This window comes from Carassius auratus, chromosome 5, assembly GCF_003368295.1.
Source record: "Carassius auratus strain Wakin chromosome 5, ASM336829v1, whole genome shotgun sequence".
Taxonomy (NCBI): Eukaryota; Metazoa; Chordata; class Actinopteri; order Cypriniformes; family Cyprinidae; genus Carassius; species Carassius auratus.
The window spans coordinates 24,251,534-24,395,712 of record NC_039247.1 but is presented as its reverse complement, the minus strand read 5'-3'; the positions used below and the strand labels follow the sequence as shown (position 1 = coordinate 24,395,712).

At 38.6% G+C, this 144,179-nt stretch overlaps 2 protein-coding genes and 1 pseudogene across 10 annotated transcripts; 2 read left to right on the top strand and 1 right to left on the bottom strand.

Annotated features, from left to right (window-relative positions):
• The first annotated feature begins 33,295 nt into the window (after positions 1-33,295).
• LOC113069400 (LIM/homeobox protein Lhx1-like) lies at positions 33,296-38,546 on the top strand. Its single transcript, XM_026242484.1, has 5 exons — positions 33,296-33,932; positions 35,515-35,738; positions 35,940-36,214; positions 37,251-37,416; positions 38,016-38,546. Exons 1-5 carry the CDS (start codon positions 33,763-33,765, stop codon positions 38,387-38,389), a joined length of 1,209 nt encoding a protein of 402 aa, XP_026098269.1. The 5' UTR covers positions 33,296-33,762; the 3' UTR covers positions 38,390-38,546.
• A 1,755-nt stretch (positions 38,547-40,301) lies between these two features.
• On the top strand, positions 40,302-46,381 carry LOC113087865 (protein AATF-like; annotated as a pseudogene).
• A 1,968-nt stretch (positions 46,382-48,349) lies between these two features.
• Positions 48,350-99,492, bottom strand: LOC113082494 (acetyl-CoA carboxylase). 9 transcript variants are annotated; one of them, XM_026254132.1, is made up of 54 exons: positions 99,278-99,492; positions 96,906-97,161; positions 91,575-91,707; positions 90,069-90,207; positions 89,644-89,753; positions 88,934-89,015; positions 88,731-88,829; positions 84,077-84,183; positions 83,886-83,996; positions 83,584-83,793; positions 83,273-83,443; positions 82,134-82,295; positions 80,882-81,045; positions 80,527-80,677; positions 80,284-80,387; positions 79,768-79,995; positions 78,859-79,009; positions 78,422-78,556; positions 78,178-78,324; positions 75,810-75,998; positions 75,620-75,720; positions 75,440-75,528; positions 74,565-74,689; positions 74,192-74,419; positions 73,177-73,266; positions 72,441-72,559; positions 70,664-70,687; positions 69,979-70,059; positions 67,950-68,093; positions 67,470-67,572; positions 67,188-67,295; positions 66,147-66,203; positions 65,911-65,955; positions 64,910-64,951; positions 63,438-63,653; positions 63,202-63,357; positions 62,917-63,120; positions 62,258-62,413; positions 61,476-61,622; positions 60,703-60,972; positions 60,506-60,603; positions 59,700-59,820; positions 59,402-59,512; positions 56,052-56,195; positions 55,859-55,979; positions 55,353-55,449; positions 54,580-54,676; positions 54,364-54,499; positions 54,104-54,281; positions 53,511-53,623; positions 52,428-52,582; positions 52,085-52,255; positions 50,210-50,346; positions 48,350-49,635 (listed from the first exon to the last, which is right to left on the bottom strand). In XM_026254132.1, exons 2-54 carry the CDS (start codon positions 97,130-97,132, stop codon positions 49,509-49,511), a joined length of 7,131 nt encoding a protein of 2,376 aa, XP_026109917.1. In that variant the 5' UTR covers positions 97,133-97,161; positions 99,278-99,492; the 3' UTR covers positions 48,350-49,508. The 9 variants fall into 9 exon arrangements, with proteins under 9 accessions (XP_026109917.1, XP_026109926.1, XP_026109934.1 ...); XM_026254141.1 differs by lacking the exon at positions 65,911-65,955 and having other exon boundaries at positions 62,896-63,120; XM_026254149.1 differs by lacking the exon at positions 65,911-65,955.
• Between the last annotated feature and the right edge of the window lie 44,687 nt (positions 99,493-144,179).

Below are 144,179 nucleotides of genomic sequence, written 5' to 3'. Positions count from 1 at the left end.
TATTTATTATGTATGTCTAAATACATACACATGCATGTATACATTTCAGAAAAATATGTTGTTTATATATATATATATATATATATATATATATATATATATATATATAAATGTATGTAAAAAGATGTAGAATTGTAGAATATGTTGTACCACTCAATGAGTTAAAAAATTATTGATTAATTATTATTATGGCCTGACTATATAGACAGGCCATAATAAAAGTTTAGAAGTCATAAATTATACAGTATACTTACAAAAATCTGAAATTTGACAGTATTTTCACAACACTGAACATAGAAACCTGTTTGTAAATATTATTTTTACAAAACCATTTTGTAACCGTAGTCTCACAGAAATTACCTTTAATACAGTAACTAAATGCGTGATTTCACCAAGTACAACATGTTCCTGGATCAACATCCTTGTTGATCCTGGAACAACATTCCAATTCACCAATCAGAACTGAGGGATAACTTTTCAGGAAATATCTGTGTTAGGCTCATGATCAGGGTAAGGTGCTTCTATGCCCTTGTTAATCAACTATCATTTACACTGAGAGGAATAAATTATTGGTAGGGTTAGGTTTTGGGGGGTAGGGATTGGGTTAAGTCTGTATTTTTGGACAGTAATGTTGATACAGGATCACCAAAAGAGGTTGATTCCGGAACATGTCTTACTTGGCAAAGTCACGGTGACCATGTCCTGTAGCATTTACAACTAGCTTAACTTCACCTCATACTGATATTTGCAAGTCGCTGCCATTTGGAGCCACACTTGCCTGTTACCATGCCAACCACCACCAGTGACCTTTTCCTCCCTGACCTCATCGGGGAAATAGGGGATGGGTGTAACCTGGCTTCTCCTCTTCAACCCCAGCCTAAGATCTAGATTAACCCCCTACGCCCCATTACAATAGGGGCAAATGTCTGCCAACCCACCGCAGGCCAATTCAGACCTGCTTTACTCACAGACTAATAAGGATTAGTGTTAATGGGCCATAAGGAATTAAGTATGAATGAAGACCTCCTTAATTAGTCATTCAGTGCATTCTGCACCTCCTCATTCTCCCCCTCTCTCTATTCTGTGTTTGAGCACAAGGTGTAATCCTCTTGAAAATCAAAAGTAGGCAGCTTGTATGAAAATAGGCTCAGGTATTTTATTCAGCTTTCTGCCATCTGCCTTGTCTCTTTTCACCTGCACCCCTCTCAGCTTGCTACTTACACTCACTTCCCTCTCTTCACTTCTTTTTATTGCAGGGCCGTCATTCTTCCCCCAATTTTTCCCTCTTGTAACGTATAAAGCTTTTCAATTGAATCAGATAAAGGTGGTGTGAGATATGAAGCTTATGAGGACAATATTATGTATATTTATGTGAGGCTTATTTGACTTATTTGTCCCAACAAGTCATATAGTGAGAGGTCTCAGACAAACGGGGGGGGACACTCAATTTGCCCTTACCCAGAACCCCATTGATCCAGCTCACACAAACTGCCCAGCCTAAAATAAATAAATAAAATAAATGCAAAAGTAAATTACTTGAGAGCAAGTTCAACTGGGGCTTTAGTGCATTTAAAAAAAAAAAAAATTAAATTAATATTAATGTCAAATTAAACATACGATTACAAACATTTTCATTGTTATTTGACTGTAGAGAGGATAAAGTTTAGAGAGCAAATTAATTTTATATCTACTTAAATTTAGTGTAAATTGCAGTGTGAACTGAATGTAATGTTTCAGACCCTTAATTACATGTTAATTGCAATTATATGAAAATGTGTTATAGTTCAAATTAATATTAAATCCCATATTTTACCCGAATAAGGACTTTAATACATATTTATGCCATTTCAAAATTACTTCCATTTAAGTGCACTTCCAAATGCATTGACTATACGATTAACTAAATATACTTTACTTAAAATATTCTTTATTTATCAGTTTCCATGTAAAATATATAATTTAAAATATTTAGTTTAATGTAATTTCTATTGAAACTTAAGTCATGTTTTAAATATTGTTGTAATTACATGAGAGAACTGGAGAGGGTTTGTTAATTTAATGAGGAAATATTAATTAAATCATAAATGTAAAGTTCTATTCTATTCTATTCTATTCTATTATATTAACCACACTGTTCAGATTTGTACTTATATTTTGCAAATGATAAGTGTGTTCTAGGATTAGAGCACAAGTTAAGGTCTTGAGGAAAAATATGAGTGACCTTTTCTCCCCTGCATCCACTTCCGTTTTTAACAGGCTCACCCTGGCCTCTCCCAACATATGAGATACTCGTTCTGACATGAATTAGCCTTAGATAGACTGATATACTGTACACATGTCCTTTGGGATTCAGAGAGCCCTTTACAAAATCCATCCTTCTTCCACATCTCTTCTCTAATGGCTGCATCAGGAAGTCGTGGCCTAGTGGTTAGAGAGTTTGATTCCTAACCCTAGGGTTGTTGGTTCGAGTCTCAGGCCGGCTATACCATGACTTAGGTGCCCTTGAGCAAGGCACTGAACACTGAAATGCTTCCTGGGTGCCGCAGCATAAATGGCTGCCCACTGCTCTGGGTGTGTGTTCAGTTTGTGTGTGTTCTTTGGATGGGTTAAATGCAAAGCATGAATTCTGAGTATAGGTCACCATACTCAGCTGTATGTCACTTTCTTTCTTGTTCTCCACCTGTCTGTTGACAATCGCCTGTCTTTTGGCTGACAGAAAGGCTGTCTGTCTCCTGCAGATATGCATTGAAGTCAACTACCATTCAGTAGGAGAATGAAATGCTGTCTGTACAAGCATATGGAAATATAATATAGATCATACAATATAATTCAGAACATAACTGTAAAATAAAGTGCCACCGCAGTAACAATGTGAAACAAGTTACCAACAAAGTTTAATACTTGATTATGCCCCCCACTCCCAAATCTGAGCAACAGTAATAGTGATTCTTAAACAAAGCACCACTAATAAAGTAATTTTTAAGCCAAATGAGATGTTTCTACATTTGTATTATGTGTGATTAGACTTTACGTAAATGTTCACTGCTCACTTGCATTTTCATTGTCACTTTATAATTCATAGACTGTGTGATGTCACTGTCAGTATATTGATAAGACAGTGAGAACCCCTCAGATCATGTGTGTAATATTCCATTACTATGGAGTCCTGCAGCATTTAATATCCTATTAATGAACACTCTAAATTCAAAGGCAGACACTCATTTTGTGGGCAGTAACAGATTTAAGCAGAGGAATTGGCCTGTCTTTATAAATACTCAGATGAATTAGAAAAACCAAGAACAGGCTTGTGCTGTTACTTACATGTGATTTTTATATGAGTTCGTGGATCTAACAATATCATATTATATGGAAACCACTATCTGCTCTTTCCTAACTTATGCCTATGGCAATATTTACTTAGCCTTCCAAAGCATGTTTTAATGTAATGTTTTAAGTGTCATGATAGACTTTTGCAGCTCTTTATTTGAGTATTTAACCAAATCGTATTAAGTAAGGTTAAAAATAAATTCAAATAAATAACATGCCCTTAACAGGGTACAATCTCGGGTTGTTTACACTTTGTGGTGAATTCTGTGTGTTCTGCGTCTGCACTGATTAGTTGTGGGCGTCTCCGTTAATTGTATCAGCAACAGCTGCCACTCATTACTCATCTCATATATAATGGCTTGTCTCACGTCTTGTGTTTGTGAGATCGTTGTTTCATGTCGTTGTGTTACCCCCGTCTGGCTCCTGTGTTAGTTTGCGTTTGGATGTCTGTGTTTTCCCTAGAACCTCATCCACTCTCCGCACGATCACTCAGCCACGGACACCTACCTTCGGCTCTGTTCCCCGCAGTTCCTGTGCCACTCTCTCCTGCTGCCTCATGCCGTCAAGACCCGGACTCCTCACCTACACTCCACTACCGGCTGGATTTCTCACCTTCCACTGTCTCCCTGGAGTGTTATCGCCTCATCGTCTTTGTGTGTCTTTGTATTATATCTCATCATCTCTTTAAATCCTGTTAACTCGCATTTGTTTCCGGACTGTCTTTCACCAGCCGTCACAGAATGATCTCACCCAACATGGAAGCAGCGAGCACCAACACCCTCACCGATTTCATGCACCATAGTGTCAAGAGAATGGATCAGCAGCAGGAGAGCATCTCGAACACCGGACGCGCTGTCCAAGCGCTGGTGGCACAGGTGTCCGAGCTCACCCAGCAGATCCATCAGCTCAGGTCTCCCACTGCGCCCATCGCCCCGCCTGCGCCAACCGTTCCCCCGGGGATTCCCCAGGACCACTTCCGGCCTGAGCCGCGACTTCCGGCACCGGAGAGTTACACTGGTGAGCCAACTTATTGCAGAACATTCCTTAACAAGTGCTCTATGCGGTGTGGGAGAATCAACATCCGTGCTGTGCCTCGTTCCACCTCCTATCAGAAGAGATGAAGAGAGTTTTCGACCGGGCCGCGACCGGCAGGGAGGCCGCCCATCGCCTCTCGGAACTCCAACAGGGATCTGTCACCGAATACTCCATCGAGTTCCGGACCCTGGCGGCCGCGTGCCAGTGGAACGAGGCGGCGCAGTGGGATAGATTCCTGCATGGGTTATCCGACCGTGTTCAGCAGGAGATCTACCTCCTCGAGCTGCCTCGTACCCTCAACGAACTAATTGACCTGGCGTTGCGGGTGGAGGCCAGGTTTAATCGCCTGGGCCGTCAACACAGTCCTTCCAGACTACCCTTCTCTTCCGGTAGGGGGTGCTTGAGTCGAGAGAACACGGTCGGTTCTGTCGACGATCACGAGCCCATGCAGGTGGGTCGAGCTCGGCTATCCCGGAGGGAGAGGGAACGGCGGAGGTCCCAAGGACTATGTTTGTACTGTGGAGGCGCTGATCATAACAACTACTCTTGCCCGGTAAAAGAGTCAGCCCGATAGTAAACCTGAGGCTACTATCGGGTGGGATCTCCGCCGAGAAGTCCTCACCCACATCATCGACCCTCCTTCCAGTGAAACTGCGGTGGAGGAATCAACATCATGAATGCCAAGCTCTTCTGGACTCCGGAGCCGAAGGTAATTTCATTGATTCTTCACTTGCACATCACCTGAACATTCCTGTCCTTCCTGTGTCTCTCCCCATCCATGTCACCGCACTCAACGGCCAGGAACTGCCTCCCGTCACCCACCATACTGAACCCATCACACTCATCACATCCGGCAATCATCAAGAAACCATATCCTTTTTTCTCATGGACTCCCCTGTTGCTCCCATTGTTTTAGGTCACCCCTGGTTGTCCAAACATAATCCACGAGTGGAATGGGGTTCGAACACTATCACATTGTGGAGTGAAAGTTGTCATGAGTCTTGTTTGGTTTCTGCCTGTCCTGTTGTTCCTGTGTCTGTCTTTCAGAAGGAAACCATGGTGTTGCCAAACGTGCCCGTAGAGTATCTGGAGGAAGTGTTCAGTAAGTCCCGGGCTGCTTCTCTTCCTCCGTATCGTCCCTACGACTGTGCCATAGACTTAGTGTCAGGTAAATCTCCGCCTAAAGGCAAGTTATACTCTCTTTCTATTCCTGAGAGGGAGGCCATGGAGAAATACATTTCTGATTCCCTAGACTCTGGGTTCATCCGTCCTTCCTCATCTCCAGCGGGGGCGGGGTTCTTTTTTGTGGGTAAGAAGGATGGTTCTCTGCGACCTTGTATTGATTACTGAGAGCTGAACAACATTACTATAAAGAATACTTATCCATTACCACTCATGTCTTCTGCTTTCGAGAGGTTGCAGGGAGCATCGGTATTCACAAAATTGGATTTACGTAACGCTTATCATTTGGTCCGCATCAGGAAGGGGGATGAATGGAAAACTGCCTTTAATACCCCTAGAGGGCACTTTGAATATTTGGTTATGCCGTTCGGGCTCTCCAACTCGCCCGGGGTTTTCCAAGCACTCGTGAATGACATGTTGAGAGATATGGTAGATCAGTTTATATATGTTTACCTGGATGACATACTGATTTTTTCTTCATCTCTCCAGGAACATGTCCAACATGTCAGACGAGTGCTCCAGAGGTTATTAGAGAATGGGCTTTTTGTCAAGGCGGAGAAGTGCGTATTCCATGCACAGTCGGTCCCCTTCCTAGGGTTTATCGTGTCGTCTGAGGGAATACAAATGGACCCTGACAAGGTAAAGGCTGTGATAGATTGGCCATCTCCAGATTCCCGTAAGGCCCTACAGCGGTTTCTGGGGTTTGCCAATTTCTATCTGCGTTTTATTCATAATTACAGCCAACTAGCCTCACCTTTGACAGCCTTGACCTCCCCCAGTACTCCGTTCAGGTGGTCTGACGCAGCTGAAACTGCGTTCTCTAACCTGAAGAGCCGCTTTGTTTCGGCTCCCATCCTTGTCGCCCCTGATCCCACACGGCAGTTCGTGGTGGAGGTCGACGCATCAGAGGTGGGGGTAGGAGCAGTGTTGTCCCAACGTGCTGCTTCAGACGATAAGGTCTACCCTTGCGCGTTTTTCTCTCATCGATTATCTCCTGCCGAACGTAATTATGACATTGGCAATAGAGAGTTGTTGGTGGTCAAATTAGCGTTGGAGGAGTGGCGCCACTGGTTAGAGGGTTCAGGGGTTCCCTTTATTGTTTGGACCGATCATAACAATTTAGAATACATTAGAACTGCTAAAAGACTCAATTCCAGGCAGGCTCGGTGGGCACTTTTTTTCGGTCGTTTTGATTTTACCCTATCGTACCGCCCGGGTTCCAAGAACGTTAAACCCGATTCTTTGTCACGTCTTTTTGATCCCTCCGCCCGTCCCGTTTCTCCTGAGTGTATTTTGCCTGAGAGATTAGTTGTCTCAGCACTCATATGGGAGGTCGAGTCGAAGGTCAAGACGGTCTTAGAAGGGGTAACACCTCCGTCCGGTTGCCCACCGAACCGCTTATTTGTGCCGGAGGAGTTAAGGTCCGAAGTTGTCCGTTGGGGTCATTGTTCCAACATGGCTTGTCATCCAGGGATAAGTAGAACTAATGGGTTGGTTAGACAAAGATTCTGGTGGCCACGTATGGCTCGCGATGTCCGCGATTTTGTTTTGGCTTGCTCAGTGTGTGCCAGTGGTAAGTCATCTAACCGACCTCCTGATGGGCTCCTTCAACCGCTGTCTGTCCCTTCGAGACCCTGGTCACATATCGCTCTAGATTTTGTTACCGCCCTCCCGCCCTCTAATGGCATGACAGTTGTTTTGACTGTAGTGGACCGGTTCTCGAAGGCGGCACATTTCATTCCCTTGCCCAAATTACCGACAGCCAAGGAGACAGCGGTTACTGTTTTAGATCACGTCTTTCGGCTCCATGGCCTCCCGGTAGACGTGGTCTCAGACAGGGGATCCCAGTTCATATCCAAATTTTGGAAGGAATTTTGCAAGTTATTAGGAGCATCAGTTAGCTTGTCGTCGGGTTATCATCCCCAAAGCAACGGACAATCTGAGCGAGCCAACCAAGATTTAGAAAGGACGTTGAGATGTTTGGTCTCCAAGAATCCTTCTTCCTGGAGTCAACAACTCTCTATGGTGGAGTACGCCCACAATTGGTTGCCAGTGTCAGCTACGGGCCTCTCGCCGTTCCAGTGTAGTGTAGGGTACCAGCCACCAGCATTTCCCAGTCTGGAATCTGAAGTCGCGGTCCCCTCCGCTCACGCGTTTGTCCAGAGGTGCCACCGCACCTGGACCAGAGCCCGTGAGACTCTGCTCCGGGTGAGGGAGCGCACTAAGGCCAAGGCCGATCGCCACCGGTCAAAGCCTCCCGTCTACGTCGTGGGTCAAAAAGTGTGGCTTTCTACCAGTAACATTCCATTGCGATCCGTTTCGAATAAATTAGCTCCCAAATTTATCGGTTCACCATCACCAAGATCATTAGTCCGGTGACAGTCTGCCTCAAACTACCTCCTGCGTACAAGAGGATACACCCCGCCTTTCATGTGTCCAAAATTAAACCAGTGTTTTATGCACGTATTAATCCGCCTACTCCGGTTCCCCCGCCGCCGCATCTCGTAGATGGGGAACCAACATATTCGGTTAATCGTATTCTGGACTCGAGACGGAGGGGACGAGGATTCCAGTATCTGGTGGACTGGGAAGGTTACGGTCCGGAGGAGAGGAGTTGGGTACCTGCTAGGGACATATTGGATCACTCCCTTATTGATGAATTCAATCAGCAGGTAGGGCCTTCTGGGAACTCCAGGAGGAGTTCTTGGGGGGGGGGGTACTGTCACGGTTGGTAAACCGTGATCTCGGGTTGTTTACACTTTGTGGTGAATTCTGTGTGTTCTGCGTCTGCACTGATTAGTTGTGGGCGTCTCCGTTAATTGTATCAGCAACAGCTGCCACTCATTACTCATCTCCTATATAATGGCTTGTCTCACGTCTTGTGTTTGTGAGATCGTTGTTTCATGTCGTTGTGTTACCCCCGTCTGGCTTCTGTGTTAGTTTGCGTTTGGATGTCTGTGTTTTCCATAGAACCTCATCCACTCTCCGCACGATCACTCAGCCACGGACACTTACCTTCGGCTCTGTTCCCCGCAGTTCCTGTGCCACTCTCTCCTGCTGCCTCATGCCGTCAAGACCCGGACTCCTCACCTACACTCCACTACCGGCTGGATTTCTCACCTTCCACTGTCTCCCTGGAGTGTTATCGCCTCATCGTCTTTGTGTGTCTTTGTATTATATCTCATCATCTCTTTAAATCCTGTTAACTCGCATTTGTTTCCGGACTGTCTTTCACCAGCCGTCACAACAATTTACAGTTTCAAATGTTGTCATTTTTTATCATGACAGATCACTGTATTGCCTCAGTTCAAGTGAATTTCACGTGAATTGATCGTCTTTTCATATTCCCTTAAATCACGAAATAAACATGAATGAACCTCGGAATGTATTTTAATACACAATTTCAGGTAAAGCAACTCATGTAAACACCTTAATCTAACAAATTATATTGTCTTATTCAGAATAAGGTAAATAATTAGATTACTGATGTCCATGTAAATGGAATGGGACAATATGTTTCACATCACCATCTCTCTATTAGTCCTATTGGATCTTAGTGCTGCGTTCGACTCTATTGACCACAACATTCTTTTGCATGGTCAAGTCAAGTCAAGTCACCTTTATTTATATAGCGCTTTAAACAAAATACATTGCATCAAAGCAACTGAACAACATTCATTAGGAAAACAGTGTGTCAATAATGCAAAATGATAGTTAAAGGCAGTTCATCATTGAATTCAGTGATGTCATCTCTGTTCAGTTAAATAGTGTCTGTGCATTTATTTGCAATCAAGTCAAGGATATCGCTGTAGATGAAGTGACCCCAACTAAGCAAGCCAGAGGCGACAGCGGTAAGGAACCAAAACGCCATCGGTGACAGAATGGAGAAAAAAACCTTGGGAGAAACCAGGCTCAGTTGGGGGGCCAGTTCTCCTCTGACCAGACGAAACCAATTCGAAAAATGAAAGTTCAATTCCAGGTTGCAGCAAAGTCAGATTGTGCAGAAGAATCATGTTTCCTGTGGTCTTGTCCTTGTGCTCCTCTGAGACAAGGTCTTTACAGGGGATCTGTATCTGGGGCTCTAGTTGTCCTGGTCTTTGCTGTCTTTCAGGACTGTAGAGGTCCTTTCTAGGTGCTGATCCACCATCTGGTCCCCCAACTGAGTCTGGTTTCTCCCAAGGTTTTTTCTCCATTCTGTCACCGATGGAGTTTTGGTTCCTTGTCGCTGTCGTCTCTGGCTTGGTTAGTTGGGGACACTTGATTGCAGATGATTTCATAGATACAATTTGAACTGAACTGAGATGAATGATGACATCACTGAATTCATTGATGAACTGCCTTTAACTGTTTTCCTAATTAATGTTTTTCAGTTGCTGTGACACAATTTATTTTTGTTTAAAGCAGTATATAAATAAAAATGACTTGACTTGACATCAGTTTAAAAAAAAGGGGGGAAAAAAAGATTGTTCTTAAATAATTTTGAAAACCACTGGGACAGGGTTGCAGGATCTAAAATATGATGATGCAAAATAAGGCATTAATAAGCACTTTATAAACAGCCAATATGCTAGTAATATGCATGCTTAATAACAGTGAGAATTGATCCTTAAAATAAAGTGTTAACTTCTTGCCAGATAAATTTTAGGACATTTAAGTCCTAAAGTGCTTTGCAGAACTGTCAAAAAGAACTAGGAATGATTCTTTCACAAATTAAACATTAATAATTGTTAACATCAGACCTAATGAAATTTTTCCATTTCTCATCCAGTTGCCCTTTCTCAAGGGGAGAGGCTGTCCTTCCCCTCCTCTGTGGTGTGAATGAGAGAGGATGCCAGTGCCATTATCTGGGTGATCTCCAGGGTGCAGTATCAGCCCTGAACAGTACTGGTCCAGACACAGTTAGTGGAGACCCATCAGTAGCGACACGACCGATACAATCTGTTTTGGTGAATCTCTTGCTCACCATTTCTACCCCCCCCCTTACAAACACACACAGACAAACACATTTTCACTCTCTCTTGTCAGAAAGGCCACAGGGAGGCCTTCACCCCTACAGCTAATCAATTAAGTGCAAATAGTTCTATTGACATGACAAATGTTACATCTGCATCTCCAGAACAGATTTGGGCAAGCTGTGTTCCTATAGGAAGAAGGACAAAATATACTCTACTTAAATAAGAAACTCATGAAACAAACAGCATCACAAACATTGGCATGTGTACAGTGCAAGCATATTACACACTTTCGATTCTGGGCTCGACTGAAATTATAATGGAGAAAAAGTTGACAAATTAAGTTGAAGTTTACTAGTACTTGTATGCGGTTCCGAATTCAGCATCCGTTTTCATATACTTATATGTGCACTATTGTAACAATACATTATCTACTGAATAACTATTACCTATATTGAAATCAATTTGTATATAAAACATATCCATCATTAGAACTACAAACTAGAAGAACCGGGGACTAATGTACAAAACACTGAAAAATGTACATGCATATTTCACAATTTGCACAAACTAGGCATTGTAAGCTCCCTATATTGTTATTTAGGGGAGGAGACAGGGTTGAAATGCATGTAGGAACAGTCTTCCACCATTAAGGACTGCCAAAGCGAATTTTGCATAGATTCAGGATTTGTGTCATTTAGGTTGAACTCTATGTAGTTTTAGGTCACACTTTAGTTTGGGGACCAAATCTCACTATGAACTAATTATATTAACTATGACTTTTGCCTCAATAAACTATTAGTTTGCTGATTATTGTTAGTTAGTAGGTTGTTACGTTTAGGTAGTTGCTAAGTTTATCTATGGGGTGGGATCAAGATATCTAAAACATGGTCATGCAGAGGCATTATTATTGTATTGATATTGATATTAATATGTGCTAATAAACAGCCACTATGCTAGTAATCTGCATACAAATAAGCAACTACATAATAATGAGAACTGGTTCCTAAACTAAAGTGTGAACAAGTTTTATATAGGCCCAAGACCAATCTAATATTTTGGTTCTTTGTGAAATATTGTAACTAATTATTACAGCCTAAAGTATTATGACCTTATTCTACTTTTAGTTACAATATGTTTAGAATTAATATACTTACAGTTTAATGCTTATAAAGTCATTCAGCAGTCCACCAATTGTTTGATTTAGGCAATGGATAAATGTTCAAATGTTGAACCTTGAATTACTGTGTTTTGGGTGAAAGTACCTGATGTGTGAATGTTAATAATTTAATAAATGTAATAATAAAAAACTAGATTCAATGGTTTTAGTATGCCATGTGATAAATTACACTTGAAATATTTCCAATGACGCTTTTACATTCAAAACAATATTGGGCTGAAAGTGACATAGTCAGTGCAGAAACTGAGGGAGCTCTAATTTCATTTCAGTTAATCTTAAGTTTCTTTATCATATATCATATATATTAAAAAGATCTGCTCAAAAGAATGCATTTAAAAGCGCACAAAAGACATTTATGCATTTATCTGTACACAGTTGTTGAGGACTGGGCATATACTTCAGACACTCTCTCAAGTGTAAAGGCAGGAAGTGCTGTTTCAAGCTGTTGCCATCTCATTGCCGACAGCCATATCACCCTGGAGCCCAAGACTAGTTTCCCACTAAAGCTAAGCAGGGTTGAGCCTGTTCAGTACCTGGATGGGAGACCTCCTGAGAAAACTAGGTTGCTGCTGGAAGAGGTGCTAGTGAGGCCAGCAGGGGGTGCTCACCCTGTGGTCTGTGTGGGTCCTAGCGCCCCAGTGTAGTGATGGGGACACTATACTGTCAACAAGCACCGTCCTTCGGATGAGACATTAAACCGAGGTCCTGACTCTCTGTGGTCATTAAAAATCCCAAGATGTCTTACGAAAAGAGTAGAGGTGTGACCTCGGCATCCTGGCTAAATTTGCCCATTGGTCTCCGACCATCATGGCCTCCTAACAATCCCAATATCTGCTGATTGGCTTCATCACTCTGTCTCCTCTCCACCAGTAAGCTGGTGTGTGGTGGGTGCTATGGCTGCCGTCGCATCATCCAGGTGGATGCTGCACACTGGTGGTGGATGAGGAGATACCCCCTAACTATGTAAGCGCTTTGAGTGTCTAGAAAAGCAGTATATAAATGTAAGGAATTATTAATTAAAATGTAAGGAATTACATGAGGGAGTAATGTATAGAGCAGGAGCTGAATCACTTTTAGATTATCTCGTTTTGGCCCCTTAGAAGGCGTCAGTTAGTCAGATATTTACAATCTACAATCTAAAAGTTGTGGAAACCAGATTTTGAAATATGACGCTGTTGTCATTTTCTTGTGTTTTGCGTGCAGTGATGTCTTAGGATTAATATGAAGAAAAAGTTTGTCATGCTGCATAAAACTACATTTAAAAGACTCACACGAATGTTTCTGTAGCTCAAACAATGAAGCACGGTGCTAGCAACACTAAGGTCATTGGTTTGATTTCCAGGGAATGTTGGAACCAATTAAATGCATAGTCTGATTGCACTCTAAGTCACATTGGATAGAAGTGTCTGCCAAATGTATTCATGTAAATTAAGTTATCTCTCAATATTCATGTCTCTGTCGATGCCATCGAATTTTGTTTCCTGTCACTTTTCTCTACTACAGGTTTATTACTGCTCTGTGCCACATAGGTCTCAGGATCATTACTAATGCTCATATCTAGCATAGATCTCAGTTTCCATCTCACAGCTCATTTTTCACCTCCCAAATGTGCTCTGATGGTCTGCAATAATTCAATTAAAAAATGACCATCCATATTTGATTAAGGCTTTAATAATTGCCAGCTATGGCTAGATAACTAGTGTCCTGTAAAAGATAATTCACTCTGACAAGTAATTATAGTTTTCTATTAGAGTTCCCATGATGGACTTCTATCACTCATTTGTAGGGAATTTGTAGAATAGCCTATTTTAACAGGAAATCACTTTAGCTTGTGAAATTAAATTGGTTAAGCAGAATTTTCATTTTGATACAATTCGATAAAAAGGCGTCAGTTTATGACTAAAGGCAAGTTAATTGTGCCATTATAATTTGCTGTGGGATTTTCTTTGTTTTGATTTCAAGCTCTTTTGAAATATCAAACCATATCATAATATATTCAATTCAAGTTTATTTGTATAGCGCTTTTTACAATACAAATCGTTACAAAGCAACTTTACAGAAAATTATGTTTCTACAATATTTAGTAGTAGTTTGTAGTGCACATTTGACAGGATTTTAGAAAAAAAAAATAATAATAATAATACAAGACGTAGTCAGCTAGACGATGAACTATCAATATTATTAATTAAGTTATTATATGATGCAGTCACACATGTAGCAATATTCGTTAGTTCTGTTTGTTGATTCAGGGTTAGCATCATCTGAGGTCCATCATCTGAGCGTCATCTCTTCTCAGGTGTTCTGGATCCAGACTGGAGCTTGTGTAAATCCTAGTTACGTGGCGAAACGTAGAAACAAAATAGAGACATCATTAGCATAGCTGCTGATCCAACAAAGTAAAATTAGTTTAACCCAAGCTAATGAATAAAAATGCACCTTTGATCAGATGCAACTACACTCACAATTTAAAAGATACATTATTCGAATGCTTGGCGAAAGAGATGTGTTTTTAATCTAGATTTAAACAGAGAGAGTGTGTCTGAACCCCGAACATTATCAGGAAGGCTATTCCAGAGTTTGGGAGCCAAATGTGAGAAAGCTCTACCTCCTTTAGTGGACTTTGCTATCCTAGGAACTACCAAAAGTCCAGCGTTTTGTGACTTTAGGGAGTGTGATGGATTGTAGCGTGGTAGAAGGCTAGTTAGGTACGCAGGAGCTAAACCATTTAGAGCCTTATAGGTAAGTAATGATAATTTGTAACTGATACGGAACTTAATAAGTAGCCAGTGCAGAGACTGTAGAATTGGGGTAATATGATCATATTTTCTTGACCTCGTAAGGACTCTAGCTGCTGCATTTTGGACTACCTGTAGCTTGTTTATTGACGAAGCAGGACAACCACCTAGAAGTGCATTACAATAGTCCAGTCTAGAGGTCATGAATGCATGAACTAGCTTTTCTGCATCAGAAACAGGTAACATGTTTCGTAACTTGGCAATGTTTCTAAGATGGAAGAATGCAGTTTTTGTAACATTGGAAATATGATTTTCAAAAGACAAATTGCAGTCTAATATAACACCCAGATTTCTGACTGTAGAGGAAGTAACAGTAAATCCTTCTAGTTGCAGATTGTAATCTACAAGATTCTGTGTAGTGTTTTTTGGTCCAATAATTAATATCTCTGTCTTATCCGAATTTAATTGGAGAAAATTATTTGTCATCCAATCTTTTACATTTTTAACACACTCTGTTAGCTTAGATAATTGGGAAGTTTCATCTGGTCTCGTTGAGATATTTAGCTGAGTATCATCAGCATAACAGTGGAAGCTAATTCAGTATTTTCTAATAATATTACCAAGGGGCAACATGTATATTGAAAATAGAAGGGGACCTAGGACAGATCCTTGTGGCACTCCATATTTTACTGATGATAAATGAGATGACTCCCCATTTAAGTAAACAAAATGGTAGCGATCGGACAGGTAGGATCTAAACCATCTTAGAGCCTGCCCTTGAATACCTGTATAGTTTTGTAATCGATCTATGAGTATGTCATGATCTATGGTGTTGAATGCAGCACTAAGATCAAGTAAGACTAGAAATGAGATGCAGCCTTGATCTGACGCAAGGAGCAGGTCATGTGTAATTTTAACAAGTGCAGTTTCTGTGCTGTGGTGGGGCCTAAAACCTGACTGAAATTCTTCATACAGATCATTTTTATGCAGGAAGGTGCTCAATTGAGCAGACACAACTTTTTCAAAAATTTTAGACATAAATGGAAGATTTGAAATAGGCCTATAATTTGGCAGTACACTAGGATCTAGTTTTGGTTTCTTAATAAGAGGCTTGATAACCGCCAGCTTGAATGGTTTTGGGACATGACCTAGAGATAACGACGAGTTAATGATATTGAGAAGCGGTTCTTCGGCTACAGGTTACAACTCTTTCAGTAATTTAGTGGGTACAGGATCTAATAAACATGTTGTTGGTTTAGATACATTGATAAGTTTATTTAGCTCTTCCTGTCCTATATTTGTAAAGCACTGCAGTTTATCTTTTGGTGCGATGGATGAAACTGAAGTGTTAGACGCTGTAGAATCTACATTCGCTATTGTATTTCTAATGTTATCTATTTTATCAGTGAAAAAATTCATAAAGTCATTACTATTTAACGTTGGTGGAAAATTTGAATCAGGTGGCGTCTGGTAATTTGTTAACTTAGCCACTGTGCTAAATAAAAACCTTGGATTGTTTTGGTTATTTTCTATGAGTTTGTGGATATGCTCTGCCCTAGCAGTTTTTAGAGCCCATCTATAGCTGGACATATTGTTTTTCCATGCAATTCTAAAAACTTCTAAGTTAGTTTTTCTCCATTTGCGTTCAAGACTACGAGTTACTTTCTTGAGAGAGTGAGTATTACTGTTATACCATGGTACAGTACGTTTTTCTCTAACCTTTTTCAATTTGATCGGGGCAACAGCTTCTAATGTATTAGAGAAAATAATGCCCATGTTGTCAGTAATTTCGTCTAATTCATGTGGATTTTTGGGTACAAATAGCAGTTGAGATAGATCAGGCAGGTTATTTGCGAATCTTTCTTTGGTGGCTGGAACAATAGGTCTGCCCAGACGGTATCGCTGAGACATATAGTTAATATCAGTTATACACTGCATGGTACAATATCTATAGCAGTAAGATCGATTCCATGCGATATAATTAAATCTAGTGTATGATTAAAATGATGAGTGGGTCCGGTGACATTTTGCTTGACTCCAAAAAAGTTTATTAGGTCAGTAAACGCAAGTCCTAATGTATCATTTGCATTATCAACGTGAATATTAAAATCTCCCATGATTAGCGCCTTATCGACTGTAACTAGAAGGTCTGAGAGGAAATCTGCAAATTCTTTTAGCAATTCTGTATACGGCCCTGGTGGTCTATACACAGTAGCCAGAGCAAGAGATACATTAGATTTCTTTTGCATGTCTGACAGAGTAACATTTAGCAGAAGTATTTCAAAAGAGTTAAACCTGTATCCTGTTTTCTGGGTAACATTGAGAATATCACTATATATTGTTACAACACCTCCTCCATGACCAGTCTGACGGGGCTCATGCTTATAACAGTAGTTTAGTTGAGTAGACTCATTTAGACCAAAATAATCATTTGGTTTTAGCCAGGTTTCAGTCAAGCAGAGTACATCAAAACTATTATCTGTGATAATTTCATTTACAATAACTGCTTTTGGTGTGAGTGATCTAATATTTATGAGCCCAAACTTTAAAAATTGTTTTTGTTCATTTACTTTACATTTTTCTGGTTTAATTACGATAAGATTTTTTCTAGATCCTACATTATATTTATATTTTGACCTCACTATTCGGGGAACAGACACAGTCTTAATCGTTTTTACAGCACAAGTACTTTTATCATTTAAGCGGGTGGAACAAAACTCATCATAATAGTTATCTGAGAATTGACTTACTAGTCACATGGAGCGAAGTGTCCTGGAGATGTTGTCAGAGAGAAGCTCCGCTCCGATTTTGCTGGGGTGTAATCCATCAGCGCGAAACAGTCTAGGACGCTCCCAGAAAAGATTCCAGTTATTAACAAATAGCAGTTTCTGTTCTTTACACCATGACAACAACCATTCATTTAAAGCAAAAAGTCTACTGAACCTTTCGCAGGGGTCCTGACACGATGATCGTCGCCGCGGGCGTCGTGCTGCGAACCATCTCGATCAGGCTCCTGAAGTCTCTCTTCAGCGTCTCCGTCTGCCGCAGCGTGGTGTCGTTAACGCCGGCGTGAAGCAAGACCGCTCTGGGGCTCTCGTCGGCCTTCAGGATCGCGGGTATCTGCGCAGAAACATCGAGAACACGAGCACCAGGCAAACAATGAGTGTGCACTTTACCTTCGGCTAACGTAGCACTTACGTGTCGGACGGTGGAGTCTCCGATGATCACAGCGTCGCGTTCTGTCTCGCGGAGGGGAGCGAAGCGGTTCCGGATGGAGATCTCGAAGGCAGGAGGGGGTGAAGTCATCGCCCGGGACCCGGCTCGCGCCCTCCCATGTGGATGCACCCAGGGTCCGTGGTGTCCCGGCGTCGCAGTGAAGGACATCTGGGAAGATCGCGTCCTGGGTGCACCGGGCAAGTGCAGAGAAACACACGGAGTAGACGTGGTGGGACTGTTAACAGCACGCTTTATACTTACCCCGGACTTATGAGCGTCAGCCCGGGATGATTCCAGCGCGGCCCTCCGCTCTCTCAGCTGGGCCTGCCTTACCTCCAGGTCGCGAATCTGCTTCCCCACGGCCTCAAGCTTGAGCTGCACAGAGTGGAGACATTCATCCGCCATTAAAGCAAGTAACAGTGAGTACAGCAGTGGTAATGTGTGTGAATAGAGTATTAGCAATGTAAGCGCAGTTAGCAGCAACCACGCTTGCTGATGCTAATGGGCTAAAAGCTAATAGCGGACCCGGGAGATCAAAATAAAACTAGTGATAGCGAGGCGCTCTGATTGTTTTTGTTGTAGAATACAATAGAGGATATATTCACACGTTATATAAACGGAAAGGATGATGTATAAAATTGATTTTTAAGTTAAAAATAGTCAATGAAAAGAATATAGTGATGGAGTTCAAACGCAGTACAGCCGCCAACAGCAAACAGGAAGTGACGTCTCTAAAATAAAAACCCTAAAATATATCTATTTCTAGATATTTGCTAGCCAGCTTTGCTCTCAGTCCCAATGACAGGCAAGCCAAGTCTGATTCTGAATACTGAACTGAAGTCCTGGGAATAGAATATGTGTGTCCCGCAGGCCTCTTGCCGGCTGGAGGGATGGTTTCAGTCCTCTGGCTCTCTCATGCTGTGGGATGTATTGAACAGAATGCTGAGCTGGACTCTGGAGGAGTTAAGGATGTTGTCGATTGGCACCACTATATTTGTGATGTTTCGTCCTGAACATTCATGTCAAATGTATTCAACTAAACACAAAAACCACACTTCATTACGCTCTTTTTGTCATGAACAACCCTCACAGGATACTAAGAGTTTTTGGTTACACTTTAGTATAGGGTCCAATTCACACTAATAACTAGTTGCTTATTAGCATGTCTATTATTAACATATTGGCTGTTTATTAGTGCTTATAAAGTACATATAATGCATGACATCCATAATCCTACCCAATACCCTAAACAACTACCTTATAAACTATAAGCAGCAAAAGCAGCAAATAAGAAGTTAATTGAGGCAAAATTCATAGTTAATGGTTAGTTAATAGTGAGAATTGTACCCTAAAATAAAGTGTGACCCTAAAAGATATATTATTGTTGTACTTTTTTAAATGCAGAAATACATTTTAAAAGAAACAATGCTGCAAATGCATACCAGACAGCTATATCTTAATATTAGCATTATATGTTTGTGTAATTCTGACCCCATGGAAAGTTAGTTGAAGATTTGATTCAATTCACTTTAACTGAATTCTCACATCATTTTGAACTGATACAATAGATGTAATATTCAGTTAATTCAAATTGTTATTTAATTAATAAAATGTATGTTTGAGCTCAGGTTTGCATGCAAAAAATTAAACATGGAAAATGTTTTAAATTAAATTAGCATACATTTTTGTATTTTCAGTATTCTTTTTATGTTTAGTTTATTTTTTTTTTAGTAATTTTGTTGTGTGCTTTTATTTTTATTTTTTAATATTACTATTTAGTTTTAATTCAGTTTTAGTTTCTATTTACTTCCAGTTAGTAATTTTAGTGCTTCAATTTAAACTTTTTCAGTTAGTTTCTAATTTAGTTTTTCATATAATATTTATAATTTATTTCTGATTTATTTCAATAATAAAATAAAAATATGGGTTATCATCATTAACTGAAACTTAAACTATTAAAAAAATATATTTTCATTTAATAATTATGACTCATTCATACATGCAAAGATGATTATTAACAAAATGTAATTTGGGCAAGATTTTTATAGATATATAATATATAACTAAATACAACGGCTTAAAGGGTTAGTTCACCCAAATATTAAAATTATCTCATTAATGACTCACCCTCATGTTGTTCAAAACCAGTAAGACCTCTGTTCATCTTCAGAACACAGTTTAAGATATTTTAGATTTAGTCCGAGAGCTCTCAGTCCCTCCATTGAAAGTGTGTGTAAGGTCCACTGTCCATGTCCAGAAAAACATCATCAAAGTAGTCCATGTGACATCAGAGGGTCAGTTAGAATTTTTTGAAGCATCAAATATAAACTTTGGTCCAAAAATAGCAAAAACTACGACTTTATTCAGCATTGTCTTCTCTTCCGTGTCTGTTGTAAGAGAGTTCAAAACAAAGCAGTTTGTGATATCCGGTTCGTGAACGAATCACTCGATGTAACCGGATCTGTGTGTTTCATTCTGCTTCACACTGAATCACACATGCGCAGTATCATCAGCTCCTCGGTTCTCGAATCGGACGCGTCTGACAGAAACGGTTCTTGACTCGCGAACAAGTCAATCGTTCGTTCGTTATCTGGCTCGACTTGGTGTTCATCTTCAGTTCTCTCTTCACAGCAGTTCAGTCAGTGTACTGTTTGAGTCAATGAATAACTCCGGGATATTGGTTTGTTTGAACTCCGAGGGAGACTCAGCCACATTAAAAAAGTTAACAGCTTAAGTCATTTGTAGATTAATGCTTATTGGACACAAGAACAATTTCAAACAATTCAGTTCGATTTGGTAAACTGGTTTAAGAAGATCCGGTTACAACGAGTGATTCTTTCGCCAACCGGATATCACTAAACTGCAGTGAACGCGCTCACAACAGACACTGAAGAGAAGACAATGCTGAGTAAAGTCGTAGTTTTTGTTATTTTTGGAGCAAAATGTATTTTCGATGCTTCAACAAATTCTAACTGACCCTCTGATGTCACATGGACTACTTTGAAGATGTTTTTCTTTCCTTTCTGGACATGGACAGTATACCGTACACACAGTTTCAATGGAGGGACTGAGAGCTCTCAGACTTAATCTAAAATATCTTAAACTGTGTCCCGAAGATGAACGGAGGTCTTACGGGTTTGGAACAACATGAGGGTGAGTCATTAATGAGATAATTTTTATATTTGGGTGAACTAACCCTTTTATTAAGCCTTTACACCTTCTCAGTTTCTGTGTGAAAGGCTGGTGAAGGAGGTGTTTTGACAGAGATGGAGGGAGCAGCGAAAGCCCTGGAACATTTGTGTGGACGTCTGTGGAGATTTAGAGCAGATAATAGCCTCCGTGTTGACATTCCCTCTCTAACTGTGACCAATAATGACGGCTGGCTAAAAGAGCATTTCATTAGTTTTTGCCCTTGGCTGTTGCGCATGCCTGCAAGGTTTTGCCGAAAACAGATTAGGACATTAACTCATGAAGGGCTGAAGGACTTGTGGAGTCATGCCTTCAGGTTCTGCCAGGTTTCAAAGAGCCCAGCACTATCGTATCACTCGCTCCACTCTATCATCCACCGGCCTGCCAAACGCATTCATCATGAGGCTGCTTTAAAGGTGCAGACCCTCGCTTTCACCTTGGCTTCATTTTTGTGCATGGAGGAGAGCTTTATGTTTGGAGTGGCCAGGTGCACTGCAACTTTATGTATACAAAGACTGTCTTATTGTATGATTTTATCATGACATGATAGCAGGAGAATTTGTCTTGATATTTTTTTGTGTGTATTAATGGAAGCAATGAAACACTCTCATCTCATTGAACAAATCACTATTATGATCTCTTTCAACCGATTCTCCTTGGCAGCTATGATATTATAAAGGAGATCAATATAGAAGTCTATGTCTCAGTTTTTTTAAGTTCATCCAAGACCATGAATTGTTTTCTGCGTAAGCTCACTGCACTGTATGTCAACAAATGTCTCATTTGTATCGTTTTCCTAAAAGCTTTTATAATAAATGTTCATATTTGAGAAAGATATTTTTTTTTCAATGTCAATGCAATTCCCAACATGCATTACATCCAAAATCTGACATATTTATGAGTGACAAAAGTGTTATTCAATGAGAAAATGTGTAGGGTGGTACATGGTTTTACCCAGCAGTGCTTGTATTGCAAGAAATCCTGTGACATAAGAAAAAGCATTTTAATGAGCAAAAGGCACTTTAAAAGGCACTTTCGAGGTGAAGCAGGTTATTATAATATCAAAAAATACTTTTCTCCCTTTTGAATAACATGAATCAATGAATCTTACAATAATACCAGGAAATTGTATAAAAATTTTGACTTTACGTTGACTGATTTTGACTGAAATATAAATGGGCTTATTATGGTTTTTAATTTATATATAATATATATATGATGAAACTATTTATATTTTATTAACAATAATATAATTAACAATAAAAGTGCAATACAACTGAGAAATCTCCTGAAATATAACAGACGAATACAGTTTGAGTTAAATGACATCAGTGTGAAAGACACCCACTACACACAGTTAGGGTTTTGAGTGGTTAGAACTGCCAGAGATGCAAAGAGAGAGAGAGAGAATTACAGAGAGAGGAGGAGGTAGAGTACTTCATCTACTGTTTTCACCAGCCGTTGAGCAGACAGGCAGAAGTGAGCTTTCAGCAGCAAACAGGGACTGAAAACACTGATATGACCTGTCATGTTGACTTGAGGATGCCATAAAAACAGTGTCCAGTGTGGCAGATAAGACTTGTGATTAATGGCTAGTCATCACTAGCACGCTCTGCTGAGAGAATGGGGTGCTTTATGAAAAATGAGTGGGGAAAAAGTGGCTACGCATTGTGTATTTGTTTGTGGGTGTTAAATGTTTACTGGTGTGGTTTATTGAATTAAACTGAATTGGGAATTCTGCTATGCAAAACTGCATTTTGAAATAATGAGGAGTATTATTATTCAAAAAATGATTTCCTGCTGTGATATAAACAATAAAATTCCATTCAAAATACAAGTTTAAACATAAGCTTGACATGCCCCACCATTTGGTGTGTGTGTGTGTGTGTGTGTGTGTGTGTTTGTGTGTGTGTGTGTGTGTGTGTGTGTGTGTGTGTGAGTGTGAGTGTGAATACATGTTTGAACACACTCATGGAGGCCTGGAGTGTGTTTGTGCATGTGGTTCAGAGTTTATGCTAATGAGCTGCAGAGGCCAAAGAGGGAGGGATGAGTTCTTCTAACGGCTTTTTGAGTGAGATGAATGGGTTACAGATGGCCCACTCAATATATTAAAATGAGCCATGCAAAGCAGGGGCGGGACTACTTCAAGATGGGAGCTTTCCTGAAGCAGGTCGGCACCTGTCTATCTTTCTTCATGGATATATGCAGACACACATATGCATGCAGAGACGTGACTGATTCACCATAACAGATAAGCACAGTCGGGCTTTAACCAGACTAGCAGAGCCATGTAATCAACCTATTAACCCAACTAACATGTATCTATATATAGAACCTCTCTAAAGCTATTTTTAGTGATCTCTAACACTAATCTCGCTCTAGGTCAAAAAAGAGAGTGGAAATATTAGTGTGCTATTATGTTTACCCATGTTCATCTACTAATTGAGTCTTGCATCTTGCAGTTTGATTTTACACACTGTGACTATTTGTCACAACTGCATCTCCGTTTGTCATAATTGGTTTATTAAGGTTTTTAATTTATAATGAATTTTTAATTTCTATTTTATTTCCAATTTGTCTTTTTAATTTAGTTTAGAATTTTTTTTTTTTGTTTTCATTCTAAAATATAGCTTTAGTTTAGTTTCAGCTTTTCTGTTTGGTTAAAACCGGATTCATTTAAAAAAATAAAAATAAAAAAATTGCGATCTATCAGCATATTCACCATTATAATATACCACATGTATATCTCACAATGTGACTTTATGTCTCACTATTACAGCTTTATTTCTCATAATTGCAACTTTAGGTCTTACAATGTGCTGAGACTTTATATTTTGCAGTCGGACTTTACATCTAGCAATTACAACTTTGTCTGTAACTGCGACTTTATATCTCTCAACGTTATTTAAAATATCACAATTTGACTTTAATAAGCAATAAATAACAATACACTTATTGATCCACACTTTAGTTTGGGGACCAAATCTCACTCTTAAGTATTAAATACTAATTTTGCCTTAATAAAATCCTAATTTGCTGCTTATTAATTGTTAGCAAGGAAGTTGTTAAGTTTAGGTATGGGATAGTTATAATTAAGGGATGTAAATATGGTCATACTGAATAAGATATTAATATGTGCTTTATAAGGGCTAATAAACAGCCAACATATTATGCAAATAAGCAACTACATAATAGTGAGAATTGGTCCCTTAACTTAACTATGATGCATTTATACAACAGTTCAATAAACAATAAATTAATCCTGAGCAATTTGCATTTATCACACAATTTTACACACAATATAGATTTGTCTATTTTTGCACCGCCTTAACATCTGGTGAATACAATAATGTGGGTTAATTTTTTTAATAAATGCTCATTAAAAACATCCAAATATGCAATTCACAGTGGGATGATTTAATCCCTATTGATGCTGCAAATGTTACACTCTTACTTGGGAATCACATAATCCACATATTTGAAAAATCCTTGATATTCAATCAGAGGTTATATTTGCCCGTGGTTCCCATTCACCAGAGGAGAAAGCCTAAATGCGATTATGTAGACGTTAATGTGGAGATAAGCACAGGGTAATGCATAGTAATGATCTGACAGTAGTATCCCTCCTCCTTCATTTGCATATATTAAATTGCTGACATGTTTGCCAGGGCATGAGGTAGAAATGAAGGCCAGTGGATGCTGATAAGACACTGTGGTTTTTTTTTTTTTTTATACCTTTGAATGTTGCTGATAATATGGACATTGGTTCTCTCTCATACACATGCACACACACAAGCACAAAAACACTCTATGTGTGTTTGTCACCGATAACATACTGTAGATGGCTTGCTGGACCATCTCTATGTCTAATGTAGTCTGTCTGCAGCTCTGTTGCGGGGGGTCTTGTGAAGGCACTGATAAATCAAGGCAAATGTTCCATGGAGGTATTTTTTGCATTTACACACATAGACACTTTGCGGTGTACCTCGTGCATCAAATTATCTGAATCTGCCACGTTGTTGATTTTTCTCCACCAACAGCCCTTTCTCATATGCTTGGCTGTTGCTTATTAAAGGACAAAATCAATCGTTATATTGGTTAAACACCGCAATGGAAATGCCGAAATCTCCTTTGCAACAATAAATGCACTGTGGCTTGCTCATTGGAAAACCTATATTTTACCAAGACTATTCAATCTATATTGTACAGCTCCATCATTACAAGATAATAATCTTCTGTATTCTTATTGACTTAGCTGTACATGTAAATTTGTCAAATGTCAGAGATAATTGGCCAGAAGTGGAAATGGTAAACAAATGTATATTTATTACTGAGAATGCTAATGTAAAATCCTCCTGTGCATGTAAGCAAGTTATGGCTTTGGTTTATTTTTAGGAAACTGTGCATTTCTTTCTCTTTTCTGTTGTGATTTTCTACTAATTTAATCAAAAAGAAGCACCACTGAACTTCTAACTCTGTGCGTCATGCAAAATCAGTGTAAGGTTGTAAATGTTTCTCCTATTAACATCAGCCAGTTTTCATGTTGCCATACTTCACTATTACATTTTATTGTGTTAAAATAATTAAATACAGTATATACTTTTCATTTGTTTTCACTACTTAGCTTTCTTTGTGAAATGTAAAGTTAGTAAAGTTTGTACTTGTAAGTTAGTCATTTGACTTGATCGGAAACGTGCTGTAGAGATTAAAGAACAATTGATGTCCTACTTCAGATATTATTTTTAGATACACAGCAATAGACAGTTTGTAGTTTACAGTTACATGCATATATAAAAGTATTATATAAGTATTATATTATATTACCATTCCCTGCCTCCAGTTCACTCACGCGTTTGAAGATGAAACATTACATGGAGCGTGTTGCATTCTGGGAAACAGTATCCCATGCAATGTCTTCAGAGGCATACATTAAATTTCAGCAAAAGTAGCAGGTAATCTGGGCATTCCATGCATACAGAACATTCACTTACTCTTCACAGTGTACATGCAGCATACTGCAGTATAGTAGGAGCTGTGTGGTAGCATGGCATTCTGAACACAGCTTCTGTACTGATTTCAGTGTACTTGAGTTATATTCAGAAGATTATGGTAAATATAGTAGTAGGTTATCCATTTTTTGATGTATACAGAAAATCTGCACACTATGCATAGCATAGCATACATACTGGATACTGCAGAAATAGTAAGAGTAGTCAGATTAACTGTCAAAACTGGTTGATTTGACCAGAATTTACTATTATTTGTATTGATAAAAAAAAAAAATCTATTAGCACTATGCAGATACATAGGTTTAGTTCACTCTTTATAGGGAATATTACAATGTTCCCTATGTATATATACCTCACAATGTTTATGGGATTTATGGTCATACTGTTTTAGGTGGGAAAATATGATTTTCTTGGAAATTTAACAGTAGCCATTTCAAATAATATTATTTAAAAAGCATTAAAAAACATGTCTTTATTAATTTGTTTAATTGCTTGGTTTGTTGGTTGACACAAATGCCACTGTTCACTGAGAATGAGACCTCTACAGGAGAGGATCCACTATAACTCTCCTGAAGACCTTGATTAGATTGTGCAGGTGCATTTGATCAGGGATGGAGCTAAACTCTGCAGGAAAGTGGATCTCGAGAGCCAGAGCTGAGAACCTCTGCTCTACAGAAATCATACATAAGTTCAATGACTCTTAATCATGTGAACCTCTCATAGACAGATTGCACAAAGCTTAGACAATTACAGCAGAGTAAGGTCTTCTGACACTGCTCATGCAGGGTCCCAAGGAGTCACTGTATCAATTGTGGTGCTGTTATTGAGGTGTAATCGGGCATGAGAAAGGCCAGCTTGCTGAGGGTTGGGGGCTATTGTGAGGATCCCATCTGTGACTGCTGTTTGGAAAGGGGCGTACAGGCCTGGAGGTCCCTGGCACATGTCTGTGAATGGTGGATGTGAGAAGGGGCAATGCAGAAGCAGCTGATATGTCCGTATGTGTGGGGGGTTATCGAATAACCTGTCTGAATAAACTTTCACAATAAATATTTTGCATTTATCCTCCAGATTTTCTGAGAAAGTGTCACTTGTCACTGTCAACCAATGTTTATTATTAACTTAGAAGGCGCTTAAAATACATATTGATCTGTTCACAGATGTGTATGTGTTTTTTCCTCTACCAGCATAAAACTTCACATTGTCATATTGACATATAGTTGTCTTTGAGTGCACATTTAGCACCGTCTCCACACTGTGACCCATTTGAGAGCGAGAGTGATGGTTAATTGATCCCACAGCTTTCTCTGCCGGGGTCAGTGAGGTCAGGCTGCTGGAGATGATAAGCTGAGATGGTACAGGGCTATCACTGCTCTGGAGGCAAGACCCCTCCATAAATTAAGCTGATTACTGCCACTGCTGGTCCGGTTTGCAGGGAAAACTAGCAAACCGCCAACAGCCAGGCCAGGGTACAATAGACTTCTATACTGTAGTATATGCATGTTTGGCTGAAGTGTGGTTCACACAGTCACACAGTGCAGTCACAGAGTAGAGTAACAATACATCACAGCCTAAAGTGGCTATAATAAACTATAGGCTATAATAAACAAAACAAAAAAAAAAACTTTCATGAACATAGGTAAATGTGTTGCTTGTGGTTTCTTTCCAATTAACCGAAATGTACGAGCAATTTCTGAGTGAAAATGATTTCTACACTTTTTTTAACCTAAATTACAAAGAAACGGCAAGCAATGCACTGAATTTAGCATGAACATGAACATAACATTTTGCAGTGTATTCAGACTTAAGTAACAATTAAAAATGTATATATGTATTTGCATTATAAAATAAATAATTAAAACATTTATTTACTCTCATTTATTAAGGTATGACTTTACAACGAGTCAGTATGACTGATAAGTACTGAACAAGCTGCCACTGCTCTGTGAAAAACTGTACCAAACAGTGTGTGAATGTTTAGATGATATTTGCAAATCTCAACCTTTTGGGACACCTCTCAACATCCCATCACACATTCACACACAGAACACAATAACTGGCAAGATTTGCACAAAGCATAAGGGTAAACAACTCAGACAGTCTTCACTCCCTCTACTTGACACAAGCATGACCTGTGTGTGTGTGTGTGTGTGTGTGTGTGTGTGTGTGTGTGTCTAGCCCCTCCTCATCGCAGTCTGTCTATGTGTCCTTCTCTGTGCCAACTGCTCGCAGTCAGGGCTGTCCTCCAGGGCTGGGGTGCATCCTCAGGTCACCTGGTCAATTAAATTCAAATTGGGGATAAATGATTTGCAAATTATGTTTAAATAAGTAAGTAGAAGAAATTGACTTCGAATCGGCTTTGAAGGGAAAGAAGATGCAGAATTTCACAAACAAACCCTTACATGGAAACAAGGCACCAAATTTTATTTTAGATAAATATCGTACAATGAAAATACACTTCTGACATATGTTTATATGCAATCCATCCTGTCTATATTTTAATATTGTTTAACTATGGGTATCACTATTACTCATATCAATTGTTTCCTTTAAAATATATCTATATATATTTTTTGCTTTTACTTTTTTAAAGTGTTTATGTCTGGCGAGCAGTTAAAGAGGCAATAATGTCCTATTGAAAAATAAAAGCCATTTTTGGAACATAGTATCATATAGATTTAAAGGTATTTAATGCGGGCCATTATTTAATCACCTAGCAAGCACCTACAACACACACACAAAAAAGCCACATTTCCTCCAGAAAATGTAAATAAATTCTTTCAACAAAATTTCCCTTGTCTGTTCATTTTGTCTCTGTTTTTATTTATGAGTTTGTATGTGTGTGTGTGAGAGAGAGAGAGTAAAAGGCATGCAACAGTTCTTGTCCCTGAGGGCTTGCTCCATTCTGTTCTTTAACTTGACAAAATAGCCTTTTAATTTTGCTGAACGTCAGGGGTGTCTGCGGCTCTCCCTGCATCAATCTCCATCATCAGCAGGCTCCGGGCACTGAGTCCCCAGGGTCCTCTCACTGCCAGAAGACCACTGTCTCACCCCCTCTGGGCTCACGGCAAAAGAGAGCTGCTGAGACTGTCTCTTCCTCTGTACAGCCAGGAATAGAGTTCACCAGCTTTCTCTGCTTTGAGATTGTAAATTCAAAAAGTGCAAGTTCATGCCTGTCAAATTAAGCAAGCAAAACAGACGTTCGTCACCGTGCGTAAATTTTAACTGCTTTCTGTTTTCAAACAAATTACAAATTTTCACATTAAATTTAACTTTCAAATCAATATATTTGAATGGATGCCTTTGGGTTTGAGTTCTTCTAGCACTTCTGATTGAATATCGTTTGATTTACAGGAAATGTCACCGGTGTGGGCCGGCCCGATGCCAGTGATGGACATCACTGAGTGAGACAAATCCATGATATCAATTGGCTGGCTGAATGAGAGCCAATAAGGATTAGAGTGCAATCATACACTATTGTTGATATTCATACCTTTGCGTCTAGCATGTCAGCCAAGGTAAGCGAAGTAGTTTACATCAGAGTTTAGACAGAAAAGCATGACAAACTCTTCAATCAGCCATCTGTCAGGAATCAGGACTCACTGTGTAGTTTCATCATGCATCTGAAACACATACTCTTGTAGAATCTAGTGGTCATGATGGTAAGTGGGGGGAGTGCAGGGGGGTTTCTCCTGAAGTCCACGATAATCTCCACTGTTTTGAGTGTGTTAAGCTCCAGGTTGTTGAGAGTGCACCAGACAGCCAGCTCTTTAACCTCCTGTCTGTAAGCAGACTCGTCACCGTCCTGAATGAGGCCAATGAGTGTGGTGTCATCTGCAAACTTTAGGAGCTTGACAGAGGGGTCCTTAGACGTGCAATCATTAGTGTACAGGGAGAAGAGCAGTGGGGAGAGAACGCAGCCCTGGGGAGCTCCGGTGCTGATTGTACGGGTGCTGGATGTGTATTTTCCCAGCCTCACTAGCCGCTGCCTGTATATATATATATATAATTGTTAACTGAAATTAATTATTAAAAACTTATATATATATATAGAGAGAGAGAGAGAGAGAGAGAGAGAGAGAGAGAGAAAGAGAGAGAGAGAGATTCGTAATCAGAATAAAGAATAAAAATGACAAAATGAAATTACACTTTAACTAAAGTTTAATTGAAAACAGAAATACTAAAATAAAATTCATATTCTAAATATTAACAAAAACTATGATAGTATATAAATGAAATGGGTTGTGTTTTTAATAAACTTGGAAATAGCATTAGCACATATCATTTCTTCAACATTCTTGTTAATTTTCAATAAATTACTAAAGACTATGCTATATTATGAACATATTCATAGTCTAGACCATTGTTAGACACAAATCAGTTTTGCATGTTCTGCATTGCAAGATTGAAAAACATTAAGGACACCACATCTCCAAGAATATCTAGACTATCTAAATTAGTATTTGTTTTGTGTGAATACTAATTATTTTTTTTTTTAAGAAAAAGTATGAATGAACCCTGAACTTAAAACAGTTTACAACAAACACGCACAGTAACTGGTGAACTACTTCTGTATTTTAGCACAACTGACCTATGAGCATCCAGGACTGAAACAAATCTAATTGCATAATTTGTGACATATCATACAGACATAAGCCCCACCCAGCTCCAGTTCAATGACATCTACAGAGGGACAATTTGCATAAATAACACAAAGTAAACCTGCTCTCCTCTACACCCAAACTGCTCTGACCTCAAGCTCCCTCTTGATAAATGGTTGCCATGGGGATCTCCCTCCATCCCACTGAGCACATTCTACAGTCTCACTGTTAGAACTACACTAAATGAACAAGTATGTAGACATCCCTTCATAACAGCTTTGGAAATGAACCAATTCATAATGTTTAGTTGTGAAATGAGAAATGGGCTTAAGATTCGACATATTTATGTTCCCCCAGAACAGATAAAGAGTACAAATGCACACAGTCAGAAAACACATTCATTCACAACCACCTGTATTTGGTTAAATCTGTGCTAAGTGGTTTCATTTGCCAAATCAAAATCAATTATGTTTTTCGGCAAATTACGTGAATCATTCATCTTGTTGAACTCAATTAGCAGTAATTAACACGTGCTAATGAGATGAAGTGGAATCCAAAACAAACAGTGGGAGCTGAATACAGAGGGGTAGGGTTCACTACAAAGGTCTCCGCAGACCAGACTAAAGGACTCAAAAAATATCATTTATGCAGGATGTAAATAAATCTGACTCATGCAAATCATTCACATCAAGCTGAAGAAATGGCAAATAAACAAGATGTGGAAGCATTTTGAGAGTGACCCTGTAACTCAGCATGTACCCATTCGAGCACTAAAGACATTAAGCTTTACTATCAGTTGTATTCTTTCAAGTTGACTGCACAGGTAGACCACAATTCTATATTGACTATATTTTTCATCTGCTTGGCATCTATTCAGGCATAAAAGTGCAGGTCAGTCACTGGTGAGATATCACTTTCCCGGTGAGAATAAAGTCTGGTCCTCTTTCACCTTTAGAGGCTATAAAATAAAAGCTGTACTTAAGTGGCTCTGTGTAGCTTTCCATTTGGCTTGTGCAATAAAAAGTGAAACCGACCTTTTACAGGACATTGATCTCCTGCAGTACTCTCAAAATAGTTTTATTAAATAATAATAAAGATTTCTAATGGTTATATTATATGCAATTCATGTGGTTTATCAAAGAATGCATTTATTGTCTCATTTCCTTTTTTTTAAATTCATGAATTAATTAAGTTGTTTATCTATATATTTGCATCTATGGTTCCATGAGGGAACCTGTAACACCCATGGAACCTTTCCATTACACAAAATGAGTGAAACAATGTTCTTTGGATTGGTATATTTTCTTTACACTATATACACTGTAAAAATTACTTTACCAGTAAAAACTTTTAATGGTAAAAACTGTGAAAATGCTACAGTACAAACCTGTTAAATGGTTAATGGTAATTTCCTGTAAACTTTACAGAGAAAAACCATAAACTTAGGTTTCCAGAATTCTCTGAGTTGCATTTCAAATTTGGTTTGAATTTGATGTTTTTTCTTTGAAATAACGGTTTCTTATTATTTTTTTTCTAATCTGTTATGTTTATTAGGGTTGTATGTTACATATAATGTTGTTAAATTAATGTTTATTGCATATTTCAGTTTAATGAGTCTCACCATGATGGTATTTAGTGTCTGTGTGAATGAATATATATATATATATATATATATATATATATATATATATATTCAGCACAAACGATTTACAAAATTTCAAGTCAAAGAAACCCTAAACTGATGATTCTAAATAGCATATCATCCATTAAGAGAGGGAACATTAAGTTCCACTGGGTTCTTTACAGCACCAAGACATTTCTGGTTTTCCAAGAAAATTAGAAAAGAGCAAGCCCCATTTGGAACCTTCATTTTTATGGAAGGTATAGTGTTTTGACAGACTTAGACGTTCATGAATGAATATGTTTTTCAAACTTTTTCTGTTAGATCAGCTATTTCGTAAACCACGCACATATGCTTTGATAAAACAGTAAAGTCGTAAGAACACATTTTCTTATTGCTTTGTTGAGAATCAGATCCCACGGCTAATGATATCTATAGCATCCAGGCATGAAGCTCGTCCGCTGTCTGTTATAGGCTATCTCTCCCTGCAGCTCCTCTGATGGCTCCCGCGCGCTGATAATATCTCCCAGAAGCCGGAGACTTTCTATTATAATCATTAGTGATCCTTGGCCTCTCACCCGTACTGAAGAACAATCGCAGAGGAACATTAATCTGAGCTGGAAACTGCCGTGTCCCTCTTTTCCCACATGGCTTTCCAAGTCGTGTGATTTTTTATTTTTTATTTTTATTGTGCATAGTTTCTGGATCACTATGGATGAACTCACACACCCGTTTAACTAAAATATATCAAACAGCCTCGATTAATGACATATAGAATTTAGCACTGGAAGTAGCTGACAAAACAAAATTGCAGAGTTGTATAAAATGTTTAATAGCATATGATATATAAATAGGCCTATATCTGATAGAATCATTTTGCCTTCCAATATAACAGCAATTTAAAAGCATGGTTTATTTATTAGTATTAATGAATTATTTTATTATTATTTTGTAGTAAATATAAAAACATCTAACAAATAGCCTGTATTATGATTATTATTATTATTATTATTATTATTATTATTATTATATAATCTTTTAGCAATAAAGTAAAATAGCCTACGTTTTCCTCCACTGCATTAAAATTCAGGTTTGTTTTGAAAACAAAGTCCAAATGGACTGTAGACCGCAGACATTGAAAGGGAAAGTGTTTTCACCTAAATTACTGTGATCTGATTGGTTCTGTTCCAGCATGACGTCACATCGCAGGGAATAAGGTCTCTTGGCAGCATCCAAACCCAGGCCAGCGACTGAAGCAGAGCGAGATGCAACTGGAAATTACACACAAATGATCAGGGATATTATGTGGCATGCTTTGACTTGACCTTCTTGTACAACGAATGAAACGCCTTTAGGAAAGTTATTGTTTCTGTTCAAGCGTTGGGAGCACTGAAGATTCCGCGCACTGGATCGATTTAAACAGAGAATAAGTAACCATTCATCCCATGTGAGATTGAACTTACACTTCAGCTAAAGTTCTGATTCATCTTAATGATAAAGCATCAACTTATGTTTAATCGTCTAAAGAGGAGCTGACACTTGTCGGATTCTGTGCTGTATCTTTAGGCAAATCTTGGGATGCTGTATTGTATTATATGCATGCCATACTTTTTTTTTTTACTTGGATCAAGGACCACGTAGTGTTCTCTAACGTTTGGCAAGCAGATTTTTGCCACTCACCAAGGACAAGCAAAACCTAGTGACTGGAGTCACAAAAAATGGTCCACTGTGCGGGATGCGAGAGGCCTATTCAGGACAGATTTCTGCTCAGCGTCTTGGATAGAGCCTGGCACGCTAAATGCGTGCAATGTTGTGACTGTAAATGCAATTTAACTGATAGATGCTTTTCAAGAGAAGGACGACTATACTGCAAAAAGGACTTTTTCAGGTGAGCATTTGAATCGAAGAAAGCATCAAAGTACATTTCGGATCTTGGAATGCGGCTAATGATCATTCAGTAGGCTATTGAAAAGTCTTGAACTAGATTTGTTTTTTTCTCATAAAAATAATATATATATATATATATATATATATATATATATATATAGGCTATATTAAAATGTAAACCCTAGCTTATATCATACATAAAAAACAGCATAGATAATAAATACGCACTAAAATAAAATAAAATTCGATATGGTGCGCATTACATTTACAACCTCCCGAATACTAACTTGTTACGGGACAGACTCAAACAGTTCTCTTTGTTTACAAGGTATGAGTGTCAGTCAGGCAGAGGAGGAGATGTAGGCTACAGCAGCACCTGACGGATGTGTGCCCTGCCTCCCCTCAATCTCACACGCGTTTGTTTGCAAAAGCTCGAGCAAAGATGCGATAAGTGGATTTGAATAATGAATGAGCTCGAGAGGCAAGCCACGGACATCTAGTGAGCACGCATTTGATAAGCGTTTCAGTGAACTGCATTCACATGCACGCGCAGAGACAAAACTATGTATATTGTCGCTTGTGACGTTTGGAAGAGGATATTCTCTTAATACATTCTGTCAAAGCAATGTCGAACATATCAGCAACTCTATGCTGAAAGAATTAAAGAGAATAATTCTGTAGTTCATGAATCTTTGTGGTAGGAAAAAGCATGCTAGTATAAAAAGTAAGAATTTTGACAGGCTACAAGGCATGCTATTTGTTTAAATAATAATAATATAAATAACTATGTGTAATTTGTCTATACAACATGTTTATAAAATGTTTCAGATGTATAAACTATTTTGCAAATGACAAATAGTATTTTTTATATTTAACATATCAATATACAGCAAAATATTGTTCAAGTAATTAATAAAGAGTCCTCTATAATTTATGATTAAAAAATCGTTCTCAGAATTCCCTGCACGAATCATTACATTTGTTTCGATCTTTATTTTAAACAGATTACTCTTATTTGTGTTATCAACTTTGTGCCTCGGATTGTTTTGCATTGCATGTTTTGTTGTTAATTTTTTCTTGCAATATTTAAGTGTCGCGTGTTACCCTTTTCCCTTATAGCCAATTACTGTGCTGCTCTGTCTTTATTATTTACCTGTTAGAGAGGCCAATTTGATAAACTAATAACCATAATTATGTATTCCGTTGTACCCATGTGTAGGCTATACATTTTGCAGTAGGCCTATAGTCTATATACAGTCTATATCTATATATGTATTTTTATGGCAGCTTTTTTAAACTGTAAATTTAAGTCCACAACTATTTATCACTGTAATAAACTTGTGACATTTGGAATTCAATAATACCTTTTGAAAATAAAATACATTTATGAAATAAAATAAATCTACTATATAAAACCTACTTTTCATGAAAAGACATATTGAATGAAACAGCTGCAGTGCAACAATCTTCCCTCAGAGACTATTTCAAAAACTGGTCTATTACAGTTACTTGTCTGTTTGTTTGTGATCTTTAACTACATGTAATTCGCTTATTTGACTTCATGTCTCTGTTATTCTCTGCAGACGTTATGGCACTAAATGCGGAGGCTGCGCGCAGGGAATCTCGCCCAGTGATCTAGTGCGGAAAGCGCGGAGCAAAGTCTTTCACTTGAACTGTTTCACCTGCATCATGTGCAATAAACAACTTTCCACCGGCGAAGAACTGTACATTCTAGATGAACATCAGTTTGTCTGCAAGGAGGATTACATAAATAACAGCATAGGAAAAGACACAAACCTTGCGTCAAGTAAGTCATTTTGGGCATTGTATAGCCTAATAATTATATCTAAATTTGCACGATTTTTTTTTTTTTTCACGTGGTGAAATTTATTTTTTCTGTAATATTGTTATTGTAATATCACGTTGTCTTCGAATGTGTTGCACATGTTGAAAGAATAGTTTGATATTATAGTGGCATGACTAAACGTTTTATCTGTGTTGTTTATAGTTTCTACGTGCAGTGACCCGAGCTTATCTCCAGAATCTCAAGACCCACAGGACGATTATAAAGACTCTGAGACCGGACACATGTCGGACAAGGAGGTCTGCAACAACGAAAACGACGAGCAGAGTCTGGGTGGCAAGCGTCGCGGGCCGCGCACTACGATCAAAGCCAAGCAGCTGGAGACTCTGAAAGCTGCCTTCAGCGCGACCCCTAAACCTACCAGACACACACGAGAGCAGCTGGCGCAGGAGACAGGCCTTAATATGAGAGTCATTCAGGCAAGTATGAAAACATGGGGAAATATATTAAAGAAGCCTATTATAAAGCGAGTCACTGGCGCTTCGCCTCATTGTCAAACAACTGCTTATTAAAGCTATTTTACTTGATGTTGTCTTTGTAATCGATCATGTATAACGTTATGTGGTATTTTAATAAAACTAGTTAATTTAGACGTTAGCGCATGATAAAACATTTGACGTGCGACCTTAAGTTTCCAACAGTTTTTATTAAACCACGGCCAGCGCAATAGGCTTTTATAAAAAACAGCCACTTTTAATAAACAGAAGCTTAAATATAAGTAGCCCAATATGTAGAATATACGGCAACCTCTTCAAGTGCATTACCTTAAACTGTACGTCTTTTTACGGTTTCCACGCAACTTGGCGCACAGAATGCATCTTATGTGTGGTCACGTGTGAATGGCTATTTCCACTACTCATCCAATCAGATTTCTGAGCCGAAACTATTCGTTTAATGCCAGTATTTACTAATGGCGTAGGCTATGAAAATCTTTTTTTTTTTTTTTTTTTTTTTTTGGAACAACCTGAGAGTAGCCTACATTAATTAATAACTGCATTGTGTATAATTGTGTAGAGTCCACTTGATTGGATAAAAGGCTTGATACAAATATGTGCACTGAAATTGTCTGAAATATTTACAAAAAGACCCAATGACATAATAATAGCATAGGCCTAGGTACTGCTGGTTTGTCTTTCGGCAGTAACACCCGTGGTCATAACGAATGGGATTTTAAGTAGCCTACATGGAGAGAATTATGTGGCACAGTGGCAAGAATACGTGATTTTGGCAATAGGCTAAATAACCGCGTTGAGTTAAATGTGTAAAAAAATATATAGGCCTATATAATAATAATAATAATAATAATAATAATAATAATAATAATAATAATAATAATAATAAAATCATCTAGAACCGTGGTCAGTTCTTAGGTTTAGGTTTGCTCTAAATAATATTTTAGTGATTAATAAACTAGAAATGAATGTCCTATCTCGTTGTGTATTTTCTGCTGTGCAGGTGTGGTTTCAGAATCGGCGCTCTAAAGAGAGGCGCATGAAGCAGCTGAGCGCGCTGGGCGCCAGGAGACACGTGTTCTTCCGCGGTCCGAGGAGAATGAGAGCCCTGGGCGATCGCCTGGAACCTGGAGAGCTCATGGCCAACGGCCTTCTCTCTTTTTATGGCGGTCAGTTCATCATCAATATTAATCAGAATAAAAAATGCATCATAACTGAATGCTATACTAAATATAGGCTATTTTAATTACATATAACCACAATAAATATATATGATCAGCCTTAAATCTTAATAATTATTTTATACATTTGAATACGTGTTATGCACTTTTTTTTTGTAAACATGTAAATGTATATGTTTGCAAGTATGTATTGCACAAAAGTATGTGCAATAAGTATGTGTTGCACAAAATACATGTATAAAAGTCTATTAATGTTAATGTTTCTATTAATGTTTCCATGTTTACAAAATACAAAAATAAGTAAGCAAGTACGCTTACGTGTGGAACAAAATACATAAAGAATATTTAATGTTTTAAATATGAAAATGCATAAAAATATTGAGCAGCCCTGTACTGACATTCAATGATTCGTTTTCACCCGTACAGCCCTACACAGTCAATTACATCAACAGTGAACTACTATCAGTTACATCAACACTGAAGTGATTTCTCTTGGCAAATTGGGAGATACTGCATTTTACTTATGTGTGGAAGTGTAATAGGAAATCTTGAATACATTTCATGACCACTCTCATTTTATTTTACAGCCTATCAAGGTGAATACTATGGCCCGGGGTCAAACTACGACTACTTCCCGCAAGGTCCACCATGCTCCCAAGCCCTGACTCCAGGTGATCTAGGATTCATGCCCTCCTCTGGGCCAGCTGGAACCCCTCTAGGGAGCATGGAGCACCATCACAGAGCACACCACCCCTCCAATGAGACACAATGCTACAGTGAGATGATATCACATCACCCAGGGGACTCGCCCAGCCCAGACCCCAGCGCACCCGCCTCAAACCACAGTATCTCCACTGACACGTGTGACTCCACTCCACCCTTCACATCCCTGAACTCTCTCAGTGGCAATGGATACAGCAATCAGCTGTCCTCAGAGATGAACGAGGTCACAGTTTGGTAGCAAACAACAGACTAATCAGGACACAAAGATATGGATATGAACTGTTCATGTGTGATTTTATAGCAGCAATATTTATATTGAGTTAATTTATTGACATAATTGGCTATTTATTTGTTCATTTGTTTAGCTATTTATTTAATGTATTTATCTATTTAAGAAGCATTTGTGTCTTTTGAAAGTGTAATGTCAAATATGGGTCGGCAGACCATATAGCTGTGCTATAGACAACGGGGGAATGAGAATTGAAACAGAATGTTTATATTTACAACACCTGGTGTGTCTATTCATATATGTGTATCATAATCTGATGACTCAGATCTCTTTGCCTTTCAAGGCTTTGCCATAATGACACTTCTGAAATCTCACACCAAAGTCTTTCTCTGCTCTCCATTTGGTGGAGTGACGTTTCCATTAGCAAAATCTCAGAGTGTTTGCCTTTAAAAGGGAAACTTAAAAGTGTTCAGACGAACCCTTTATTTGAAATGAAATATGACTTGAATCTGAAGACAGAGTCCACCTTCTAAAAATGATTTCATGGTCAGTGGACAGAGACAGTTGTTTACGTAGATTTTCTTCAGGGGTTTTAAATATCAACGAAACCTCTTGATATTGACACAGACCTTTTCTTCAGGCATGAAACCAAAATTTTGTATGAATTCAATTTATATTTGATTTGTGATTCACTGTACTAGTTTGTGTGATATTGTGTTTACACAAAGATTACAGTAAACAAACCCATATGTTGACAAAAGAAGCTCAAATACCTAAACTGCATTTGGTTTTTGAAAACAACTCCACTGAACTTGGCTCATTTGCATTAGCCTCTGAATAAGGGTTATGTGATAATCCTACAATGCAGAATTTTATAATCTGCAATAAATCTGAAACATTAAAAAAAACACCCATAGCAGGGAGTCTGGAAAAAAAACACAGGGAGGTTTTGGAGACATTCTTAGCGAGCCCTTTTGAGGACTTGATAAATGTCAGTGTTAGGAGGGTCCTCCTTGCTACTAAATGTAATATTACAACAACAATGATGCTAAAAAACATAATTTCTCTAGTAATTACTTTATAAACGCCAGTGTGTCAGAATATTGTACATTTCAAAGTAAAATGAAACAACTATGCAGAGTAGCCTACAAGCAGACAGCATAAAAACTGCCCTCTCTAAATGTTGCATTTTATTTTATATAATCTAATATTAAAACACGTTTCCTTTAGGCTCATGGTTTTTATTTATTTATTTGTTTTTATATATAGTGTTTCATACTGTAGTCTCTGTTCATAGACGTGATAAAAAGAACATCAACTATGAAAAATGTGGCCTATCTTGCTTCTCTTCTCCATTTGCTGAATTTAGCTAAACTATACAAATTGTGTGGTTTAGTTAAATAAATAAGTAACATAATCCACCATAAAACGTGCAAGAAGAAGTAAATAAGGAACTGTTTGAAGCAAGCTCCGCATTTTGTCCACGACACTTTTGTCATGTGGTTTCTACGTCAGTGGGGAACTAACGTCATTGACAGGCGACTGCACTGCCCCGTGTCACTGTTTATAATGGGACAGCACTTCCCCGTGACACTCTTTATAATGGGAAATTTCTTATGATTTACAAGTTGAAAATATTAGAGATATTGTTAGTAATCAGTTGGACAAAATATATAACACTTTGGATATTTTACTGCAAATATCTTACAAATTGTACCTTTAATTAACCATCATTCCAAAAATTATTTTTTCTATTTCCCAAAAATTTAAATTGTGAATTATCAAGCAATATTTTGGGTTGCTTCCTACATGAGAGTTGTGTCCATGTACAATTTCCTTATTTATATTTCTTGTTTCACATGCAGCGGTGCTAAAGATGATGAAGAGATTAACAGTGAAGGCGATATAGAAATTGGGGATGATGGTCAAGAGGAAGAACACGAAGCAGTGTGAAGCGGACCCCCCCGAAAGAAAACTGGAAATGGCAGAGTATCCCAACTTTATGGCCAAATGATTCGCTGCGTTTCTACCTTACCGTGATGCAACCTTGCAGAAATGGTACGACAAGACGCGGCTCAAAACAGGCAAAATAAGAAAAAAAAAAAATAATAATAAAAAAAAAAAGACAAGAAATACTCCAAAATATTGTGGAAAGTTTTCCCAGAAGACTCGAAGCTGTTATTGCTGCAAAGGGGTGTCAGACTTGAAATAAATGTCTATGGATTTAGAATGAGAAAAAGTCCCAGTTGGTGTCAGGTGACCTAATACTTTATATTATATATTATATTATATATATATATACACACACACACACACACAAACATATATATACTCACATATAAACTGATGTCACACAGTAGGACAATGCATATATCTTCACTCGTTTGCTATCTCTCTGTGTTTCCCATCAAACAGGGTTTCGGAGCACAGGATGACAGGAATATCCTTACACAAGTGGAGCAGGTTTTAATGGACAAAGAGAGGCTGGTGAGACGTACACAGACGTGCAGGAAGCTGGAGCCCATCACACCTGAAATAGACAGCAGCGTCGCAGAGGGAGAGGTTAGACACCGCTCTGCTTTTATCAATGCACAACTCTATTTTCATTCATCTACTTCTCTGTAGTTGTAAGAAAACTATATAACCAAACCCTTGACCACAGAACCAGTCTCAAGATTTATACATCACATGAATAAATAAGCTTTCCATTGATGTATGGTTTATTAGGATCAGACGGGATTTGGCCGAGATACAGCTATTTGAAAATCTGGAATCTGAGGGTGCAAAAAAATAAAAATACTGAAAAAAAAAGTCTTTACATTTGTTCAAATTAAGCTCTTAGCAATGCATATCACTAATCCAAAAAGTAAAAAAGTTTTTTAAGTGCTATTCAACCCAGCCATTTCAGTAGGTTATATATCTGTTGATTTAACTGTAAAACTAGTACTAGAAGCATCACTGAGCTCACTCTCTGTGGTTTCAGGCGGCTGAACTGGCGCTGAAGGCTAATGTGCACCTTACAGATCTGGATGAGGAGATTTTCGATGGCGATGACTTTTACCACCAGGTAAGAACACAGGCAGGATGAATTATTACGCGGTTACTTTGTCAACCACAACGCTGAGTAGTTATAAAGAAGATAGTAGACTGATGTGATTTCAGGGCACTCACTATGGTTTTTCACAGCTACTTCGAGAGCTTATTGAGCGCAAAACAAGTGCGACAGACCCCAATGATCAAGTGGCCATGGGAAAGTGAGTATGTGTGTGTGTGTATACACATGTTTGTTTGACCATGATAACTCAACCTCTGCTCTTACAGGCAGTGGCTTGCCATCCAGAAACTACGTAGTAAAATCAAGAAGAAGGTGGACACCAAAGCTAGCAAAGTCAGGAAGATCAGGTAAGTGTTTTTTTTTTTTTTTTTTTATTAATTTGTCCAGACAGGATGATTGTCATTAATGAAAAACAGGCATTTTCTTTAACCCTTTAACTGTCGCCCTGTCCCGTATACAGGACACCTACATTTACTTCACTATAGTACAATGAAATCTGATCTAATCTTGACAAACTATATATCGTTGGAAAGGTCTAAGACTCCCAAATATATATTTTACCAATGTTTTGTGTTAGAAATTATGTAGGAAAAGTAATAGATAGTAATTTAATTTGTAATAATTTATGACAAGAGTGCACCCTCAGAAATCTACATTACAGGAGTTCTGAACTTTGTAAAAAAAAGAGACTGAAAACTTAAAATCTCAAAATTCATCCTTTAAAACCCATTTTAAAATCAGACATTGCATTATCATGTAAATGGTACATCATATGTTACAAAATGTTTTAATTCATGAATTATAAAAATTTAGGTTTGGAACGTTCACTATAAAGTCTATGTTCAAAAATGTGAGTGACAGTTTGCACAATACACTCTTATCAACAGCAGTTTTATTGTTTTTAATGCTACAGCACAAGTATTGCAGTTCTTCATAGTTAACGCAAACTAAGGGTTTTTTTTTTAAGTAGTTTTTACTACTGGCTTTTACTCTACTAAAATGGAAACAAAAATATATAAAACATTTAGATGTATATGCGGAGATATTTTAAAGAAAAAAACATCGAAATGAGTTCTGAGTCAGACTGTGTGTGCTCTCAATGAAATGTCAGAATTTAATTTGAAAGACTCTTGTTGTCAATCTTCGTCAGGTTTCACATTCACAGTGAGCTGATGAATTTCATGGCTCCATTAGACACCAGCAGCATGAGTGATGAAGCCGGTGAGTGACGTCTTAGTTCTCCTCATGTCTGATTTTTTCTTTCTGCTGAAACGTCAGACGTCTGATCATACACACACACACACACACCCTCACATTCGTAAGATATATAAAGTTGTCTAAAGGCATAGTTCACACACTAATGAAAATCTGTCCCATTCACTCATCCTAAAGCTGTGGAACATGGAAACACTATATTCTAAATCATAGCTTCATGTGATGAACAGCCTGAAAATCTTATTAGAGCAGCTAGAACATTCTGCTAAATGTTCCATGAAAAAATAGAAAACAAGTGGGTTTGGAAAAAATGATGACAGCGTTCATTTTTAAGAGTGACCTGTCCTTTTAACTGTCAGTGTTGTCAGTATATGATTTGAGCGGGCCTTTATGCCAGTCTGTGTTACTGTGCCGTGGGGACACCAGCAGGAAGTTGTAGGTGTGTGTGTGTGTGTGTGTGTTTAATTAATGGTTCAGTTGTGTGTTTCTCTGTCCTGTCAGAGAGCCGTAATCCTCCTCAAACAGAGAACACGCTAATCAAACACACTGTGGAGATATGCACATACACAAACACTCACACATTTCAAAGATTTAACTTTTAATCCCCCTTCTCTCTTTGCTTTTGTTTTGTTTTCCAGTGGTTCCATTCCCTGAACTAAAAATCTCTGCTTCAGTAGCACGTTTACACTAAAACAACCACCAAAAACAACCACCAAAATAAAGCAAGAATTTTGAACCTGGCTTTATCCAATTTTCAGGTTTCTGTTCTGGAAATTTTGGGAAATTAGTGCATATTTGATTAGATAATGGTTATATCTAAACTTGTATTTTTGCTTGTTACACAGTAAAACCTTTGAATACGATGTTGTACATGAATATGACACCTTCAGCAGGTTGGTGTACATTAGTAAGTGATTCCCGTCACTGTAACATGGTATCATATTATATGTAAAGATGCAGATGTAGAAGCACATCGTACATAATGGCACTACCTATCAGATATTTCTAAAAACAAATGGATATCATAGTCCTGCTTTTTTTTTTTTTTACTCACCTTTCTTAAATAGTTCTGTTTCTCACTCAAAGCTATCAAATTGCTGTAGCAGTAAATATTGACTTTATATGAATAAGAGCTTCAACATTCTGCTAAATAGCTACTTTTGTTTTCCTTGGAATACAATCATACAGATTTGGAATGATAAATGATACAATTTTCCTTTAATAAAACACGGAAACCCTAACTGTAAATCAAAACCATTAAATCCACTGATCTTCTCTCTATAGTCTTCTTATTGTTTTCTCTCAGTGACTATTTTTAAGGGTTCTGTGCTACTTGAGCACGCAAAGGACGAAAACATGAAGCACTCAAGAAGGTGACAGAAATGAATGGCGCTGAACTATAATGCCTTATAATGCCTAAATCTTTAAGCAGACCGGGAGACCACACACAAAATCTCCATTTGCCTCGTCTTTCATACAGATGTGGACAAAATTGTACGTACACTTTGCAGTATCTGCAAAATTTATGTTTTAGCAAATAAGAGGGAACATACAAAAGGCATGTTATTTTTTTTAGTACTGACCTGAATAAAATGTCACATAAAAGATGTTAACATATAGTCCATAAGTTGAATTTATAAAAATGACCCTGTTAAAAGTTTACATACTTGATTTCTTATATTGTGCTGTTACCTGGATGATTAACAGCTGGTTTTGTTTTGTTTTATGATAGTTGTTGGTGAGTCCCTTGTTTTCCTGAACAGTTAAACTACCTGCTGTTCTTCAGAAAAAATCCTTCCTGTCCCACAAATTCTTTGGTTTTCCAACATCTTTTGCATAATTGAACCCTTTCCAACAATGATTGTGTTTTTGAGATCCATCTTTTCACACTGAGGACAACTGAGGAACGTACATGCAAATATTACAAAAAGTTCAAATGCTCAATGATGCTTCAGAAGGAAATAATTTTTTCCCATTTATTTTGGTGAAATAATTGGGAAATAATTTTTTCCCATTTATTTTGGTGAAATAATTAACAATTTGTGGATACAGCAAAGCCAAAACAAAGAAAACTAGCTCAAGTCCAATGAAAATGCACAGCAAAGGGTGTGTGGTGTGAATCATGATCATTGTCTGATTCTGTGAATCAGTGGGACTGTTATCAGAGGCATAGATGACACAAACTGAAGCCTGACCTTTGCCAGCCACACACACATAGTAACGCATGTGCTTTCTGGATTGGTTTTATTTACATAACAATCGCTGAACTACAGTAATAATGATGTATGCCGATGGTATTAGAGAGTGACCGATGACCTTTGCCAATGAGGAATTATAGGCGACCTTTTCCTCGTGCAGCAATATACACTCATACACATAAACACATTCCCTCGGCCTGCTTCCACAGCCACTCTGCCGTATCTCAACTCTGGCTCCACAGTCCCGACACGCACCACTGGCCCCATGAATGTTAATGCCGACGTTGCTGGATGGGGTGCACACTCTCTCTTTCTCTCTCTTGCATAAGGTCAAGCAAGCAGACATGCAGCATGCAAATTCTGCTGGGGCTTAAGAGATAATCACAGTGCATTTGCCCCTGATGGGGTGATGGTGAGAGCCGGGGAATCTGGGTCCTGGGTAAACCTCATCAGTAGAGATGGGTGCATCTCTCCTTTACTCCTCTGCTTCTCCGGGTTCTGTTTGGATCAGAATGTATGTGTTGTGTGACGGCGGCAGTATGCCGTAATCCTGAATGCTGGTTGTGCATTTCTAACAGGGATTTCAGATTAAGGATGGGCCTGTTAGCCTGGCCTCACCCCTGCCCCGCTGGGACATTAGCTCCTCAATCTCAGGACAGTGCATGTGTGCTTTTGTGCATTAAATAGGGCCATCTATTAGGATTTGTGGCCTTTAGTTACAGATGGTTTAAAGGGAGATTGTGGAGTTTCTCGTGTCACTTTAATATAAATTATTTTCTCTCATTTTATACCAGGTTATTTTCCAATTTTTTGGTACCATGGAGTCCCTAAAACAGCCATAAACATGATGAGAACAAATTTACAGCTCAAATAATACCCAAGTAAAATTAATGCAATTACTTTATAAAAGTGTAATCTTAGCATTTCTGCTTTTAATCCTCAGTTGGCAGGTTTATTTAAGATTGTTAGGTAAAATATAAAGTAAAAACAAGTAATATGAAATATTACAATTTAAAATGCTAATATGCTGATTTGGTGCTCAGGATATATTTCTCCTTATCAATGCTGAAAGCAGTTGTGCTGCTTAATATTTTGTGGAACCAGTAATGCTATTTTCAGGATTCCTTGATGAATAGAAAGTAAAAAAAAAAAAAATAAATAAAAAAAAATAAAACACACATACATATATACATATATTAACATTATGAATTGTAAAACTCAGTTAATGCATCCTTGGATTAATTGTTTATATATGACATTTGAACAGTAGTATACTGTTACACTGGGTGTATTGTATTTACATATGAACATGTCTAAGATGTGTTACTATGACACCGTTCAAAACATGGTACATTTAAAAAAAAATATTATTTGGCCGTTGACAAAATCAGTTGCTTTCAGCAGAACACTAAATTTGGCCTTTTGAGTTGAGAAATACAGTTATGTTTTCAATTTATTGTGTTATGTTTTTTTGTTTTCAGGTCGGAGCGGTTTCGTTCCCTGTTAGCGAATGTTCCAGTGATGGCACACTGACCGAAACATCTGCATTTAGTCTTAGTGTGTGTGTATGTGCTGCATTGCTTTCACACACTTCTGCAGTTGAAATCCTTCAGGGACCCCCGACTCAAACTTAGGCGGTTGTTTTGTGATTACCTGTAAGTGAAACTGAACTTTTCTTTTGATTTGAATGAGACATTTTAGTGCCTTTTTGTATTAAAATACCATTTTGTCAACAGAGACAGCATTTTCATTGATGCACCTAGTTTTACCCTTTCTGGAGGCATTCTGTAAAATGCAGTCTGATTAGAGGTATCAGAGAAACCTTCTCCAGTTACCCACCACAAGCTTTGACTATTGTGGCGGCCATAATTTTAATTGGGTATTGAACTGGTGTTTCAGATTGTCGTTAGATAGTATGAGAATAGAATGTGTGAAACCCACAAAGAGGGTGTTGAATGAGACAATGATTGCTGAATTGATAAATCAATGGAAGTGTGTTCCTGAATCCTTCTGTCTGCCATTTGATTTCTCCCAAGACTAAAGAATAGCATGAAGACTAGCACTGATTATCTGGTGGTAGAAAACAGTCACCTAAACTTAAGGATTTTTTCTCGGGCTATGCTCATTTGCATACTTTTAAAGTGCAATTTCCCACCATATTTGATCCTTAGAATTAAAGGTGATCTATACATACAAACCCGATTCCAAAAAAGTTGGGACACTGTACAAATTGTGAGTAAAAAAGAAATTTACAAATATAATAATTTACAGGAATACTTCCAGAAAACATTGTGGGTGAACACAATCCACTGTGCTATTCGCCACTGCCGGCTAAAACTCTATATGTCAAGAAAAGAAGCCATATCTAAACATGCTCCAGAAGCGCAGGTGTTTTCTCAGGGCCACGGCTGTGGCAAAGTGGAAAACTGTTCTGTGGTCAGATCAGAATCAAAATTTGAAGTTCTTTTTGGAAAACTGGGACACCATGTCATTCGGTCTAAAGAGGACAAGGACAAACCAAGTTGTTATCAGCGCTCAGTTCAGAAGTATGCATCTCTGATGATATGGGGTTGCATGAGTGTGTGTGGCATGGGCAGTTTACACATCTGGAAAGGCACCATCAATGCTAAAAGGTATATCCAAGTTCTAGAACAACATATGCTACCATCCAGACGTTGTTTCTTTCAGGGAAGACATTGTATTTTCCAACATGACAATGCCAGACCACATACTGCATCAGTTAAAACATCATGGCTGCATAGAAGGAGGATCCTGGTATTAAAATGACCAGTCTGCAGTCAAGATCTTTCACCCATAGAAAACATTTGGTGCATCATAAAGAGGAAGATGCGACAAAGAAGACCTAAGATTGAGCAACTAGAAGCCTGTATTAGACAAGAATGGGACACCATTCCTATCCTAAACTTGAGCAACTTGTCTCCTCAGTCCCCAGACGTTTGCAGACTGTTATGAAAAGAAGAGGGGATGCCACACAGTGGTAAACATGGCCTTGTCCCAACTTTTTTGAGTTATGTTGATGCCATGAAATTTAAAATGAACTTATTTTTCCATTCAAAATGTAACATTTTATCAGTTTAAACATTTAATATGTCATCTATGTTGTATTCTGAATAAAATATTGAAATGTAAAACTTCCACATCATTGCATTTTGTTTTTATTCACAATTTGTACAGTGTCCCAACTTTTTTGGAATCAGGTTTGTAGATAGCCCACCATTAACAGCTTAATCTTTACTTCATAAATTAGTAACAGTACGCTGTTGTGAGTTTTCCTATTTCCTGCATAACATTGTCGAAGCATTATATTGAGTCAAAGTTATATCTTTAAGAGAATTTCAGAGAGGAAAGGGGTCTCATTTATAGAAACTAACCCCTGGGGTACCTCACGGTTAGGTGCTTGGCCCTTTTGTATTGAGTATTTAAGAAAATCCTGTTTTTCATAACATGACCCTGTATATTCAATTAAGATTGAGCCAAGAATTTAACATGTAAGAATTTATTATATAGTCATTGTTTAGAATGCAATTACAGCTTGCCACAGTAAAAAGGAAATCCTATATTTTGACAAAGGAGACCGCTTCGGATCGCTCCAGTAACAAGTTTAGCAACCCTTACAGATGCATGAGACAATCCAGCACCTGTTTGGGTCACAGCATGTCAGCGAACTTGACACAATTTTCAACTTTCATTGAATCAAGTGGCAGTGCTAGCATTGGAGTGGCTGCTTGAGGTTTTCTGGTAGTGGCGACAACTATCATGATGCAAATGAGACATCATGACTGCCAGTTTAAATTGTTTATAATACTCTCTTCACCTCTCTCAAGTATCCTTAGCCCCCTCCATTGCTTTCGTTTAGTATACATCTACACTGTACTCCTTCTGTCATTCCAGAATATGTATGTTGTAACAAAAATCATGTTCTAATCTACAGTTATGCACTTACAGTACAGTGTACTATGTTGAACTACAGCACTTAGACATTATTGTTTAATAAGTTAACGACTTTTCAGCGTTATATCATCTATGCTAAAAAATAAACATCATATTTATAAGTACAATACCAGTGGATACACATTTAAAAAGAAAAAACACTTTTTTTTTTTTTGGTTAAGCCACAAGGGAATGAAAGGAGGTCATATGGCTCAGTCGACCATCCTGCATGTGAAGGAAAATAACTACGTCTACACAGCAAATGATGTGACGAAATACAGCTACATCACTCCCGAAGCAGAAGTGACCTAGTTGTGACATCACTTGCTCTCAGTGTGGATGGGTGTTATATAATAAAGTGAAAAGTTGATTTTTAAGTTGCAAAGTTCTCTCTCAAACAGAAATCCTCTAACAGCAGCTTTGGGAAGCTTGCTTCTACAATTGGTCTCTGTTCAATCTAAGTCTCAAAGTGCACTTGACTAGACTTGAAAACTATAAATGACAACACTTTTTTTTTTGCTTTACATTTTAGTGTTTCTAAAGGTGCGCATTGATGTGCATTCATAAGTACTGACTCTGAGTATCTGTTATAACTCATACTTTCAGAATCATAGCCAACAATGTAAAGACAGTCACATTGCCATGTTGGCTCCTCTAGTTCCAGTTTTCAGTAACATCAGGCATCTGAGATGATTGTGTAAACAGGGCTCTACGTTGACGCAGGGGCGTCCATGGTGGATAGGATCCGGACCACCTCAGCACGCTGCGTGGGAGAAATGTGCTGGGTCATGTGAACAATGGAGTCCATGGCCACTTCAGGGTTAGCTTGAACCAGGCTAAAAAAGATACAATGACCGAAACAACTTTTAATTAAAAATACAAACCAAATAACAATTGCATACTTGCATGGATAATAAGGGGTGTAAAATCAATTGATTTTATTGTACATTTTACATTTTTAGTAAGAATCCAAACTCAGATTCCAATAATTTTTTCTCAAGTATCCTCCAGCTGCAGTTGCTTCAATTTAAATTGATTATTAATACAAATAATAATAACTGTAAAATGTACAAAACATTAATTGAAAAAAAATAAAATAAAAAAATAAAGGAATAAATAATAATAATATATAATTATTATAATATATATACACACACATTTGTAGAAATTATTTATTTTGATTAACTCCCTCAACAACCAGGATTTCCATATATAAGTCTGGCTTTTAAAGTGTTTATTTTTTAAAATAAAGAATGCACATTTTACTACTTTATGCCAAGCTCTAAAATATTTTATCGGATAGAAATTGTGAGTAAAAATATTTAACAAAATCCTAATCCTGGATGCTTACACAATCACTCTTGAACAACTAGAAAAGTCATGTTTGTGAGGCTGGTGTCTGGATGTTACCTGCGGATCTGTTTGAGGATGTGGTCCCTGCGGATATATTTGATATTCTCATCGATGACAGATCTGGCCCCCTCTTCCTCTGCCAGCTGCCTCTCCAACCACTCCACAACATCCTCATTACTGTCCCACAGATAAGCCTGCGAGAGAACGCCACATGGAGCTTGTTTGAAACAAACTTTCTGACAATGTTTCTATTTGAAAACCAAATCACAATCCTAATCAACGGCTCTTCATTTAGGCTTAGACTGATAACATCAGGCTGATCTGAAACAAAGCTGGACTTGTGCTTGTGAAGATTTGTCGAGGCGTTAATGGGCTTCCGTGCTTCTGCAAGCACTTGTAGCCGGCAAGTACATTTAATGCCCCATATTTATCATTTTTAATCCGTTTGCTTTTAATTAAGAAACAGCGTGTTTCTCTGCTATCTTTGCATGGCAGGGTGGAGATTAATTGTAGTTTAAGATAGCTCTCTCTGATGAGAGTAATGTATTAGTGGTCCAGACAGCGTCTTCTGCAGATACTTTAACCTGCCCTGGGGGCTTGGCTCTACTCCAGGACCTGGTGTGGTGACTCTTCTGAGGCCTAGTCTGGAGCTTGGCAACGTTCAACCATTCTGAGAATTTCTAACTTTCATATACTCTCTGGTCCACACACCTCTTCAAGAAAAAAAAAAATTATATAATTATAATTATTCAGTTCTTCTGACCAACTTTTAAGTTGACGGAGCAGTGAATTTCATCTAAAATGCACTAAAGATATCAAACATCTTCAAGACTCAAATGAAGTCAGTCTTCCATAAAACTAGCAAATATTGTCAACCAATAATTCATCACTCATTAAACAATCACCTAAAAACACTAAAAGCATAGCATTCTGAGCATTCTGAGTCAGCCACGCCACAAGGATGAGCTGTTTTCTTTCAAATCAAAGCTTAAATACACGTAGAAAACGTATCCTTGCAGCGTGACTGACACAGAAGAGCGTAAGCTCCCTGCATTCAGCTCATATTGTACAAAACGGCGCTATGGAGCCAAAAGAGTCTCAATAAAGATAAATGCAGAGGAGGAGTCTCAAAATTCACACACAAATGCAGTGAAGCTCACAGACCGCAAGCAGTTTGTAAATCAAGATATATGTGTGTGTGCATCAGAAATACATTTCTGAATCTTGTCCTGTGCATTTGTGAATCTTGAGTGCATTTGTAAATGTTATTGCATTTCTGAATTGTGTGTGCATTTCTGAATTTTGTGTGCATTTCTGAATTTTGTAAGCATTTGTGAATCTTCTGTGCTTTTTAAATTTTTTTGTGTGCATTTGTGAATTTTGTGCACATTTGTGTATCCTGTGTGTGTATTTATGAATTATGTGTGTGCATGTATGAATCCTATGTGTGCATATGTGAATGTAGAGTGTGCATGTATCTTTATTGATACTCTTTTGACTCCATACGGCGCTACCATGATGCAGAGAAGTACAAAGACAAGTTGTTGAATAAAGTCATTATTTTTTGTTTTTTTATTCATGTACAAAAAGTATTCTCGTAGCTTCATAACGTTACGGTTGAACCACTGATGGCAGATGGACTATTCTGACGATGTCTTTAAATTTTTTCTGGACCTTGACAGTCTAAGTTACTTGGCAGTCAATGGGACTTGTGAATTCACAAGTCCCATTTTCCATCCAAAATGTCATAAATTATTAATCGAAGACGAACAAAGTTTTTATGGGTTTGGAACGACATTGGGATATCTGACTTAAAATTCTGTTTTTTTTTTAAACAATACAATATGAACACAATAAGTGCATTGTACTTATTTTTTGATGTAAGTAGATAGTAGTTAGAGCCACTAAATATAAAGTTTTTGGTTAACGTACTTTTACAGCTCCCTCTGCTTCCACGAACCAGCGGCGGAGCATGGCCTGAACCTGGCCATCCGTCAGCTCACTGTTAGCACACTGGATCTTCCTCTTAACAGTGTCCTCCAACAATAACCGCCGTAAGCGCCAGTAGAAGAACAGTCGAGATGTCTGCCACTCCAGGATATCCTACACACACACACACAAGTCCAGATTCATATATGGCATAGGTCATATTTTATTTGAGCTTCTGATTCTTCAACTACGGACAAATATGTAGACAAAAGTACATCGGAAAACAACTAAAGTGGGAAAAGGCAGAGCAGACTAGTATAAGCTACTATAAGAGTGGAGTACTGACAGTGATGACTCCTTTCTCCTGCATACGGCCCGGTGTGTCATGAAGGTCGGCAAACTGCACGGCGACTTGATGATATATGGGCAGCAGGAACTCTTCTCTCTCTTTCAGTTTACTCTCCAGCTCTTTCCGCTCAGATACACTCAATTCTGGGGTGCCTGAAAACACGAACGCAGAATGAATAAATGCAAATTAATGAGGAATGCACCAAAAAAGTACTTCGGAAACAGGCAGGTATATCAGTCAAGCATTTAGCGGTTTCAGAGGACTACTGTCCAACTGAAATTTTTTTGGGTAGTAGCTTTGAAGCTTTTTTTGGAATGGGAGGATGAAAGTCGAAGATATCACAATTTTAAAACATGTTCAAATCAATCATTATTTGCCATAATTGTGCCATTTTTTATTTTATTTTCTAGTGTTATAATTATAGTGTTATATATATATATATATATATAAGTGTTATAACTAGGATTTTAGAAAGGCTGCATTATTTAAAACAGTAACTGCTACTAAAATACTAAAATTACACTGGAAAGTAAGTTACTTCATTTTGGTGAAAAATGTAAAATAACACAATGGTTAATAGTGGGGAAAAAAACATGCATTTAAAAAAAAAAAAAGTCCATTTTGATTTCATGCTAGCTTAAGCTAATGAGCATAATTCCGTTATTTTGGATTTTATATATTGGTCTTTAGCTCAATACATAAAAGATCAGCAAAAATTTAACACCACGACAGTGCAGCCAACAGAGGAGCATTCCAGTATTACACATCAGCCTGTGGCTGTTCGAAAGAGATCGATCCCGTCAGAGCTAATCATTTAGCGTGGCCGCCTGCAACACCGCAGGCCACTATGGAGGCACGGTCCTCTTTAGTGACTGCTGAGGGGGTAATCGATCGAAGGAGGTACAGAACAGCAACGTGTCTGATTGATCTGAGACCCCTGTGATTGACACGTCTCCTCAGGGAGTAGAGAAAAGGTCGACACAATCAGCAGCGATGAGGTGCTTTAATATAACACTCAAACACGCCCAATAAAACAAGATAGGATTTCAGTGGAGAAAGAGAGCACTGTAAACAACTAACCCAATCTTTCTGCAAGCCCCATGTATACAGGGTCCACCCGCCTCATGGTCTTCACCAGGTCTTTTTTACGGAACTTGATCTCTACCGTGCCTTCAGGCTCTAACACACCACCACTGCAGAACACACACATCACTCATGAATCAGTTTATTCAAACAGGGTATTAACAGGGCAGGAAACTGCTTTTATTGCATCATCACTTAAAATGGCTTGCCTGTAAGGTCTGATCACTTATTTTTATTTATTTATTCATATTTTATGCAGTGTTAATACACTCTTACCAAAAAAAAAAAAAGATGACAATGACAAACCACAAACAAAACACACCAAACAACAAAAAACCTAAAAACAAACACCAAAGCCAAAGAAAAAACAAACATACAGTCAAACCATCCAAATCAAACAAAACCAAACACAACCAAACAAAACAAAACCATACAAAGCTGAACACAGCTAAACAAAACAAAACAAAACAAAGCCAAGCACATCAAAACAAAGCACAATAAATGTCTTTTCAATACACTGTTAGTTATGTTTACATAAAACAAAAATAAAAAAGATGCAATGCACAATATCAAACAAAACTGGTTCTTACCGGCTGTCCTTATCTGCATACATCTCCATGTGGCGAAGGTTGATGGTGGGGTCTATGACGACCCATGATCCTCCCCTGAGCTCTGCCTGTGGAGGGATGTACACCAACACTGGCTGCTTGTATTCTCTCAGCCCGTCCACTATATATGCGCCAAACTTCAGCACCTGGTCATACATGTCTGAGGACAGGACAGCATGAGGTGTTAGCAGAGACCATCATAGCTCACTAAAGCACATCCTACTTCATTTCACGTCACTGACCTTTCATCCCTCCAGAAAAGCCCCTCCAGTTGGCAAACACCATGAGTGGAAGCCCCTCTCTGTTGAAGTCTTTAATGGCCTGTGCAGTCTTAAAAGCAGAGTCAGGGAACCACACTTGCCCTGCTTGTTGGATGATCTGCAGGAAACAACATAAAACACTGGTCATCTCACTAAAAGAAATCAAGTGTCAGGGTGTGAGTGTTTCTAAGTGGTCACCTTGGCTTCAGAGTCCAAATTCGCGGGGTCTGCTGGGATTGAGAGCTCCACCGACCGCGTTTCCACTGCAACGACTCCAGTAGGGATCCCGCCCAACCTACAAATTGACAAATCGTGAATGTGTATTACACAGGGAAATATTATACTAATGCTCAACAATATCAAATAATAATAATAATAATAATAATAATAAATATAAATACAAAAATATAAAATATAAATACAAATATAAATGTATAAAATGTTTCTTTTTTAAGGTTTTATCATGCAGACAAATACTCTAAATGGTAAATAAAACAGAGCCATTCATTGTCAATCTGTACTGTGTCAGATAACTAAAAGGAGTATGGATCAGAAGACTGATGTGAAACTATTGTTCCCCACAGGACTTTTCAAAGTGCATTTATCAGAGCAGGACCTTCTCAATTGACAAACGCTGCCCTATAGGAATTGAGGTCAGAGGTCAACACAAGTTCACAGAGGAGTGTAAAGGCTCAGACTGTGTGGTTAATCATTACAAAAATAAGTATTTGTGAATATGTGTCAGAGCATTTGCCATTTATTTAAAATAATAATAATAATAATGATAACAATAACAAGCATACTTCTCAAGAAAAACCCTTTTAAAAATGGTTAGTTTTAAGAGCTCTACAGTAGTTTGTTCGCATTATAATATCAGACCATCTATCAGTCAATAAGTGGCATCTACAAGTTTTAGGACTTGCCTAAGAGTCCCAGTACATTTTGAGGTGACAGTATTTATTGATGCTTACCTGGCCCGCCCGACGATTACACTCTGTGCCCACGGCTGCATGATCTCCAGAAAAGAGCCGTGGTCAAAGAACCCACTCACCCACGCACCCTTAGTGTCTGTATGGAAGGAGAGAGCCTGTTAGAGCTACATTAGCATCCTATCTTCCTCAGAGCTATGTTGCGATATCTCCCCACCTCACTGTGACAATTACAGTGATGTGTAATCTGTCTCGCCAATAAAAAACACTCCATATATCCCAGAGTATCTTATCTCTGAGTGGAGAGACCTAGTCCTGTGCCTCAAACATAAACCCTCAGACCACAGTCATCTGGACACTTCCACCATCTAACACCACATCCCTTAGCACTTTTGACAGCATAATGTCACTGACACAGAAAAAGTCCTTTGTTTTTTTGGGCACTTACAATGGAAGTACGTCTAAGTGGGTCCACGATAAAAATCTTTCCACAGATGCGGTCAACAGAGCTAAACGTAATGAAGTGTAGGGTTGCAGCATCTACTCACTCTGACTGGGACGTCCTGCTAACATCCAGCGTGGGTCATAAGGTGCCTTCGTAGGAACAAACTCCACTGGCCGATCGATGGGATCTTTAGCACTGAGCATCGGCACAGGACTCGACTTATTCTGAAAGAGAACAGCAGTGTTAGACTCGAATGGAGATTCTCTGGGTTTCATGTCACAGTGTCTTCTGCATACCTTTGGCATGTAAGACAGCCAGATCAGTAATGTAAACACTCCCTCAAAATCATCGCACACAGTGGTGTGTGTGACTCCATTATTGTGCATGATCTGTACTCCACCCAGCTGGTTATTGGAGGTGTACACCTCACGACCCAGAACCTGTGGAGAAAGAGCAAAGCAGTGAATGAAGAAGTTTTGCTCAAGTCTGCAACACTGGCAACATGCTTTTTGCTTTGCATTCACTTGTCTCCACTTATTATTCACTTAATCAGTAAGATATTCATCATTCTCTACCTCACATTGACATACTGACAGTGTCACTACCTGTTGGCACATTCGCCTCTTGCACATTCCTGTGTATCTTAATATTTGAAGACTACAGTATACTTTCATGCACATAATGTTCTATTCTACATTTGATTCTACAGTATACATATACATATATGTATATATATTTTTTATATTTTATTCTTATATTTTTACTGTTTACTTATTTCATTATTTGATACCTAAATTTATGTATATTTTAATATCTGCTGTATTCTAATAATAATTGCATTGTCCATGGAGCGGACCTGACTCACATTTCACTGCTGGTTATATATGCTCTATATAATCGTGTGTGTGATGAAAACAAATCTTATCTTGAACGAGAGTGAGTATTTCTGAAGAAGAACTAGTTGCTGGATCACGTAAAGTATGATTATGAGATACATTACATTGAATAAGATACTGAGCAGTTTTAAGGCAGATGGTGAGAGGATATCCTCAAGAACTTTATTTTATGCATTGGTCTGTGAAATGGTTAGTACTTCAGTTAAAGCCATGAAATACTCTTGGAGAAGTTTCTTCGCCAAGTGTTCTTTGCTCAAGGGTAAACATTAGTTCAAAGTAGGTTACTATTCTGGTAAGTGAGCGAAGAAATTTACCTGAAATGCTATCAAAGGCCAATAGCAATTTGGAAGTGATTAAACAGCAAAATTAACTACAAAACATCTTTGCTCCGGTCAAAGTTGGTTTGAAATTAAAGTGTTCCTGTAGCTCAATTGGTAGAGCACTGTGCTATCAAGCACAAGGTTGGGGGTTCGAATCCCCAGGATTCCCCAGGATTTCTTAATTGTTGTCTGTTGTCTTCATGGAGACTGATATGCCATGATGAGAATTAGCAATCACTTTGTTGCACACCAGACTAATATTGTGGAACCGTTGATTTTATATTAGCTCCTGCCCATAAACTTCAAATTAAAAATTAATAAAAAGAACTGTGGTTGGTCATTTTACATGTTGGTCAGACATGTCCCACTAGCCTTTTCATATTACTGCTATTGAACTCCTGAATAGATTCAGGAGTCAAGCTACAGCACCACACCTCGGGTCAATCAAGCATTGCAATGACGCTAATAAGTTCTAAGAACTTTGACTTTGACTCTTTATGACTGTGCGAACAATTCCCTTAACGTATAATTGATGGTGCCACCTTGACAAGAGATTGTAATGAGTTGGGCGATTCTTGGCCAGAATAAGCTGCAACGTAGACCAGACTTTATGTTGATCAGTGTGATGTCACTAACTCTTCTTGCTTCTTGCTTGAGGAAACACAAAACTAGGAAGCATGGTGTGTGTATTGTGTGTTATGGCAGTGTCAGTGATATGGAGGTCCTGGGGCTGTGTGGATCAATACTGTCACACAGGCAGTAAGCCCAGTGATGGAGGGTGAGGAGAGTCTGTTCTTCACTCAATGCTGTCAATGACCCGGGAAGAACCCGGGTGTCACTGAGTGGCGGAAAGCTATGGGGTTTTTATGCCTCTGGGACAACATCAAAACTCTGATTTTGTCTCCCTTTATCTATTCATACACTGATTAGTCGTTAGTCATTTTGAAAATGAATGTGATGTTGCTAGTTGCATAAATTCCCAAAATGCTAAAACTAAACTGCTAGTTTGAAAGCTCCTTTGGACAGCATCTACAGTATATCTCCACTTATGGTCTCATATATCTGGAGTGCAAGAGGTCTGGTTTTGGGAATCTACAATCTAGTTTTGAATTTTGGGAATCAAGTTTTGGTCAGGGCATTGACTCCAACGCCAGACAGCATTAATGTGTCTGGTATGTACTTTCTTTTGTTCAAGTGGATAATTTAAAACTGAACTCTTCCATACCTTCCACAGTGATAGAATCACAAAGGTTTGACCAACCACGGAAAGGTAACTCTAAATAAGACTGACTTTTTAGTAACAGTTAAGACGCCCTTGCAGACATGACGTGCCCTGAGACCTGTATGGTAATACTTATCATGGGTATTTATAAATGAGCCGATCACAGTTCTGCTCTAATTAACACAGTAATTGGACTGTAAAGAACATTTTCAGATGGAGCTAGATGGGGCGTTCCTGCGGTTCCAGAGAGGACAACCAGACATTGGCCATGACGGAAATATCTGAATATTGTTTTTCTGTCCACTTCGGACATTCAAGAATCATTCAAGGAAATTGTTCTGAATAAAAATAATTCCCAACCCTAATCTAGAGCTGAAGAGAGTGATGGGAGAAAGGCAGAGCGAGACAGGGATATCTGTAGCTGTAGAAGTGCTCATTCTGTTCTCAGAGGAATGATATGGGTGTCCCTCCCCGGTCTCAGCCCCAGGCATCAGCCTATTTCTATGCAAATAACAACTTCACGCTTCTCATTCTATTATTCCTGCAGGAGCTGCAGCACGATGACGGGAGAGAGAGAGAGAGAGAGAGAGACACGGGGGGATGGCAATCAATGAGAGGTGAATTATAAACCTACAGAAACACATTTGTGTTTCCATCATGGCAAGTGACTTCTATTGTCTCTATACGGAGATATCAGTTTTTATATGGTCCCTCAGTTTGTAAAAAAAATGTATTCTGTTCCCAATAAAGCACATGGGGTACTTTTGTTTCCTTTTTTAAGCCTAAAATCAGTAGACCCCAATTCACGGTCACCAGTAAAATAAGAAACTGTCTGATTCATAAAAGTCATATTGTAACGCAGTTGCGGTAATTGCATGAATTAGGGATTCATTTACTTGGGTCATAGATGAGTGCGCACAAGGCTTTTGGAGTTCACGCTTACCTGTCACAATTCCTCTCTCTGCCCAATCAAATTACTTAATGCAATTAAAAGAGAGGCCAATTAAAATGCCCTTATCAGCAGAGTGAATAGGTAATTTATGTGCAAATGCCATCTTTCATAGAAGCAACTAAACAACAGAGAAGACCTCTGAAAATATACAAAGCATACTTACTACTCGAATTATAAAAATGCTTTGAGGAGGCACAACTGGCATGTAGTGGATTCTAGATCTAAACCAGAAAACACATTAACCGGTGCAGCTGACCTTATTGAGAGCTCCAGCTCCAGTCAGGATGATGTGAGAATTCTCCACCTGTATGGTTCTTTGGCCCAGTCTCACCAGATATGCTCCAATTCCAATGGCCCTGCAAGTCACCTGAGCACCACCAAACACACAGATGCTCAAAACACTATGACATAGACACTTCTGTATAAATCGGAATGGTAAAGCTTTACTAAATTTATTGTTTATGAGTTCTTATGAATATACCAGAGTGGAACTCTTCGCCAAATCTTTGCCATAGTTTATAACAAGTGTGTGTGTGTGTGTTCTGTCAGCGTACTAGGTTCATGGTGATGATATCCTCATATGCCAGCGAAGATTCACCTGCGATCATGCCAGAACCTCTCAAGTTCTCCACACCCAAGCCCTCCTCTTTACCAATGATATCAGTGATCTTATACCTGCAAAGACACAAATGTTCCATAAGAGGAGAATTTACATTACAGTAGAAATTACAGTGCTGTATGTAAAACGAGTGCTACCATTGCTTTATTTGAAAAATATGATTGTGCACAAACCTCCCAAAATACCGAGTGCCCTGTTGGTTACAGTGTTTACTTCCTTTTAAATTATATTTTATGAAACATTTATTTATTTGTAAAAAATACTTTGTCACAAACATACTTTGTATGTTTATTTTACACAATTTTTTTAATCTATTTTTCAAATTATTTAAAATTTCTTAAATATTATTACTACTAATAATAAAAAATGTATTGTTCCTCCTGTTTTCCAAGATATCGGCATCAGCTGTCAAAAAAAAAAAACATTATCGGTCGACCACTATTAACAAACCCCATTACTGAGGAAGTCAGACCTATTTACAAACAACAGAAGAATTGAATATTTTTTCTATTTGCCTATAACGACTGATCCTTTCAAAAGATAATAAGAGACAGAGACAGAAAGATAATGAGGTGGTAACTTGGTCATGTAAAACTATTTTTGTGAAGAAAACCTTTTTGTGCTGAGAAATTACAATAGTTTTAGTGAAAAGGGGAAAATAAAATAAGAATAACATTTATCAATGACCCCCTACCAGCTTACTAATTTTTAAATCTGAGTGTGGGATGATAAGTAACTCACCTGGATTCACCCTCGTCTTCCACATGTTCACAGTGGACTGAGTTCAGAGCAGACACCTTCTTATAGTCTTGAGGTGTGAGGTACAGGTACTTAAAGCCCTACCAATCAGCAGGAAAACACAGTGATAATGACACTCATCTTGAAGAATAACACTAGATCAATGATCACTGATCCCTTCCCCTGGAGCCCCTCCAAACCTTGTACGGGTCTGCTGGATCCTGCCAGGCCACGTGGAACATGTGCCTGATCTCCTCAGCCAGTCCAATCCGGGCTCCACTGTTGGCAGCGATATAGAGTCGAGGAATGCCACTTTCCCGCGCCATCTCTGAAGACTGCTGGAACAACACATCCTCCTGCGGCCCGAAGGAGCCAATCTTATGTGTGATGTCATTGCTGATCACAATAATCTCACGGCCGGCCGGGTACTCAGGGGTTCGGAGAGTCATCCGCCATGCTACCATGCCAATCTAGAGAATCATGGAATCATGAGTTAAGCTGTTTTTTTTGTCCATTCACAATAAAGGTTGATGCCTAAATAAATGCTTGGGGGTATCCTCACAAATTTAAGAAGCAAAGGGGCCCCCTACAGTCTACAAAGTTACCGCATGTGATCATTTGCTGAAAAAGTTTTTTCCTCATCATGACGTATTTTTGGACTGGTGCGACTTACACTCAGGTGCGACTTATAGTCCGAAAAACATGGTAGTTTACCCCTTTAAGTCTAGTTACTTTAGTTACATTATTGCTATAGAACTTTATACAATATAAATTGTTTCAAAGCAGCTTTACGGTGGTAAACAAGAAAATAATGATAAATTCTACCGTAAAGCCGCTATAAAAAGACATTAGTAAACAGCCAATGTTCCGCTGAAATCAGTTCACTGTTGATTTCGTCGGGTTCAGTTTTGAACAAGAAATACATTTTAACAAAACAGAAGTTTTAGTCATCATTACCATGGTGCAATCTCACCTCATTTCCTCCAGGTAGGCGGTTCATCTGCACCAGCTGACCCTGAGAATCCAGAACCAGCTCTGTGAAGGTGAGCAATTCCGATGGAAGAGGACACTTTGGTAAGGTGGCGTGTGCATCCATGGACTGCCATAGTTTCCTTAGAGCCTAGAGGGAAACTGACACCTTAACAAACTAATCACAAATGAGAAATGTTTCTCTTCATAGATTTAGTGTTTTTATTTAAAATATATACAAAATAAACAGAAATAAAGTCTTCAAAATGTAATTACAGGTGGGATGGATAAACCAACAACTGACCACTAAGGCTGTATTTGATCAGAAATACAGTAATATTGTGCAAAAGAACATATAAATATATCTTATGCTAGGGGTGCGCCGATCACGATCAGCCGATTGTTAATACGCATCTCGTCAGTAAAGCCGGTTCTCTAATCAGTGGTAAAATCCATCAGGTGCGTGATTTCACATAGAGCAGTTGTTACTGCACAGAGCCGTTGTTAACAGAGAAGATGCGCAAATAAACGCTGAAATTGAACGTGGATTTGCGCAGCTTCTCAGTTAACAATAGCTTTACTGATGAGATGTGCATTAACGATCGGCCAATCATGATCGTCGCTCACCCCTATCTTCTGCAACATTAAAAATGTCTTTATTGTCACTTTTGCTCAATGTAACACATCCTTGCTGAATAAAAGTATTCCTTTCTTAAAAAAATCTTACGGACCTTAAACATTTGAGTGGTAAATATATATTGCCATTATAAGACTCTTTAGAGATACCTGACGGAACATCTCTGGAAAGTCGTACACATAGGTGGTCCCGAGGCTCTGGGCCTGGAAGCGTTTGGACTGCAGCAGGTCTTTAGTGACATAGGGTGTGTTAATGAGCATGCCATGAAGAGGACCCTGCTTATCTCCGTATGCCTGGAACATGATCTGATGACAGAGCGATAGAGGACAAAAGAGAGTCAGCCAGTCCCAGTTAAAGGTAGGAAAATGTAAATAACCATAAATAAATCTATAATTTTCCCCAAATATAGACAAACAGATAACAGCTGGCCAATGATATGCTGACACTCACAATGACATTTGCAAACACTTAAAAAACTATAATTCTAAATAAATCTAAATAATTTCTATTTAACTTAATGAAAAAGCATTTTTAGTTTGATACTGAAAAAGTCAGCACTTCACTGACAAATGAAACTAGATGACAAATCACTGAAAACCAACATTTGAAAGAATGAAACTGCTTAGTGCAATGACAAATTGAATGGTACCATTTATATGTTTGGACACACATGGCTTGATTTATTTTTCCTATGATAAATATGACGAAGGCATAGTACTGTTGTTCAGTTTTAGCTGTCTTGAGTTTATATATGTGTTTGTGTTAATAAGAGACACGTGAGCCCCACCTGTCGGTCTTTGTGCCCCACCTGTCCTGTATGGGAGTCTGTGACCTCCTTGTACAGGCTGATGTCCAGGTAGTAGCCACTCTCATTGGTCAGGAAGAGGCGGATGGGGATCTGTTTGCCAGTGGGTGTCAATCGGATGTTGATTTTGAGCTCAGCTTGTAGCACGCGGAGCTTCCACAGACGACTGCCGTAGCGCATGACCATGGAGCGCACCGATTCCTCAATCTAATGAGTACACAAGAGCTCAAAACGCATGCAGATATGAACCTTCCTAAAACAAATATCCTTTGAGAAATGCATTAAAACCTTAGAAGGGTCCATGATGACAGTTGGGACGAAATTGAGGAAGATGTGATTGCAGTCGGTGCGCACTGTGGTGTTGTTGAAGGCCACTTCCAGCTCATCCATGGCCTCCAGCAGCAAACGTTCTGCCTCGTTGTGCAGGTACTCAAACGACGCTTCCTACACAACAGGGAACCATAGAGTGTCATACATGCAACAGAGTTTATTGATGCAAATACAGATTACAGAGATGCTCCTACCTTGGTGACCAAGTCCGAGTGGCGGATGATGGCCCGCACAAAGAAGCGGTAATCAGTGACCTCGATGCCCACTTCCACACGGGCAGCTCCCAAATACAGGTGCATCTTATGATTGGCACAAGGGATGGCCGTCAGTGCAAAATTACGCATGCGGTTGAGCTCCAGCTGGAAAGCCAAAGCAGGTTCCAAGTGCCTGTAGATACGGTCTTCCTCAAACTGAAAAAAAAAAAAAGATTGGCAAAACTTTTTTTTCTGACAAAATGACAGTCTGCCCCAAAAAACTAGTAATTTCACAAAAAAACTAAAAGTAAAAAAAAAAATGCACAACATTTAAAAAATATGGAACTTTAAAAAAGTCGTGGATTATTATTTTTCTATCTTGTTTTCCTGGGATCAAAAGGAAAACAGTTTGAATTAAAAAAATAAAAATAAATAAATAAATCACTTGATCTCATTCACTAAAGGTTTTCACAAACAAATCACAATTCATCAATATATTTCGTACTACATTTTATAATTTAATAATAAAAAAAATAGACTGTAAAGGAAAGGTAGAGGTTGGGAAAGTTTTAATATCATAATATTTTTGTGATAAACTCCACTCTTCATATATGTATAATCCACAAAAAAAAATATTAGTGAATGAGAACATTATCTTTCACAATACCATTTAAAGCTGTTTGTATGGCAGAAATGCTAAATATAACAAAGATTAAATTAAACAAAAACTTTCCTCCCCAGATAAATTAGTTAGCTTAGTTTCAGTATTGGTGGTTTCAAAATTGGTATTGAGAATTCTAATTTTGTTATCATAGCAAAAATGTACTGATACATCACTATAGAGGGGGAAAAAAATACTTGTATAAGAGTTGGTAATATTGTGTAGTCCTAATTGTGTTAAATATCTGTGATTACAATATCAACCACAAATTAATGTTTTAACAAATGATTACGATTTTTGCCAAAAAAATAAAAAAATAAATAAATACTGAAAAAGCTAAATTTTACTAATAGAAAAAGACTTAATAAAATAGAAAATATAAATGGGATGAAACTGTTCATTTTAAATTTAGAGAAAGTGAGTCTACAGGAGCAGAAAGTGCCGTGAGCTATAATAGCAGTCTAGATTTAGTAAATGTAGGTAATCACAGCTGCTAATGGATGTCATCCCTCTCAAATGAGACAAATAATTAAAAAGTTCATTAAATGTAATGAGCTTTGCTGGAACCATTTTAGCAAACTCTCAGGGCTGAAGGAAGCCAGAGAAACGCCATTGTTCATGATGGAGTGACTTGCACAGAAAAGACAAGAAACGGAGGAATATAACAGCTTTTTCTTTTCCTCCTCCTCATTTACCCTCTGTATTTCCCCCTAAACATAAAGCTGCTGATGAATTTAATGAACACTTGCATTTAAAAGTGTTACAGTGCTTTGTGACTTTCACTGCTAGCCTTGTGTAAAACATAACTCACCTTGTCTCGAGCCCGGAAAGTGAAAAATTTGGGGAATTCTCTCTGTGAAATTCAGACATTAAACATTAACAGTGAAATTACATTTCATTCCTTACATGTCAACACTGGAAGACCAGACCAATATTGATATTACTACTACAGGAAAAAAAAATTCACTACAGGACATTTACAGAACTAAAACAGGTTTTGTACTTTCCAAAGACTGAACAGTCTTATAATTAAGTCTGTAACTTAATTAAGAGACCATTTATAATGGCTCTGTTCCAAAACCTGGGAGTCAATATGTTCATAAAATAAAAAAAATAAAAATACACATATACACACATTTTATATTATTACATTTATAGAATTATAAACTTATATTCAATTATCTAAAACAAATAAGACTGACTAACAAAGCCACTTTTTCTCTATTCAATGACAATGAATTTCAATGATTATTTGTCCATACCCAATATTTCCATTAAGGGACTCAATCATTGATACACAGTATGAAATTACTAGCGATTAATTTGACTGATTAATCAGCGTATAATCCAATGAATTTGATTGCAGTTTTTAAAAATTACAGCCTTAATTTTCGTACATAAGAGTACTACTGTCATTAGTTTAGCAACATGCTAACATTCAGGACGGTGAACATGATTATGCCAATTAAAATTAATTTCATTCAATACTGAGAATGACTATATTAAAACAGTCTAATTAAAATTTTACTGTGTGCACCATGCATTTAATATTTATTTAGTATATGAGTAATCATTAGCTTTAGCAACACGTTATTGTTTCTCTCTAACTGAACCAACAGTGAGCTAAAGCCAAATTTCTCATGCACTTCAGACAACTAGTGCTACTGGTGTATCCAGCATGACCGGTGTCAAAAAAGTTTATGTAGAGTGTTTCAGTTCAGTCACTTGTGAGGCTTCAATTTGGGTAAGATTACGCCAAAGAAACAGGTTGTGGAACAGAGCCAATGTCTCAAACATTCCACAACTACTTACATGGAACCTCTGGTCCACCTCACAGTTGACCTGCTTCCTGAAATCCTGTTAATAACGGCGTCAAGAGCAAAGAGGAAAAGACACACATGCAGTGGGTGTACCAGATTCGAGGTCAGTTACTAAGGATTGCAGTTATTCAAATAAACATTCAATTGATTACAGATTATTTTGTTAAAATTAGATTGAGAAGGAGTGACAGAAAGGAATCATGCTCAAATGTCATTCTGAAATCATACCTTCTGAGCGACCAGGAAGGTAAGTCTTCGGATGCCATGCTCAAACAGCAGAGACTTCTGTGGTAAAAAATGATGTGAATGACAATTACTGAAATCACTGAAAGTTTAACATTTCTTTTGGAGGTTGGGAATTTTTCTTCCTCTTCTGTAGCATTAACTTGCGGTGTGCCTCAGGGATCAATTCTGGGCCCGCTTTTTGTCTTCACTTTATTTGCTCCCTTTAAGCAGGATTTTTAAAAAGTATAACATTACCATTTTTATGCCGATGACACACAGGTGTACCTCCCTTTGAATCATTGGGATAATTATGTTAAGCATTCTCAATTAAATTGTCTAGCAGAGGTAAGATGCTGGTTGGCAGTTAACTTCCTAACATAAATAATCCATCATCTATTATACGATAAATGACAACTTGGGTCCTTTATCGATGAATTCTCATACTCATGCCAAAAATGTGGGTGTGATCTTTGATAATGGTCTTAAATTTGACAAACAAATCAACTCAGTAGCCAAGAACAGCTTTTATCATCTCAGATCCATTGCAAAATTGAAAGCGTTTTTATCACCAAGGGACTTGGGAGACTGTGATCTATGTTTTTATTTCTCCTAGGCTGAACTACTGTAACTCTAGTGTTCAAGGCCCTTAATGTCCTCAAACAGTTTGTTGCTGTCTGTCCCACGGCACGTTTAAGTTAAAAGGAGATTGTGCTTCCTCTGTTGCAGCTCCATGACTGTGGAACAATCTGCTTTACATTAGGCTTTCATCTGATGTTGAGTGTTTGAAATCTTCACTGCAAACATATCTTTTCTCTCTGGCTTTTGGATCAATGTAATTTTATTAATCAGGGTGTTCTCTTGCTAGTTTATCTGTTTTATTGCATTGTGTTTTCTTTAAGTGTTTATTTTATCATTTTACGCTTTTAGATTGTACAGCACTTTGGCCAGTAGCTGCTGTTTTAAATGTGCTTTAAAAAATAAAAATGCTTTGCCTTTCCTCGCCTTAAAAACTATCAACATATAGAGAACAGAACTCTGTTTCACCTTAGAATGGGTAAACTCGCGGAACATGGCTGCCAGTCCATCGTCATCAATGTCGCTGTCCGTCTTTATGGCCACATTAAGGATATGAATTGGCTCATCTTGAATGCTCTATAGTATGACAAACAAAAACAATATAAACTAGGGACAGAAAACAATGATTTTCCAATTAATAACTTCAGTGCATCAACCAAATCTTCACTGCATCAATCAAATATTCATGTCTGATCTTATTGTCTTTATGTTTTCCTTTTTTTTGACAGTTTCAGAAGATAGAAGGGTCACCTTGTTGTCCTCCTCTCCATACAGCACAGGGTTGCCCCCCTCAGGAAAGGTTGGAGTTGATGGGGGAGAGTCAGAGAAACAGCTCAACACTTCCTTAATGTTCCTGTGATAACAGTCACATTAGACACTCAACCAGCAAATGTATGTTTTTTGGGAAAACAGAAATAACATGAAACGCAATTCTCAAAATGTCACATTACAGGTTTAAATGGTTCTCTATTTGATCAGCTCTATTTGTCACCCTTGATGTATTAATATCATTTAAGAAACTCCTAATCTTAAGAAATTAGTCTGGCTTCATACAATCAGAGTGTTTTAGACTTATTTTACAAATATCTGAATTGTTTATTTATGAGTTACATTTTTCATGCAAATTGTGTGCAGTAAGATCAGGGTCACTTAATAAGAAAATTAACAGGAATAATTTTGATTTCATGTCTGTACTAAACACCTTTCCAATTTCTGTAGACACATACTAACCTGGTGAACTCCAGGAAGGAGCGGAAGGAAACCATGGCACCCATGCGCTGACAGGGTGGGGTGAAGGAGGTGTCCAGGAGCACGTCACTAACACTGGCCATGTGGACCATGCCATAGTGGTTCAAGTTAGAGGAGAAGGACATTCTGAGAGAACAACACACCCACACAAACAAAAATATGTGTTATTAACACAGCTGCATATACCTAACTGCTCAAAAATGTGGCAGACCACCCCAGGTGAAAGATCAAATCATCACCACCACACATCGGTCTAGAACAGAGGAGTGAATGGAAGCAGCACCGCCTCCTCACAAGCTTATAGCGAATACCCAAGTGTAAGATCTGAATCTTATAAAAGGGGCCAGTTGTCAGGAGGCAATTAAACCAGATGTTAAAGGGAAAAATAAATAAGACTGAAACTTCACTCTATGGGTGAATTCATGCATTCACTTTCATTGAAATTCATGAGGGAAAGGTACAGGTTAGTTAAGAATATTCCAGGTTAAACATAAACTAGCTGTGGCCTGCTGTTTTCCATATCATAATTACCTTAATTAGTGGTCAACCCTCCATTTGTAAAAACAAAAGAAATGGGCTTATCATGACACATTTACAATGGTAGTCTATGGGGCACGTTGGCAAAGCAGAGGTTCTTAAACGGGGCTGTCAAAAACATATTTTTTAGTATATTACGTATATTTTTGTGTTCTTAAAGATTATCAGATATTAATGAAAATGTTTAACATCATATTTTCCTTTTCTAAGTTTTAGATTCAATAGATTTGATATTACACTTTAATTCGGCTTTCTAAAATCAGAAATAGTGAAATTAACGGATAATTTTACTGTATTGACTATGGAGCCATGCATACAATTTAACAAAATGAAATACTATATACTATATATTATATATAATATATTATAATATTATATACACACACACACACACACACACACACACACACACATTATTATTCATATTTTTTTCTTATTTTATTTCCATGCATGCTATGTGCAGTATTCCGTATTTATTATATACACTGTTAACTTCATAAAAAAGTATTTCAGTTAAAAAAATAATATACACATACATCTCTCTCTCTCTCTCTCTCTCTCTCTCTCTCTCTCTCTCTCTCTCTCTCTCTCTCTCTCTCTCTCTCTCTCTCTCTATATATATATATATATATATATATATATATATATATATATATATATATATAAGTGAGTGAGTAAGTGTGAAAAAAAAAAAAAAGTGAAGTGACATTCAGCCAAGTATGGTGACCCATACTCAGAATGTGTGCTCTGCATTTAACCCATCCGAAATGCACACACACAGAGCAGTGAACACACACACACACTCTGAGCACACACCCGGAGCAGTGGGCAGCCATTTATGCTGCGGCGCCCGGGGAGCAGTTGGGGGTTCGATGCCTTGCTCAAGGGCACCTAAGTCGTGGTATTGAAGGTGTAGAGAGAACTGTACATGCACTCCCCCCACCCACAATTCCGTCCGGCCCGAGACTAGAACCCACAACCCTTCGATTGGGAGTCCGACTCTCTACCATTAGGCCACGACTTCCCCTTCCCCTTCCCCTTCCCTTTATATATATATATATATATAGTGTGTGTGTGTGTGTGTGTGTGTGTGTGTGTGTGTGTGTGTGTTTGTGTAGTGGTTTATCATTAATGCATTTTTTCAGACTTTACAAACTGAGGGACTGGAAGGAAAAATTATATCCTGTGGCAACTTTGACAAGCCATAAGTTCCGATCTGAAGTTATATTTAACCCAGAATATTCCTTAAAAAAACACCCATAATTACAAGCTCAATCAGCGCATCTACCAGAAATGTCAAAATTTCATGAGGTGACAAGTCTCCTGTTCAATGTTAGTATCGACAGCAATCTCGAACCCATTAAGACCAATTCAGTATTCACACCCAGATATCATAAAAAAACTCTATGCATAGATTGTTCTTGCTTGATTTAACCCTCTCTGTGAGTAAACCCTGTAGTCTGTCCTGCTCTACCTGTCCTCACTCTGGACAGAGTCACTAGCATTAGCAGTGATATCTGGAGGTTTGTAGTCCTGTAGTGGGGCAGACAGTTTCCTGGGAGGACAATCACATCACACAAACACACACAGCACATTTAATCGCCACTATTATGCAGTTAATTCAAATCCAGTATGAGGTCTAAACAATTTAACTTCACTTAACATATAACGGGAATATCTTAATTTGCATTCGCGCACACACACACACGCACACACACACACACACGCACGCACACACGCACGCACACACGCACGCACGCACGCACGCACGCACGCACGCACACACACACATATAATTTCAGACAGAACCACACACATTTGTGTTGACAGTGGTGCAATAAGCCATGCAAATTAGTTTGTATTTACTGAGATCAACAGAATAATGCACCAATGAAGAGATGTTTTCATTAAAACACAAACTTACACATAGTATCTATAATTGTTTAATTCAAAGTATTAAGAGACACACAAAAGCTTTGATCATTTGACTTCAAATACAGATTTCATACATTGGATATGTTTGAATAATCAAATAGAATATGTATTACTACTGCATAGTACGCACTATACACTGTACTGTATGTGTTTGACCATGCCGCTCTTCTACTCTATTTCTAAGTCTACATTGTGATTTAGGGAAGAAAGAATGTGTACTATACCTGTTTAGAGTGGGGATGTTCCCTCTGCAATCAAACAACATGGATTATTGATTGGTTAGTGTCAGGCATCAGTGGGAGGAGTCAGTCAGAGATCAGAAGTGTGTGGCACTTTCACATAACTGACAGATCCAATCTAATTTCAGTGCGCTTGATTTATGCACATACTAACTTGAACCAGCAGACTGCTGCTAATGAGAAGTGGTTCAAAGACAATTGTGCCGCACTTGCACAAAGTTTAATTGAATTATACAAGTGTCTCAAATGAGTCTCAAGTGATTACTTGATGATGTCAGGCATACTTCCATAATTTCAGGGTAAATGTTATAAAACCTAACAAAAACCCATTTCACCGCCAAATCAAAAGGAAGAAACATTAAATGCTAATTTGCTTAAAGAAAATGTTGGCTGTTTTAGGGGCTTTTAGACTTAATTATGACGAGGCAAAAAACATATTATGCTTAATTTTTAATGCGAAAAAAAAAAAAGTGCACAATTCACTACAGTTCAAATGTTTAGGTTCAGTTAGATTTTAATACTTTTATTTTAGCAAGGACACCAAAATTGATGGTAAAGACATTTCAAGTTGTAACAAAAAATACTGTTCTTTTTATTTTTCTGATTCATCAATTCTAGCATTGAGCATAGAGTTTTCACAAAACAGTTTTCAGCATTGATAATAATAGTAAGTTATTTGCGCACTAAATCAACTTTCAGAAGTATATAAAAAAAAAATCTTATTGACACCAAATTTCGAATGGTTGTGTTTATTGGTACCATATTGTTTATCACCAGACATTACAGATTTTATTTGTTGGTATTATTTGATATTGGTTACAACATACACCAGATGATAAGGGATATTTAATATGCATTTATTTAATTCATTTACATTTTACTAATTTTTAATAATTAGTTAAGCTAATTTAATAACACAGCCACGGTAAAAAGTCATACTTTGATCTTATTCATTTTAATTATTTTACATGATTTAAATTTTATAAATCTAAACCAAGCCACACACTTCACAAACGACCACCCCTCCAACACATGCAACAGTTCAGCGCTTAAAATACTGCAGTAAATGCAGCTAAAATATCTTCCATGTACTTGAACACGTGCATAAGCCACACAGTTTACACAAATCACAGGCAAAGCAGCTGGAAGAGCACATGCTAGGAGCTGGGAGTATGGGGAGATCAGTCTCGTGAATCTTTTTTGTAAAATATGACAATGCACAAAAACAGAATTGCTCAGCATGCATCATAAGAGGCTAAACGGAATCAGTTCACATGCATGAAATCAACAGTGAATAATAATAATAATAAAAAATAAAAAAAAGTGTATGAAGATCAAACTGTTAGACAGTGAGTCAGAACAATCGCTTGAGCAAGTCCTATAGGGCACATTCTTTTGCATTGTAAAAACGAGTGTCACCTGAAACAAACGGATGTGGCCAGCACAGACGAGAGACACCTTAAAGAAGAACTGTTTTTCACCCTGTGTCACTAAATAATGCTTTTCTACTCCTATGTCATACAAACCTTCTGATCAAAGCACACAAATAAATCAGTGGCTTAGATTGTGCACAGTTAGAGCATTTTAAAGATGTGAGGGGAAGTGGACTGTGGTACAGTGGAGGAGACTTTAATGTCACGTTCAAGCAGAGAATCCAAACACACATTTGCCCTAGGCAGGATTTTCTTTTAGAATGTTTTGACATGCTCCTCCACAGTCCCGGTGAGGGGTGGGAGAGATCGGGGAAGCAGGGTTGCGGTACCTGTTGGGGTGTGATGTGGGCAACATGAACTGGAACTCCACGATGCAGGTGTTGTCCTTCAGCTGACGGTGCTGGACGCTGTTGAGTTCATAAGCGATGTAAGCTCTACGAACATACACCTGAGAAAAGAGAGAGAGAGAGAGAGAGAGAGAGGCGTGTTCTGCATCATATAAAGATACAAATCAATACTTCATTACTTGGATCAACAGCATGCAACACAGCTTCTCATCCAGGCCCTTGTCATTTCTAGGCTGGACTATCGCGATGCTCTTCTAGCTGGACTTCCACCATGTGCAATCAAACAACCGTGGGCTTGCTGAGGTCGGTAAATGAGTGGCGCCTCATGGTCTCATGGCAGAGAGGAACAAAATCACTTTCAAGGACGTTTCCTTTCACTGTTCCTTGCCGGTGGGATGATCTACCAGTCTCCGTCCGGACAGCAGAATCCCTCACAATCTTCAAAAAACAACTGAAAACTCATCTCTCCCGTGAGGATCTAACTGCCTCCTCATTAATAAAATAAAAAAATGTAAATTCTATGTCTTCACTTTTCTATACACTTGTTATCCTTTCTGTCCTAGCTTTTCCTGTATAGAACAAGGACTAAAACCTTGTATAAGGGCAATGCTCGTGTTTAATGCCATTGTATGATAAATCGCTTGCTGCATTCCTCAGCTGTAGGTCTCTTCGGATAAAAGCGTGTGCAAAATGAATAAATGTAAAATGACAGTCTTACCTCTAGAGCAGCCATCCGGACCACTTGATTACTGTGGTAAAAGAAATTTGGCAGCACGTCAAAGATGGATGTCTCTGACAGGATCAGTTTCTAGAGAAAATCAAAAAAAAAAATGTATCAATAATTTGACGATACACAACATTTTTTAAATGTAGAGAGTAGATTTCTGTTGCAGTAGCGGAATCAAATAAAGCTTAAGAATACAGTTGGTAATAACATTTAGAATTTTTGTATGTCTCTTATGCATTCTTTATTAATTAAAGCTGCATTTATTTATCAGAATTACAACAGAAACAATATTATGAAATACTATTACAATTTCCTATTTTAATATATTTTAAAATGCAATTTATTCCTATGATCAAAGCTGAATTTTACTCCAGTCTCCAGCGTCACATGATCCTTCATAAATCGGTCTAATATGCTGATTTTATTATTAGTAGTAATGTCTTTTATTATTATCAGTGCTTAAACCATTGAGCTGATTAATTTGTTTTCGTGTAAACAATGATATTTCTTCTCTCTTACCCAGAATTCCTTTTTTAAGGATGGACAGAATGTCCAAATGAAATGCATTTATTTGATAGTGTAACTAGTTAAATGAACCAAAAAAATAAACTGAAGAAAATATTTAATGAAATGTATCAATTTAGCCTATTTTTATTATTCACCTTACAGTTAGAAAACTCTTAAAGTACTTACACGACTTGTTCAATTTATATAATTATTATAATATTGCAATACAAGATAATTCGGTAAAGTGTAAAGTGTGTTTTGACATCTGAACTTAATTTATAAAAGTGGGTCTGGGGAAAAAAAAAAAGTGTTCTGCATTTAAGGGAATACATCATTAGCTTAAGTTTATTAACATGATTCGAACTGCAATTTAGAAAATTCATTGCCATTCTAATTCCTTTTCAACATTTCTGTTAAAGTAGCCAATTCAATTAAAAAAGGGGAGTCATTTTTTTTTCAGTTGTAAATGGCACTGTAGATCTGTCGCCAGATATCCTACCTGCAGGTTTTCAATGCAGAACTGATGTCCGTACATGTCGATGGCAGACAGGAAGATGGATTCCACTTGATTGTGCCGTAGCTCGTACGACGGAAGGTGAGAGGCGATGAGAACCTGCCGTGCCCGCAGTGCCACCTTGGCGTTAGTGGTCTTGCTGAGCTGTGTGAGTTCTGTGAGTATTGCCATGAGCTCATCTGTCAGAGTGGGATCCCGTCCACACAGCTGATCCTACAGAGAACAAACCTTTTAATCATATGACTAAATATACATATGCTTTTATGAAATCTCGACTGATCTATGTTCTAGAAACAAGAACAACCAACATTCACAGATTTCCTGAAGTCTCTCTGTTTTTTTGTGACCATGTACTCACAATCAACATGGTGACCAGACAGTTCTTCTTTGTGACTTGTGCATGAGAGAATATGTAGTTGAGGACACTGGACATGTCCCCTTTGTTTTCCTCTCGTAGTGCGAATACACACTTGTCATAATGACCTGATAATAATACACACACATAAACATGAATTAATAAAAACTAAATACACCTATACACAAAAATTAAAACTGTTTATACAATGGAAAAAAATGAAAACACAAACATTCATTAAAAATGAATTAAATAAATATATCTAAATAAATATAAATAAAAATAAATGTATAAATCATTAAATAAAAATGTGCGTTATTTGATTTTTTGTCATTTTCCTTTTTTTCTATATATTTCTATATATTATTAATATATTTCTACATTGCTTTAGTTTTAGTATTTCAAAAAAACTTATTTCAGTTGTAAAAGCAACATTTCTCATTTTCATTTAAGGTTTATAAGTTTCACTTTTTATTTGGATTTTATTTCAGCTTTATTTCAATAACCAAAACTGATTTTGAATAGCTTTTAAGCTTTGATTAACATAACACTGGAAATGATCAGAAAAATAATTTTGAAAAGTAGTTACATTTTAGTGAGAAAGGAAAGGTTTGTTTCTACCCGAATTCATATCTTCATTTTGTATTAAAATGTTATTTAGTTAATTTTCCATATTCACATGTGGGATCTTTTGTTTCTATTTTCTATTTCTATGTTTTAAATATTTGAATATTTGAATTTAGAATATTTAATACACCAGAAATGAATTGGTGTCACACTGCCATCCAGTGGTCACATGGTAAAATATTTAATTTTTTTTTTTTTTTTTTTTTTTACCAATATCTCATAATTTAAGGCCATATAAGAAGCAGTCTTACCATGTTGAAACTGAACTTCCACTCTTAAATACTGCCTGAGGAGGTCCATCACCACTGCCTTCATATGTCCTCTGATGCCACTGCGGTACCTGGGCACACAACACACACCAGAGCCGGTTAACCTGTGTGTCTTTGATTGTGTGCATCTAAATGTGTAGATTGTATTAATTATTCACTAACTTCTGAACCAGCTGTACAATGCTCTGTGTGTTCATGAAGAAGACTTCTCTCTCTGACTTCCTGTTCAGCGTGGCAGCATGACTGTCCAGTATATTGGCAATCTGCCAGGAAAATCAGACAGCATTTACACACAATGATCACAGTCTCGTAGCTTCAGAAACACATGGACTCAAAGGACCCTAAGTAGCACCTGCTGGCTGGGAAACTGGCAGAGGACAGAGGTGATGTTGCTGGCGTACTGAGCCATTTCTTTCTTGATAGACTTCTCTACGGCAGGAGGGATCCGGCCTGAAACGCTCGTCATGATCTCCTGAAGCTCCAGCAGGGGCAGAGAGGGGTCCCTGAGAGTCTTCATCAGACGCTCCACCCATTCTTTCAGCTAAAACACACACAACCGAATCTTCATTTCTATACCTACCAAAAACTTTAATTTTCTATCTAACAAAATTGACTTTTTTAACTGTAGAAAATTATAATAAATGACATATTCCTTTGCCAACCAATTAAGTAAATTAACAGTGGTTATTATAATTATTATTATTATCATTATGAAGCATTTTTTTCAGATTATTTGATGAATTCTACTTTTCTACCATCAAGTAGGTTCTGTCCATTTATTATTGTATTTTTTGTAATGAATGAAAATGTGGCCCCAAAAACAACAACAACAACAACTATGAGTCCTTTTAAAGCCATATATTAGTTCTCAACCAAGAGCAGGGGACCACTAGGGGGCCTCAGCAAACTTCCAATCAAAATAACCTAATCATTTAGGTTCATGCAAATTACCGTATTTTTCGGACTATAAGGCGTATAAGTCGCATCAGTCCAAAAATACGTCATGACGAGGAAAAAAACATATATAAGTCGCACTGGACTATTAGTCGCATTTATTTAGAACCAAGAACCAAGAGAAAACATAACCGTCTACAGCCACGAGAGGGCGCTCTATGCTCCTCAGTGTAGACTACAGGAGCACCTAGCAACTTAGAGCGCCCTCTTGCGGCTGTAGACGGTAATGTTTTCTCTTAGTTAATTTCTCTCAGTTCATGTCAAATTAATAGGGATGCACCGAAATTTCGGCCACCGAAAATTATCGGCCGAAAATGGCCTTTTCGGTTTTCGGCCGATAGACTTTTATCACCGAAACAGCACGGCCGAAATGTTGTGATGACGCAAACAGAAACCGCGACCTGCACGTGCACCAGCATAGCGCAGACCACGAGCTCCACGCGACATTCACTTAACACCAGTGAGAACATTCTCTTCTTATTCCTTTATTCGCAGCACTAAAGCGTCTCCTAACAAAGAGATTAAGACGGACCACGAAGTAAAAACAAAGAAAAGTACAGTCTTATAAAGTCTGTGAGCACACGTCTCACTGAGATATTTTCGGATCCTCTGCACTTCATCGCGAATGTGCTTGATCAGCGTTATAAAGACCATTACTTGGATGCGGAAATAAGGCAGCGCGCACGAGAAATGATCCAGGCCGCGCTGGATGCGGAGAACCCGCGTGGAGACGGAGAAGCGCCATGCGCAGGAGACAGATCAGAGCGCAGAAAAAAAGACTGGTCTCTGCACCAGATGAGTGGCATGCACCCTCGTTGTCTGATATGTTCAGTGGAATTCTGCAAGAAAGTGCCTCAAATAATAATAATAGGTTGGCTATTTTGTTCTTAGGCTACTATACACACACACACACACACACACACACAAACATATATACATACATAATATCAGATTGTAGCCATATTTATGCTAGATTTTCTGCTAGATTTCTGCTTTAATTTGATAAAAATGTTTATTTATGCCCTGGCCCTATTTAAATACACTCTCTCAAATATTTCTCAAATGTCAGGCAGATGACAAGCTCAACTGCTCAACAGCTAGATGGTTATCTGTCTGAAGTCCCCATCCCCAGAAGTGATAACAGTCTTGCCAACTGGAGAAGTAATGCACTTTCTAGTCCTACAGAGAAAAATTTCAAATGCACTTCACCTAAATGCACTTTGTTTTTATGAGAGAACTGTTCATTTTAAAACCTTTCTGCAGGCCAGTAGGCCTGTACATTATTATTAAATATACACGAGTGGGATACATTTTTAGTTTGAATTTTATTTTCTACTGTGCATTGTTGCAATGTGCTTAATAAATATTTGCATCATTTGTAATTATGTATTTTTATGTTTATTTTTTTAAATAAGTTATGTAATTGTAATTATTTTTGAAACTTTAATATTAATTTATGCAATTGCAATGTCTTAATTTTAGTAAAGTTAGTACACGGTCATAGCAATAAATGCAACGGTACTAATAATTGGCATATTTTCTTTCGGTGTTTCGGTTTTCGGCCTTGGTTTTCTCTTTTTCGGTTTTCGGTTTCGGCCAAGAATTTTCATTTCGGTGCATCCCTACAAATTAATTTTGATAAATAAGTGGCACCTGACTATAAGTCGCAGGACCAGCCAAACTATGAAAAAAAGTCCGACTTATAGTCCGGAAAATACGGTATATAATGTGGATGTATATAATGTGGATGAAGTGCGTTTTCTCACCTTGGCACTGAAGAAGGGCTCTGGCAGACAGTAGCCGTTCATAATGTGCACTAGGTGATCCAGAGTGCTGTGGAAGACTCTGTGAAGCTTCTCTCCCCTGAGAGCCACGGACTGAACACTGGGTAACATTCCTGTAAACAGCTCGGCCTGAAACAGACACACTCACTGAAAACACTAAACCACTTCAACCTGCTTAAACTTCTGAACACGTAGTACATTCAGCAGATGTAACACATGCATGTACCTGCTGTACTCTGCTGGGGTCGTCCAGCTGCAGTTTGCCGATCACACAGCCCGGCTCAAGCACTGCACCGGCTCTCTTCACATAGTGAATACAACCAGACTCAGAGGTGGTCAGGGTCATCACCATCTTCATCACCTAAAAGACACATACAGGTTTAGAATGCTACGAACAAACAAGTATCTCTATAAGACACTTGCACAGTCAAACTACTATCACAATCCACTTTTTTATTTATACAGGAAGTGCTTGTATAATTCACATGAAAGAGGAACTACCTCACAAATGACTTTTTGTATTTTTAACATTACAAATGTGGCAAAATACAGTAACATTCTTTGTAGCAGCCTGGAAACATTCAATGTCCTATTAAAAATACAAATCTGTGCACCCTGACTTGTGGAAATGAGGTAAAGCTGATCGATAACTCTCAAACACACCTCTATTTCTGCGTAACAATGGCCAGCAAACACGTGTCCACCGTCCTCCACAGTATACTGGATGAGTTTCCCAGCTGACGGCGAGCGCAGGAGTGAAGGATCATTCTCTTTTTCAAACACACACGTCTTGTTACCAATAATGATGCGATACCTAAAGAATAAAGTGAAATGCATACTCAAAAGATTTCCTACAAGCTATTTCTGTCATACAATTTTTACCATCTCTTAAATGAATCGGCAATAAAATATGAAATAGAAATAATTATGGAAAAAGTTGTATTTGTATTTCTTATATATAAATAACGTTAATTCTGCATGTTGTATAACACATGAAAAATAATTAACGCAGTTAATACAGCATGCTTTTGTTCAGTTGAAGAGACGATTGAAAATTTTTTATTACTTTTATATTTTTTATAAATTAGAGCTTTTGATAGTATATAATTGATTTAATTTTACTTTATACACCCCCCTACACACACACACACACACACACACACACAAATACATACATACATATATACATACATATATACAGACACACACACACACTGTATATAAATTAAATTAAATTAACTGAAGAAGCATCACTATCTGGCATCAGTGATACTGCATTGATGGTATTTAGTAAAAAGATGCCATTAAATAAATATTTTAAACACTGTCTTTATGCTGTTTCCACATTAATTTGGAGATTCAGTGTGAAAATATGTATGATTAAAATTTTTTGTAATGTTTTAATGATGCCATAGTCTTTTTCGTTCACATAAGTATCCAACATTTTATCCAAAAAAGTATATATATATATATATAAAAAAAAAAAATGATGAATCTATACTTTGAGCACCATGAAGACTCACTCTCACATGAAGAGCGTTTAACATCCTGTATTTCCACTCAGAATCCTACCTGTCCACCTCCTCCTTCATATAGGTGGTGTAGCTGCTGCCGTCATACGAGAGCAGCAGACCTCCATCGCTCAGTCGATGAACATCCACCTCTGCCAAAGAGTCATTCATGATGACCACATAAGAGTTAGGAGACTGCCTGGTCACCTTCAGAACATATTTGGTCCCTTCATAGATCAGCTCAACATCCGCTGTGTTCAACAGAGTGTGTGCAGGTAAAACCTGCCCTCTACAGACACACACGACAAAAGAGCAAAAATGATGAGAACTTCCCACTTCTGCAATAACATCTACAAATATACTCATTTGGGCTGATTACTCAATGTTCATCTATAGACATTGATACTTAAACTCCAAAATCATTCTTTTCAAAAACCAATCTATGCTATTCTGCTGATGCATGAACAAAACAATTACCCAGCCCTAATACTCACACATTTGGACTATATACAAACAATAAAACAAAAGTATAATAATTAAGCGTGCTCTCAAGATGCTATGTAAAATGGTTTGTTACCTCTCCAGTGAGTGCAGGAAGTTGGACACACTGTTCCTGAGGTTGACATCAGCCACATGCAGAGCTCCACTCACTACTCCCAGCATAGTGTCAGGACGCTCGGCCTACACACACACACACACACACACACACACACGATTCCAATGATGTGAGGAAGTGTACCGCTGTCACAGGTGATTATAAGACTGAAAAGGACTGGAAGCAGGAGTTGTGATGTGAAATGAAGAAGGTTGTTCCATGCACCTGCATCTTCTCCGAGATGAGTCTGTCCAGCCAACCCGTGTCGATGCTGTTGTGCTGGAAACATTCCGTTTCAAGCAGCTTTATGAGATACTCCACCGTAGTCCTGAAGTCTCCTCTGATAGACAGCTCTTTGAGGGCCACCACCATGTTTCTAAGATGATGCATACAGCAAAATAAATAATATTTAACAGGTTATCTATTGCTTAGAGATTCAATGCAGTCAACTGCAAGTAAACCATTTGTAGACATTGTATATTTAACAGATGTTTCAGTTAAAAAAAAAAAAACGCATAGTGAAGTAAGGTGACTGGGTAACGACTGCTGTGCTCTACTCTTCTGTAAATCAGATACTCACGAGATGGCCTCCTCGCGGTTCTCTCCCCAGGAGAAACAATGACCAAACTGAGAGTCTGCAAACTCGTGCAGACCTCCAGCAGCTGCCACGCTGAAGTAGCCCCACACATTCTTGTTACTTCGGAAGTTTAATTCCTGGACAGTTCCTGAGCTGGGTTTGAACCCCTGGCACACCGAAAACACCCAACACAGACAATTCATCAGCAAAAGTTGTTTACAAGCTAATTACTTTATACTATTCTATAATATTTACACAACTATTCAAAACTTTTGGGTCAGCAAATTTGCAAATGTTTTTGAAATACATGTTTTCACCAAGTCTACATTTATAAAAAAATAAAAAATTAATAATAACAATAATAATAATAATAATTTTGTAAAACTGTAATTTTGTGAAATATTTAAATATATATTATTAATAATAAATATCTATTAGGGCTGCGCAATTAATCACATTTCTAATCGCGATAACAATTATGGATGCCACAATTACGTAATCGTTCAAAAATGGCAATTAATCGTTCAGAGTCCACTCATGTGATTCTGCGTGCTTAAGATGAGTTTTTTTTTTCATTTATATTTTTACTTTTTTCAGATTGTTTATTTTCATATAAAAATACGGCATGTTGTTTCATCAAACAATGGTATAAACCTCATTAAATGTAAATTGTGATAATCGCAATTAATAAATCACAATCTATCTATCTATCTATCTATCTATCTATCTATCTATCTATCTATCTATCTATCTATCTATCTAATACATTTTTGAATGCAAGTTATTCCTGTGCTGACAAAGCTATATTTTTTGTAACTTATATCAATCAATTTGTGCTACTTATTTATATTTTTGAGGAAACCATGGAACATTTATTAGGATTTTTTATTGAATAGAAAGTTCAAAAGAACAGTACTTAAGTCTTACTGTATTAATACAGTATCTTACAGTGAAAGTCTTTTGTAACATTGTAAACATCCTTATTTTCACTTTTGAACAATTGAATGTGATCTTACTAAATAAAAGTATTAATTGCTTAAAAAAAAAGTCCTAACCCCAAACTTTTCAATTTTAGTGTATATTACATTTTGTTATATTAAAAAATTTCAAAAGTTTTTTCCAGCTTCTGCAAATTGAATTAAACAAGCAATTTCTTGTTTTTAAGACTTCAAAGACACATCCTTTGCATGTGAAATCAACATCAGAGTTTATTAAATTTGTACATTTTGATACTTTAAATATCAGGATCACACACCTCATCTGGGTTCTCGCTAGTAATTCGAGCTGCAATAACATGTCCTCGTGGAGAGGGGGTGGTGGAGAGTCCATCAAAGTCAATAGGGGTGTCTCCCCATGGCTGCATCCCGTACATCACCCTGATGTCTTTAATTCGGTGAAGTGGGATGCCCATAGCGATCTAAATGACAGAACAAAAGTGTCACATAATGACCAAAAAAGAAAAAAGAAAGCATTATCAATTTTCACGGTAAAATTCTGCATACATTTTAAAATAGGTCTCTATGATATTTTGGCCTTTAAATATGAATAAAATGTGTTGAAGAAGAGACATGAGTTCATATATCTTCAATCATTAAATATCCACTTTTCCCTCTTATTTCTACACTCCCTTGGTTATGCAATTGATGAATACCTCCTCATTGTGTTTCTCTCTCTGTTTCCCTTTGTCTGTCTCTCTTTTTCTCTCACCATCAATTCCCCTCATTCATGTGCAGCAATCTTTGTGTGTTACATAAGTGCATCAACCCCCCTCTTTCACCCCCACTGAACCCACAGCACAATGGCCTAAGCCAAGTGACCTACATAGCAAAGACAGTGGTCACATGACAAGAGTCGGAGACTGTGCTGTGTAGTTCACTAGATACTGCCAGTCTAGAGATATAGTAAAGCAATATTTTAGGTAAATGCAACCTTTTGCTCTATTGGCAGCATCTGTGGCCTGCTGATGATGACTACAAAAAAAATGCAAAAGAAAAATAAAGTGACTGTAGCATAAGATTTTAATTATAAAATTTTGAAATTAAGGAAAAGCTGAGGATTTGCATTATTGTAAAGGCATCTTTTCTTTATTTTTACAAACCTAGTGACGATAATAAGGCAATAATTAACTAAATGAATGAAACTGCAAAAGTCCAAACAGTAAGGAAGGAAGAGATGAAGGAAGGAGGGAGGGAAGGAATGTTTTGTTTTGTGTATTTCTGTGTTTTGTTTTTTGTTTTGTGTATTGTTCTGTTTTGAGTATTGTTTTGTTTTTTTGTTTTTATTCTGTGTATTGTTTTATTTTGTGTATTGTTCTGTTTTGTGTATTGTTTTGTTTTTTTGTTTTGTTTTGCCTGGCCTTGAATAGTCCTTTAAAATGCAAATTCTCATACAGACCTGCAGTTGGGCCGTAGGCAGATTAACATCAGCCACCATCTCAGTACAAGGATGTTCCACTTGAAGACGAGGGTTGAGCTCTAGGAAGTAAAAGCTGCCGTCTTGACTGTAGAGATACTCCACCGTACCTGCGCTCACATAGCCCACCATCTTCGCCAACCTCACTGCACACTGAAACAGACAGATGCACAATTAACTTTTTCGGTTTAAGTAACCCAGTTTCTCATGATGGCATATACTTTATTCTTTCTTATACGAAAATATAGTAGTAACATTTGACTACTGCTGAATCAGACGATATTCGGTGATACCTTCTCCATATCCTCAAACACATCAGAGGTGGCAATAGTTGCTGGAGCTTCTTCAATGATCTTCTGATGCCTACGTTGAACGGAGCAGTCACGGCCGAACAGAGAGATGGCGTTACCGTACTGGTCAGCCAGGATCTGCACCTCCAGGTGGCGAGCGTGTTTGGCCAATTGCATGACAAAGATGGGAGAACCTGGAACCTCAGCTTGAACCTGAGTAACACATAAGGAAAAGTACGGTGGTTAGTTTTGGAAAGTTAACAGGTGGGTAATATTGTAGTGTGGCAGTGAAGAACAACTCGGACCTGTCTAAAGAGGTTGGGGAAGTCTTCTGCACAGTTGACTTTCCGGATACCTTTTCCTCCTCCGCCTTCAGACGCCTTCACCATTACAGGGTAGCCTACTTGTTCTGCCGCCTGTCAATCAAAACATGCTCTCTCACTGACTGGACTTAAATTGAATGTCACGTTACCCTTGATGTAAGTGTATAGTATACCTTCAGTCCAGCCTCCACATCATGTACACAGCCCTGCTCATACAGCTCTGAAGGGACATTAATAATTCCTTTCTTCTGGTCATTCTCTGTCCATTCTACTGTCAGCCCTGTACAGACGAAACCAAACCCACAATCAAGATAGTAGTCAATGCTGGACAGAAAGGGGGTGTGGTAGGGTTAGTACCCCTGCCAAATTTAACCTAACATGACAAATATCATAATAAACACATTTTTATTTTGATTTCATTATGCTTCTCATTCTGTGTCTGACAGAGGCAGTACAAGCACAGGCAGGAGGGCTACATAATGACACCAGGACTAGGGACGTAACGATTACCGGTTTGACGATAAATCATGATAAAATTCCCCACGGTTGGTATTACCGTTTCATCTTTTTATTATCATTAAAACCATATTAGATTACCGGGATTTTTACAAATGGCGATAAATGAATACAGTCCAGAATAAAGCACAGTTTTCAGTTGTACAGTTTGTTAATCTCTGCTCGAAACTAATTTGCTGCTACATTGCTGCAGTCAAGTTGTTATTTAAAAATCAGGACATCATTGTTATGTTACTGTTTTAGTGATTATGCAAACAAAAAGTCGTTTTATTTGTTGTTTGTTGATTTTTAAATATAAGTGATTTGTCTGTACGTACTTTTTTTTACATCTCCAGCACATTATAACAATACCGTGATAATACTGATAACTGTGATCATTTTGGTCACTATAATCATGCTAAGAAATTTTACATTTAAATTACATTACATTTATTCATTTAGCAGACGCTTTTATCCAAAGCGACTTACAGATGAAGACAGTGGAAGCAATCAAAAACAACAAAAAGAGCAACGATATATAAGTGCTATAACTAGGGGTGCTCCGATCACGATCGGTTGATCGTCATGCGCATCTTGTCAGTAAAGCCGGTTTTCTACTCAGCGGTTAATTCCATCAGGTGCGTTAACAACGGCTCTGTGTAGTAACTGCTGCTCTATGTGAAATCACGCACCTGATGGAATTAACCGCAGATTAGAGAACCGGCTTTACTGACGAGATGCGCATTAACGATCGGCCGATCGTGATCGGAGCACCCCTAGCTATAACAAGTCTCAGTTAGGTTAACACAGTACACGTAGCATGGGATTTTAAATAATATAATAAATAAAAAGAAAACAGATAGAATAAAAAAAAAGAATAGAGCAAGCTAGTTAGAGGTCTTTACACATACACACATATATATAATTGCATAATAAATTAAAAGAAAAATAGAATACAAAAAGATTAGAAAGGTAGTTAGATTTTTTAAGATTAGAATTAGAATATTGAGTGTTACAGTTAGAGGGTCAAATAAAGATGGAAGAGATGTGTTTTAAGCCGATTCTTGAAGATGGCTAAGGACCCAGCTGCTCGGATTGAGTTGGGAAGGTCATTCCACCAGGAGGGAACATTTAATTTAAAAGTCCGTAAAAGTGACTTTGTGCTTCTTTGGGATGGCACAATCAAGCGACGTTCACTTGCAGAACGCAAGCTTCTAGAGGGCACATAAGTCTGAAGTAACAAATTTAGGTAAATGAGTGCAGAGCCAGTGGAAGTTTTGTAGGCAAACATCAATGCCTTGAATTTAATGCGAGCAGCTATTGGAAGCCAGTGCAAATTGATAAACAGAGGTGTGACGTGTATTCTTTTTGGCTCATTAAAAATTTATCTTGCTGCCACATTCTGAATTAATTGTAAAGGTTTGATAGAATTGGCTGGAAGACTTGCCAAGAGGGCATTGCAATAGTCCAGCCTGGACAGAACAAGAGCTTGAGCAAGGAGTTGTGCAGCATGTGTCACAGTGTCTGGGTTGTTGTTCCCCGGGGTTCCACTAGATGTCCTCCTTCTCACGGTGCCTGTCCCAGATCACTTCCTGTTCCCTTATATGGTCACCTTCCTCCTTGTTACCTGATTGATTGTTCACCCCACCTGTCTCCTGTTTCCCAATTATCCTTCTGTGTATAAATACCCAGTCTGTCTTAGTCTATGTCACGGAGTCCTTGTCTGATGTCATTGTGTTTCAGGTCCATCAGTCTTGCTTTGTCTTACCCTATGTGTCTCATTCTCTCGTTCCACCAGACTTCCTCTACCTTTCCGTTCTTCCGAGTTCCCCGTTTCATCCGGTTCCCTTTTTGTTTGATTTGTCTCTCATGACTGTTTATTTTGTATTTACCCCTCTGTTTAAATAAAACCCTTACCTGCATTTGGATCTACCCTCTCTTTGTGTTTTTCCCCAATACCTATCGTGACAGCATGTTCCGAAAGAAAGGGCTTGATCTTCTTGATGTTGAATAAAGCAAATCTGCAGAATCGGACAGTTTTAGCAATGTGCTCTGAGAAAGTCAGCTGATCATCAATCATAACTCCAAGGCTTCTAGCTGTTTTTGAAGGAGTTATGGTTGAAGTGCCTAACTTGATAGTGAAATTGTGATGGAACGATGGGTTTGCTGGAATCACAAGCAGTTCTGTCTTGGCAAGGTTGAATTGAAGGTGATGGTCCATCATCCAGGAAGAATTGTCTGTTAGACAAGCTGAGATGCGAATAGCTACCGTCGGATCATCAGGATGGAATGAGAGGTACAGTTGAGTGTTATCAGCATAGCAGTGGTATGAAAAGCCATGTTTCTGAATGACAGGACCTAATGATGCCATGTAGACAGAGAAGAGAAGAGGTCCAAGAACTGAGCCCTGAGGCACCCCAGTAGTTAGATGTTGAGACTTGGACACCTCACCTCTCCAAGATACTTTAAAGGACCTATCTGATAGGTAAGACTCAAACCACTGAGGTGTGGTTCCTCAGATGCCATTTGCCAGTAGGGTTGATAGGAGGATCTGGTGATTAATCATGTCAAAAGCAGCGTACAGATCAAGCAGGATAAGTACTGAAGATTTGGATTCTGCTCTTGCCAGTCTTAGAGCTTCAACAACTGAGAGCAAGGCTGTCTGAGTTGAATGTCCACTTCTGAAGCCAGATTGGTTGCTGTCAAGGAGATTGTTGTGTGTGAGAAATGTAGAGTCTTGTTTGAACACAGCTCTTTCAAGTGTTTTTGCAATGAAAGCAAGAAGAGAAACTGGTCTGTAGTTCTCTAAAAGAGATGGGTTGAGGTTGGGTTTCTTAAGTAGTGGAGTTATACGTGCCTGTCTAAATGATGAGGGAAAACACCAGTGTGGAGGGAAGTGTTGATGATGTGAGTGAGTGCAGGTATAACTGCAGGAGAAATTGCTTGAAAAAGATGAGATGGAATAGGATCAAGCGGGCAAGTAGTAGGGTGATTAGAAAGGATGAGTTTTGAGACTTCTGCCTCAGAGAGTGAAAAGAAGGATGTAAATGAGTGTAAGTTTGCTGGTGATATGAGCTTGAATGATTGGTGTGGAAAATTGTGCACTAATGTGTTTAATTTTATTAATGAAAATCTTTGCAAAGTCGTCAGCTATTAGAGATGAAGCAGGAGGGGGAGGAGGAGGACAAAGAAGTGAGGAAAATGTTTTATAAAGCATGCGAGAGTTAGATGAATTATTAATTTTGTTATGGTAGTATGTCTTTTTAGCAGAGGAGACATTAGCAGAGAAAGAAGATAGGAGTGACTGATACACAATAAGGTCAGTAGTATTTTTGGACTTGCGCCACACCCTTTCAGAAGCTCTAAGCTTAGAACGGTGTTCGCGTAGAACATCAGATAACCAAGGGGCAGAAGGGGTGTTACGGGCTGGCCTGGAAGATAAGGGGCAAACAGTGTCTAAACAAGATGTAAGAGTGGAGCAGAAAGTATGAATAGCACAAGATGCAAACAGTTTAGGGGAAGGAAGTGAAGATGAAACCATTGCAGATAGCCGGGAGGGTGAAAGTGTGCGTAGGTTACGTCGAAAGATAACATGTGGAGGGGTAAGTGATGTGTCAGGGACCATGTTGAGGTTAAGAGTGAGGAGGAAGTGATCCGACATGTGCAGTGGAGTAACCAGAACATGATCAGTAGAGTAGTGTCGTGTATAAATAAGGTCCTGTTGGTTGCCCGATTTGTGAGTAGCAGTAGTTGACACTCGGTTGAGATCAAAAGAGGCAAGCAGAGAGAGGAAATCAGCAAACAGAGGTTTATATAGATGGATGTTGAAATCTCCAAGCATAACTAGGTGAGTACTATCCTCAGAAAAGGTTCAGAGCAACACATCTAATTCATCCAAAAAGTTACCCAGTGGTCCTGGGGGTCGACAGACAACTACAAAATGTATTTTAAAAGGGTAGTTAACAGTAACTGAATGAGATTCAAAGGAGCTGTTGATACCCAAAGATGGTAAAGGATTACATTTCCAGTCATTAGAGATGAGCAGACCAGTACCTCCACCTCTTCCAGTCAAACGGGGGGAGTGGGAAAACGAGAAATTATTGGAGAGTGCTGCAGGTGTAGCAGTGTCCTCTGGTTTGATCCAGGTCATGTAAATTTTCATACCATTACATCCCTAACCAGGACTAGATCACATCCACATTTCCAGTCAGAAATTAAATTAAGTAAAGATTCACAAGCCTTGATTACACACACACAAAAAAATGCTTCATTTTGAAATAGACATCATTGAAAGGAACATTAACAATTCAGTAAGTCTGATGCTGAACTAACCTGTTCCACTCCAGGGTAGTGTGGGAATGCCAGCTGTTTGGGCCACAATAGAAGAGGCGATCTTATCCCCAAGAGCCCACATAGCCTGACTAGGTGGACCTAATAAAAGATACCAACCACTAAAGTAAGAGCAATACCATCACATATGTGAACATTTTTATCAATGTGGTGTGGTAAGGCTTATTGTCATAGCTCAATCTCACCCATGAAGGCGATGCCATTCTTGTGCAGCAATTCAGGGAGTTTGGGGTTCTCAGAAGCATGACCCCAACCGGCCCACACGGCCTAAAGACATTCATGCATTTAACAGATAGTTTTATCCAAAGCAACTTAAAGAGAGATTGCCAAAATTATGTGTCAGCTAGACCCTTTTAAAAAATAAATTTCTTGAAGTATACCCTAATATCTCCATAATAATTTTACAAAACATTCACAGTTCTCTGATGTTGGTTAATGGCTACATGATATGCAGGCAAACAAATATTTAATATTTGTATTATTATTATTATTATTATTATTATTATTATTATTATTATTAAGCATTTTATATTTATTGTTTTATATTGCTATTTCATAATATATTACAATATTGGGTATAAACGGGATATGATTAAAATTTTTGAGAAAGAATCCTACAACGCAAATATTCTTCATTGCTTTTAGCTTTTTTAAACTCTGATTAAAATAAAAAAAAAATAGACAGAAACATATTACTATTGCAATAATACAACTGTGCTCTTTATAAAAAAATAAATAAATAAAAATCATACTTTTATTTCACAATAAGTTACGAAATTAATTTCACACAATAATTGTGCAACCTGATTTAAATGTAAAAACGGAGTAGAAAAATAAAATAAATAGCCACTTCATTTGCTTTGAACAGCAGCCGTCAAACCTTGCATGCATTTACCTGAACGGGAATTCGTTTGGCTATGTCCAGAATGAGTTCCACATTAGCATAGTTGTTGTTGTTTGTCCCTCCTGGGACAGGTACATAGTGATCTGCCATCTTGATGTACTCTGTGGATAGAGTTATACATATGTTTAACTAAGTATTTAATTGAGTACATATATACAAAATATTTGAGATTACAAGGCTATTCACAAATAATTTTCACTTCACTGAATTTGTTCAATGCTAAGTAGGCCATGCTTGCACTGACAAAGAGAAGGGCCTCTGAAGACATTCCTTGCTAAATACATTTGCCAGCACAGCATGGCTTTTTCCTGGATTACATTATGATGGAGTCAGGAGTGGGGGAAGGTGTCCTCCAGCTATTTGTTTTTTTTAAACTCTTATGATGTAACAGTTAAGTTCAGCACTTGTACACGCACCTGCATTGGCCTTGAGGTCCTCCGGAGTAACCATGACGACGAAGCGTATGGCCCGTTCATTCCGAAACATTTCATAAGCCCAGCGACGGATGGAGCGCATGCACTTGACTGCAGCAATGCCATTGTTGGCAATGAGCACCTGTCAAAACAAAACATGATATTCACAACAGTCACTACACCAGGGTTGTTTATAGTAAAAAAAAACAAAAAAAACAACAACATTCAGTTACTAGTGCGGTCAAATAATTAATCGTGATTAAACAAATCCAAAATAAAAGTTTTTGTTTACATAATATATGTATGTGTACAGTGTATATGTATATATAAATACACATTCACTTCTATATTTCAGAAAAATATTTTATTTTTATATATTTAATATATTAATTCATAATATAAATTATATGAATATAAATATAGACATGTAAATCAAAAAAAAAATTTACACTGTGTGGGTGTATTTATATATACATAAATATACACAGAACACATACATATGCAAACAAAACCTCTTATTTTGGATGCGATTAATCGCGATTAATTGTTTGACAGCACTGTCAGTTATATATAAAAAAAAGTTAACTGAAATGTATTAAAATAAAAATAACAATCCATCTTATTTAATTTCAACTAGTGTTAATTTCATTAATGAAAACTATAACCAAACATTTTCGTCAATGAGGCAGTCTGTGTTCTGTCATAGATCTCGGCTGTATTGTTTGCGATAATGTTTGCGGATTGTAACGTTACTTGTACAACCTCTTGGAGTCTTTTTGCCATTGTTTTAAAAGAAAAACATTGACGACATTTGGAATTATTGGAATTATTATTAGGAATTTCTCTGTTAAGCCAGTTGCCAGTAATATAAACCATGCATACGGGTCGATATTCTATTGATTTGTCCTTACTGGTAAAAGAGCAAAATCTGATGGAATATAAAAATTAATTTCCCAAATGACAACAATCATTGTGATTAAAGTTGAGCAAAATCTTTTTTTCATCATATCAACCATTATACAGTAAGACGAAAATATGACGCAACTATGCAAGTTTCCAATGACTAAAACTAGACTAAAATTCCCAGACATTTAGTCGTCTAAAACTTAATGTCAACTTAACTAAAACACGATTATGACTAAATATGATAAAAAACTAAAAAAGTTACATTTGACACAGGACTAAGACTAAGACTAAATTAAAATAGTGGTCAAAATGTACCCTAATTTCAACTAGTTGCCAAGGAAACATTTCTCCATTTCATTTAGTTTAATTTGTAATAAAATAACTAAAACTAAAATAATAAAACCGTATGGACATTAAAAGATCATTTACATTAAAAATAACAACACAACAAAATTTTAATTTTCAATTAAAAATCTTCTTAATTAGATTAAAAGTGTAAAATATAAAAATAAAATGTAATCAATATAAATCTAGAAAAGTTTCTCAATGACACTAATAACACTGCATCACACACATGTCTAGAATATCAGACGTTCATTTTACCTTCTCAATGACTTTGTTACCACCAAAGCGGGTGACAAACTCAGCGGGGGAAGCGACAGTAAAGTCCCTCTGCAGGTCGATGCGTCTGCGGTCCCTGCCCTGCTTCACGAGGTGAAGTCCTGACATGCTAGGCCTTGAGAAACACACACAACACCATCATAATTCACAATATAGACTGAGAAAAAACACTGAATACAAAGAGGTTAACACCACAGCAATACACATGCTAGGAAACTGACAGCATTGCCGGTCGTTTTGGATTAGATTTTTAGAATTTCAAGGAGAAAAAAAAAAAAAATTGATGTGACCTCAAGAGCACATTTTAAGTAAAAATTATATGTTTAATTTAGGCAATGCAATAGAAATAGAACAATATATGTTCACCGTTTTCTATATCCTCCATGACATTCCCATGCTTTTGAAGGCTTTATTTCCCTCCCTTTTTTTACATAGTTAAAATTAAAAAGTGATAACTGGCTGAATAAATTGATCTCTTAAAAGTTACCGAAGGGAAAAATTTTGCTATGTTTAGAATGGAACACTATCAGACTCCATTCTACACAGTAAACGTACTGTATACAGCCTAAAGCATTATGTGAAACATACATACAAGCATTATGCTACATGCTGCATGTCAAACAGTACCATGCTACGTGCATGTTAAAATTAGGCAAGGGATCCAGTTATCATCTTGGATATAACAACAGTTTGTTTGCATATCCAGTTTAGTGTAAATACTGTATGTCTTAACTTTTGGAGTCTGATTCTTGAATCAAGAAGGCAGTTATTACTTCTGGTTCTGGTTCTTCTGGAAATATAAGGTTAAGTGCACTGCATTATGGGATACGGAATATCACACAATATTCCCGGGTTGGCACATGTAGGTCATTTGGTTACTCTAGACAGAGAAAATGCATACTTTGCATGACATACATACTGTATACTGCAAAAATAGAATTAGTAGTATAGTAGTACACTATCCCTAACAAATCCTTCAGGTGTAACCTGAATACAATATTGCATCAAGTCGGAGTTGCTGGCACACACAAAGTGCTCCTTTAAGAGGGAAAGACTGGAATGTCTCTCCTCCTCTTCTTTCTCCTTAGGCAAAAATAATGTTTTTTACTTCCTTTGCACTTCCCCTCCCCTTGACCAATAGTAGAGTAGAGTATTATAGAAATGAGTGGCATATTGGTCCACTCAGACAGTTTCGACACCGCCACCCCATCCTCATATGAGGCTTTGGTTAAACACTGAAGCATGACGTATAACCAGTTGCAGCTCCTGACCGTAAATTAAGGTGGGGCAGGTTCTGGGTCATAGCACTAATATATGAAAAAACATTTTGTAAACTTTATATTTTAATCTCTGAACACACGTGGAAAAGATTTGTGCAGAGATATCCTTCCGTTATCCTGTAGGTGGCACGCTAATGTTGATTGACAAGCTCGGAGAACAGCATGAAATGCTGTATTATAATTGCCTTAAAGGCAGGGCAAGCAGTTTTTCAAAAACGCTTTTGGAAAACTGAATTGGGCTGAATAGCAAAACAAACTTGTAGCCAATCAGCAGAAAGGGGCGTGTCTACTGATAATGCAGAAGAGAGAGCTTTCAGTCTACAGGTTGGACATTAGCTGAGATGAGCAACAGAAAGATGGAGATGGCGAATAAAAAACAAAAGAAGAAAACATCTGCGTAACAAAATAAGGCTTAAGGCAAGAAGTAGCACCTGTGTAAATGTTGGTGAAGAGAACTGCAGAGAATCAATGAGTGGAAGGCCTACGATCGTACACTAAGATTGCTTTGTTTCTTCTCAATATGCGAGTAACACCGTGTCTACATCAGACTTACAGAACGCAAAAACATCCCCCACACCATTACACCACCAGCCTGCACAGTGGGTACAAGGCATGATGGATCCATGTTCTCATTCGGTTTACGCCAAATTCTGACTCTACCATCTGAAAGTCTCAACAGAAATCGAGACTCATCAGACCAGGCAAACTGTTTCCCGTCTTCAACTGTCCAATTTTGGTGAGCTCGTGCAAATTGTAGCCTCGTTTTCCTATTTGTAGTGGTCTTCTGCTGTTCTAGTTTCCACCTCAAGGTTGTGCGTGTTGTGGCTTCACAAATGCTTTGCTGCATACCTCGGTTGTAACGAGTGGTTATAGTTGCTCTTCTATCAGCTTGAATCAGCTCTAGCATCAACAAGGGATTTTTGCCCACAGGACTGCCGCATACTGGATGTTTTTCCCTTTTCACACCATTCTTTGTAAACCCCAGAAATGGTTGTGCGTGAAAATCCCAGTAACTAAGCAGATTGTGAAATACTCAGACCGGCCCGTCTGGCCCCAACAACCATGCCACGCTCAAAATTTCTTAAATTACCTTTCTTTCCCAGTTTGGAGTTCAGGATATTGTCTTGACCAGGACCACACCCCTAAATGCATTGAAGCAACTGCCATGTGATTGGTTGATTAGATAATTGCATTAAAGGTGCCATCTGTAATATTTGTCAAAAAAAAATTTAATCATACTCCACATTCCATACCAGATGGGGGCAGTATGCCTCAATAAAGTGAATTGGTCTATTCTAGAGTAACAAACGAGAAACAGCATAGTCTCTATGCTCCGCCCCTACTTTCACAACAACACTACAGCCATAGCCGAAGCCTAACTGTGCGTTCACACCGCCGGCGTCTAGAGCGTCAAAAATGACTCTTTCCGCTCTGCTCACGACGCTGCAGAAAGATTTGTTAGCGCTCAGACGCTCTAACGTAGATCGAATCCTTATTTTGTATTTAAAGCGGCCGCAAAGCAAACAAGCTTGTTGATCTTGTGCAGACTAACCACAGGGAGTTATAAGTTAACCTCATTAAATATTGTTGTGGACGAAATATTAGGATTCTTTACTTAAAATGACCAATCTCAAACACCTTGGTCCACGTATCACTTTTAATTTATTTTTTATGTCCTTGTGCGCAAACAGGGACACATCATAGATTTATACAAACGCTAAACAGCAATAATCAACCTGTCCTTTATTCTGCTTGGGAACTAATGTGCCAACTCTCAAGCATTCACCGTGAGACACACGCAATTGACTCTTTTCACACGCTTTCACGACACACATTAATTTTTTCACGCACAGAAAAACCACGAAGCAAAGAGGACACGGAGACCAACAGACTAGACAGAGCAGGTTAGTTATGATATAATAAAATGGGTAACGTTAAGTTATAGCTAGCTAATTATCAAACGCAGCTACGGTTAGCCATCGCTAACATTAGCACGTTTATCGAACAGCCTTTGATACATTTCTATGTTATAATTCCCAAAAACAAATACACAAACATATAAAACAATCTATCGAAACACTAACAGCTTCTAACTTACCAATGCAAAAGAAATGTTGCAAGTTTGGAGTCGAACATCATTTCTTTCAGGTCCATCGGTTGTCTCCAGCGATTAAAAGCAGTGCCGATGTTAATTTGATTTGTGATTCCGAGCGCGGTTTTTTCCCTGTAGCGGGTGGCGCTCTCTTCCCTGAACTGAAATGCTCAATGAACTTTCAATGAAAGTACTGGGCTGTACTTTCCACATGATTGACACCAGGTTCAGGCACGCCCAGAAGCCATGCGAGTTATTCGTGTATTGCAGGTTGGCTGGTGGTTATGTTGCCCGCATACCGCCTCCCATGGCCGAAACTGGTATCACGACACCTGTCGGGCCGGGGCTAGTAATGTTAATGCTAATTAAGGTTGATATCTCTGCAGCACTATAACTTGACATTTTTTTAATGACATCATCGCCCTTATTTCTTCTCATTCTTTTGATGCGTGTAGGTCATGTTATGGATATTTACACCACAATTTTTGCATATGGCACCTTTAATGAGAAAATAAACAGGTGTACCTAATAATCCTTTGGGTGTGTGTGTGTGTGTGTATATATATATATATATATATATATATATATATATATATATATATATATAAAAAAGGACTGGGCAAGTTAACACGTTATTATCGTGTTAAAGCATTAATTGATCGTTTAAGCAGTTTTTTTATTATTATGAATGTCTGTTGCTCACCGACTCGGAATACACATCTTGACAAATCATGGGTCACAGGAGGGGGATGCTTGCGGTCAAATTATTTAGGCTTAGCATCAACATTCACAAACCACTGTCCACTGTTATTTTTAACAGAAAAGAATGCAGAGAAGCGCTTGCTCAGTGCAGTGGAGTGCATTGTTTTGTTAACTTTATGGTTTCTTATTTTGAGTTGTATGGGATGCGGTAACACAAGGCCCTCTCACAATATATTACTTTACACATCTATTGATTTTGCTGCTCAGAAATATTCACGCAATCATGCAGCACGTATCAGAAGATCTGAGCTCCGGCGTGGTTAGCGCTCACACTCACTGATCTATATATATAACTGAACCGCGCTCTTGCCCACCTCTTTCAACCGAGCCAGGGACAGCTAAATGAAGTGATCACACTAGCAAATGAACCAGGCTTTGGTGGTTAAGATTGCCTAGTGTGAGCTCACCCTAATTATTCTTACACATCCCGCACACACACCCACACGAGTCTCTACCCCCACATCAAGTGTTGTCCCGAGCGATGGGTTTCACGATCATGCAGGATGATTATGATTAGGAGCCATTATTTCACATTCAAGTCAAAAGTAAAAACAACAAAAAGGAGGTTTAACATCTCCAAATAGTTCCGCACTGTGGTGACAGCAGGAAATGTTTTGCAAAGCAAACGGAGGTTAACTATAAAATCATGACCTGGACCTGGAGTTCTATGAAGAACTGAACATAAAAGCTTTTGCCAACAGTTCAGGTCCTTGAGCATTACATTAACACTATTCCAGGAAATGTCAAACAGCCTAATGTTGAACTCCAATCTATTCCTGAAGCATCAACACTTTGATGCACTCACACTCAACTGCCTATTATGGCAAGTCTGTGAGAGACACATAGAGATGGAAAACACTGCCAAAGACTAGCAGTGCAACCGAAGTTAACCAAACACACAGAGAGGCACTTGTGCACATTTTAGCATAGTGATGAACCCAAGTATCCTCAAGCCACCAATTTGCACAATGTTGCTGCATACCTCCCTCATATACACATGGACTTAGAAATGTAATTACTTATTTAGACAATCAGCACTAGTTTTATCTTGAAACTAGTGCTTTTCAAAGGCCATGTCCCTGATCTTGAGCACCTGGCAGAGCATGCATGACTCAGACTTTGTTAAAGTGGACTTCCATGTCACAATAACTGCAAATGGGAGTACAAAGCATCGCTGACCTCAAATTGTGCAAGGATCCGTCCAGGCTGTCGAAGCCCATCTCATAAGTGCTGTCTGAACTGACAGAAGAGGGGGAAAGAGAGCGTGGATTTTCCTCCATCTGCAGGTCCAGCTTCCCTGTGGTTTCGTCCTCGGAGTTTTCTTCGGACACAGAGCCCACGATGAAGTGAGAGTGCAGCGTAGACACAGCTGGAGGCTTCTTCTCAGTAGAGTCCTGCTCTGCCATACTTAGGCCACGCTGGCAGGCTGCAAGCACTATATAAGCGAGAGAATAGAGTCATTATTTCACATTCAAGTGACAAAAACAAAAAGGAGGTTTCTTAATGAAATATTTGACTTGAAAGGATAGTTCACCCAAAAAACGAAAATTACCCCATGATTTACTCAGCCTCAAGCCCTCCTAGGTGTATATGACATTCTTCTTTCAGAAAATTACAATCGGAGCTATATTAAAAAACATCCTGGATCTTCCAATATTGATAATGGGAGTGCATGGTAGCCCAAAATTTTAATTCCAAAAAAAAATTACCAATCTGTTATAAAAGAAATACACACAGCTCCAGATATAAGAAAAATATCCATTTTACAACTTAATGAATCTTAATCTCTAGCTTCCGGTACACACAATCCTGAGAGAGTGGTTTCCAGCGGATGACGTACAACGTAGGCGGAATGCCCCTTTCCACAACCCTGAACTACTCGCTAAATGCTGGGACACGGTCTCAGTGTAAACCTGAATGAGTGGATGCACGCCACCGCCTTACATACCTGTATGTACAGGGGAGTGGTTGGGTATGCAAATTCCACTCACCAGTGGTCACTGGCCTGTTTTTTACTACTCAGAGGTGGTTGGGGCTCCCAAGAAAGAGCCCTAATAATCGACACAACATAACATCTACATTCCCTCCATCAGGAAATGAGGGTTACATATGTAACCAAAATGTTAATTTTCATAAGGTTTTCTCGATTCAAGGGTACATTCTAGAAATGTATGTTGAAACTTGCTTTGCCATATTCACGTACAGGGAATAAAGAAACAGAAACCATTCAAATCACGCCTTACTGGAAAAAAAGAATAGTACAATAACAAAACAGTAATAAATAAATAATACAAAGGTACTTTGACCAGTGCTATTTTAGTATTATCTACTATCATAGTATTTATTAAGATTTTGAATTACAAATCTGTTCATTGGATGTAATTGTTAGCTCAGTAATAGTAAGAGATACAACTTTTTATTTTAACAATGTAAAAAAAAAAAATTATTGGCAGTCACCATTGTAACCTTGTGGAAGTCGTGGCCTAATGGTTAGAGAGTCGGACTTGCAATCGAAGGGTTGTGAGTTCGAGTCTCGGGCCGGCAGGAATTGTATGTGGGGGGAGAGTATGTACAGCGCTCATTCTCAAATCACTCACTTCTCTTGATTGTATAGCTTTTGCAACTTTAACAAGGATTGGTCTTTCATTTATACAGTAAAATGTGCACTGTTATTTTACAATTGTTTTTAAATTTCTGTGCTTGAAAATTACTGTTAAACACCTGAAAAACTTTTTTTTAAAAACCTGCTTATTTTGTTTGTATCTTTGCTCTATTTTATTATTACACCCCTTGCTTAAATGTATTTTATTTCAGTATTATAGCACTTTAACTTCAAATTATTTCAGTTAGTTTCCAATGCAACAATCTAATTTCTAAGTTTTTCATCTATTATTACTATTTAGACTTTATATCAATTAAAGAAGATTATTTTTTTTTATCCCATCAATGCATCTAATGTATCGTTACGTTTGACTCCTAGTGAACCTGTCTGACTACTGTACCTCGATTTAGCAACTCACCTACAGGACTGCCACATGTAAAACTATAACCGCACCTCATCCAGCCTGATGAACCTGATCAACGAGTCTCAGCCTCGAAGGACCCTCAATCATGAGTGAAACACCGTTTAACACTTTAATTCTAACGCTCTAATTCTAATTTAATTATAATTTCTGCAGTCCTTAACGGGTTTCCTTCACTCAGTATGATATATATATATATATATATATATATATATATATATATATATATATATATATTATTATTATTATTATTATTATTATTATTATTATTATTATTGTTGTTTCCTTCTTCATCTTTCAAACATATGAACTGCCTGTCTCAATTTATACCTAGAAACAGTGGGATCGGTTCAACCTAGCACATATGCTAACTCATGCGTCACAAAACCTCCTGTCATCTGATCTGTTAAGCTTCGCCAGCCAAAGACACGGTTGATGTTTTATAAACCCGTCCAGTAACGTTATGTGCCGTGTCATGTGCAGCATTACAGTTAGCAGGCACTCGGGGTAACACGCTTATGTACTCACCGTGCGAGAAGAGTCTGCAAGCAATTCTGAGGTGTGTAAACCGAGGTTTTGATAACGACTGAATTCCCTTCTATATGAAGCCCATCTCCGCTCCGATGATGGTTAAAAGGCTATATAGCAGCATAATGCTACAGACTCTGGAGCTCCAGTCCTCTTTGACAGCAGCATCCCGGTGGTGTGATGCGAGAGGGTTACTTCTGGACGTCGTCCTTTGACCTCACCGATGCAACCACTCACGCTCTATCAGTGGACCAATAGTATTGCGCGCCTCGCATTGGGCGGGGTCAGGCATGCAAATAAAAAGGAAGGTGTACCCAATGATTTGACGTTAGACACACGTGTTTTCTGGTGTAGAATGTTCTATTAAACAACAAGTGAAAACGATTTTAATATATTTGATGTGGGGATTCAATCTATCAACTAGAAAAGTAAGGGCCATCAAGACAAACTTAAATTTTGGGCTTTACAAAGCTGTGAGAAATAGTCATGTAATCTAAAGTATATTTAGTCCTGGATGTACACCCCCACCCCCAAATATATAAATGTAATTTACTCTTTTAGTATTTATTTATTAATCCTTCTTAAAGGGTTAGTTCACCGAAAAATGTAAATTATGTCATTAATAACTCACCCTCATGTCGTTCCAAACCAATAAAGACCTCTGTTCATCTTCGGGACACAGTTTAACATATTTTAGATTTAGTCCGAGAGCTCTCAGTCCCCCCATTGAAACTGTGTTCACGGTCTACTGTCCATGTCCAGAAAGGTAAGAAAAACATCTTCAAAATAGTCCATGTGACATCAGAGGGTTCAGTTAGAATTTTTGGAAGCATCGATACATTTTGGTACAAAAATAGCAAAAACTACGACTTTATTCAGCATTGTCTTTTCTTCCGGGTCTGTTGTGAGAGAGTTTTATTGGCACCCAGTAGTCGTCATTGTACTTTAGAAGTGTTTCTGATACGTAGGCAAATTTGCTGATTTGATCATTTCAAAAGTATATCAAAAAGTGCAACCTTGACCTGCTCAACCCAACTGGAGACCCAAAAGCCTGATCCAAATATTGGGTAATTCATCATACAGTTTTACAATGCGCAGCAAATTCTACAGAGTCAGAATCAGAATGAACATTTATTGGACAATTTATTTATTTAGTTAATTACTTTTAACATTCCATATCTTCAGTTAGGGTGAGTGATGGCCCATATATAATACAGGCTATATTCAAACTTAGTATAAATATTTTGAATTGGACATTGAGTGCTATTGAAAGGGAGAGTAAATACTTATGTTAACTAGTCTGTTAGTACTGCAATCATCTGGTTTATCATTGCCACTTTTCTTTTCTTTTCTTTTCTTTTCTTTTTTCTTACGAATAAACAAATGGTTGATCATGGCAATCATACTGTAAAAATCCACAAAATAAGATTGAGTCTTTTCTCTCAACCAACTGCTAATCTATCATTGAAGTGCCTACAACAATACAATAAATCATTGGTCAGTTTCATATTCAGGTCATTTAAATGATCATTGGTCAGTTTCATGTTAAATTCAATAATTCAATAATTATTGATTGATCTAAAACTGTGCCTGATATCAGTTCTCCTGATATATTTGCTCTGAATGACCAAAGCCTGAGATGTAGCAACATGTACTTTGATAACAGAATCTACCTTTATCCTCACTTAAGCACACAGGTTTTTAGAAATACAGAGGTCCCAAAATGGAGATTGGTAGGGGAGTTTGGAGGCATGCTCCCCCAAGAAAATTTTTCCTGACCTTCATGAGTGCATTTTAAGATGTCTTAAGGCTCATGAATTGGATAATAATATAGGGCTAAAACCAAGTGAGTGGGCAGTAGTAATTTAAAGTAGTTCCCTCTCGAGGCGGTAACTCAACATTACGTCAGCTAAGACGTATATGGGAACTCTTCCCTTCTCCACTTTCACTGAAATCTTATTGGCTAACGCCAGCTGGGGACAGCTGGCCAATTGACGTGAAGCATGCAAATACTGGTGGGTCAGCAGGCAGTATAAAATGCATGGGCGCGAAAATTACGTCAGAATCTCTTTCTTCACGCTAGAAGTCTTATCTAAGTCATCGTGGAAGTTGCAATAGAGGACTACTCACCCTGTTTTTCCTCTCCGCATCCGATGGCTGCTAATGCTAGATTCGGACCTTCACCAGTTCTGTGTGACCTGCCTGGGATTCTCAGACGGACCACACGTGCGCCCACTGTGCCCAGGGCCCACTGCCGCCAGCGAGCCGCTGGTGGGCCCTCCCCTGCCCGAAGACGAGTTTGACGTCGGCGTGGTGGACTATAGCTTCCGCCCTGCGAACTTCGTCCTCTTCGGAGCTGGCGAGGAAAACGACTCCATGTCGCTTTCGATGTCGAAAAAGGTTTGGGCCTCTCAGTGGGACCGCCCCAACCAAGAGGGCCCTGAGACCTCCAGGAGGATCTCGTCAGGGTCTTCGGAAAGGCCGTCACGGAGCTAGCTCTCCATTGCAACGCACCTGACGAGCCTGTGAAAGGTAACTTGACTCGTGGCTCCTCCAGTCGAGCTGCTACCAGAGGGCATTTAGGCATGCAAGAGCTCGTGGTGAAATCGTGGGCTGCACCCCAATTGGAGCGCACCCACTCTGCTACGCAGGCCATATCACGCACGTGGACGGGGCGGAAGCCCTCCCCCCGTCGAGGAGACTGTTACAGCACACCATCTCCCTTTGCTTTTGGTTCTGACCACAGTCTAGTAAAAGCGAGTGCAGCATCTGCTCTTCATGCCAGGGCAATACTCAAGGTGTTTCAGGCAGACGGCGGCACAGTAGCGCTGACGTCATCAGGGATCTGCGCGCGGCTACTGATCTCACGCTGATTGCTACTAAGCGCTCTGCTCAGCCGTTTCATGGGGCTCATGGTCGTCCTTACAGGCACCTATGGCTTACCCTAGCTGTCCTGAAAGATGCAGACCGTAGGACGCTCCTAAACGTTCCAGTTGCTCCCTCCGGCCTCTTTGGTGACGTCATGGAGCTTTTCTCAGAGACACAGAAAGCGCGCCAAGGCGATGAGCCACGTGATGCCCCATCTCTCACTCCAGTCTTCATCTGCGAGGTTCTTATACACCTCGTCAGGCTCTTAAACCAGCTAAAATAGCCCGCAGTGGCACCCCGCTCAGAACCGGATGCTCATTTCGTCCGAAACCAGCAGTGGTAAGAGCCTGAGAGGAAACGTCAGAGTCAGTTGAGGACGCCAGCGCGCCATCGAGCCGTCTCCCTGATGGGCCTTTCACACAGGACGCAGTATGCGCGGCGCTGCGCTATAAAACCCATTCATCTCAATGGCTTGTGCCGCGCAAGGACGTTTTGTTGCTGCGTCGACCAAAGCGCAAGCGCAGCGGTGCGCATCATTTGCGTGCTTGCGCGCACGCCGCGGTCAAAGTTCAAAATAGTTCAACTTTTGCCGGATGAACGGCTAGTACTGTGTGTGTCAGAATTTCCTGAGCTGTACGAAACAAGTTTGAGGTCGTACCCACAGCCTCTTCTTTCTTGCTTCTCTCTTAATTCTCATCAGCAGGACTAGCTCTATCGCTCGCTTTTAACAACGGGACAGATACATTTTTGCTGCTGACCAAAAGGAGGAACAACAGACTATGAAAGAGCTCCCGCTAAAAGTTTTTAAAACTCCGCCTACGCCATAGCGCAGCACAGCGGGCAACACAAGGGGCACAAAGGGTAACGCTGATCCCAGCGGCAAGCGGTGCGCAGACCGCGTCCTGTGTGAAAGGCCCATGATGGTGAAAGTGTGAGTGCGCGGGAGGCCCCGCCCCCAAGCGCCATGTTCAAATGCATCATGTCCCCCATTTCCTTCGGGCTACGATTGCTATGTGTGTTTAAATGCTGTTTGTGTGAGTTCCACAATAGAAGCATGTACACAATCAACAAAAGAGCTTTTCTTCTCTTACACTCAACACTGTCACTCGCCCTGTCTCATAGCAGCGCTGAGCCACAACCCATGATTATAATGGCCTCGCGAGAGTGCCAACACCACATAAACACGGTGTCACCCTCCATGTTCAGATGCATCATGTCCTCCATTTTTCTTCGGGCGACGATTGCTATGTCTGTTTAAATGCTGTTGGTGTGAGTTCCACAATAAAAGCATGTATAAAATCAACAAAAGAGCTTTACTTCCTCTTACACTCATCACTGTGTCATTCGCCCTGTCTCAGAACAGTAGAGAGCCACAACCTATGATTATAATGGCCTCGCGAAGGAGCGAGAGTGCCAACACCACAAAGACACATGCATCATGTCCCCCACATCACTATGGGTGACGATTGCTATATGTGTTTAAATTATGTTTCTGTGAGTACCAATTGTACTTTAGAAGCATGTATGCAAATTCTTGCACCCAACATTGTCACTCGCCCTGTCTCAAACAGCGCAGAGCCACAGTCCATGATTATAATGGCCTCTCGATGGCGCAAGAGTGTCACACCATTACGCAAAGCGCCCACCCTCCCGCCAGTGATTCCAGCCTCGCGGGGGCGGGGCCCTGATCAAATTAAGCCATCAGTGGCTGTAGAGGTAACGCGTCCGCGGTGTCATCTCATGGACGGTAAGAGGGCTATTCCTGGCGTTTCACCGTGGATACTGGGAATAATTCACGACGGATATTCTCTCCAATTCAAACGCAGACCTCCCCGCTTCAATGGCGTGGTCCCGTCACTGACTTTGCCCCAAAACCGTCCTGTTCGCCAAAGGAAGTTCTCAGTCTGCTCGAGAGAGAGCGATAGAGCGAAATTTTCCCTCAGATCGAGCGGAATGCGCATGTTGAATTATCTGGACAATTGGCTGATTTTAGCCCACTCAAGTGATGTGCTATCAGTCACGTGGAAACAATGCTTCGCCCCTAGGATACGCTGGGACTGCGTGTAAATATGCAGAAGAGCGTTTTTTTACGAGTCAAACTGTAACATATCTGGGAATATGTTTGGTTTGCATCAGCACTCTGAGACCGTGGAACAGCCTGGATATGTTCAGCCCAGGAGTTCTTTTCTCTGTGAACGCGAATCTAGGCTGGGGAGCAGTGCGTCTGGGTCTGTGGTCGGAGTCACAGAGAATGTGGCACATAAACCGTTTGGAATAATGGAAGCAGTGTCCTAATATCCTTGCAAGCCTTTCGGTCGAAATTGGAGCAGAAACATGTACTGATTCAAACTGACAACACGTCTGTGGTCTCCAGAGCTCTATTCAAACAGGCAACGGGTCTCCTGTTGTGGGCGGACCGACACTTAATCTCCATAAGAGCGTCGCACATCCCCGGTACTTTCAACCGTGGAGTGAGCATGCTTTCGAGGAACGGGATTCCTCAAGGAGATGAAGGATTCACCCAAGATCAGATCTAATGATTTGCGAGGGAGGAAGTGGATTTGTTTGCCACGAGCGAGAACACGTTTGCTATCTCACTCCCCCCTGCCGGGAGATGCTCTGACATCGCGTTGGCCGGAAGCCAGGCTTACACATTCCCTCCTGTGAAGATTCTGCCTGTGTTGTGCAAAATCAGGGAGGAGAAAGCGTTAGTTATACTCGTGGCCCCGAACTGGCTGAATCATCCCTGGTCGTGGACCTGAGAGAGTTAGTGATGGCTCCCCCATGGCGAATCCCCCTCAAGCAGGACCTACTGTCTCAGGCGAATGGCACAATATAGCACCCCAGACCCGAGCTGTGGAACCTTCATGTGTGGCCGCTGCGGGGACCCTAATGAGCGGGACGCTCTACACTCACGAGTGCTAAACACACTTACAGAGACGCGAGCATCATCAAACATTTGCTGCTACGCGCAGAAGTGGGGAGTTTTCACAAAATGGTGCGAGTACATTTATATTGACCCGGGGACCTGTTCTGTGTCGGATGTTTTGCGCTTTCTAGAGCACAGTATGGATAGCGGGAGTTTGAAACCATCCACGCTAAGGTGTATGTGACCGCTATTGCCGCTTTCATTCCCTGGTTGACGGGCAAATGATCGGTAAGCACGCTCTGGTAATCAGCTTTCTCAGGGGAGCGAGGAGATTGTGTACTTCATGGCCGCCCTCCGTGACACCGTTGGATTTCGCTCTAGTTTTGAGGGCTCTATCTCTTACTACCGTTCGAGCCATCAGCTTCTATTGCGGTTAAGGAGCTTCCCTGAAGACTGCCTTTCTTGCTCTCGCCTCGGCGAAGTGCCTTGGAGAATTTCATGAGTTTTTGGTGAACGATATTGCTTTGGTTTCGGGCCTGGCGACTGTTATGTCACTTTCCGGCCGAGACCGGGTTTCGTTCCGAAATCACTCGATACAGCGTTTTGTATCCCTGCCAGCCTTATCTGTTGAGCCGTCAGCCTCACGTGACGCTGATGCTCAGAGCGCCGGGACCCTGTTTGGGTTTTACGGATGTATATGAATCGCTCGGCCGCCTTTCGTCAGTCGGACCAGCTGTTTGTGTGCTTGGTGGATGTAATAAGGGACATGCTGTTTCTAAACAGAGACTTTCTCACTGGATCGTGGGCGATATCGAATGCCAGGGGAAGGATTATCCCCTCAACATCAGAGCTCATTCTGTGAGGACAATATAAATGCTTCCTGATGGGCCTGGTCTAGAGGTATGTCTGTCCAGTATTTATGTTTTGCTGCTGGCTGGTCTTCCCAGAACACAATCGCCAGGTTTTACAAGCTGGATGTACCCTGTGTAGCGTCACATGTACTTTCGGTGAGTTAAGTTTTATTCATTCTGTAATAACCAGCTATAAGGTAGTTACCATGGCTGCTAACTCTGTGTTATGGATCATATGGTTTATGCAGTAGTCACCGCAAATGCCGTCGACTCTGTTTAACTCTCATGCTTGAGTGCTTATTGCTTTGTGTCTGCCCTGGATAGTGCAGATTTCGATATATTGCTTGAAGTTATGCAAATTTTGTTAGGCTCGGAGCAGATGTCTCATTGGTCTAGTTCCGACTATCAGATGCAAGCACTCTTAGCGACACGGCCATTGGCTAGAACTGTACTGCTTATGTGTGGGGATGATTGACTCCGTTCAGGGCTCATCTTCACTGCTCTCACGGCGGGATTTTATACAGTTCCCATATACGTCTTAGCTGACGTAATGTTGAGTTACCGCCTCGAGAGGGAACGTCTCCGGTTACTATCGTAACTTCGGTTCCCTGAGAGGCGGGAACGAGACATTACGTTAGCCGCCGTGGTCGCTGTTTGACCAGCTGTGCTAGCGTTCAGTCGTGATTCTGATGTAATTTTCGCGCCCATGCATTTTATACTGCCCGCTGACCCGCCAGTATTTGCATGCTTTGCGTCAATTGGCCAGCTGTCCCCAGCTGGCGTTAGCCAATAAGATTTCAGTGAAAGTGGAGAAGGGAAGAGTTCCCATATGCGTCTTAGCTGACGTAATGTCTCGTTCCCGCCTCTCAGGGAACCGAGGTTACGATAGTAACCGGAGACGTTTTCAAGATAGATTTTTAAACATGAGAATTATATTAAATGTTGCAATGAGTGATCCACGCTACAAACTGCAAATAGAGAAAGTAGGTATTAGGGGTGCTCCGATCACGATCGACCGGCTTTAATGATGAGATACGCATAACGATCGGCCGGTCGTGATCGGAGCACCCCAGTAGGTATAGTTTCCTATGTTTATCTATTTAATAAACTCATCTTGGTAGCCTTCAGTCAAATCAATTGTCTAAAATTATTAAAAATTAATATTTATTTTTTCATTCACACTGATAGAAACTTAAATTTTCCAATAAGTTTAAACTGATTTTTACATTTTATGGGCATTTTTTACCTCTATAAAGCCATTTTTCTTACTTTTGAGTCAAATTCTTACATTTAATGTGTGAATTATGTTAATAAGACATTTAGGCTGTTACCAAGCAAATTAAATCAACACAGAAACTGCATCTAAAGTAGCATTTAGATGTATTATTTACACACTGTTTAAAGCAAGACATTAATGCATTTAACCTGCGATTACGAGTGCATAAATAACTTTTCAATATAGTAAACAAAACATTGAATACTGATATTTGAAATGATTTAAAACATGAAAAAAAGAAAAAGTTGAAATGTGAAATTAAAACTGCCAATAGGTGGCAGCAAATCACTGTTAATAAGTTAGTCTTTGCGATAATTTGTCTATCAGTTACACTAGTTTAGACTTCACGTAATGTACGAGTGCACTCTGTAGGGCTCTTTTGAATGGTTTTTGCAAAATACTAGATAATCCCTAATCGCACATTGTTAAAACAACAATTACTTCAATTCAAGTTTTCACTTCAAGTTTATTTGTATAGCACTTTTTGTGATACAAATCATTGCAAAGCAACTTTACAGAAGATTGAGTTTCGACAATATTTACTAGTAGCTTATCGGTGATGACTGTCAGTTTATGTGCATATGACAGGAATTTTAGAAAAATTAAAACAAGACGTAGTCAACCAGATGATGAACACAATTAACAGTAATTATGATTCAATCACACATGTAGCAATATTTGTTAGTTCTGTTTGTTGATTCAGGGTAAGCATCATCTGAGGTCCCCTGAGGGTCAGCATCATCTCTTCTGTGTTCTGGATCCAGACTGGAGCTTGTGTAAATCCTAGTTACCACGGGATGTAAATCATGTGGCACAACAGAGAAACAAATAGAGACATAATTAGCATAGCTGCAACCAAGTAAAATTAATTTGTTTAACCTAAACTAAAGAATAATAATGCGCATTTGATCAGATAAAACTGCAGTCACAAATTATGAGATGCATTATTCGAATGCTTGGCGGAAGAGATGTTTTTAATCTAGATTTAAACAGAGAGTGTGTCTGAACCCCGAACATTATCAGGAAGGTTATTCCAGAGTTTGGGAGCCAAATGTGAAAAAGCTCTACTTCCTTTAGTGGACTTTGCTATCCTAGGTACTACCAAAAGATCAGCATTTTATGACCTTAGGGAATGTGATGGATTGTAATGTGGTAGAAGACTAGTTAGGTATCAGGAGCTAAACCATTAAGGGCTTTATAGGCAAGCAATAATAAGTTGTAACTGATCCGGAACTCAATAGGTAGCCAATGCAAAGAATGTAGAATTGGTGTAGGAGCTAAAATAAGGTTTATTTTTTGTTTGTTAAATAATTAACTATTGCACCCAATGTTATGTGAGTTGGCACCACCTAGGGATTGGAGCAGAAGGTGGGAATAAAGGACCTGTGACTTCACCTGAAGGCGTGGCCAGAACCGGAAGTAACAGTCTTTGACCTCACGGCCTGACTCCATAGAAAACAGATTGATTCAATCCACTTTATATCTTTTCAATCCTTTATTTATATGAGAGTTTGATTTTTTGATTCTGTATAAACATTCTTTTTTGTAATAAATATTATTTCAGTTTGGAAATCTATCCTGTGGACAATGGAATAATTTTGGAAAGTGAGCGTCAAGCCTTTTTTCTGTTCAGCCACTAGAGTGGACTATTTATCTGCTACAAAAAGTCAAAGACTGCTTCCTACAAGCTGAAGATATCTCAAAAAATGTGCTTGTAACTGAAGAAGTGAAGTGCATGGAAATCAATGAACACATGGACTGACTGTTTGTTTGGACCGCATGGTATGTACGGCTTTATGCATTTCTTGAATCAAGTCATTGAAATGATAGAAGAGGAAACAGAACAGAAATTCATATGTAATGGAAATCTGCTTATGGAGTGATTTGATTGTAAAACCGTGCAAATTGTTGGAAGTCTACTATAGGAAAAGTGGATCATTGGATGATTTTATATCAGTTTGCTGCTGGGCCGGGCAACATAGCAAATCCATGCATATTGATTCCATGTGCTGAACTAGCAAACAAGTGACAAGTATGGAAGACACCGCTAATGAGTTTGATGAAGAGAAAGTCAAGGGTGACTTATCAAGCACTGTTATGGATGTAGAGATTAGTGGTCATGCGCCTAAGCTACGAAATGCTAGAAAAGGAAAGCTTGCCCACTTAACGAAAAGAAAAAATATAATGCTTGAACTTATGGAAGATGCTTCGTGTGAGCAAGAAGTGAAAGAAAATTTGAAAAAATTTGTGAGTCTATTGGATGATTTTAAATCTCTACATGAAACCTATCAGGAGTTGTTGTCAGAAGAGGAAGCAAGGCAAGATGAAGCAGAATGGTTTAAACCTAAAATGGCAGACATTAACACTTTTCTCTCTTCTGTTTCTGAGTGGCTGTCTGGAGTATCTAAGGCTGTCGAACCTCAGGAGATTGAAGTTGCCCCTAAAGACAGCATATCTCAAATTTCCAGTCGTGAATCCAAATCAAGAGCATTTTCAGTTGCATCTGCAAGTCTACAGGTGGAAGCAGAAAGAGCTGCAGTTTTAGCAAAGGTGGCTGCACTCAGAGAAAAACATGACTTGGAGGATAGAGAAGAAGCACTTAACAAAGAGAGGCAAGCATTAAAGAAAAAACTTGAAGTTCTGGAGCTGAAAGCACAGCTAGATGCCTCATCAGCCAAACTCGCAGTTTTGAAGTCCGCTGGTAAATATAACGGAGCCTCAGCAGCAACAGGCTTAACATCTAATCCTCACAACGTGAACGTGCCAATGGAATCCTATCTTGCTGAGATGTCTTCAAAGAGTTATGCTTCAGAGTGTGAATTCCTTTCTTTGGATAAGGTCGCTAAAGCTCTTTCTGTTGTGCAAACCCCAAGTGTTCGTCCCAAGGATATTCAACCCAGTCCTATCCCACAGCGTTCAAATGGCCACAATGCAGTCAGGAAGAAAGCCAAGGAGGTTCAACCACCTGGTCCAGGTAATCTCCATGCACAGTCAAACCTAGCCACAGCCAGTGCATCTGACCAGTCTTCTGATCAGTCTTCAGAGTCTGTTGCGAGTTCTGGTGTACATCTGAGCAGCTTGGTAAACATCCTTCAACGCCAAAATGACATAACATCCCTTCTAGTGAAGCAGCATCAGCTTTCAAGTCTTCCTCAGAGAGATATCCCAATCTTTGATGGTGATATTTTGAAGTACAGACCATTCATAAGAGCTTTTGAATATGGCATTGAGCTAAAAACGGATAGCAGTGCTGACCGACTGTACTTTCTTGATCAATATACCAGTGGCTTTCCCAGAGATCTGGTAAGGAGTTGTCTTCACATGACCCCAGGTAAAGGTTATGAAAGAGCAAGAGATTTGCTACAGAAAAACTTTGGAGATGAATTCAGCATGTGTTCTGCGTATATGAAGAAAGCATTAGAATGGCCTACGATTAGACCTGAGGATTCTAAATCTCTGCAAGCTTTCGCAATATTTTTGAGGAGCTGTTGTAATGCAATGGAGGACATGAGTTACTCACATGAAATTAACTTGTCATCCAACATGAAAGTCTTGGTCTTGAAACTTCCTTACAAGCTGAGGGAAAGATGGCGATCAAAAGTTTGGGAATTTCAAGAAACCCATAACAGTAGGCCTCAATTTAAAGATCTTGTCCTATTTGTTGAAAAGCAAGTGAGAGTGGCTTCAGACCCAATATTCGGGGATATTCAAGATAAACCCCTAATCAAAACTAAAGACAAGTTCCCCACTAAAGTCAAGCCGAAGTCTGGTGGAAGTACCTTTGCAACTAGTGTTTCTGCACCTGCTTTCCATTCTACTCAGCAATCCTCTGACAACCATTTGCAAGTCTAATGTCATTTGTGTAGCAGCAGCAATCACACGTTGGAGCAGTGCAAGCTATTCGAGAAAAAGAAGCACAGGGAAAAGATAGAATTCATCAAAGGAAAAGGAATCTGTTTTGGGTGCCTACATCAAGGTCACATCAGCAAATACTGTAGGAAGAGGCTCACCTGTACATCATGTTCTAAACAGCACCCAAGCGTCCTTCACATTGAGCAAACAGAGCAAAAAGTAAAGCATGAAAAGAAAATTGACACTAAAGAAACCGTGAACTCCTCTGCCGTTACGCAGCCAGCTGGTGGGAATATTGGGGCCGGTATACAGGATAATGTCCTTTCAGTGGTTCCAGTAAGAGTCAAAGCTGCTAAAGGTGACAAAATCGTCTCAGTCTATGCTTTCATTGACCCTGGAAGTTCCGCTACCTTTTGTACCGAACGTCTGATGTCTCAGTTGAACGTCAAAGGTAAAAGAACTAATATCCTGTTGAAGACAATGAGTCACGAGAAGTCCATGCCAACTTATGTAATCACAGGATTAGAGATCTCTGGATTGGATAAAACCAATTTCATACAATTGCCTGATGTATTCACACAGAAGGAAATGCCAGTCACCATGGAAAACATACCCACCAAAAAAGATCTTGTTAGATGGCCATACCTGCAAAAGGTTGATATCCCTGAGATTAATGGCAACATTGAGCTACTTATAGGAACCAATGCCTCAAAGGTTATAGAGCCATGGGAGATTGTAAACAGTCAAGGTGGGGGCCCTTATGCAGTCAAGACTTTAGTTGGTTGGGTAGTTAATGGACCCTTAAGAGGAGGGAAATCCAGCATAAGTTGTGACTCTCCATCTGCTGACATAAACAGAATATCTGTAGCAAATTTGGAAAAGCTTCTGATTAGTCAGTACAATCATGACTTCAATGAAAAGGCCTCAGATGAAAAACGTGAAATGTCATTTGATGACAAAAGTTTCCTTAAAATTGCAAATGAGTCAATCTCACTATTGGATGGACACTACACACTCAACTTACCATTTCGGAAAAAGGATGTGATAATGCCCAACAACCGTCACGTGGCCATGCAACGTCTTCTGAGTCTGAAAAGGAAATTTAAGAAAAGTGATTTATTCCATAAAGAATATACATCCTTTGTCAGTGACATGATAGATAAAGGATATGCTGAGGTGGTCCCGCAGGAAGAGGTGGATCAAGTGGAGGGAAGAACCTGGTATATTCCACATCACGCAGTCTACCACCCTAAAAAGAATACAATTAGAGTCGTGTTTGACTGTGGTGCAACATATCAAGGTGTGTCCCTGAACACGGAACTGTTGCAAGGGCCTGATCTTACCAATTCAATGGTTGGAGTCCTGCTTAGATTTAGTCAAGAACCCATTGCAATGATGGCGGACATAAAGTCTATGTTCCACCAGGTAAGAGTCTCAAAATCAGATGTGAACTGTTTACGCTTCCTGTGGTGGCCAGAAGGGGACATTAAGCAAAGTCCTACAGATCATCGCATGTTGGTGCACCTTTTTGGAGCAGTCTCTTCTCCAAGCTGTGCTAGCTTTGCCTTACGGAGAACAGCAGAAGACAACAGCTGTTTTAGACCTCTAGTAACCAACACAGTAATGCATAATTTTTATGTTGATGATTGCCTAGTGTCTCTGCCCACAGCACAGGAAGCAGTGCAACTGAGATCAGACTTGGTGGATTTGTGCAGCTTGGGAGGTTTTCAACTCACCAAATGGGTGAGTAATAGTAGAACCGTCTTGTCGGCCATTGAGGAGGAGAAAAGAGGGGACAACATTAGGTCCTTAGATTTAGATAAGGACAAACTACCAGTTGACCATGCCTTGGGACTTCAATGGAACGTGGAAGATGACACCTTTAGATTTACCATCATACTCAATGAAAAACCCCATACCCGTAGAGGTATTCTCTCAATGGTGAGCTCTGTCTTTGATCCTCTTGGACTTTTGGCACCCCTCACTCTTCCAGCCAAACAATTTTTACAGCAATTGTGCAAAGAAGGCTATGGATGGGATAAGCCAATACCCACGTCTCAATTAAGACAATGGCTATGTTGGATTCATGACCTCCCCAAGTTGGCAGCCTTCAGTGTGCCACGCTGTAAGAAACCCAATGGATTTGGTAAGCCACAGTCCTTTCAGTTGCATCATTTTTCTGATGCCAGCGAACTTGGATATGGAACTGTAAGCTACATCAGAATGACCAATGAGCAAGGTAACATCCATGTATCTTTCATGATTGGAAAAGCAAGAGTTTCCCCTTTAAAGCAGTTGACGATACCACGACTTGAGTTGGCAGCTGCTGTGTTGTCTGTCAAAGTTGACAAGATGCTCCGGTCAGAACTGCAGCTGCCATTGAAAAAGTCACTGTTCTGGACAGATAGTGAGGCAGTGTTGAAATACATAGCCAATGACAGTGCAAGATTTCACACTTATGTTGCCAACAGAGTATCATTTGTTAGAGAAAATACCTGCACCCAACAATGGAGGTACGTGTCCAGTAAGGACAATCCGGCAGATGATGCATCCAGGGGGCTGAGTGTACCAATGTTTCTGGAAAGCAAAAGATGGATATGTGGCCCTAAATTCCTCTGGCAACCAGATCACAGTTGGCTAACTAAAGGGTGTAAACAAGTGTCCCTTAGACAAGATGACCCAGAGGTCAAAGGTTTTACCATTGTGTGCAACACGGTCACTAAAAATGAACAGAATCCTACCCAAAAGCTTCTTTCTTACTTCTCAGATTGGACCAGATTGCTTAAAGCTGTTGCTTGGTACCAAAAGCTTGGAGACAGCCTGTTAGCACTCGCTTCTAAAAGGAAGGAACTTTCCACCAATGTCTGCACTCGTTCTAGACATCAAAAACTGGCTTCCCAGCCGCATACCTTCAGATCAACACTTAGTGGTCAGTTCTTGTCTATGAAAGACCTTGGGAGAGCAGAAAAGGAAATTGTATCCTACACTCAAAGACAAGCTTTCCCAAATGATTTTGAAAAGCTAAAAATGACTCCACACAATGTTCAAAAAAAGAGTACCCTCTACAAACTAGATCCAATGATAAAAGATGGATTATTGAGAGTTGGAGGACGACTGTCAAGAGCGACGATGTCAGAAAGCATGAAGCATCCCATCATTCTTCCGAAATACTCCCACACCTCCAATTTGTTACTACGCCACATTCATGAAAGGTATGGTCACTGTGGAAGAAATTATATTCTTGCCCAGTTGCGTAAGAAGTATTGGATCATCAATGGCAACACAGCAGCAAGAAAAAAAATTTCTAAGTGTGTGACATGCAGACGCTTGAAAGGCAAAACTCAGGAACAAAAGATGGCTAATTTGCCAAAAGAAAGAACTCTACCAGATCTTCCACCGTTCACAAATGTTGGAATGGACTATTTTGGCCCAATAGAAACAAAAAGAGGAAGAATTTTTGTCAAAAGATATGGCGTACTCTTTACATGTATGTCGTGCAGAGCCATTCATCTTGAAATGGCCAGCTCCCTGGACACTGACTCCTGTATCCATGCTATAAGAAGATTAATATGTAGGAGGGGCCAGGTAAAACATATCTGGTCTGACAATGGTACCAATCTCGTTGGTGCATGCAGAGAGCTCAAAAAGGCCATTACCAATCTGAACAGCAGTAAGATTCAAAGGGCCATGCTCCAAAGGGGGATTGACTGGAGTTTCAACCCACCAGGGGCGTCTCATCACGGTGGCGTGTGGGAGAGACTAATCAGGTCTGCAAGATGGGTCTTAAATTCCCTTTTACACCAACAAGTTGTAGACGATGAAGGTCTCCAGACATTGTTTTGTGAAGTTGAGGCAATTCTTAACAACCGCCCAATCACCACTGTATCCTCTGACCCTTTCGACCTGGAGGCTCTTACACCTAACCACATTCTCTTGCATAACTCTCAGCCTGTTCTGCCTCCAGGTGAGTTTTCCAAATCTGACTCATACACCAGGCGCTGGTGGAAACAAGTGCAATACTTTGCGGATTTGTTCTGGAGGAGATGGACACAGGAGTATTTAACACTAATGCAAGAGAGACAGAAGTGGTGTAAAGCAAGAACTAATCTCAAAGTTGGAGATATTGTGGTGGTGGTTGATCCTACCTCTCCACGATCCTCATGGCCACTTGCAAGAATACTAGAAACAAAACCTGACTCAAAAGGGATGGTCCGGTCAGTCAAACTGCAGACAAAGACCAGCATTATGGAGCGGCCCATCACAAAGCTGTGCTTGCTGTTGGAAGAAGATGATCAATAGAGATCAGATGAATGGAAAGTATATATATATATATATTTTTTTTGTAATTAGATTACTTAGATTATTAATAGCTCCTTGTATAAATGTATGTAAATGTTCAATGTTAAGTTTGAAACATTTAGGGGCCGGATATGTAGGAGCTAAAATAAGGTTTATTTTTTGTTTGTTAAATAATTAACTATTGCACCCAATGTTATGTGAGTTGGCACCACCTAGGGATTGGAGCAGAAGGTGGGAATAAAGGACCTGTGACTTCACCTGAAGGCGTGGCCAGAACCGGAAGTAACAGTCTTTGACCTCACGGCCTGACTCCATAGAAAACAGATTGATTCAATCCACTTTATATCTTTTCAATCCTTTATTTATATGAGAGTTTGATTTTTTGATTCTGTATAAACATTCTTTTTTGTAATAAATATTATTTCAGTTTGGAAATCTATCCTGTGGACAATGGAATAATTTTGGAAAGTGAGCGTCAAGCCTTTTTTCTGTTCAGCCACTAGAGTGGACTATTTATCTGCTACAATTGGGGTAATATGATCATATTTTCTTGACCTGGTAAGGAATCTAGCAGCTACAATTTTTGGAATACCTGTAGCTTGTTTATTGAAGATGCTGGACAACCACCTAGCAGTGCATTTTAATATTCCAGTCCAGAGGTCATGAATGCATGAGATAGCTTTTCTGCATCAGAAACAGGTAACATATAAGAGCATTCTGAACCAAAAAAAAAAAACCCCAGCAAAAAGCCCTAAAAAAAAAAACAGCAAAAAGCCCTAAAAAAACAACAACTCTCTCTCACTGCTCCTGCTCCTCTCACTACACCTCTCACTGCTCCTGCTCCCGTCACTGCTTCTGCTCCTCTCACTGCACCTGCTCCTCTCTCTGCACCTGCTCCTCTCACTGCACCTGCTCCTCTCTCTGCACCTGCTCCTCTCTCTGCTCCTGCTCCCCTCACTGCTCCTGCTCCTCTCTCTGCTCCTGCTCCCCTCACTGCTCCTGCACCTCTCACTGCACCTGCCCCCCTCACTGCTCCTGCACCTCTCACTGCATCTCTCACTACTCCTGCTCCTTTCACTGCACCTCTCACTGCACCTCTCACTGCTCCTGCACCTCTCACTGCATCTCTCACTGCTCCTGCTCCTCTCACTGCACCTCTCACTGCTCCTGCTCCTCTCACTGCACCTCTCACTGCTCCTGCACCTCTCACTGCATCTCTCACTACTCCTGCTCCTTTCACTGCTCCACTCACTGCACCTCTCACTGCTCCTGCATCTCTCACTGCTCCTGCACCTCTCACTGCATCTCTCACTACTCCTGCTCCTTTCACTGCTCCACTCACTGCACCTCTCACTGCTCCTGCTCCTCTCACTGCACCTCTCACTGCTCCTGCTCCTCTCACTGCACCTCTCACTGCTCCTGCACCTCTCACTGCACCTCTCACTGCTCCTGCACCTCTCACTGCACCTCTCACTGCTCCTGCACCTCTCACTGATCTCTCACTACTCCTGCTCCTCTCACTGCACCTCTCACTGCTCCTGCATCTCTCACTGCACCTCTCACTGCTCCTGCACCTCTCACTGCATCTCTCACTACTCCTGCTCCTCTCACTGCACCTCTCACTGCTCCTGCATCTCTCACTGCACCTCTCACTGCTCCTGCACCTCTCACTGATCTCTCACTGCTCCTGCTCCTCTCACTGCACCTCTCACTGCTCCTCTCACTGCACCTCTCACTGCTCCTGCTCCTCTCACTGCACCTCTCACTGCTCCTGCACCTCTCACTGCATCTCTCACTACTCCTGCTCCACTCACTGCACCTCTCACTGCTCCTGCTCCTCTCACTGATCTCTCACTGCTCCTGCTCCTCTCACTGCACCTCTCACTGCTCCTGCTCCTCTCACTGCTCCTCTCACTGCTCCTGCTCCTCTCACTGCACCTCTCACTGCTCCTGCACCTCTCACTGCATCTCTCACTACTCCTGCTCCACTCACTGCACCTCTCACTGCTCCTGCTCCTCTCACTGAACCTCTCACTGCTCCTGCTCCTCTCACTGCACCTCTCAGAAGCAAAGGTTTTTGTGGAAATGTGTTCAATGACTCCATATTGTGTGCAAACGACATGAAATGTGTGAATGGTATGGCCACAATAGACAGATGCTGTGCTAATTGTGCTTAGAATTTTGAAAATGTGAAAACTGCTTGGACAAACGCTTGTTAGTGACTTAAAAAAAAAACTGAAATTAGAGGCTTAAAGGGTATCACCGAAAAATGCAAATAATGTAATTAATAACTTACCCTTATGTTGTTCCAAACCCGTGAGACCTCCGTTCATCTTCGGAACACATTTTAAGTTATTTTTGATTTAGTCCGAGAACTGTCAGTCCCTCCATTGAAGCTGTGTGTACGGTATACTGTCCATGTTCAGAAAGGTAAGAAAAACATCATCAAAGTAGTTCATGTGACATCAGAGGGTCAGTTAGAATTTTTTGAAGCATCGAAAATACATTTTGGTCCAAAAATAACAAAAACTACGACTTTACTCAGCATTGTCTTCTCTTCCGTGTCTGTTGTGAGAGAGTTCTAAACAAAGCAGTATTAGATTTAATGTCAATGTTTTGTTCGTTATCTGGCTCGGCTTGGTGTTCATCTTCAGTTCTCTCTTTGCAGCAGTTCAGTCAGTGTACTGTTTGAGTAAATTAATTACTCCGGGATATTGGTGAACTGGTTCAAAAAGATCCGGTTACATCGAGTGATTCGTTCCTGAACCGGATATCACAAACTGCTTTGTTTTGAACTCATCACAACTATCACAACAGACCCGGAAGAGAAGACAATGCTGAATAAAGTCATAGTTTTTGCTATTTTTGGACCAAAATGTATTTTCGATGCTTCAAAATATTTTAACTGACCCTCTGATGTCACATGGACTACTTTGATGATGTTTTTCTTACCTTTCTGGACATGGACAGTATACCGTACACACAAGCTTCAATGGAAGGACTGAGAGCTCTCGGACTAAATCTAAAATATCTTAAACTGTGTTCCAAAGATAAACAGACGTCTTATGGGTTTGCAACAACATGAGCTATTAATGACATTAAAAAAAAATTTGGTGAACTAACCATTTAATAACTGCCAGCTTGAATGGTTTTGGGACGTGACCTAAAGATAACAACGAGTTAATAATATTGAGAAGCAGTTATTTGGCTACAGGTAACAACTCTTACCTTTAGTGGGTACAGGATCTGATAAACATGTTGTTGGTTTAGAAGCAGTTAGCTCTTCCTGTCCTATAGTTGTAAAGCACTGCAGATCTTTGGGTGCAATGGATGAATGATGGATGTGTTTGTTATTGGGTCATTATTTTACAAATTCTGTTAATGAAAACATACCACGGTCTTATGGGACTTCAATGGAGGGACCTGGGTATGGCCCTGAAGCACATGAAAGTGAAAAAAAGTGACATGACATACAGCCAAGTATGGTGACCCATACTAGGAATTTGTCTTCGATTGCGAGTCCGACTCTCTAACCATTAGGCCACGACTTTCCCTAAATGTAGTGAGAGTTTAATATTTGTCAAATGACAACACAATTAAAATAAATGTACTAAATGCCCTGCTTCAATACCATTTTATACATATGATGAGAATACATGAGATCTGAACCACAAAACCTAATTTAGCACTGCCTTCTGCTGGCGATATATATCATACTACAGGTGACATTGATTCTCATGAACAACTTCTTCTTTTCTTCTTCTTCTTAAAAATGTATAATAATAATAATTAAAAAAGAAATTAAGTGATATCCTTGGCCTACACAGAATAATTAAAAATATGACCAAAAGGTGAAAATAAGTGTGTGTGTGTGTGTGTGTGTGTGTGTGTGTGTGTGTGTGTGTGTTTCTGGCACTGTATCTTTTTTAGGGTAAGTTTCCACAGCACAAACAGTTTACAGTGGCAAGGCGCAGATAATAAAAATAGATTAAGTGAACAGGAAATAATAACATACAACAATATATATGTTTACATGTATTATGTATTATGTACAAATTTAAGGAAATGAAGAATAGATATAATGTTTTACATAAATAAAAGTATAAATAGTGTTGTGTATAACAACAAACAAAAAGGAAGTGTTCTGGATGTGAGGGGTCTTTCTCACTCAGGTTGAGTGCAGTTTTTGGAGAGTGGGGAGAGTTGTACCAGTAATTCGCTCAGCACTTTGGAGTATCCACTTCAGTTTTCTAAGGTCTGATTAAGTAGCTGAGTTGAATCAGACAATTAGAAGTGCAGAGGATGGATTCACAGAGTGGACAGTGGAGTATCAGCAGCTCCAGGGGCAGGGGGAAGTTCTTCAGCTGTTGAAGGAAGTACAACATCTGCTGGGCCTTTTTGACAATGTGAATGTCCCACTTCAGGTCCTGAGAGATGGTGGTGCCCAGGAACCTGAATGACTCCTCCGGTGCACTCCTGAAGTCCACTATCAGCTCCACTGTTTTGAACACATTCAGGTTGTGACATCTTGTCCTAGTTTTCCATGAACTATTTATGCACTTTCTACGGTATTCAATATTCAGTCTGTTAACCTAGTCCACTAATAAAATAGTATATATATATATATATATATATATATATATATATATATATATATATATATATATATATTAGTGCTGTCAATCGATTAAAATAAATTAACTAATTAATCGCACAATTTTTTTAAATTAATCGCGATTAATCGCGATTAATCGCAATTAAAGGACAGAAACTTTTTGGATATGTAAATGTAAAATGTAAATAATTAATGTAAACTCAAGACAAAGAAACTATTTAAATTCAAAATATGATTGTTTATTGGAATTTTTGTTTAACTTGTAACACAGATTTTCTCATGTAAACAACATACCTGCAATAAACCATCAATATCCTCCAAATTAACTGTTGGCTTGAAAGCCATATTTATTACAGAAATAAAAACACAGGCATGTAAGTACCATTTGAATTTCAAAACAATCAATGCCAATAAAAAACAAAAATGATTTCCATGTTGAATTCTAAGTGGACTGCAAAAAAATTCCAAAGTATAGTCATTGCCAGTGCTTTAAGTGGGCCTGTACGCACCAGTACTCTGTACCGCCACTTCCAAATATAGCTCTTGAGCGTACCGCCACCTCTCCGTGCGCCCAGAACGTGCTTGTAGCGTACCGGTACGCTCATTTGGACATCTGTTTTAATAGAGGTTTAAATCTTTTACCTGCACTGCCGATTTTCAGAGCGCCCTTCACAATGCAAGCTTCCTAATTCATCCCACTCAGAGCAGAAACTACATTACCCATTCACCCTTAAGTTATACAAGTGAATAGCGCATGTGTCGCTTTTCCCACTGTTAAGTGTCAACAACTCAACGTGGCCGGAGAAGGTGTGTGAAACTCGTTGTGAGTTATACTAAAGCAAAATCTTGAGTATTTATTGTTTGATAAACATTAAAAACTGTCTGCGGAGGTTGAGTCGTCCTGCAGCCCCCGCTGGCTGCTCATTGGCTGCAGCATCTTTTTTCTAAGTTCTAAGTTTTCTAAGTTAAAAATACCGTAGACGGCAAGGCACAAATTTAGATATTCATTTATCGAATTGATCTATAGCCTATGCACAAAGACAATATGATCTTTTTGTCCCCTTTTTGTTTTAAAGCTTGATGAAGAGAGCAGGGGCGATTCTAGGATTTTTTCAACTGGGGGGCACAAGAGGGGCCACGATTAATACAGAGGGGCCAATCTTGTGTTGTTTGAACTGTATATCCAAATCATTTCAAGAGTTCAGTAACCTTTAAACTCAGTAATAAACAGTGATACCCTATTATATTTTAATAGCAGTTATTCACTGCTCTAAATAAATAAAAAAAATCAAATGCAATTTGTATTAACTTTTCACTTTACAAAAGTGAAAGAAAAACTGTAATAAATAAAATAATCCAATGTATGAATAGTGTACAACTCACTTATTATTTAATAATAATATAATTTATTTATAATAGCCTTATATAATATATATATATATATATAATAGCCTTATTTATATAAATGCAGAATAACATTAATAATTCATAGAAATATATACACAATTAATTAATTAATATAACTAATATAAATTTAATATAATTTCATTATATGTTTTTGTTTATTATCCACATCCCATTCAATTTGCATAGCAGCATTTGCAGTAAATTTGCATTGATGAATAAACAAAATCTACTTATGTCAAGGCTAATTAATCTTGAGCATATTGATTTAAAAATATCATATATCCATACTTTGTTAGAAAGCTACTTGTTCAAAAAGGTAGTTTTAATTTAACATGTAAAATATGTGGATCCTATAAAACAGTTTAGAATAGCTTAATTAGTCCAGTGTTATTTTAGTATAAGTTATTTATTTTGCTATTTAATCATGCATTAAATAATTATGTATTATTTTTTTGAGAATGTTTCTGGGTGTCATCAAATGACGTTTTGTCAATAACTTCTGTGAAGGGAGGGAGAGAGCTAGAGAGAGAGCTTTCCATGGTGCAGGCAGCAATCACGGAGCACCATGGTGATTTAGAACGGCAACTGAATTTATTAGGAATCTACAGACGCAAATAGATTAAAGGTGTAGAAAAATAAAGACCTATATGTGTATTGTCTGAAAGAAGACGTTACTGAAGACAAACAGCCCCAAATCTCAAAATTGACCAGTAAAAAAGATAGATAGAAAAACACCCATAGACTTTAAAAAAAAAGTCTCAAGTGTGGAGCGTTAGATAAACATTACACGATTTGTTTCGTCACCTCACTTGAGTGAAAAAAGTCGCTAATCGACTGCATGATTCAATAATGACTTTATTAGAATTGCTATTATAGTTTTTTTTAAACCATTGCTTTAAATTGCGTTGTTGCCTATATCGGCGCGTTCGGCCGAAAAAAAAAAGTAAATCGTCACGCAGTAAACCCCTTTTACATTCAGCATCAGAGGAGCATAGTAAATATAATGATTAGCATCTGTCTGCTCTAGGAGATAACATTGTAATCGAACCTGGTCTGTCTAACACTGAAAGACATTAACGTTAGTACCAAACACTTCTTGCACTGCAACAACTCGCTAATCGAAAAACATAAGCTATTTAAAATAGGTGCTTTTTTCATTGGAAAACAGCAGCTCGCTATTCTTGGTCCTCGTTGAGAAGCATCGCGACGCAATCATGAGTTATTTACTAGGCTGAAAGATTATAATTTGAATTTGTGAGTGACAGACAAGTAGAAGGGTGGGGGCACACTGGGGGGCCAATCAGTTTTCAGGAGGGGCCAGTGCCCCCATGGCCCCTCCCCTGGCTACGCCACTGGAAGAGAGAGAGCGCAAGTTGCTGCAGCTGCGAGGAGGACAGTGATGCACGCGTTCAGGAGTGATTGACAGTTCGCGGCACTGTGTACAAAAAATACTTCGCTACACAATTATTTCGTTATTTTCGTCTAAGCTTATTAACGTTAGCGTTACAGAAAGGTCTGATTTACGCACTGTTACAGTCATTGTTTTTTTTTTTTTTTTAAACAATGACATTTGAGTTCATGATTTTAATGTTGCTGTTTCTTGTGGCAGACTAAATGAAGAGTAATGTTTCTTGTGGCAGACTGAAGAGTAATCCGGCAGAGTTTTATACTGAAACTTTCCGTCTAAAAGTCCTTCCTTGGTCTTATCCATATTTCTTTGCACGTTGAACACACATAGGCCACAACTGGAAATAAAAAAAACTGCAACCGCGTTAATTGCGTTATTTTTTTTTAACGCGTTAAATATTTCAAATTAATCGAATGCGTTAACGCGCTAATTTTGACAGCACTAATATATATATATATATATATATATATATATATATATATATATATATATATATATATATATATATATATATATATATATATATATATACTACTTCTGGTAGGAGGTATATCACTTTCTCCCCTTTTTACTTTTTCTTTCTTTCTTTCTTTCCATTTTATTTTAATGTTTGTGTTATTCAACTCTGCATTGATCACCTGCATTTATATCTATGCTTGTTGGTGTTTGTCAATCTTTACTTTCTGGAAGGCCTGTTTCATATATTTATTTGAAATGGTCGTTGAATGTAGAGTGTCACCTGGGATGCTGACCATTCTTTTGAATGCTTGCTCTTCCACCACTGACAGTGTTTTGTCTTTATCCATGACTCCCACATTTACTGTTCATGTTCCTCTATTATCTGGCATTTACTAGTGTGTTTGTTCCACACATCTGACAGAGACCCAAAGATGTCTTTTACTGAATAAAATTGATAAATATAATTTAGTTAAGTCCAAGTCAAGTCAGGAGCAACACAAATCCAGCAAATTTGCCGCCAGAAGTTTTCTCAGTCTGAAGCACATGATCACATTTTTGGCGTTTATGTATTAATTTATCAATGTAGTTAGTTAGTTAGTTAGTAAAACTACTTCAGTAATTTCAGTACTTTTCCAGTATAGGCCAATAGAGGCCAGCAGAGACCACTGTTTACACAGCAAACGCTAATGCTTATCGAAGCACCTTAAAGCCAACTAACAAGGTATAAGGTTTTTTTCTTTCTTTCCTTTTTTTTTTTTTTTGCCCCATTGACAGAAATTTGCTATATTGCTAACTGTAATTACAAGAAGTTACAAGACCTGTGAGAAATACACACTATCATGTAGATTTGTATTATCAGATTTTAAGTCATTACAGTTTGTTAATTGGGTCTGATTAAATGAGTTTAATATATTTGCATCATATTTTATACAAAATGATCAACAACTCATTTTACTTGTAATAATTCATCTATGTCAATACACCCAAAATACACAACCCAAAAACATTCCAGAGATGAACCTATATGGACAAAACACTTAAAACATTCTTTTAAAGATGTGTGTGTGTGTGCGTGTGTGTGTGCGTGTGTGTGTGTGTGTGTGTGTGTGTCACAGAAAAATGTAAGTAATTCATGTTTGGGACGTCATAAGGTGATGTCCAAATTTTCATTTTTGGATGGACAACCCCTTGAAGTACAGAACCTTAAATGAGGTGTATGTGCATTGTGCATAATGCATCGTTTTCCCTCAAAACAGACGCCACAAACACCAATGAAAAGATCCTGTGTTGATGTCTTCACCCATCACACAGTGGAACATATTGCTTACTAGTGGTACAATGAGGCTGGGTGACTTTAGTTACACGTTCCTGTGGACTGGCAGACTGTAACAATGGCTACAGAGGCCCTGGTCCCTACATCTCTGTGATAAGGCAACGATCTGGTTTCACTTCATCCTGCTGGTGCTGATTGACATCCTTGAATGCAGCTTTTGATGCAAGGCTCCAGTTTAATTAAAGCATTTACCCAGAGATCTGCAGAGAGGTCTGCTGATAAATACTGAATGGAGCTCATGCGCTGGTGTCAAAGGCATGATGGGAACAGACAGGTACTTTCTGCCTGGATACGATTAAGCAGAATTCAGTGTCTTGGTGTGTTCTCAGATCTTATTTGTAGTTTTCATTAGGTCTAGGTGCAGAAAGCGGTTCTGGCTCATAAAGGCACAGGCCAGTGAGCTCTGCCAACACGTTGAGCCTCTGTGGCCCTGAGTAACGGGCAGTGTGAGATTTCACACGGTCGAAACATGGCACGGACTCTCTGGTGTCAGGGTGGCAGTGTTGGAGCGAGGCGGGATCAGCTCTCTATCCACAGGGGCTGATATCAGAGTGTCAGGCTACCTGTGTGGGCTTCCAGGAGTGTGATAAAGTCACTAGCAATCCATCCGCCCGCCAGTGCGACCCCTGAACCCCATAGCCAGCTCTAAGCTTGAATGCTCACGGTTCGCCGTAGCTTTGAAGCGAGGCACTCTTGCAGTGCCCTTCTCTCCGAATGTGTCAGTGATGAAATCGATGGAGAAAGAGACAGCTTAATGTAGACTTTGCTATCTGCATTCCATGTTTGTATGGCATCTGAGCGAGGGGGCTAAGGGGTGGACGGGCAGAAGCAGGTAACAGATACCTTCTGTCACCTGTTCCTTACACCACCACTGACAACAAGGACCCCCATTCACAACCCACCCTCCTATTCTTCCCTTCAACTATGAATAAGTAATCATTCCTTCCAAGAGGCGAGCAGGACACTTGGACGGGACTATTTCATGTGGCAGCCGCAGGTAAAGCGATCCCCCCATCATGGGCAACCGGAGCCGGAGAGGGCCTCTTCTTGAGCGGGTCTGTAACCCTAACTGTGGCTCTCGCTCTCTCTGTTTACCTGCCGCATCAGGCCGGCCCTTTATTCCAGTGAGTGGCAGCTCAGAGGGGCTCACTTTCACCTCCGACTATGGCACATTGTAATATTTAATGGCAAACAAGCTCGAGGGGGTGTCGGGGGGGATGCGAGTAACTAGACCCTGTGTTTTCCACCAAGGAATGGAAGCTTAAAAGACAGTTTGATCTCCACCAACACATGTCGTAGTAGCACAACAATTGTTTTGGGGGATATAAGTGGTTTACCATTAAATTAATACAGTGTAAATGGGAAAGACTTACTTTTGGAAGATTTGTGGTAATGACCTTTGAAGGGTGTTTAAGTATATTTTTCTATAAGATCCCACTTAATCCAATAGATTCAATAGATTTTTCAACTGTGTGTTCATAGAAAAGTAACATAGGGGCTCACTGGAAAACGTTACCTATACATTTTTGCAAAACTATGACCTATACATTTACTGCTGTTTCCAGCTAAAAATGAACACTAGGGGCAGTAAAACAACAAAAAAACTAGTGCTAAAGAGCATTAACCGTATAGCGCCACATGCCAGACGTGTCATTCCCAAACTGCCCTGATTGGCACAAAAATACAATGTAATAAAACATTGCCAGAGTCATGAAAATCTGTTTAAGATAAAACTGACCATGCTTTAAGTGGCACTGACTGGACATTTCACTTTGAAAGTGACGCAAAATATGCAACAAGCAATTCAATATCATTGTGCAGAAATGGCAATGAGCCTGGGTCGATATTTACAAAATAATAATAATAATAATAATAATAATAATAATAATAATAATAATAATAATAATAATAATAATAATAATAATAAATCGATATTTACTATAATATACACACACACACACACACACACACACATACAGAGAGATAATATTTTATATTATTAATTATAATCAATTGAATTTTAATTGTATAATTAAATATTTCAAAATGAGATTATTAATGTTTTTCTTTATTTCTGTATTATTATTATTATTATTTGAACTCTTCATTATGCTTCCATTCAGTTGCTTTTATAGAGTTAAAAGCCATCATGAAATAATTTGTTTCTCTCTCTGTCAGATTATGAAGTGTTGTAATGAATCCAAACCCATGACCCAGAGTTTGAAACTAGGTCAACACTAGATGTTAATGTTATTACTGTAATTCTTATACATTACTAGTATTGTTTTAAGCAAATCTACCATTTTTATATTAGAGGTCCCGGAGTCAGAAAAGGCTGGCTGCATCTGAAATTGATCTGAGAAATCCTTTTATCCATACACATCAACACTCAGGCACAATCATGTAAATAAACCTTACAGCGGACCAGTTGATCTACTTTTTAAAACCTTTTCAGAAGATGAATGAGCAAATGCAATAAAAAGGTTTGCTACAATGCTGCAATGATTCTTTCAGCACAACGTAAAACTGATTAAGTGATTCCATCACCCGCAGGTAGATACTTCACCCATAACAGACGGCTGGATGAATGAATGAATAAAATTATGTGAATGAGTCACTGCATTATATAGCACTTGCTGCATGTGATAGTTCTCACCTCAAACCACAATATATTATATAGAGAACCAATCTAAATGCCTTTAACAGAGATTTTTGATTATTTACATTAAATCTTACAGCATGTTTTTGTTAAAATTCTATAAACTACATCACACACACGCATATCAGTGCCCTATTTCTATTACCTGACTTGGTTGCAGTTTTTACAACCATAAAACTCTTTAAGTTGTGAGTCATGTGGAGGTCTAATGCTTTCTCTCTTGCTGTTTTTATTTTCTTTCTACTTCATCAGTGGTGCCAAGGCGGAGCATTCAAGCACTGCCAAGAGAAGTTTTCTGCTGACTGTGTGAAGAACATGTACTTGACCTCTTCGCCACATTTCCAAGCCAGTGAAGATGCTTTTTGATTGCTCAGGCACGCTCAGTGAAGAGGAAAATCCACATCGCGAAGACAGGAGGGGAGATCGAGTCCAAAAGCTGTTAGATCAATGCTTTCCTCTTGGGAACCGCTGACTTTTCCTATGTTACAGCAGAAAACGCATCCCTCATTGAAGAGGAAGAACTCCAATGATTTCCTTATTGGCTTTCAGTGTAAGTGCATAAAGATTCACTCTACTGAGTGATTTTCGACTGTGACTGTAAAATAACGGTTTTTGTTTACAAAATATATGTGTGTACTGTGTATATTTATTAATAAATATACACAGTATATTTATTTATTATATATAAATATAATAAATATACACAGTACACACACATTATTTAAACAAAAAACTGTTATTTTGGATGCGATTAATCGCGATTAATCATTTGACAGTGCTGGAATAAACCCTTGGAAAGTTCCTTCAGTGGTTGTGGCAGAAATTAATATTTTTCTTTTCCCTTGCTCACTAGACTAAGTGAAAAATAACTGATCTGCTGCGGTACAGCTCGTTTGAACTGACAGGAGGACCTAAGGGAAAACATCCTCCTCTTCCACTTCACTGGATCTAGGGCAGGACACTCAGGTTGCATCTAATTTACATTTGACAGCTCACCCCAATCTTACATTTGAACACAACCTGGCCTTAAAGGAGATTCGATAAGATTACCATAATTTCTCATGTATGCATCAGCCCTCAGTGTACCACCATGAGTGACCATTAATAATCCTCAGAAGGAATGGGGTAAGATGAGGACATTTTTACGTCCTATCTGCTGTACAAGAAAAAATGTAACAGGTGTTAAATAAATAGAGCTATCTTTACTTAAAGTTCAGTTAAAACTGAATAGTTGTGTATTTTTATTAAATAATTTAAAAAAGATTAACAACAGTTACTGTTTAACTGTTAATGTAACACATGTATTGCTCATTTAGACCTTCTTATTAGGTGTTACAGTTATTACAGTATTTTTGCTTCAGGTTAGAGCTAAGATCACTGACCAACTAAATATTTTGCAGTTAAACACTGAATACAATTTCACATAAATATTGAATACATGGTTAATTTATTATATCTTTAATTTATTTACAGTTTTTTTTCCTTGGTGTTTTTTCTCTTTTTTTTACAAGTAAAGTGTAGGCCTATATTTTCAAAACTCTTAGTACAAAAATCCAAACTGATCACACTTGTAACATCGTTAGTCATTCTTTCAAAATGGATCTCATGCTTTAATCACAATTACATGTATTTTCATCCGCACAATCATTTTTTTCAAAACATAAGATTATTGTAATATATATTGAGAACATTTGATTTCATCACAGAAACAACAGTACAATCTTCTTTCAGTACAGTACTTTAACAATCAGTTCATTCAAGAGTAAATATATTTTTCAAATCGAGTTTAGTTAGGAACCTAGGTGTGCTATTTGATAGGAATCTTTCCCTTGAAAACCAGGTCTCTAGCATTTGTAAAATCAAATTTTGCCGTCCTAAAAATATATCTAAATTAAGACCTTTGCTCTTAATGTCAAATGCAGAACCATTAATTCATGCATTCATGACCTCAAGTTTAAATCGATGAATTGATTTATTGGGTGGTTGCTCTGCATGCTTAATAAACAAACTTAAATACAGCAGAGTTCTTCCTAGAACCAGGAAGTTTGCCAACATTAGACCGGTTCTGTCAACACTGCACTGGCTCCCTATTGAACAACGAATACGTTTTAAAATCTTGCTAATTACTTTTAAAGCCTTTAATGGTTCAGCCCCTTAATACTTGAGTGAGCTAATATCACATAGTCCTTCACATCCACTGCAATCTCAAAACTCTGTCCATTTGATAATGCCTAGGATATCAAAATCAACTGCGGGCGGCAGATCCTTTTCCTATTTAGTGCCCAAACTCTGGAACAATTTACCTAGCGCTGTTCGGGAGGCAGACACAATCTGTCAATTTAAATTAAAGACTCTTCTTTTTAACTCTTGGCACACATATAATACATAATCTCAATTCTATAATTCAAATCCTTTAAAGGATTGTTAGGTTGCATTAGGTCAACCATAACCGGGAACACTTCGAATAACATCAGATGTGTGTCTGTGCTAATATTAGTCTCTTTTATTCTTATTCCGTGGTCACCCTAGCCATACACCCTAGCCATACAGATGGTGGATCAGCACCTAGGGACCACCTCTACTGAATGTCAGCAGAGACCATGTCAACTAGATGCACCCAAGAGACAGATCCCCTGCGAAGACCTCATCAACTCGACATCGGCACAAGACCACGAGAACCAGAAGTCCTCTTCACCTGTATTGCTACACCATGCTGGTTTCATCAGGCCAGAGGAGAACTGGTCCCCCGATTTAGCCTGGTTTCTCCCAAGGTTTTATTCTCAATTTCTGTCATCGATGGAGTTTTGGTTCCTTGCCACTGTCACGCACAGAAACTATTGGAAGAGAGCTGAACTGGATGATGACATCATTGAATCATCAATGAATTAACTTTAACTGGAAAAATGACTCTGTTATTGTCTTTGTGCATTATTGACAATCTATTTTCCTGTTTAACACTGTAAAGCTGCTTTGACATAACCGGTATTGTATAAAGCGCTATAGAAATAAAGGTGACCTGACTTGACTTGACACACACACACACACGCACACAGGTGTTTATAGGTGGCATTCCATTGAAGAAATGGGTTTTATACTGCACAAACTGCATATGTTACCCCCTTACTCCAGGGGTTCTCAAACCTCTCCATGAAGTACCCCCAGCACATATTGTATGTCTCCCACCCGCTTCAGGTCTTGCAGTCTTCAGTAATGAGCTGATGAGTTGAATCAGGTGTGATAGATGAGGGAGACCTACAAAATGTGCAGTACTGGGGGTACTTCATGGAGAGGTTTGATAACAACTGACCTACACTGAAACATGTTTTATACTTTCTGTGTGCGCAATCCAGATGCGTACACAGACAGCGTGGACGCGGACTACTTGTATTTATATTACAAAAGGTGTACGCGGGTGGTCTGCTCCGTGGATGTGTTCCATAAATGCACAGTAGATGGGCTTGAACCTTAATAAACTTGCCCAGAGTTATTGCACATCTGGCTGGCTTTATATTGTTTTATCGACGGATTGTACAGGTTTGAATAGCAACGGGCTTCTTCACACAGCCTGCGCAGTAGCCTTCTGACTGTACGTACATGTCCGGGCGGTCACAAAAAATGGGAGGCACGCTGATGTCTGTGCAGAGCCTCCACGCACACGTTCCAATGATGATTTGTATGTCACGCATACCCTAGCGGACCCTAGCAGACTCGAGCATGTGGAAAGTGTAATACAGGCTTAACTCTACACCTAAACCTACCCTTAGGAAAACACACACACACATACACACACACACACACACACACAAAACAGTGTTCTCATCTAAGATAAATCACTTATTGTCTAAAAATAATTCATTACATTTGGTAATCCCCAAATTGCAAACAAGTTCTTTAGAAACTATATATACTGAATCTGTATCTCCAGATTCTAGATGCACCAAATGATTCACTGATTAACCATTTAGATGAGTAGATGAAATAATAGAGAAATGTATTAAACTGAATAATCTGACAAGCAAATGAAAAGATTGATAGTGAGAGCTTTATGAAAGGGGGTTGCATTTGAATGAAACATTTATTTTGTGCAGTGAAAAGGATACTTTGAGATTGTATGTATTGTACTAAGACAAGTGAAAATATGCTGAAATGTTTGAAAAAAGTGATGATCTGTTGTTATATTAGTACAAGTAGTAGTTCAAGAGTTTTGAAAATGTACACATTACTTATGAAAATGCCAAAACAATAATAAAAAAATGTAAACATAAATGCAATAAGGATCCTCCTTTATAATGATTCTTATTTATTTATTGCATCTTTGACACTGAACATTAATTAATTATATAACATACAATTAATAAAAATAATAATATTTCCCAGAATTAATGCATACAACATGCATAAATAATAATAATAAAACAACAACAGTTAAAATATTTTATACACATGATATACACTAACTTGCATGGTCATCAAAAACCAGTTTGAACATTGTTATTAATGCTTGTCTAAAGCCTAAAGGGGGAATAATGAAAGAACGACTAAATTGTTGAGTCAGACAGACTCTGACATAAAGCCAACAAGTCCAAGATGGCTGTGGTCCAACAGGAAACACAAACAACATGAATGGAGCACTTACCTGCAAAACAGACCCCATAGTCAACAGCAGGATAATAAAAGCCAAGTAGAGGTTAAAAAAGGTATTGTCTGAAAGTATTATTCAACATAATGCATATCCTCATGACAGCTGGTTCAAATAATACATTGCTTCAAGAAAACATACTATATATATATATATATATATATATATATATATATATATACAAATACAAATAAAAACACAATTGATACAGTAATCAATATGGTGGCCATATGAGACAACTATATGTGAATCATTCATAGGTCAATTCCAATCATGACCATATGACGTATTCGTTAATGTTTTTGGGCTTGGCAAACTAGATCTACAGTATACACAAGCCGCTGCTTCAGAGCAAGTATTGACTTGCTACTGCTAATACATACACAGACATGATGCTGTGGGCATGTAAGATATGCTGCTGCTGCATGAAAAGACACACATAAATCCCAGTATAGATCTAGACAGGTGGAGCTGGGGGAGGTGGAGGGTTTCAGAGGAACTGTAATAGCGTGCTGCAGGACCAGCTTACAACAAACACAGAACCAGACCAATTAAATGATGAGCTGTTGAACAAACAGTCTCACTGGCAGAATCAGCAAAGGCCAATCAGCTTGTGCCAAGCAGTAAATGTTGTGATTGCTAGCAGATTAAATGTAAAGGAACCATCAGCCTGTGTCAGTTTTTAAAAAATACTATATACACAGTATCTTTGTGAGCATGAATTTCAGTGAAGTCCATTCCTGCTCCTGCCAGTGTGACATTTTCCAGTCTTTAAGCAGAAGGAGGTGTATGCAATGGAATTGATTTGAGATGCAGCCTGGAATAAAAAATCACACCATGTTCAGTTATTTAGACCAGAGAAGAACTGGTCCTCTGACTGAGTCTGGTTTCCTGCCAAGGTTTCATCCCCCTCCATTTCTATCACATGATGGAATTTTGGGTTCTTGCCACTCTCACCTTTAACTTGTTTAGTCAGGGTTTAAAAGACACTAAAATTTCAGAAATATTATGATTTTCACTGGACTTACACTAACAAATCACAACAAATTGTGTTTTGTAGAGATGCTTTATAGCTGAATTATATTTTTATAATTGACAAATTTTGCAACATCAAACTGACTGAAGCTGAATACCAACACTATTGACTTCTGTAGAGCTCATAGCTAAACCGAACTTGTGGTTTCACGATTGATTTCATACACAGTTATGGAACTGAACTGAATCAACACTGAACTGTCTTGGACTGAATAATGACACTTTTGTTTTGTTAGAGCTTCTGCATCATTGGATTGTACTACAATACTGATCTGTATTGTATAAAGGACTGTATTAATAAAATTGTATCTGTCCTAACTGGAAGTTTCTAGTGATCCTGTATACCTTCATTAGCTGGTTTTCATATGCTACAGAAACACCAAAGGACACCTCTACATGAATTGTTTTGAGTCCAACAAGGCCTGTGCTAACCAGCCAAACCCCTTGCGTTAAGCACAGAAAAAATAAATAAATAAATAAAACTCAACATTCAGAAAGAAACCTTAACTATAACAACAACAGTGCTGATTCAGCTATTTAAAAACTATAGCTTCCCAAGTTTTACACTAAATGCAATAAATACAACCAGCAAATACTATAATTTATTTAACTGTGTAAAAAAAAAACTGTGCTGATAGTATAAATAGATCATAACTAAAATCAGGGATTTGCTAAGATTAATGGGATAGTTAAACTGTCGCTACTTTTAGTTAGCTACTCAACAACACTGCTTTATAGTTTTGTGTGCTTTTGTTGGATTCCAAGATGTGAAGTATCAATGGCTAGAGAGGTGAATAGAAATAAAGTTCTGGAAACCTCAAAGAAACATTCATTCATAGGAATTGGCACTGTGAGCTCATTGGTGCACTGAATTAAAAGCCCCTACGTTTAGCATGCAAGATCACAACAATTGCACTGACAGTACATATTCATCAAATTGTGATGGAAAAACGTCTAACTCTCCAATTACTAGTATTCAGATTTGAAATCATGTTTTATTCCACTTAGCCCATAACTAGGCAGTAACTTTACACTGACATTCTTATACAGGGTAAATGGTACTTTTTTTCTGTGTACTTTGGCTACCAGAATTAGTCATATTAACATATTTTAAGTACAAGTCTTGCTGATCTGCCATCTCTTATAGATACAATGCGAACCGGGGATAAATCTTTAAAACCCTAGATTACCCTAAGACTATTCCATATGGACTTGCTGTCTGCCATTAACTGCTGTTGTTCTGCACAGATAGCTTTCAGACCCATGTTCACAATGAGCAAAATGAGCTCTCTCATATTTTTAATGCTTGTGGATTTTGAATATAATTTTCTATAAAGAAATTACTTGTACCTTTAATAATTTGGTTACACAATGTTTGAAGGGTAACACACGTCTGAAATCACACTTGGTCATTTCATTCAGGTTGCACCATTTGATGATCAAAAGTTTTGTCATCACATACTGACCCTAATATCTTCTCTAACCTAAGCCTAACCCTAACCCTAACTCTAACTCAAAACTTTACTTTTTCCCACAGAACACAAAATGTCTAATTGGCTCTTTTGCAATGAAAATGCGTTGTGATCACTGTCTGTAAATTTCAGTAACAATTTAGCATGGTTTATTAATGAAAATGTGAATATTAGTTTGGGATTTGAACCGAGGCCACTTGTAGGCTAAACAAAACTTTACATTTGTACATCATAAATGTATATGAAAATTACTTAATTGTTCATTTTAAATATTGTTTTTCTTATATTCATGTTTTATCTATATATGTACAGTATGATATATTAGTGAACACAATGTATCATCCAGAAATCCTTAATCATGTACATTGCATATTTGCAAATTCTAATAGTTTAGCTCAAGGTGTAAAATGATTGTCATGGAGAATTTTTTTTTTTTTTTTTTTTTTGCCTCATATAAAATTGACTGTTCATCCATGCATACATAAGAAAATAAAAAAATAGCTCATCTGATCTAATCTTATATTAAATGTGATCACATTTCAAAGGATAGTCTTCCAGCAAGTACACTTGGACACGTTTCAAATGTTGTCTCTTATGGAAAACAGATTTAGGTTCTTTGTATAATTCCCAAAGGAGTCTTCTGATGATCCCTATTGAGAGCAAGACTGTAAAAACTCTAATCAAGACAAATCCTAAAAAAGAGCTTATAAGAAACATTAATAGGGGATATATTCTCTTATTTTAAGCAGACCTCCCCTGCTGTGTGTAGCAAAATGCTATCACTTGAAACTCCACAAAGGTTTTATATAAATCCAAGGTCTGGACTTGGATACTTACAGACTAATAAGAGATGATTGTAAGGAAATGCAGTTATCTATGCTATTAAAAGGATCAATGCTTGTAAATCCGTAAATGGTCCCAACCGGTCTTCTACCGTGGATCAGCATCCTGAGATGTGTATTGTTGTGTGTGGTGGCTGAAGCGGCTGAGGGTTAGTTTAATCTGTCTATGGTGACAGCTGACAGCTCTTGACTTGATGCCAGATTTTAGAGCCCTACTGGACAGCAAATCTGAAGCCTCTTAGCAGATTATATGTAATTAGACATATAAAATGCCTTATTCTCTTTCATCTGCAAATGTCAAAAGAGCTTGCTTGTTCATTGATACATTAATATAAACACATGTTTTCAGTCTTTTTTCATCTCGGTTTATAAAAGCACCAGTTGATTTGAATGTGATCCTATGTTTTTGAGTGGCTGTGTGCTTTTATTTAGTCTGCATGAGGGTAAGGGGTGTTATAGTGGCTATATACTGATTATGGAGCTCTGTGGGACGGGTTAAAGCTCACCAAACAGAAATGCACAACTGGAATTGGAGTCAGTTAGTTATGTTGATAAACTATGATGCCATACAAATGTCATTTTATATAATCTCATTATGACTCCCACAGCTAGTCTAGCTATAATCAAATGAAAGTGAAATGAATAATTGTACTGTTTTTATTTTCCCTTTGTTTAAATTCTTTTTTTTTTTTATAGTCACTAAAATGTACTTTATGCACTTAATGCATTCCTTCTTTCAATATGAGCCATTACACTAACATATGCATCTAATAATGAAAAGTAATAGCTAAAAACTATTTACAGAAGTATGCAACGTTCAAGTTCTCATTCTAATAAAATCTAGTTTGGCATATTTTTGATTTGATATGGGTCATGTGGCATTACGAGTAGGCAAAAATATAGTTCATTTACTTACATAAAGGATTATTCATGGTGCACTAGGATGTGTAAACATAATTAATATAATTCACATTGGATGTCCAGAGATTCAAATAATGCTTTCTGAAGATAATGTACGCAAATGTAAAAATGCTTATGTTACTCTTTGAATAACATGAACAAACGGTTTTCTTCTCACAGTCAGGACAGAGTGGAGCTGGTCTGTCTGGGTGGTCTCAGTAAACAGTAGGAGTGCTGAGGGTTTAATATGTCAAAACATGCTCGGCTGAAACAGTGCTGAGATGAAGACAGACAGCTGTTCATCCAGAAGCTGCCAGAGTCTCTCTGTCATGCCAAACACTTCTGAGGTGCTTCTTGTGCCATTAAAATGTGAAGGTGAAGAAGTTGGTCAAACGCACAATTTAAAAATCAGTTGCCCTTTAATAAATTTACCAATGCAGTATGTAACACTTGTTATTAGTAAACATGCAGGATACAAAGGGAAGGAACTGATCATAGATGTATTAGAAGATGCAGATGGCATCAAATACAGCATTTGACTTTAACATTATGCCATGTGATACGGAAAATAGAGGCATCACCATGGTAGAGACTGCACATTACTATAACTCACCATTCCCATGAAAAGTTCAGTTACAGTAAAGATTTAAACATTGACAGCAAATTCTAGCACAAAACCTTCTAGCCATGTCATCACACCTTTTGATAACACCCTGCATAAATACTTTTACAAACATTATGGATTTTATGTGAGTTATGCAATTTCTGTAATGTATGTGTTGCCCATTACTGCAATTATTTCATCAAAAAAGGTTATTTGAAACATGTATCTTGCGTTGTTTGCTCTTGAATGTACTGATTGCTAAAAGTACTAAATTGAAAAAAGAAGAAGAAGATTGTACTGTCGTGTTTTGGTGATTAAATCAAATGTTCTCAATAAATAATACAATAATCTTATGTTTTGAAATAATGATTATGTCGACTGAAAACAATCTAATTGTATTGAAATTAAGAGATTAGTTTTTAAAAGATGGCTAGCGATGTTATGAGTCTGTGTGAAATAGTACCAAAGAGAATAAGAAATAAATAAATACACTGTAAATTAAAGAAAATTGAGAACTGTTAAAATAAAAAGCTAAAATAAAAGTTATATATATATTTTATTATATATTTTTTTATTTTATTATTTATTATATATTATATTATATATGTATAGATAAATAGATACATATAGTCTAATATATATATAAACAAATAAAAATATGAATTATTACATGTTTATTAATACAATGATATACACAAAGAATTAATTAAACATAAACCATTTATGTATGTGTAAAAAAATAAAAAAGTATGACACATATTCATCACAATTTCCGCCAAATTAAGCATGTCCTAATCCTCAACATTTTGTGCAGACCTTTATTTCTATTGTTTTTTTTTTGTTTTTTTATGATTTCTTTCTTTTTTAATGTCATTCCAGTTCTCAATTCAAGTCTGAATAGTGCACAAGCCTGGCCGGACAGTGAACACCTCTACTGGTGTGAACATACATTTCGCTCAGAAGTATTAGTTGTGAAGTAATAGTCTGTTTTTAATATTAAACCAAATTAGCTTGTTGAGTTTTCACAGCTAGTACAGTAACCTAACCCTAACCCACAAGCATCACTTTCATGTGGGTTATCATTTTTTTCCCATGCTCATTTCCCCAAAGCCTCTAAATGTGTTGCGCTTTTCATTTAACAAAAGAAACTCAAAATATGACAAGCCTTTTTCTAACAACTGCCAAGCTTGCGTAGCAATGACCCATCTAACAACCAGTCACAACAATGTAGTAGAATGGATGCCTAACCTTCACTATCCGAGTACAAAGACACCGCATGAAACCCAACATTGCTTTTAAATGACACATACAACTTCAATTAGCAAAAGGCTGGACAAAAGGTACTTCGCCTTTGAATAGGGCCAAAGTTGTGTGTTTTTGTGTGTGTGTGAGTGTGTGTGTGTGTGTCTTTGTCATATGATGGGCTTACTCTTTCTGTGAATGAGAGGAGGGATGGTCTGAGCAGGTGGAAAACAACAAAACAACCCTGCCACATCTGTAGCCATCCAGACTTGGAGACTTATCGTGCCAACAGATAATAGTGCCAGTTCACACACACAAAGACAGCCCAGACGTACGGGAAACGAGAGAAACGCCTGGAAGATAAACACAGCTTCTCTCTCGCTCCTCTGTTCGCTCCCTCTGCAGCTCACAGAGCTTCCCTTGTTCCAAACAGCGAGAGACAATGAATGAGCAAACAATTAGCAAGGGCCTCTCGTCACCGACCGAGCATAAAAAGGGCACTCCCTGAAAACCCGCTGATTAAACAATCCTAATGCACTCTGTGTTGGGAACTGTATTTGCCTTTCAGCCGCGCTGAGACTGATGTGCCCTCTGCAGACTGTGGGACACTTGAGAGTGTCAAAGGCAGATGGGCTTGGCTTTTGTTGGGTGCTGTTTGTGAGGGAAAGTTGTGCTCAGGTTTGCCTCTCTCCCTATTGGGATTCAAGTTTCTGCTTTACTGTCTGGACTTCAGAATACTTGCTTACGCTTATCCTTACAGGAATAGATCTTCAAACCAAGGGGTGATGAGTTAGAAAGTTCTGGAAATTTAGATGTCAGTGCTGTTGTCAGTAGATGTCACACACTGTTTTCCTAATGAATGTTGTTCAGTGCTTTGACGCAATGTATTTTGTTTAAAGCGCTATATAAATAAAGGTGACTTGACAAAATGTGTGATTTTAGTTGTCTACATTTAGTTGTCCAATAGACACATAACTTTTTGATATTATTCAAAGGTTTGGGGTGGGTAAGATGTTTTTAATCTATAAAAAAATTCCCTTATTCTTACCAAGGCTATTTTCATTTGATAAAAAATGCAGAATATAATAATAATTAAAAAAAATGTGAAAGCATTTAGCAAAACTCAGTGTCACATGATCCTTCAGAATTTATTCTAATATGTTGATTTAGGGCTCATGTTGAAAGCAGTAGTATATATATATATATATATATATATATATATATATATATAGTGAAAATCATGATAGAGTTTTAGTTAATTTTTATTTATTTTCAATAGGTGATTTTAGTGTTTCAAATGAAAACTTATTTCAGTCAATATCATTCTAATTTCATTTAGTTGTACAAATTTTTACCTAATATTTATATTTAATTTCAGATTTATTTATTAACAAACATATTTCAATAATTTTCATTTTAGATTAAATAAAAATCTTGAAGTAAGGAACATGTAGCAAAATACGTTAAACTGAAATAACTTGTCCTGAAGCCGAAATATTCCTTGAAGACAAAATATTCGCTCTGTGATTTTTTTCTCAATTCAAGTAAGCCTTTGCCCACTGGATAAGATCGAGCAAGTTTCCTCCTCTCATTGTCTTCGTAATCAGTGAGATAAGAGCGTAAGTTTTAATCACCCTCAAAGCAAGACCCAATGTCCCTAAAAAAAACCCAGACATTTGAAGCTTTGACTGATGTTAAGCTGTCTTTCCAGACCAATTAGTGTTTAGCTATATTTGGTTGTGTTGGATGGGAGCTGTTGGTGTCGCGGAACCCGAAAGCACTTCAGCGTGTTTGTGCGTGCTCACGTGCATTACCTGCTTTTCTCTTTGCACACTGGCGTCACAGAGCCGAGACAAGAGGCATGACACAAAGTAAGCAAACACACTATCTCACCTTTCATCTTCGGCCGTGCACATCAACAACAATTGTCACAACACAGAGGCCCACCGGCTTAAGTAGTTCACCTTAACACCCCTGTACACGAACACACACAGACGCAGACACACGACTCGACGTGTTTAACTTGTGTTGAGAGAAAGACTATAACAGAGTGAGATGCCTGGGCTGTCAGTCATTCATGCCCTGAAGAGATGCAGAGGTTATCTGATAGAAGCCCCTTGTGAAAGCATAACTTGCTTCTTCAGCATGATTTCATCAGCATTGCATAACTCACATTCAGCTTGTATCTGCAAGTGACCAGTAGTTCAGACTACAGGCTCGCATCGTGCAACAGGAACACAGCCTGCAGCAAACTCTTACTGATTTATATCAGCCTCTCTCTTGCTCTCATTCCAGAGGTATGTTTGTGAGTCATGCTACATCTGGAGCCTGTATGCATGGTCTGCAGGCCCTCTTTTATCTGTAGGGCTGATTCTGTCTTATCTTATCAAAGAGGCTAAGAACAGGCTCTCTATCAGTCATCAATTACCAACGTGAAAGAATAGCTGTATCGGGGAGGAGAAGTCAGCTTCAGGGGGATTCTGTACTCCCCCTTTTCTCGGTTACATTCATAAATTACATTTAGTTTAACAATATCACATGATTTGAATAGTGGCACATAGTTGCAAGAATGCAAGGCAAAAGTTTTAAAGAAAAGAAAAAAGTTTCTTAATCATTTAAGGCAGTAGGGTCAAGAAAAGGAAACCTCTGTTATAAATCGAGTTTATGAATTCAAGGTTATAAATTCAAGATCTTAATTGTTATTATTTTTTTAATTAAACATATTTTTAGAGATAAAAGTTATTACTACTTTTACAAATATCACAAATTATTCATTTATAAAAATCATATATATATATTTTTTTTTTGAGTTAGACAGACCACATTATATTTAACAATCTAAACTGTCTTGTCATAATACGATTTTCTGATATTTTAAGATGTGTTTATTTAGCTTGACACAAAATCACAAGGGTTTACAGGGATTTTATGTATGACATTAATTCATAAATGACATTAACTCAGTGGAAAAAAAAGTTTTCAAATATTAATAAAAAGTCAAGCTTGTTGTTAAAATATTGACTCGTATAATAATAATATTAATAATAATAATATTACATGCCAAAATACTCAATAACGATTGAGTAATAACAATTTTTGCATTTGAATGGATTTTAAAATAAATATAATAGATAAAAAAGTTAAAAAGTAGTTTCTCATTATTGACGCCTAAACTATATGAACTTAAAGTCCAAGGTCTATAGCGGTCCAGAATTTCCCTGGCTGGCCAGAGTATATGTCCTCACTATGTACAGATCACACACGGTGGCTTGTTGAGATCTGTGTCAGATGGGAGCAGCTTGGATGAAGCTGTTAGGCCATAAGCTGTGGCTCATCCCTCAGATAAGAGCCTTCTTAAGCCAGGGATGAGGCAATAAATCCTTTAGTTTGACTTCATGCACCAGCTTTAGGTGATCACCAAGTAACTGTGGTCAGAAAAGCTGCAGGTATCTAAGAAATGCCTGCCCCTGTGAAATGGGACGGGTCACATGCCTGCTTGTATATTAAGGGAGCAGAGAGCTTTGAGTTAGCATAATGAGCTTGTCTAGCCTAACAACAGCTTATTTTCAAACAAATTTGCCCTGACAAACTTCAATGGCTTTCTTCAGACAAATAATCACCTTTTGCCTGATGCTTGATCAGTTTTCGTGCAGTCTTTCTTTAATCCCTGCTTTAATATGCCTGTGTCCCCATTCGTCAAAAGAAACACTTAAGGAGCAAACACCTGATCTGCTGCAGTACAGAGAACTTGCTGAGGGTTCAGGAAGATCTAAGTATCGAATCGATTCTGTCAGGTAATCCTTATACATTACCAACCCCACTTTTCTCAAACCACACTGTATAAAATGAGCATCAGTTGAAACCTTTAGTGTGTCACTGGCTACACTCAACTGGCAAAAACAAATTATACAAGAGAAATTATTATTCTACGCTAATGCAAGGATAATAACTTTGTGGATAAAGTCCAAAGACAATTCACTGTGATGATACATAAATGCTGTTTTTGCAGTGTTAGTGTAGAAACCTTTTGTTTACATAAAATATTTTAAAGATTGAAACCAGTGTAAAGATAGAGTAGAAAACACTTTTGCTAAGCTAGAAGTACTTGTGTTGTTCATTTACATTTATGTGTTTATCCAATGTGTCTGACATTCAGAGTATATATTTGGGACAGTAGTAACCTGCCAACCGCAAAAAGGCCCGTATCTGCATCTTGGAGGTGGGCTGCGGCACGGAGAGGATAGCTGCCACCTTTTTCTCTTGCGTTCTAATGAGGCTGCGACCCACCTGGTACCCCAGGTACTTAGTTTCGTCGAGGGCCAGATAATATTTCCGAGGGTTTGCGGTCAGGCCAGCCCGGCGTAGTTCCAACAGCACCCTCCGCAGCCACTCAAGATGGTCCTCCCAAGTCTCTGAATGAATGACGACGTCATCGAGGTAGGCCGCCGCATACACTTGGGTGCGGCCGTAGGAAGACCGTTGGAAAAAAAAACGTTTCCATCAACCAATGGAAAGTGGCCGGGGCCCTGTGTAAGTCAAAGGGAAGGACCCGGTACTGCCAGTGGCCACTTGGTGTAGAGAAGGCCATCTTCTGGATGGGGTTTGGCCTGTTCCGTTAAAGGGACCTGCCAGTAGCTCTTGGTGAGGTCGAGGGTCGAGATGAACTGGGCCTTCCCAAATGGTCCAACAACTCGTCGACACGGGCATTGGGTAGCAGTCAAATTCGGAGACTTCATTAAGGCAGCGGAAGTGGTTACAGAAGTGGGGCTTTGGAACCATGATGATGGGGCTGGACCATGGGCTGCTTGATGGTTCAATTACCCCTAACCTCGGCATCTCCTGTACCTCTTCCTCGATGGCGTGTCGCCGAGCGTCCAGTGCCAACGTCATCGTGCACTGTCATCTTGGGTAATAACTGCATTGCCTGGACGCGGGGGTCAGGTAGTGGAGTTCGCGGTGCAGTGGCGAGATGGAGCGTGGCCAGCTCACTCTCGGTTTCCCCTTGCCGGGAGGCCATGTTAAGTGAGGTGCTTCAGCAGTTCTTCCATCGTCAGGGGAGGAGCGACACCTGGGGAACCAGAGAAGATGCGTGAGTCAAGGAGCGAGGAGAAAAAATAAAAAAACAAACCAGTCCAACAGTAGAAACACTGTGTGGGGAGGGGTCGTCTGTGTCCTCTTCATTGTCCTGCCACCATTCTCCACCAGTGTGGTGGGGTGTAGAAGGACACGACTTGAGGGTGCAGGTAAGTTCCCCAAAGGGTGGATTTTATTTAGGAAAGGGTGGTGAAAAGGCGGTTTGGTGCTCGGTTCTCGGCTTCCTCTCCAATTGGTGCACAGGTGCGGTGTGGGTCCGTGCTCTCCCGTGTGCGGTGGGTCTGGTGGTCACACTCTGCTCTCTATAGGAACAATAGAGTAAGGGGTTAGCCGAGTCTTGTGAAGACATCTCTCACCTCTGCGTTCGTTTGCTGGGTATAAATAACCAGAGCTTGATGGGCCGCAGGTGTGGCCGATCAGCCCATGATGAGCAGGTGCAGGTGCAGGTGTGACTGTTCAGTTCCCAGTTTGACGCTGACGAGAGCTCCGGACACATGTCACAATATATATTGTGTGTGTTCCCTGGGAACCGAACCATGACCTTTTGCAATACTAACGCAATGCTCTACCAATGAGCCACAGGAACACTTCATGTGGTCAATTCAAGTTAGATTTAATGTCATTCTTATTATACGCCTTAAAATAATACTTCTGGAAGCACAGCACAACTTGTAACAGAAAGTGTAAATCATGTCAGATGACCATTGACAAAGCTGCAAAAGTAGCTGTATGAATGTGAACATTTAACACAAAAGTGAAAACATCAACAAAGACACTGACCGCCTATTTACCGCCTATATACGCCTCCATGTTAACAAACACAAAACCGGGAGACAGCGATTTAGAGGTAATTTCCAGTTAATGATGTCTGATTATCTATGTGAACAGAACATTTTTGAATTTACCAATAAAGTTGTCCCAGTAATTTTATGGCAACTTGCTGGTTTTACTGTGTGAAAGGGACTTTTGACGCTTGAACTTCACCTTTAAATAACATATTCTCCCCTTTGTGTATGACGCTGCTCCCATTAAGCGCTTTTCTGACAAAACAGTTTAAAAAGGGATTTTGTAAATTAGCAGATTTTACTGTGCCAATATTTTTTAATTGGGGGTTAAAGTTTTATATATTGGATTATTACACCACATACTGATCTTATAATAATGCATTGCCGCAAAAT

Excerpts from the sequence above, each read along its gene's own strand:
- LOC113069400 (XM_026242484.1), top strand. The coding sequence starts at position 33,763 with ATGGTCCACTGTGCGGGATGCGAGAGGCCTATTCAGGACAGATTTCTG. Across the intron at positions 33,933-35,514 it reads TGCAAAAAGGACTTTTTCAG|ACGTTATGGCACTAAATGCG; the intron begins GTGAGCATTTGA and ends TATTCTCTGCAG. Across the intron at positions 36,215-37,250 it reads TTAATATGAGAGTCATTCAG|GTGTGGTTTCAGAATCGGCG; the intron begins GCAAGTATGAAA and ends TCTGCTGTGCAG.
- LOC113082494 (XM_026254125.1), bottom strand. The coding sequence starts at position 97,132 with ATGGCAGAGCAGGACTCTACTGAGAAGAAGCCTCCAGCTGTGTCTACG. Across the intron at positions 78,325-78,421 it reads ACCCCAGCAGAGTACAGCAG|GCCGAGCTGTTTACAGGAAT; the intron begins GTACATGCATGT and ends TGTCTGTTTCAG. Across the intron at positions 63,358-63,437 it reads ACTCGGACTTGGTCACCAAG|GAAGCGTCGTTTGAGTACCT; the intron begins GTAGGAGCATCT and ends CCTGTTGTGTAG.